Here is a 144179-nt window from a genome sequence, read left to right as displayed (position 1 = left end):
TAGTTATTTTGCATTGCCAACGATGTTGAGGTTCTGTACCTAGTAAAGCAACAGTGTGCATGGTTTCTAAACACATAGCAGCCATATTCACAAATAAATCTTCAGATTTGTATGGGTCAGACAGGGAATTGTATTGAACAGCAAGTAAGAATCACAACCTATTTGCATCAGTCAAATGTAAGACATTAGCAACTCCTTTTTCTTTGATATGCAGACCTGACAAATGGTTAAATAGTCCATAGTTCCTGTATGTCTACCGAGTACCACTCATGGCTTTTTAACATGCTGATAGGACAAAATGGTGATACCTGAGCTGAATGCTTATTAGTTTTAACTTTTTTTTTTATCAAACTCATGCCCACCAGTAGATTATTTACTGCCAGGATGTTTGAAGCATTTCTCCTATTTTACTTTATACTGACAGATTTATACTGTCTGGCAATAGCAGACTTTCTACATTTTAATGTAGCAGACATACAAATCTTTAGCAAGCTCTTTCATCTGAATACTAGTTAATTCTGCTGCTCTACATATGTTCAAAGATTTGTTAAATGTTATTTCAAGCTCAGACAGTAGTTTGCTTCTTCCTTTGTAATTTTAATGCCACAACACATCAGTCTAACAAACATTGGCCCTATGCATTAGTTCAGTCTTGTATGCATAAATAGACTCATATATACCTTGATTTTGGTGAAAAACAAATGGTTACTTTATGACAAGTTCTTTTAAGCTTACAGTAGTGTGTGAACTTGTCTTTAATGGCAGCTAAATCATTTTGTTGTTCTTCACTATTAACTGTTGTTAAATACCTTAATAATGTTATTTTTGGTCAGGTACAGAACTTGCACATCTTTACTTTTTTTGCAGGTACCCGAAAGAATACTGAGTTTGTACATCCAGTTTATGTCCACATTACATTGGACTGACAATGACGCTGATTAATACCACAATACATTATTTAACTGGTTGGTAAAGAAGACAGTAGAAATAATTATGGCTTTTTGTCTGTACAGTGCTTTATTGTGACTTAATTTGCTAAGTTATGGTTTGTTTGTGAACGTTAGTTAACACTGCCAATTCTTTTTGCCTCCATGCCAGTTTGGTACCATTTTTCTGCAAAACATTTGCTCTGTTTTCATTTACTGTAAGTTGTCAGTTTTGGGTATGTTGAGTGCAGGTTTGCTCATTTAAATGATGAAATTCTCTAACTGATCTAGTAGCCTTATTTTATACTTTTGTATGTTTTATACTGATAATGAAGCAGAGTGGAGACAAACAGCATTTTTGTCTCACAGTCATTAGAACATTAAACTGCGCAAAATTATATGGAGCTTGAAATCTGCAGTGCATATCCCATTACATTCATTTCCTATAGACCAGATACAATCACCGTAGAGACAGCAAGTTCACTGCCAGACACTTTAACTATCATTGTAGCAAATGAAAATGAAGAAACTATTACATGACATTCTGCATGGCTGCTTAGCCTTACAGGATACTTAAACTTGCACTTCATTGTACATTACAACCACTATTTAATTTGCTGCTTGAACCTGGCTGTATTTATTATTAGCAACTTTAGATTTCCATGACCATTACATGCCAAGTCCAGTGCTAAGTTACTACCTCCATCTTCAACAACTCAGTTCTGTTCATATTAATAAAACAAAATTAAAAGTACCAAAGACTAAAGACTTATATGGAATTCTCCTTGAGTAACCCATAGGTTCATAGGTTCATAGTTTAGTACTAAGCTAACTGCCCTTGTGAGCCATTTTAAGCCTAGCCAATTATCCCTTGTAAGACTCAAACCCTGCACCTTGTGTTTGTAAGGTAAGCACCTTAGCCATTAAGCCACCCTCCCAACCATATATATCTTTTCTGTAAATTTAATTTGTGCATGCCATATTTGTGATGTTATTGTGATTAATACCACGTACAGACTTCCATCTTCATGGTTTTCTTTTGGGTATCACCACAATGTTGTTTTGTACCTGACAAATCTAATGCAAGGCTAGGTTTACTACCTGGGTTATAGTTTTTGGTTTTCCTGTACAACATGTTGTTCTTTTCATCTCTTCCCACACTGCCTTTTCATGTATTTCTGCCACATGCCTTCTTCAGGAAAGCCTGGGTTGCATTTATGAGTACTTCTAGTTCCACTTCATGGAAACATCCCTTCTGTGCTTTTGTTTGTCACTCAGAATGAATTCAAGTAATAGGTACATAAGTGGGTCTATTTTTAAACAAATTTTTTTTTTTGTTTACGGTGTGCAGTGATTCATCTTGATTGTTTTGAACTTTTACTATAATGCCTAGTTTTACTGATGAAAGTCGTTTATGCTGGATCTATTGAAGGTTATGTTTTAACAAGAGGTTATTGAAAAATGTAAGATGCTTGTTAACTTTTATACTGTACGTACTGCTGTTACAACTGAATTAATTTCTCTAAGTTTTGCTTGCCTGTTACCACTATGATTTTCTCTCCACCTCTTCCTTTTTTACTCTCATCCATTTTGCACATTTTGTTTACTAGTTATACATTTCTGTACTTTACTTGACTATACCTCCTAATCATTATCCTACTTATATTTGAATAGCTTATCCACTGTATCTTGAATTTAATGCCGCGGTGGTATGGCGGTAGCGTTGTTACCTCACAGCAAGAGGTTCTCCCGTTCGATTCACGGCTGGGCTTGGGAGTGCTTTCTGTGTGGAGTCTGCATGTCCTCCCCGTGGTTGGGTAGTGTTAGAAAGACATGCGTGCGTAAATGGGCATGCCTTTGTTGAAGGTTGAGTGTCGAGCTGGCACCTCGGTGTTTCGTAAAAATCTACTGCCAATCATTAGTGGACCGGAGTTCCGCTGTGTCGACCCCTTACCGGGAAAAGCCGAAAGACAAACAACATCCACTGTATCTTGAATTTCCCTCCTGTTGTGAGATATTGTACTCCCTGTTGTGTTTTCTGTTCTCTGGCAGCCTATTCCTCTTCTTACCTTACAGGCTCACTTCTTTTTAGAAATTGGTATGTTATTCCTTGTCTGAATTTTCAGCCAAGGCCATTTTGTTTCCTTCACAGTTTCTTCATTGATGACTTCATCATTTTCAATTATGCTTTAAAACAATAACAAATACACCAATAGCATGCATATGGCTGTCCTCCCATTAAACTGCAACTTGTTGTGTGCTTACTTATTTTTCTCTGGTCTTTACAGCAAAGTGCAGATAGCTTAATTTGGATAATGTAGTAGTGGAAGGGGGGACATTTTCTTCTTCTCATAATTCCTCACGGCCATTCCTAAACAAACATAGATGAAAGGAATCTAACCTACCATGTCTATCAAAAACACTCAGAAGCAACTGTACAGCAAAAGATCTTCACATTGTAGTCTTGTAAGAGCATCTGGTAGAAGGAGGCACAAGAACGTAGACTCCGTGCTCTTAAAGGCTCTCTGTATTTATCTGTAACCTGGGGTCAGCTGATCCACTTAAGCCAGGAGTGGCCTAACAGCTCTGATTAGCCTCCTAGAGTCATGTGGCCCATTATCCAAGGCAGTCACTGCAATGTGTACCAACAAGCCTGGATTCATCTGAATGTACTCTCCCTCTTAACCCTGAAATGAATGTTTTTATTATCCTTTAGCTTTGCCTTCAGTTCCCTATTAAATTCCTGGAGTTTGCTCTATAAACCTCATCTATTACTGATTTCTCAAACCTGGTTTTAACAATATTACCCTTACTATTTTTCTCAATAAATTAAACACACCTTCCCTCACAGGATTTGTTAGACTCTCTGCTACCAAATTCAATTGAACAACTGTTCTTATTTTTGGAATGGAAGCTAGTGCCTGCAGAATTTCCTTATTTTACTCCTCCAACCTTTTCTCTCTCTCTCCCCACATCTCTCCACATTGAATTTCCATGATCTGACTACTCCTTAGTCACATATCCCATGTGTCTCATTTATTGCTTCATCCCATTATGCTTGAACTTATGAACACTTGCAACAACTACCGACAATCTCTGTATTGCCTCCCTCCACACTTCTAGAATGTTGAGTCTTATTTTATCCCATCTTTCAACAATATCTGCAGAGTATGGAACCATCTGTGGAGTATCATTAACTGTTAGTTTTCAGTTGAATGCCAAAATATTAGCCCATTTAATATTTCCCATAATTCTCCATGTTTCTCCTCACTGAGTCTCAGTCATTTTCTTCTTGCCTTTTTTGCCATAGAACGTCTATTTATAGGTCTATGTAGCTCACACCCCTTCTTCCCTTTGGTAATCTATATCATTTACCCCATGGAGATATATCTTGCCCTCCATTTCTTTAAGTTTCCTCCTCCTTTTTTTGGCTGGCATGCATTTAATTATGCATAAGTCCACCATTTTTAGTAACTTGTTATATCTTTGCAGCTCTTCAAATTCTTTAAAATGTATGTGGTCTTTTCATTTGTTTTTGAGTGCTTGTCCTCACTGAGTTATGCCCCATCTCTTCCAGATTTGCTTTCAATTACTCCTACAGTTATGACCTAACCCTCCCTTGAGCTACAGGTCATCCACTACACCCTGTCTGTCACTGTATCTTTTATTTTTCACACCTGATCTGATATGTATTGTGAACAGCCGAGGAGTGTTAAAAAAAATCCCAGTTCTTTATTGTAAGCACTTTCGTTCATCCACACTATACAATGAACTTCTTCAGACAAAACTCTACCCAACATTCAATGCCTTATATAAGGCTCTTAATTAGTCAATACATTAATAAAACAATTAACAAGCTTCCTCAAATTGATCAAACTGTTAAGTGCTATAAGAAATGCCATTGCAAATGGAATTTAAATTGCTAAAAGAACTGATATTTAAAAATTCCATCTAGCCACAAGGAGGGAAGCAAAGGATAGACTGTCATCCATCCAATTATCTATGTTATCCCTGTTGGTGAAAAGGGTGCTACTCTGCTTGACATGTAGTGGAAATTTGTTCCAGAGGTACAGGATACATTGCAATATGAATCTGTCATACCAATGAGTCTTATCTGTGTGCTGGTGAAGGTTTAGTTCCTTTAACCAGATATTTGAGGAACCATTTGTTCTAAAAAGAAATAGGAGATCAAAGATGGTCAGATCTTTCATTTTTTCAAAAGGGTAGGTACAGATCCTCATGGAGGAGGCTATAAGCAACTGGGTACATAGAGATGACTGCCAGTTTGTCCTGATAAGTAAGACGTCTGAGACCATTGATCTTTTTAATTATGAATCTCTGCCATTTCTCAAACTGAATGCTATGTTTAGACAAGAGAAGGCTTTTTCTGCAGTGGCAAATTTGAATCTAGGACTAACTAGACTAAGTGATGTTTCTTGACTACTTCTAAGGGAGTCGTTTTGTTCTCTAACACTGAGCAGCCTTTTAAAGGGACGGCAGTAGCTAAAGGTAAGAATTTTGAATATCAGAATACGTAGGGGATAGATGGCTCTATTACTAATTGTCAGCCAATGTGCCTCTTCATATAGTGTGCAATGGCAGTAGTTTATGTCTGTGAGATGAGTAAAAAGGATTTTGTTTTTGGCTATCTAATTTTTGAGTGATGATGCTGAATGAAGGAGAATTAGTAGTATGTTATACTCACTCTTGCGGAGAAAGAGATTTTTGGCTAAGGCCATACAGACTTTTGGGGTAAGAAGGTATGACAGCCTGTAACTTAACTGATCACAAGAATACTATGAATTGAATGATCAGCAGTAAGTTGGTGAAACTTGAACAGCTGATATTCAAGTTAATAAATTAGATCCAGCAAGAGCAGTGCTGTGCTTTGGTCAACAGAAACAGAAGCATCCCACACACATATCTGAATCGGACACATAGCTAGAAAAGGGTGAAGGGATACTGGGTGCAGTATGTTACGGGTCATGATTGGTAGATGCTGATGGGCTGGGACTGATATGTAGTTTTGGTCATTGCTGAAACGAACACTTCACTTGTTGTCTTCTATCTGCGGAAAGCTAATTATTACATTTGTAGTAAGTGACCTGCTACACCACTTACACATTTTCAGTAGAATATCTTTTTTTTTTTTTTTTGGTGGGAGCTTTTCTCAACTTGCACCTAGGCACCAAACATTGGAAGCATATGTCTCTAATATGAATAGATAAAACAACCCTGGTATCACTATATCTAATGGCATAGTCATGCAGAAAATGTTGTGAAAATCTGAAAACAATGGTCATTGACTGGGGGGAATGCTAGATTTTACTTATTCAGCGTTCTGATGCTGAAATATTTTTTACCCTTTTAATTTTTTTTAAATAATCAGATGTTTATATTTTCTGGTTCTCATATAACTGTCAGCACCAGTTTTTAACATGAAACTGTAGTGTGCAATGAAACAGTTACTCTGCTCTTGAATGACCCTCTGCCTCCATCAGTTCAGTAGGAGCTGGGAGATGTACCCCAGGGATCTCACCTGAAAGATCTTTACCTGTCTTAATTTAACTTGACTGCCTACAGCTATTACAAAAGTATCTAAGGGTATTTGATAAAACTAAGAAAGAAAATAATGAATAATTAACAAATGATTTACTCACCTATTAAGCAACCCAATTACATATAAAAACCATGGTTAATGTAAAAGGATATCTGCAGTGAACAAGAACAAACATAAATAATAAATACAAAATGAGTAAAAAGAAGAGCTCAAGCAACTGTTTAGTTTATAATTCAGTTTAGGAAAGAAGACCACACTCACACCTCTCTTTAAATTAACTAATGTCAACAAAAACAGAATCATGAGAAAATGATCAGAAAGAAAAAGTACTAATGGGTTTCATTTTCTGGAAACATTATAATTTAAAGTAAACCTACTGCAATGAACAAATTATAGCCTTATTTCCTATAGTTTCAACACATACACACACACACACATACACACACACACACACACACACACACACACACACACACACACACACACGAAAAAAGCACACTGTCGATACTGTTAAGAAGAAAACTAATAAACATAGTTTAGCCAATGTAACATAATGTAAAAGGCAAAAGTTTAAGTTCACCAGTGTCACTCAGCAGTAATATATACAATTGCAACTTGCCATAAAAATGGGAAATATGTTAAGCTCAGTCCACTCAACTACTGATTAACTGATTCTTCAAACAAGGCATACAGCTAAATATTGTTTACACCTAGCTACTTAAAATGTAAACCTGTGTGGCTCAGGGAATTTTGAAATGTGGCAAGTCAGTAGCTACCATATATGTGAATGAACTTTGTGTGAAGACAAACCACAGAATGTACATATTGAGGTATTGGCATAATCACCAATGCAAGTTGTGTGAAAATGTTTAAACTCATTGTATCAGCACAAAAATTGAGGGAGGCCGGTAATAAGGCACTACAGACACACTCACAAGGGCAGAGTGCTGTAAATAATAGCACAGCAGGCATCTGCCCAGGACACTCCAGTGAGAGACTAGCATTACTCATATGAGAAACATGGACATGCCAGGAGGGTAGTATATGAATTTCCATGCAATCACAGTTTGCTCCTGAGTATGCTTCACAGGGCATGTCAGTGATGCAAATAAATTGTGCCACCCTCCGGCTAAATGTGCAGGATTATAGTCAGGAATAACTAATGTGCAAATGAGATGTATATATTACATCTCTCAGAAACAAAACAAAACATGCTAATGCCAAAGGCACAAGGATACACTACATGAAGGATATACCAACAAGATGTGTATAATAATCCTTATATGGTTGTATGACACTCCACAGCAATGTTCGTTGCCACTGCTGCCTTTGCAAAAACATTAACAATTGTGTCTACAAGCACCATCCCACAGATGAAGATGTACATTAACTACAAGAACCACGTCTGCTGTGGTTAAAGGGAGACAGGCTGCATCAGTTGTGTATAAAACCAAACGACCAAAGCCAGTCAATCCACTCCAAGATACATGCCAGGATGGAAGGTGAAATGGATGATGGAAACAACACAGACATGGTGTGAGACCCTGATACCTCTGACAGACATGAGTCATCAAGTCAAAAGGGTACCCTGCATGGCTATGTCAAAAGTTACAAAGAAAAGAAAAAACTCCTCATAGAGTGGTATACCTAGTTACAATATATATATATATATATATATATATATATATATATATATATATATATATATACACACATATTGGAGAGTGTGCTTTAAAAAAGTTTTTTATTATGTCCCAAGATGTATCATTCTGTGATGCAAATAGCATAGATAAACAAATCTAACTGCATGCCAACTCCTTATAAAGAATGATTACTTTCATATCCACCAGTGGTCAGCAGTGACAAAATTGCATATTTACATCCTGCAGCCACACACACAGTGATAGTTTATCAAGTGATTGCTTTACAGCTTACTCATGGGCAAGAGCCTCATGAATAATTTATGAAGGGTGGTAGTATACTTGACCTTCTATACCACTTTTGTAATTCAGATGGAGGTAATAGGGGCATTTTATATCTGTTTGACATAGATTATCTTTTCCATAAAAATGTTGGGATTTGGCATGCTCCAGAGGCAAGTGGAGATTCTATTAGGATATTACAGGTTACAGCTAGCTGTATCCTCCAACATGTTGTCGAGAGCCTTTGCATGAGCCTAGATTAGTATGCCTCAGATATATGTGGACTAAAATCCAGTTATGTGTAGGTACTGTGTATGCTATTTTCACTGCTATCTATGCTTGTGCCACAGATATCACTCATGACTATGTCAACCAGTATGAGTATTGTTCCTTAAGGGTGTAAGTGCTATGTGACCACAAGAGTGGCTTGTGGATATTTGTGATAAGCATTCCACAAGCAGCCTGTGATGCCTATGTCTGGAATGCTAGAGTACTGAACCACTCCTCTGAGACTGGCACCATCCATCATGGTTGTTATTTGGATGACACTGGATACCCCTAAAGCCCAGGCTGCTTATCCTCATCAAATGGCCTCAGACACTGTGTGAGGGCATATGTCATCATGCCCGCAGGTGAGGTTAGAACATAAGCAGATATGTTTGCTCAACTAAGCACTCAATTTTGATTTTTGATGCCTCTGGGGGTATCTTGAAATACAAGCCTTGAAAGGTATGTGTTCACACTCTGTCTCTTTCTCTGTCTACACACACACACACACACTCACACACACACACACACACACACACACACACATATGCACATATACATATTTTTTGTGGGATGCTGCGTACCACACATTCTCAACCCTAAGCATCTTGACACAACACTTGCAGCAGCACCAGCAGAAGGAGCAGGTATTTAGTGCAACCAAACAGCCTGGCAGATACATAATAGAAAAAATATCTTTGTGTGTACCACAGTATTAATCAGTGGCAGTACTTTGGCTGACACTAACATTCAGTTATTATTGCTGTGTTAAAGTACTGTATTCACAACAGTACTTTTTTGTAGTACCTGTACTGAAGAAGAAGCCACCAGCTAGCCATAATAAGAACTGGTACCAGGAGTTGAGTCCTAAGCATTGACTCTAACAGGTGAACCTTTGCATGGCTATGGGGAAGGTGTGGTAATGCTGAGTGTGTTAACCTGTGCATATCCTTGGAATTGCATGGTATGGGCAGCTCACTGTGAAGTAAAAAGTATCACTTTTGTAGCAGTGATGTCTGTCTCTGCAGTAGAACAGGAAAACAATTTGTGAATATAAACATTTAACAACACTAATGTGATGCGTTCTTGTTGTGCCTATGAGACTGCAGACTTATAGTGTGCCATGTAGATGTCTTGGCTCTGAGTCCATACATGGCACTCACAAAGGAGTCAATACATGTCGGAGTTATTTACTTCCAGTGGATTTGCACTGCATATGACTCATCACTTACTCCCAAAGTCTGTACATACGGTGCTAGGAATAATCACCCTGATCTGTTACATGGGCATTGGCTATGTTTTTGAGGGGATTATTACAAGGACATAATCTAAAGAAGAAGAAGAAGAAGATGGCTACCAAAGCATATGTACCTGATGGTTGCTGGATATTAAAGTGTCTTCAATTCAACATAAAGAATTTGCCTGCATCCCATCCCTGAAATAGAAACATTCGTACTACCCTTCTGGCACATAACAGAGAATGTAAGGATTGCTAACTCATACAAAGCTGTTTTTTTCTGCAAGACACCATTGTGAAACAAATTGCAGTGACAATGCAACAATTAATATTAATGTCAATGGATGTTTAAATTGTGTTTCTATATGTAATTAAACTTTCCACATTTGAGGATGGATGGTTGGATGTAACAATGCATATCTGTTGTGCAAGAACTGCCCCTACCCTACCTTTTAGTTTCCTCCCCACAACTGCAGACATTAACATATGACTGACTACCCACTACTAGTTTGGATTCTCTCCTTTTTTAGCAACACTACCGTAAGACTGGTAGAACTGTGATGTAGAACTTTTCTCATATAAGCTGCCACAGATTTCCTAGCTCTTCTTCACAGTTGGAAATTATCCAATTAAATTGCTTAAGTAGAGTGCTGTATGAATATCTACCAGCTATGTGTCTTATTTCAATAAATAGCGTTTCTTCACTTGCGTGTAAGCTCTCCTCCTGCAAGGTTTTGCCTTGTTCTGGATCACTTTGCTCCATTACCCTACCCCCAATTCCCACCCAGCCTCTCATATGCCACATTTATACCTCATGCAGTTATTGCACACATTACACCACACTTCTCCAATTTACTGCCAATAACGGAAATGACAACACTCCCACAGTACAGTACTAATCTCTAAAGACCATTGTCTCTTACTTAACCTTACATTAATCATTTCTGCACTGTCCTCCTATTACTAAAAACTGCACTTGTATATTCTTTACTTTCACTTACAACTACAGTACCTTCTGACAATCTTCCTAAGCAAACTGATTGCGAGTAACCCACCAATGCCACATGCACTGTTACTCATAAAAAATTGGGAAACAGCGCTTATCCTATCTGTCCACCTCACATTGTACTACTATCGATTTGGTATGACATTCCCCACCATGCTACCATTCAAGTCTCTTTCAACAACAATTTAACTTGTCATTTTAGCTCCAAAACTGTACCAGACTATCTTTATTCAACATTTTGAAAACTCATATGTACATTCCAACCCACAGCCCAAAAGCTACACAATAAACATAAAATGAAACAGAAGTGGATCCCCCCATCTATCTAAACTCCATTTCACCAAAGCTAAGTGGTGATATCCATAAAAACTCAGTCCCAAATCATCTGTTCCAAACCACTAATATACTCTGCACAACTATTACCCCCTCTACATCCTCCTACAATAAACTCACAGGTGTTCAACAATTTCATAGTAACCTTAGAAGTATAATGAATAAACTCCTACAAGTTCATGCTTGGGTTAAGTCAACACAGTCCTGATGCTCTAGTAACAACAGAGACTTTGGTCATAAAAGACATTTAAATTCTACATTCAGGCTATTATATTCATAGATTAGATGAACCAACAAAAAAAGCAGATGAAGTAGCCATAATATATAAAAAGACTTACAAGCTTTCTTCTTTTTCCTATACCATTATGCAATTTCATAATGCAGACAGTATTATCTCACTACTCAAATTAAGCAGCGATAAGACTATTGCAGTCTTAGGCATATATCTACCTCCTGGTAACAATATCCCTATAACTGAGGAGTTCCTTTGCTGGGCCTCAAACAAACTCCCTTATGAAACACTTATACTAGGTGACTTAAACATTGATTGTATATGAGTAAACTCATCAAACCTCACAAAGTTCATAAATTTCTATGGTTTCACATAGCTTATCAATACACCTCCTTGGTATAACAAATGTTCACAGAGAGAACACACTATAGACTGGATTCTCACCTCCACACCAAATACCATTATTACCATTGGTACTCTTGCAGATACTATAAGTGACCATCCTCAAAAGTATGTGCTCAGTCAGCAAACACAGAACCTGAAACACACCAGCTCATACAAGTTAGAAACATCTCCAAGTTCTATCCAGGCAGCTTTAAAATACCCAACAGCTATATAACTGATAGACTCTGAAACATTTTTCATTAGATACTGCAGTCTCAAAATTTAATATAGCCTTTCTAAATATGATCAATGCATAAGCATAAATTAAAACCAAAAGAGTTAAAGCTAATTCTGCACCATGCTTAGCTACCAAAACAAAGCAACTTATGAAAGAATGAGACTAGGCCTGCAAGGTCTGGTCATATAATACATATGAAGAAAAACCTACAGGTTTATAGTTCCCTTTGAAGCAAAACCAAACACTTTATCAAAGCTGATAACACATTCTACTATACGTCATTCCAAAGTACATGTAGATATATCCTTAAAGTATTCTGGGCACCCAGGTCAGAACATCACCAACCACATCTATATCAGATTCTAACAACAGTGCTGTCAGTCAGTTTAACTACCACTTCATACACTCAGTTGAGTGACTGATAAACAACAGCGATAGCATTAACAAAAAAGGACTATTCCCAAATAAATAACAATCCAAGAAACTTTACTTTGGGCTCAGTCCCCATCCACCATCACCACAAAAAATCCAAACATTAAAGCAAACTGTGCTAGCTCCAGATAATCTACCTCCAGAATATTTAACATTTGCATCTGATACCATAGCCCAACCTGATCAGTAGCTCCAATGGAGAAAACTGTGTTGCTGCACTTTGGAAAAATGCTACATAGTACCTCTATATAATGGTGAAGCTTCCACTAAATTAAATGTCAAATTATAGGAACATAGCTATGTTGTTCCCTCTTTTCAAAGTTTTTAGAGAAAGATATTCACTCCCAGTTTATGAAATTCATTAACAACAACAGTATTCTCCCATCCACTCAGTACTGTTTTTATCCTAATCACAGTAACACTACAACAGTTCTGTGCTTTAGCAATATAGTCAGCATTACCGTGGACTAAGGCAAGCTTATTTCATCTCTCTTTCTGGATCTATCTAAAGCATTTGACACTATATCTTATAAAAACTAATTCATAAACTCTGGAACCAAAAAAAACAAACTTTGAAACAATTGTAGAACATGGAGATAGTAAACCCAGCACAACCAACATGACCACTGAATATTTCTCCACAATACGTTTATTGTAGATTAAGCGCTTTCATCAAGGTTGCATCAATGATTTCATCAGAAACATTTCACAAAACTTTGCACAGGTTAAAAAGCTTTTCAAAAAGCATCACATGTTAAAAGACAACCAATCAATAACTATTCAATTAAATGAAGTTATTTTAAAGTCACAAGCCTCAGTGCTGTAAAACAAAACAACCAAAATAAATGTTATAAACAAAGGTGTATTTATCAAAATAAAAATAAGTATAAATGAAAAATAAATACACTTATACTTCTAGAGACTTTAATTTAAGAATGCTACTGGTAGATGCATTATCATTCAACCCAGGGACAGTGTATACATTTGGTTTAACTTGGCAAAGAAGCTCCTTGTACTCTAACACAAGTTTCCAAGGACCCCCACGAAGGTCTTTCCTTACCAAGTCAATACCCAAAAACATAAAATGATGGTCAGGGAACTTAGAGAGGTGCTTAGTCAGGGTGTTGTTAACATTATTTTTGAATTCACTCAGTTGAGTAACAACAAGTTAAGTGTCCTTGTTACCCTAATGGGGTTAGTCTTAAAACACAATTTTGTGTATCTTGATGATCAATACTTTTTGCAAAGGAAAGGTGTTGCGATGGGGGCAGCTTGTGCCCCCATTTTTGCAAACATTATTATGTTTTACTGAGAAACGAAATTTCTTTTTGAATAATTCACACCTCCCCCTTGGGAATTTTATTTGAGGTACCTGGATGATCTTTTTATTATTTGGAAATCTTCATCCAGTGAATTTGAATTGTTTGTTTCCCAGTTAAACAACATTACCTCTTTTATAAAGTTCACCCACTCCTTCCATGAAGAGAAAATCCATTATTTGGATGTGGAGGTTACCAAAGATGTTAATTTGGGTAGATACAACAGTAACCTTTATAGGAAACCTATCTATTGTAACAGCATCTTGCATTTCACTAGCAACCGTCCAGTGCACCAAAAGAAAGCTTATTTAGAAATTAACTGGTCACCACTAAAATACCTCAACCTAGATGAGGCTGTCCACTTCTTCAACAGTACCTTCCTCTCCATCCTAAACACCCATGCTCCTGTAAGAAATGCTAAAGTCAGATCCAGGGGTGCACCATGGTTACAGAAGACCTCCAGAACCCTAATTAAATCCAGAGATAAGGCCTGGGAGCACTGGCAATTAACAAAAAATTACTCAGATAGGCAGTCATTCCTTGAACTGTGCAATAAAGCCAAAAAGCATAGAAAATTAGACAAATCCCTCTACTATAAATCCACCCTAAACTCTACCAACTACAACCCTCAGCAATTCTGGTCCACTATTAACACTATCCTCCACCCAGGGAAGGTTGATACCCCCCAGCCATCCATTCCCCCCTCCTCCAGCAGTATTGCTAAATCCTTCAACAAACACTTCACTGAAACTATAACATCTATAAACAAACAACACTTCCATACAATAGCTCCTCAACTCCTAACACTAAACCCCCCATTCCTCTTTTCTTCTTCACCTCAGTACCTACCTCCAAAATAAAAAGACTATTGTCAAAACTTAAACCCACCAAACTTGCAGCTGACAACCTCCCCTATGAATACTTGAAAATTGCAGCTGATACACTAGCCTACCCAATTTCAATTCTAATCAACCATTCCATAACAGAAGGCTATGTTCCCTCGATATGGAAAATATCCACATAAGCACCCCCTCCACCGACCTCTCCAATTACCGCCCCATTGCTATCCTCTCCCCTCTCTCCAAGATACTTGAAAAATGTATCAACACCCAGGTCTCCAGCTACCTCCTAGCTAATAATCTCCTCTCCAAAACCCAACATGGTCATATCACAGCACTATCTCTGCTCTGCTCTCCTTCACTAACACTGTACTTCATCACAAAAACAATGGCCTCTTCTATACTGCCATATTTCTAGATCTCTCAAAGGCCTTTGACATGGTATCTCATGAGCTACTACCCTCTACTCTCCCCAACCTCTCCTTCTCACAATCAGCCTGCAACTGGTTCCACAGCTATGTACATGGATGCCAGCAATCAGTAATCTGGGATGATAACCTATCACCCCACCTCCCAGTTACTCTTGGAGTTCCCCGAGGGTCTATCCTTGGCCCTCTGCTATTCTCACTTTTCACTAACAACCTACATACTGCCATCGCACAAGCATCTCTTATACAGTACGCAGATGACTCTACTCTCACCTGCTCTGCCCCCACTCTACCAGAACTACAACAAATCACACAGGAATCATTCTCTTCTGCAGAAATGTGGCTATCCAATGCTCAGCTCCTACTCAACCCAAGTAAGTCAAAGCTTCTCCTGTTCCAACCTTCCAAAGCCACCCAAAACATCCCCCACTTTAACATTCTCACCAAAGACAATACCATCATCTCTCCATCAGAACACACAAAATTACTCAGTGTGGAAATAGACAACAAACTTAGATTTGACACCCACATATCTCTCATAATAAAAAAAGTTCACAAGAAACTCGGTGCATAATATCGAAGCCGCCAATTCCTAACCAAGGCGGCTATAATCTCCATAGCCAATTCCCAGCTAATCTCCACCCTACTCTATGCATCTTCCATACTTACCAACCTTAGACAGACAGACCTACACAAGCAGGATGCTTGTTACAACAAAATTGCTAAATTTGCCACTGGAACCTCCTACCGCAGCCATCATTGTATCTCCCTTAAAGAACTAAACTGGCTAGAACTCCCACAACTCCTTCACTTTAATCAACTTACCCTAGCTCATAAACTTATTAACCACTCCCTTAACATCCCTTCCCTTCAAACCCTTCTCCAACCCTATCACTCACTAGGGCCCCTAAGATCAAGCAACAAAAATCAACTCACTGTTATCAAACCCAAAAACTCATCAGGAGAAGCCATATTTTCTTATAACATATCTAAACTTTGGAACAATCTTCCACCCTCTATAACTACTCTACCTTCCAGCAGCCTTTTCAAGACTGCACTCAAATTCCACTTAAATTTGTACTGGCTTTGTCCTTGTTCTAATCCAGACTAACACCCCCACCCCACCTAGACTCTTAACCCAACTATACTACCGCCACTACTAACCACAGTCAGAACTAGCTAGTTGTCTTTACATACTTTAAAATCTTGTCTGACAACTTTGTTACCAATATTATAAACGACAAGAAACTATCTTAACTTACAACATTTACTGTATATACTGTTGATAATCAATATCTTGTTATTGTATTAAAGCCAACAACCTGTAATGTTGTTTACTATTGCTGCAACTTTGTATCTCTATCATGTACATGATGTGGAGATTTTCTCCCCGGGCATCCGCTGAAAAAGGACCTGCGTCCAGTCGGAATTTCCCGGTAAACAAATGTAAATAAATAAATAAATAAATAAAGGACAGTTTGTGAGATTGGCAAAATTGGTGTCTGATGAACAAACATATCAAAGTCAAGCGACATGTTTAGTAGATATGTTTATTATCAGGGGGTATCCTGTTTGTATGATACATAAAGTTCAACAGGTAGTTAAACTAAATGCATACACTGCCCCTGGGTTGAATGATAATGTATCTATCTCTAGAAGTATAAGTGTATTTATTTTTCATTTATACTTATTTTTATTTTCATTTTTTGATAAATGCACCTTTGTTTATAACATTTATTTTGGTTGTTTGTATATGTGTTTAAGATACTTGTTTTACAGCATTGAGGCTTGTGAATTTAATTTAACTTCATTTAATTGTGTAGTTATTGATTGGTTGTCTTTTAACATGCAATGCTTTTTGAAAAGCTTTTTAACCTGTGCAAAGTTTTGTGAAGTGTTTCTGATGAAGTCATTGATGCAACCTTGACAAAAGCGCTTAAACTACAATAAATGTATTGTAGGTGAATATTCAGTGATGATGTTGGTTGTGCGCGGTTTACTATCTCGGTGTTCTGCAATTGTTTTATAATTCATAAACTCTCATCTCTTAGCAACTCTTACTCATCTTTACTTTGGATTCAACATTACATTTCAAAACAAGCACAGGTAGTGAAGTGTAAAGATAACTATTCTTCCTTCCTTCCTGTATCAGTATGTGCTCCTGGGGATTAATACTAGGCATATCATTATGTACTCCTTTCAAAAACAGCCTTTAAACAACTACAAAACATGCTAACATAGTCCAATGCACACAAACACATTAGCACAGCAGAAAGCCTCACAAAATGTCACAAACTATGCTTCATTCAAATGACCCAATATTCAATTTTCCTGTTTTTTTCCCCTTGTTTCTGTGTTACAGTAACATTTTTTATTGGCTTTAGTGGGTCATGTTATTTGCCTAAGCTTCTGGTGGACAGGATATTAGGTAGTTTGCATAGAGTGTTATGAATGGAGAATTTTGTGGGCGACATTCTACTCTAATTTTGAAGTACTTTTAATCATTTAATATTGTCAGTTCTTTTATCTGATGTACTTCTAGTAGTATAGTCAGGCTTTTAGGTTGTTTATTTGGAATATCTAAAAGAGTGCACCAACCGACCCTTTCGACCAATAGTTCCTGCTCCTAATTATGTAATAGAATATATTTCCTTATTTCTTAAACATTTCTTGAACCCAGTAGTTCAAAAATGAAGTCATATATAAAAGACTCCTAAGCTTAGGAGATTTACTTTTGAATACACTTTTAGTAGTAATAAGAACTATATTTTCACAGTTGATATCTATTCTTTGTTCACAAGTATCCCCACATAATTTGGGGGTTGAGTATGTTAGGAAGTACTTGAGTAGAATAAAGAATGTTTCTAATAATGAAGTTTATATTTGTTGTAGTCTTTTGGATATTATGTTAAACAACAATTACTTTTTGTTCAACAAAAAAGTCTACAAACAGGTTAAGGGGGTAGCAATGGGGCAGCAGCAGCCCCGGCTTTTGCTAATGTTGTTCTTGGGTGGCGGGAATATTTAATATCCAATTGTGCCTTTATACAAAATCTTTTTTATGCAAGGTTTGTTGATTTTTTTGTAATTGAAGGTAATAGTAACAAAACATTGATTTTTTTAGATACAATTAATTCCAGATCTGAATTTTTGAAACTTACTTTGGGGGACCAAGGTGTTATTAATTTTTTAGATGTAACAATTCTTTGGAATATTATAGAACAAAAGTTTGACAATGAAGTTTTTAGAAAAGATACATTTATTAATAGCTACTTACATTATTATAGTAACCATCCTGGTTTTATCAGTAATAATATTCCTAGAGGTCAGTTCATGAGAGCCTCAAGGATGACAACAAATGATTGTATATTTGTCAAGGAAATTTAATTTATTTCTACCCTATTTTTACAAAGAGGGTACAAAAGGGAGACGTTAACCACTATAGCTGATGAAATTCATACCAGAAGAGCTACTGACTTTCAACTCATCTGAAAATATGGATTAAATGTCAAAAAGAAGGAAGGGCATGATGAATTAATTGACCATAGTATAGCTTGTTGTTTAGATATTACCTTAGATAGCTCCAGTATTTCTTCCATTATCAAGATAAACTGAAGTAACTTACAGGGTAATCTGGACCTTGTTAAAGTCTTCAGCAGTATTCCTAGGTTTATCTTTAGGAATAGTTACAATTTGGAAAGACTTTTGCAAATTTATTCTTATAAGGTTACCTCTTTGAGATCGTTTTCTAATAAGACTAAATGGGTGTACCAGTGTGGGGCTTGTTCTGCTTGTAGGTATGTTTTGGAAGGTCAAGGTCCATTTGTAAATTTGAACCATTTAGATAAAACTATAACTATTTCTGGTGTTTTTACCTGCAAAACTGAAGGTATTGTATGCATTAGTGTTTGTTCCTGCTGTGAATGCTTTTATGTAGGAATGACTGCAAGAACATCTGTATTATATAAAGGTTAAATACCAGAATAATGCTTTATTTAAGCCCAGGTTAGTGTGAAACAAGAGCAAAACGTTTTTGTTTTCTATTCTTGAACAAGTGCCAAAGGATCTTAGAGGAAGAAATTATAGGAGTAAGGTTGAGCAAAGCGAGACAATTTGGGAGTTGAAATTATGAGCAGATTAAATTAAGATAAGACTAAATGAGACTATTAACCTTAAATGTTTTTTAAAAACAAAAGGTTGGAAGTTAATAAATCTGGCAGGGACAAATAGACATATATTATTCATCTATGAAGTATTTTTATAACAACTGAAAAGGCAACCAACGACACAAGCCACCGTCCAACAAATGTAAAACGAAAGTTTATTGTTAAGCAACATACTTTTCTCTGCTTTTCGTCCTGTGTGAATCACAAAACGTGTTCAGACAAATTGTTCTCAAGTGATTTGTCTGAAGAAGTTTTGTGACTTGAGAACAATTTGTCTGAAGACATTTTGTGATTCACACAGGACAAAAAGCAGAGAAAAGTGTGTTGCTTAACAATAAATTTTCGTTTTACATTTGTTGGACGGTGGCTTGTGTTGTTGGTTGCCTTTTCAGTTGTTTTAGTTGTTTTTGTCTTACTGCTTCGGATAAGTATTTTTATAAAACAATAGTGGTATTGGATATTTTTACATTTTTTTACATATTTTACTTTTCAGCTTGTTATTTTTGTTGCTCTCTTAATTGATTAATTAAAAGTTGATCTGACTGGTTAATTTTAATTGATGTGATTTTTGTATAAAAGGTTTGTTGTGAGTCTGTATTTTGCCCAGAGAAAGTCTTTTATAGACGAAGGCAAAGAATAAACATTTTACCACAAGTCCAGTTGCTGGTCTTTGTTACTAGAAGTCCTGGTGAAGTTGTGCTTATGTAGTCAGGCATTGATATTAGGATTTGTTAATGTTACCATTTAATAAATTTTTATTAGGTGTTAGAGTTTTCTGATATAATACTTGTGAGCAGTGTTGTGTTTTATTTTTATTCTTTTATTTTAATATTTTTATCATAATATGAATAAGATTCATTTTTAGGGGTTAATTTAGGTTGGCAGTGCTGTTGTTTGATGTGATACATATATGTATTTTGTGTGAGTGCAGTTTTAATTTACTTTATGTGCACTGAATAGAAAAGAAAATGCAGTTCATATTTTACCTTTCTTTAAAGTTTTGTATGTGTGTGTGTGTGTGTGTGTGTGTGTGTGTGTGTGTGTGTGTGTGTGTGTGTGTGTGTGTGTGTGTGTGCGTGTTTGTTTTGAATATGCATTGTGTAACATAGAAATCAGTCTATGCTGCTCAACTTATAAACAAGGGCATAGCATCTAGGTACAAGGAGTTTCATTCCTCTGTATTTGGCCCTCATCAGACCCATCATTGTGTACAGCATCCCCCTTCGGTATGCACCTGACCAGGCAGATGCATCAACTGGAATATCCACAGAGGTTCCTCACAAAAACAATGCAGGGTGTAAACAACATGTCATGTGCAGATCACCTTAAAAGCCCTATCTCTATACTCAGATTCCTACAGACTTTTGACAGATGATCTGTGCCTGTTATACAAGGCATCATTAGATTCTGCTCTGATGGACATTTTGCACATCTGCAAAACCAATAGCATCAGAACTACTCAGTCTAGGGACTTGAACCTTGCTTGCAACATAAATATGATATAATGCTGGGACAGGTATATATCTCAGAGTATTCCCCTCTTCTGGAACAGGCTTCCTGTCCATGTGAAGCAGAGTTTTTCCCTAGCCTTATTCAAGTGTAAACTAGACCGGTGGATGGGAAACTGGAAATTCGCCCAGGTCTAGCACCTAAGTCTCTAATGGACAGAGGCAGTCCTTAAACCATACCTTAGCTTACATACATCCCCTAGAACCATTAAGGCACAAAAAGGTGTGGGATACATTTGGGATGCATGACTAGGCTTATAAAGGACCAGGCGGTTGTTAGCTAGTATATTCCTATGAACCTATAATGAGTAATGTAAGCATGGCAGGTTTAGAAGAATTCTAACAAATGACATAGTCTGTAAGGATAGGGATACATTTTATGAATAGATTGTCTTATTGACTGAGTTTCACTCCATTTCTGGTAAAATTTTAATATTTTTTTACTGCCAGTTCATTTTTGATCTATTTTGTCAATTGCTAGTTTTATTGTCTGGTTATGTTTTCTAATCAGTTTTGACAGAATTGTGTTTTGTCAGTTTTACTGTTATCTGAAAAGATAGGTGCAGTCAGTGTTTCTTTTTCTTTCTTTGCCTGTTTATTTGTCAGTTAATTACTTAATTAATTTTGTTAATTAACCTTCTCACAGACCAAATATTATAAGCCTGACAATCAAATCAGTAAACCTATTGTAACATTTTTTATTTAAATATGAAAAATGTAATTTCTGAAAGATAAATTCTATACTGTTATTTTGGGGAACTGCATGTGTTTAATTTTTGAGCACAGTGTATGAATTACCTTTTTCATACTGAAGTGATTGGCAGATGCAATCTATATAGTACTAACCAATAAAAAACAAAGTTATCTTATGTTTTCAAAGTATTATCTATCTATATGTCTATCTGTCAATGTATATTGTAAGGGTAGAACTGATATACGGGGAGATTTCCTTCAGTTGCTGGAGTCCTGACTACTTGATAACCACAGCATCATAGCTGTGTACTTGCTTTCCTGGCAGCTAATATGACCTGTTTCTCGAACATCTATTTCACCCTAAGCGAGGTTAATGCAACATCTATGGGGAATGAATGGGAGTGGGGTGTGTTTTGTGATTAGGTTTAGGTGTGACTGTAAAATTCAGCATTAGTGTTTTGGAGCAAAGTTTGGGGTAAGGGCTAAGAAACAAATGGGACTTTTAGGGTTAGGGTAAGGAAGTGAGTTAGGGTTAAGGTTATGGAGTGACTCTGGGAGTTAGGTTTAGGAAGCAAGCTTTATGATTAGGGTTAGGGAGTGGTTAGGAATTTTAAGGCTATGGAGTGGGATTTGGGATTAGGGGTAAGGAGAAATTGGGAGTTTTTGGGTTAAGATTAGGCACTGTGGTTTGGGATTAGGATTAGAGAGAGAAGAAGGGAATTTTAAGGCATTATTTAAGGTTCTGGAAAGGTGCATGCATTGTCACATGCGTGTTGTTTCGAGCAAGTGGCAGCAAGCAGGTGAGTGAGGCATGAGCTAATGACATACATGTACTTATAATAAACCCATAAAGGTAAGATAAGATGGATGTACTACAGCTGCCCAAGCTCAATTTGCTCATATCCCAGTACCTCACAGCCAGAGACTGAGGTGACTTGTATCTCATGACTGCCTGCTCTTGCTCAAACTCAAACGCTGTGTTTAAGTGAGGTGCGGTAGCTGTGGGGAGCGAGTGAAGCTGCTGCACTGCAGACTTAAACAGTACTCCAGTTTGGGCAAGGTTAGTGCAATGGCTGTGGGGATGGAAGTGAATGCCGGTGTGTTAGGTAGAAAATGGGAGGGGGCCTTTAGGTTTAAGGAACAGTAATGTAGTTTTAGGTTTAAGGAGTGGGATGGGGATTTTTAAGGTTAGGGAGTGGAAGAGTTGTTTTAGGTTTCAGGAATGGGAGGGGAATTTTAGGTTTAGGGGGTGGGAGGGGAGATTTAGATTTAAGGAGTCAAAGTGGAGTTTAGGGGTAGGGAACAGGATGGAAGTTTTAGGCTTAGGGAAAGGGAGGGGAGTGGGAGGAGTTTTGGATTAGGGAGTGGGAGGGGAGTTTTAGATTTAAGGATTGGGAAGGGACTTTTAGGTTTAGGGAGTGGGAGGGGAGTTTTAGGTTTAGGGAGCAGGAAGGGGTTTAAGGACCGGTAATGGAGTTTTAGGTTTAGGGAGTGGGAAGGGAGTTTTAGGTTTAGGGAGTAGGAGGGGAGTTTTAGGTTTAAGGACTGGGAGGGGAATTTTAGGTTTAGGGAGTGGGAGGGGAGTTTTAGGTTTAGAAAACTGGAAGGGAGGTTTATGTTTAGGGAGTTGGAAGGGAGATTTTGGATTATGGAGTGATTAGAGACTTTAGGTTTAGGGACTGGGTTTTAGGCTTAGGGAGTGGGATGGAAGCTTAGGGCCAGGGAATGGGGGTGCTGTTTAATTGTCAGGCAATTAAAGGGGACTTTATGTTTAGGGTGGTGGGAATGGAGATTTAGGTTTAGGGAATGATCGGAGACTTTGGTCGGGGATGGAAGTTCTATGGTTGGGCTGGGGACTATGTAGTTAAGTATGTTTGGGTGGTGGGAGGGATAGATAATTTCCTAGAATTGGGCTGTTGTGAGTTAGGACACTTGCAAATTAGTTCTGAGCTAATTGCATGTGAGCACTTGTAGTAGACTCAGGTAAAACATGTAGCTTGTGCAGTGCTTAATATTTTGTTTAACTCCATTACTGGTATGTCTTCAAAGATTAGCCTTATCCTCGATGCACCATCAAATTTTTGTCTAAGTTCCAACTGCCTTATCAGTTCAAATAAATATCCCTTAAGTCTACAATATTTATTCTACTCACTAAACAGAAATAAAACTGCATATACAAAACACAGAGTCACATACTTTAGCTCACTTCAAGCAGCCCCCCAAAACCATATCTATAATTAGTTTAAAAGAGAAATGTAAAATGAAATCCAAAATATTAAAAAAGTAAAAGCATGGGCTGTATCTCCCTTTGATTTAAAAGGAAAAAGTAACTTCACCCATTACATCCATGCACTGGTCAAGAAATTTCTCTATTCAGAATTATTTTGCCCCTCTTGCTCCTTCAGCTGGGCTGTACTGTTAAATCTTGATCACAGAAGCATCATATTTTTAAAAACAACAAAACAATTTATTTTTCATTTTAACTGTATTATCCCATTTTCCCCTATTTCTATTTTCTTTGCTACCAGCTATATAGTTAAGGTGGTAAATAGTATAGGCTAAGATGCAGGTTTCTAACGAAAGCCATCAAGAAAAAGACAGGGGCTAATTAACCAAATTAACATAGCAGCAGTATAGTATTATTATTCACTGACCACACAAGAAGTTGACTTTTTTCCTAGGGAAACATATATTTTACTTATTACTCAAAAATGCAAACAGTATCGTTTATTAGCAGAAAATCACATTATATATTTTGTCACATCAGTATTAAACATCAGAACTGAACTTATCACAGCGATATAACTTCATTTTCAAATGTCTTTCTATATTCTCTCTACAAATATGAATGTAGCCAGACTAGCAAAGTTTAACATGAGAATTACCATATTCATGACGTGGTTTGTATGTTGGAACCTCATTAATATCAAAAAGACTTAGTACTAGCTTTTAGCCTTAGTTGTTTGCAGCTGAACAGATCATTTGTTTTGTCACTTTGTTTGCAGTGCTGACACTTTCTAGTGGTGGTGCATATTGCCCTAATTTTTTAATGCAGAGCATTCACAAGGTGGATACTCTCTAACAGAGATCGCTCTGTCTTCAGATACAATGGATCTCAGCTTATTTGCCATTCACTTTTGTGCTTCGTTTTTATCAGAATAAAGGTTAGTATTAGCTTTACTGTGTATTTGTTCTACTGTTCATTAATGGGAAACTCCCTGGGGAAGATTTGCAAGCCAATGCAAAGTCCATCCCTGCCAGGAGATTTTTGATACTACCTGTATTTGCACTGCTTGTTTAATTCCTTCCTTTGTTATTTCCTACAGCAGTGTAGTCCCAGCCTATTCTCCTACATTTGACAGTTCTATACCTCTAAGAAAGGCTTGGGTCCAGTTATTATAGCTTTCTGTCCAATGCTCCACCTGTATAATAACTCATAGTACCTTCTCAGACCCCCAGTATATCCTATTCTTTTGAGCCATTCCTCTGATATTGGGTCTCTAAGTTTGAAAATTCCTCTTTCTATTTCCTCTTCTTAATCTCATGCCAATAATTTAGTGTGCCTTGGACTGCTATCAAAATGCACCTGTGCTAATGATGATTTTCTGAATCCATTATCTCATTCAGGTATTCTGTCTCATCTCTAACTTTCTGCTGTCCTACCCTGTCCTTGTGAATCATATCCATTGCCTTAGTCTGATATCTTTTTACAGTCTCTTCATTGAAGATGCTTCCTCTTACTCTTTTGTTTTTCTTTGGTCTTTTTTAAATTATTTCATACTGCAGCCTAAGTTTTCTCCCAGGATTCAACTAACTCTTCATTTTCCATAGGTTCATAGGTTCATAGGTTGGTACTAGGCTATCAGCCCTAGGGCCTATACAAGCCTAGCCATAACAATTCCCTGGCTATTTCTTCCCACACTATTTGCTTCCCTGGACCCCTGTCTAGCAGGGCGACTGACATGATCCCCGGGGTGAATTTCCTTTCTCCCATCCAATCGTCAAGGTTCCTTTTGAAGAGGACCAAAGAGGCACTCTGCTTGACATGTATGGGCAATCTATTCCAGAGTCTGGGGAGTCTCTGGGTCAGGAACCTATCCCTCCAGCATGTTTTGTTTATTGTGATGACAAGGTTTAGATCCCTGGAGCGTGTGGCTCTGAGGGATTGGGATTTCTTTAAGTGTAGCATGTCCAGCAGCTCTGGGTTTGACATGGCCTTGTATGTTAAGCAAAGATTGCCTCTGAGTAGACGATATGCGACAGAGTATAGCTGGAGTTTTTTAAGGCGGTCAGCATAGGGCATCTGCTTTAGGCCTGTGATTCTTTTAGTGAGGTATTTCTGTGGCCTTTCCAGTTGTTGCAGATGTCTTGAGAGGTACATACCAAACGGGGCATTGTATTCTATAATGGGTCTAATGAGGGATGAGTACAGTGGGACAATGACCTCCTTTTTTCTGGATGAAAAGCCCTTAGTGATGAGGTGTGCCACATAGAAGGATTTCCTGACTGTTGTGGCGATGTGGTTATCGAAGGTGAGACCACTGTCCACCTGTGTCCCTAAGTCTCTTATCAAACTTTTGGTGTTTAGTGTACTGCCACCTATATGGTAATTCATGGATACATGTTTTTTCCCAAAGGGGATAACTATACATTTCTTGGCATTGAGCTTGAGCCCATGGCTCTGGCACCAAGCATCTTTTTCTGTAAGGCCCTTTTGTAGAGAATCCACATCATTTGGGGATTCAGTAATGGCTCCCAGTTTGCAGTCATCTGCAAACTTTGTTATCCAGAGTCCCTTAGTGTTGGCCTGTACTTCAGAGAAGTAGATGCCAAACAAGAGCGGTCCCAGGACTGAACCCTGAGGTACTCCACTTGTCACTTGTCTGGAGCTGGATTTGGAGTCGGCTACTTTTACAGTGTGGGTTCTATCAGTAAGCCAGTTAGCAACCCATTGGGTGACGTAGGGATTAATGTCCAGTTTAGTAAGTTTATCTATGATTCCAGAGTGGGGGATGGTGTCAAAGGCCTTGGCAAGGTCTAGATAGGCTGTGTGGGTCACCTTACCCTTGTCCATGGCTCTGGAGACTGATTCGAAGAAGTCAATCAAGTTCAGGAGACAAGATCGGCCCTTCACGAACCCAAACTGGGTGGGGTCCAGTGTTTGAAGGTTGCCAATGTCTTTGTTTATAAGTTGCATGATAATATGCTCCATGGCCTTGCAGATAAGGCTTGTCAGACTGATGGGACGGTAGTTTCCAGGATCCAAGGTGGATCCCCCCTTCTGGAGTGGGATAACTGTAGTTGTGCGCCACTCAGTGGGCATGAAACCTGAGGTGAGGCTATGATTAAACATGACACTTAGGTGAGGTGCCAGTTCATATTGTAGTTCATGTAGTACACAGCCCGGGATGTCATCTGGTCCCATGGATGCTGTATTCTTAGCTTTGGAGAGTGCCTCTTTACCTGTGTGGCCGTTATTACCGGAATTTGGCAATCTTCTGGTATTGAGATGGGCCATTTAGGGGGTGAGAGAGGGGTGAAGTTGGCACTGAATAGATCTGCCAGGATATTGGCAATATCCTTGGGATCAGTATATTTAATGCCATTCTGTTTTAGCTCAGAGCAGATCTGAGCATTGCCATTTAGATTCTTGACATAGTTATAGAATGCCTTGTTGTTGTCTTTGGAATCTTTCGCAATTTTATTTTCGTAACTAGCTTTGGAGGATTTTATGAGGGATCTCAGTTTCTTACTGAGGCTGGTAAGGAAGTTTTTTGCATCCTGGGATTTTCCTCTTTTCTGCAACAGTTTCTTCCTTTTGTTGTAAAGTTTGTTTATGGCAGGGGACCACCAGATTGGCTTCTTTTTTTGGATGAGAGCATCTTGGTTCTATTTGGGATGGCACGATTTATGCATGAGTGGATGTGCTCGTACAGTGCCTTAGTGTAGGATTCAGCAGTTGAACTTTCAGTTCCCGTCTGCATGGGTGTCATGAAGTTTGTCACTTCTGACTTGAGTAGCATGAAGTTGGCTTTGGAGAAGTTTTTTATGGAGGTTTCCTTACTGGGGGGTGGGGGTGGGATGTGGATGTTAAGGGTGATTAGCTTATGGTCAGACGTGACTAACGAGGGGGTGACCATAGGTGTGGAGCATCGATTTCCCATGTTGGCAATGACCAGGTCTAGGATATTGGAGCCCCTGGTGGGACTATGGATTAGTTGATCCAGGGCGTTGGAATTTATGAATTCCAAGAACCGTTGGGCAAATGTCTTGCATATCTCTCAACTGGCACCATATTAACCCTCCTATCCATTATGTAAGCCTTATTTTTTCATATAATACCTTTTGTATTAGGTGGGATATATACATTAATCAATGTCAATCTGTTTGCTTCATTTTCCTTTTTGATCATTCTCAGCTACTTCTATCTTACAGCTGAGATTAACATTGTCACTCTCCTCTTCCTTTCATCCACCACAGAGGCATTAAACCCTTCCATACCTCTCTGCTTAATCAAGAACTTCACTTCTTCCCCATTTAAATGCGTCTCCTGTAGCACTGTAATTTGCACTACACTTTTATGGCTGTATGCCACTGTTTTTTCAATTTTGTTGTGACTTGTCAAGCCATTCATCTTCCACCTCAAAATATTTATCCTTGTCATGAGCTTCTATTGTATGCCTTTTCATAAATCCATATCCTGCAGCTATCACCTGCTGCCTTATTTGCCTTCTCACCTTCCATCCTACAGATTGTATCCCCATTTGCCATATGTTGTTTAATATATGGCTTTTGAATCTTTCTTTTCAACCTGTTTATACTGAACAGTAAACTATTTTGTACAAGAACTTCTATATCTTTGCTCCATATATACCTCTATGTAGAATTATTTTTAACAATTTTTATTTATTTCTTTATTTTATTTGACATTTGTTTACCCGGAGAGTCCTACTGGACAACTGGTGTCCGTTTTCAGCGGAGGCCTGGGGAGAAAAGCTCCACAAAGCACAATAGTAACAATATTTAGTAGTAGTAGTTACATATTACAGAATTTAATATGTAGACATCAGTTAATAAAACACTACAAAGTTAAAACAAAGTTGAAGGGAAGCTATATTAAAACACAGGAGGTACATTACAAGTTGGTTGCATTGTGATCATATCATTAGAGCATCAAAAAGAAAGAGAGACATATGCATAATATTTACAAAGAGCATTTAATGTGCACATTAGTTGCATTCACAAGAAGTTCAAGGGAATGAGTGATGTTGAGATCATGACTTATATATAAGAGGCTTAGGAAGCAGGAGAGCTGCTGTGTATTGAGAGTTTAAGGTGGGCCGTAGCAGTTGCATAGCCAGTTGGTGAGAAGGTGTGATTTAAGGAGTTTTTTGAAAGTGGAAGATTTGTTTTGTAGTCTGATGTCAGGAGGAAGGCTATCCCAGGTGTTGGCTACTTTGTTAGGGAAGAGGGATTCCCCAAAGCTGTTTTTACATGGACATTTTTTATCAGGGCTTTATTGGTGGAACATAATTGTCTATTTGAATTGTAGAAGTTTAGTAGACCAGATAGGGCAAGGGTTCTTTTCTGGATAGTATAATATTTGGTGTGCTAGGTTGAGTTGGTGGAATCATAATAGATTGGGGAGTTCAAGCCATTGTAAAGTAAGTAATGACTGGAAGTGGTGGGAGCGAGATTTGGCATTGGTAGCAAATCTGGCGATTTTGTGGTAGCATGTAGGACATTTGTTATGGTTGGTCTTATTTAGCTTTGTTAGTACTGGAGATTCATAAAGTAATGTAGATAAGATATGGGTTCTGGCTATAGCAATTCTAGAATTGGAAGTAAGGTACTTTTGGGAGTAGTATAGGTTCCCTAGCTTTTTTGAACTTTAGAGATAGTCGGAGATATATATTTGTTGAATCTTAGTTGTTGGTCTATTATGATCCCAAGTAATTTGGCCTCAGGGACTGGAGTGATGGGGGTCTTATTGGCTGAGAATATAGAGAAGGTGGTTAGGTCATTAGTCTTTGTTCGGTGAAACAGTATGAGTTGAGTTTTGTTTGGGTTCAATACCAGTTGTGATTTATTTAACCAGTTTTCTATCTCTATGAAGGATTCCTGGACATTTTGTTGGAGGAGCTGGATATTACATGCAGAGCAGATTAGAGTTGTGTCATCAGCATATTTTACTATTTTGGATTTTGTGGTTGCTATGTGAAGTTGATTTGTAAAACTATTTAAGAGAAGGGGGCCAAGAATGGAACCCTAAGGTACGCCTAGTGTGACTGGGAGTGGGGGTGATAGGGAATTATGCATTTGACTGACTGAAGGCGGTCGTCTAGGTAACTTTTGAATCAGAGCAGGGTGAGGTTGTCCATGTTGAGCTCAGAGAGGCAGGTTAAGAGTTTATTGTGGGAAACTGTATCGAACACTTTGGATAAGTCTAGAAAGATGGCAGAGACTAGTGTGTGTTTATGATGTTGGTGAAATTAATTAGGGCAGTGGTGGTGCTGTGGGATTGTCAGAAACTGTGTTGAGTTTTGGATAATAGGTTATTGGTGAGAAGGTGGGTAAGGAGTTGGCAATGGCCACATCTTTCTAGAATCTTTGATAGGTGTGACAGGATTGCAAGGGGTTGATAGAGAGGTGCGTAGAGGGGCCACCTTTGTGAAGCAGAATGATGAATGAGGTTCTCCACAAGGATGGAGTGGTGTGTTCCGTAATGGATCTATTTATCATTAATGAAACGGGATAAGCTATGGCCTTGGATGCAATTTGAAGGTAGTCAGCTGGGAGATTGTCAGCAGTGAGGGTGGTGGGCTTGAGATGGATAAGAATTTTTGGATGGCTGATGTTGGTACTGGCATGAGTGAGAAGGGGATAGTGATTGTTAGGCCCTTAGGGGATTGTGGAAGGTCAGTCGGATTTGTATTGTTAATAAGTTTAAGTATAGAGAAAGTTAAATAGTTGTTAAAATTGGAGGTTATGTCTGAGTATGAACCTTCTATATTGGGTGGGGGCATAGAGGTTTTGCTGAGCTGGAGGATGTTGTTCACTGCTACCCAAAATTTTTGTGGATTGGAACTGTGCTTCCTTTGTAGAGAAATGTAGTGGTTTTGTTTGTCATTATTTATTTATTTATTTATTTTTTGCCCTATTGTGAAGTTCAAGGAAGGTTTGCCTAGTTGTAGGTGTTTTGAGTTGGTGCCAGGTATTCCAGGCTTTATCGCTTTCCTCGAGTAAGGATGTTGTGGACTTTTGTAGCCAGGAGGCTGGTTTCCTATGAATCCTAATTGTACGAAATGGGGCTAGGTGGTTTAGGATGTTTAGAAATGTGGAGTTAAAGTATTCAACTGCCTGGTCTAGTGGAAGGGTTTGACAAAGGACCAGTTACAGGAAGTTAAGGCATCCAAGAATTGGTTAGTGAGGAAGTTTTTATGGGTGCAGGTGTGTAGTAGGGGGGGAAAGTAGTTAGTTTTAAGTTTGTGTCTAAGAAAACAAAAAGTGGGATTGTGGTCACTTAAGGAGTTGGCCAGTGTATCACATTTATGGGCAGTATTGGGGTGGTTTGTAAGGACTCAATGTAATGTGGATTCCTTTTTTGAGGTTTTATCAATATGGGTGGGTGTACATATGAGTTGGGTGAAGTTGTATAAATTAAGGTGCTTAGTTGGTGAGGGAGAGTGGATGGAGTTCCAGTCAATATTGACGTCGCCTAGCAAGATTTTTTTGGGGGGAAGGGAGTGGGAAGCCCAGAGCAGTATTCACTCTAGGGTTGATCGGTTGTTACCTGGGGGTAGGTAAACAGCAAGTATGTTTAGATACTTATGATGATTAATAAATAGTTTTGCAAATAGAGTTTCAGCATTTTTGAAGTCTGGGAATTTTTTTTTGTAGAAGCCGGATTTTTAGGTTAGTTTTGTAAAAAAGGGCAACACCACCACCTCTTTTGCCTATTCTGTCAGCTCTAAGAATGTTATATCCAGGTGGGGTTATGGAGTCATCCTTAACATGTGTCTTGAGCCAGGTCTCAGTAAGGAGCATAATGTCTGGGTTTTAGAAAGAAATTGTGGAATGGAGTTATTCTCTTTTGTTCATAGTACTGCGGATGTTCAAGTTAAGTATAAGCAAGTCTGCAGGTAGACGGCTGAATGGAGTTTGAGAGGTATTTGAGGCTGGTGTTGGACCGGGTTTGGGTGGATATCCCCTGCTAGTAGTAGCTGGGTTGCAACATTGATAATAGTTTTGAGGTATAGCTCCAAGCTGTTGGAACGAAGCCAATTTTCAGCGGAGGCCTGGGGAGAAACGCTCCAGACGCATGTCTTTGTAATATGACACTGCAATGTTCAATACCACTGAAGAAGTATGTGTGAAAAGGTTCCACACCACTGTTTATTATTTCCAACTGCAAGTGTTGGAGTGCAGACATAACTTTACAGAATGGTGTGTTCAGCCAGCATCACAGAGAAATCCACATATCTTGAGTATAACAGTCCATTAAAACATAAAGAAGTAATACGAGGCACTGAAATATATATTTTTTTCTAACTATCTCTGTGAAGTGGACCTCTGATAAGCTCATTTGCATGATCAATAACAAAGTATTAGTACATGAGGAATTACCTTTGGAAGTTTTGAACTTAGAATGGGAATTACCAGTAGGCCATGCTGCTCCATGCCAACCTTCACGAAGGAGTATAGGCATACAAACGGGTCTGATTCTAATATAATCCAGAACAGATATGCCTTATGTTAATGTTTTATGTGTCATGATTTACAATTTTCTCATGATGCTTGCATTACATTAATCATTATATGGATGATACAGGTGTATAGCCATACAGCTCTCATGTATTTGAGGTATATTGCAATTGTTTTTATGCAATTGTATATGTTTGTATGATGTGATTGAGTAATGAAATCAATGCATGTATAACAGATATGTATGTGTCATAATTAAAAAGTTCAGAAGATGGATGAAAATTAAACCACATTGATCCTGTCAACTTATATGTGTATAGCAGCAATATTGTCCACAAGTGCCTGTAGTACTACACTTGTTAACACATAAAGTCTTAATTGTACCTATGTCCTGCAGTAATATCTAGAAAGATATGAGCATTTTGTGAATGATCATGAAACACATGAGGGATCAAGCATGATAATGTGGGTAGAAATGTGGACTATGAAAACAGTATGGCACAAGGAAGTTTTTGGTCAGCATGCTCCATCACAGTAGTTACAGTTGCAATGCCCCATATGGTGTACATTTAATTCTGCAGCCTGTTAAACATAGGATAACGACAGTCTCCTAATAGTGCTATCAGCCTTTTTTACTATAGTGCAATGAAGCTAAGCACAGTTGCATAAAGGGCAACAGACAGATGCGGCCAAAGGCAAAAACTCACAAAATTTTGCCATAAGTTGAGGAATGCCATTTTCCATAGGTTACAAGTGCTGCTCAGTGTGAGGCATCACATAAATACTGAGGAGAAAGACTGATGTAACAGAAAGGGTGGAAAAAGGGAACAATAAGCAGACAGGGACTGAGACATTCAATGAGAGAGTAACACACCATAAAGATGGTCATGTCCCATAAATAAAACTTTTTTGTATGTCTCTCTCCCTGTCTCCATTTCTATCTCTCTCCCTATCTCTTTCTCTCGGTGTTCCCCCTGACACTGGAGAGGGATGTTTACTTGGAACACAAATGGATACATTCAGTATTTTCAAATGCAGACCTCTCTACATCAATCACGATTTCCCTTAAGAGCACACAGGACACACACTCAGCCCGGGATCTGGTTGCCTTTATCTCTCTCCCTCCAGGTCCCCCAATAAGACTCCCCACTGGTACAGATGCAGAGTTAAGTCCTCAGCTGAGTGCTTAAGCCAAGTCCTCCACTACTCTCTCTGCAAAACCAGTGCTTTGTTTCCCTGTCCAAGTAGCTGACACACACACACACACACACACACACACACACACACACACACACACACACACACACACACACACACACACTTTCAGATTTGATTTGCACATACACACACACACACACACACACACACACACACACACACACACACACACACACACACACACACACACACACACACACACACCTGGGAAAGGCTGGCACAGGTTTACTAGCTATGCCCCCTTCTGCCCAGACTTATCACTAGTTATCACTGCCATCAGGCACTACAAAGCCAGCTACCTAAGGCTCTTGCAAGGGTACCCAATTATACTGAGTAAAATTAATATTAATACAAATGGTGGTTTAACTAGCAGCAAGGCTTTCAGGAGTGGTCAGAGCTGTCACCAAATAAATATAAGCAAATACTATCAAAACTTAAATATTTTCTAAAAGGATCAGCCACTATGTAAAGTTTAAGTATATTTAATAATAAATAATAAAAGAACAATAATAATAATAAAAGAAAATACCAAATATCTATTTACATTAAACACCACAGGTTCATAAATAGGGAATATTGGAAATAACACAGCTGGAAAGAGTCATGCTGTTACATAAAAACGCTATTTCACTGATCTTACTATATTTCCCTGACTAATCTAAAGAGTACTAGTCCCTGGTCACTTACTGCAGCAAGGCAAGATCAAGTGGGTGGGTGGTCCTTGTTGTCAGATCCAAGACAGAATACAGAATGCCTAGTCTCCCCGAGAGACTTCTCAATATAATATCTAATATTATTTCTGTGTTGATTACACAATGACATCACATCTGGTCATCTGACTCTGTTTCCCACACTATTACCAACACTAGAAGCTGCTAGGAGTTTAGCACATATGCGTGACCATACACATAGATAGGGCTTTGCTCAGATCTTCTGCAGCTGCTAAAAGTCATAAAACAATTTCAACCCTCTAGTCTTCCAGAGTAGCAATTAGATCCCTGGTAGAGACAATAAAGAAGATTGGTTTCCCAGACATTTTGTCTCTGGCTGCAACCAGAAGTGTAAGATAACATATTTATTAATGGCCTCAAACAAATGCCCTACACTGACCGCCTCAAAAAATTCCAGCTTTACTCCGTAGCATATCACCTACTCCGAAGTGATCTCTGTCTAACATATAAAGATATGTCAAACCCAGAGCTGTTGGACATGCTACACCTAAAGAAATCCCAATCCCTCCGAGCTACATGCTCTAGGGACCTAAACCTTGTCACAACAATAAACAGGACATGCTGGAGGGATAGATTCCTGTCCCAGAGACTTCCCATACTCTGGAACAGGCTATCCGTCTATGTCAAGCAAAGTTCTTCATTAGCACTCTTCAAGAAAAATCTTGATAAGTGGATGGGAAATAGGAAATACACCCTGGGGATCACTTCTGTGTCTCTGCTCGACAGTGGCACAGGAAAATAACTTTCTTGGGTGGTGTAAGCCAGGGAACCTTGTTGGTTAGGCTTACATAGGCCCTTGGCCGATAGCCTAGTACCTACCTATGAACCTATGGCTAAATTCAATTTCAGCTACATTTTGCAAAGTTAGGCAGTTTAAGATTAACCTCTGCTGTCCCAGTATCATCTATTAAACATATACATTTAATAATACATGTACATTTCTTTTCCTTCCAGCAGGATGCATTGTTGATACATTTTAACACAAGCCAACCTCACAAATACATTTTCAGCACAAGCATCTGAACAAATCAGTTTGATATACAAATGACATATAATTATTTATTATACTTGTTTACAAAATGCCAGCTAGCTGTGCTGGCACAAGTCATACATCCACTTCCCTACTTCTCCTGGCATGGCTGGCAGTACCTCCTATCATCACATCCATTTTTTTTCCCTTTTTTTGTAGAGAGAGGACTGTTGGGGAAGATGGATAGTATAAGAGGTTCTGGTAGGTTGGGTAGTTTAGGTAGCAGGAACCAACATACTGAACATACAGGGCATACAAGACAGATGAGGATGGTAATGGACAGAAATGGTTGGTGGACACCATGATTTGGGATAGGTAGAGGACATTTGAGGTGCATCTGCATCCAGTTTGAACACAGTGAGAATGTAGTCCATACTATCAGAACTGTCATCACGACCTCCTGTCTCAGTTCCATGGTTGCCTTCAGAACTGTCATCTCTACCTCCTGTCTCAGTTCCCTAGTTCAGAAATAAACTGTTCCAATGTCAAACAAAAACTTTATTAATGCTTTAATAAAGTTTTTCCTTGATGTTGGAGCAATTTATTTCTGAGTCTGCAGTAAAAACCAAATGGTGCTGGCAAGAGTTACCTCCAACAACAATGAAATGAACAGTAAAAAACAGACTTTGTCTGATGAAGTGGCTGGTGCCACGAAAGCGCTCACCTCTTTTACTAATAAAGCTGTTATTCTACATAGCCATGGCTGCTACCTCCTGCTTTGTTTTTTACTGTTTATTTCTGAGTCTATCATTATTTTTCCAGTTAACACAGTATCAACCTTATTATTAGTTCCCTGGTTACCATCAGAACTGACATCCCTACCTCTTGTCTCAATTCCCTGGTTACCATTAGAAATGTCATCATTACCTTCTGTCTCAGTTCCCTGGTTACCATCAGAGCTGTCGTCACAACCTCCTATCTCAGTTCCCTGGTTACCATCAGAGCTGTCGTCACAACCTCCTATCTCGGTTCCTTGGTTAACATCAGAACTGCCATCACAACCTCCTGTCTCAGTTCCCTTGTTGCCATCAGAACTGTCATCACTACCTCCTATCTCACTTCCCTGGTTACCAACAGAACTGTCATCACTACCTCCTGTTTCAGTTCCCTGGTTAGTATCAGAACTCCCACAAACCAGCAAGCATGTACAGCTGATACAAATGGCCAAAAATCAACACCAGATTTTCCAAAAGAAGGGCCAGCACCACAAGGACATCTGGAAAAATAGAATCTTTATTGAAGTATCATAATACACATAGTTCAGACCAGTTTCAGCATATAGCCTTCATCAGTGATAACCATACTAATAAACAGTTACCTTAAATAACCCCAGAACCTGATGATTTCCTATGACATCACTTCCCACCAAAACAAAATTAATCCTTTAATTATATCTACTAAAGTTACATTTTATCATTGAGACCTGGCATAAAAAGTCCCCCCAATTTAATAATCCATCTCTTTTCTTTATAGGTCAAGATAGAGTGCCATCCTGTTTTAAATAATCTATGATTTTATTAATCACCGTAAACGTAAATCTGGCAGACGTATGCAGTTGACAAGGTCTGTATAATGCATTGGTAATTATTTTATTACGTATGTCACTAAGATGTTCAGACATTCTACATTGCAAAGACCTTGAGGTCTGCCCTATGTAAAATGTAGCACAAGTACAACTGGACATATATACTACCCAATCTGACTCACAATTGGAATAGAATCATATATCAAACACCTGATGTGTATTCTTGCTGGTGAATTGTTTAGTCTTGTACATGTGTTTACAAAATGTACAATGTCCACAAGGAAAAGATCCAACAAGTCTGTCTGCTGTAATTGTTAATTGATGGCCAATCTGATCAGCCTTATTAACTTTCTTATAATGTGCAAAATATGAGCCCAAAGTTTTTCCTGTACAAAAAGAGAATTGGCACCTGTCAGACTACATTGAACCCAATTCATCATTGGTAGTCAAAATGTTCCAGTGTTTCTGAATCACATCCCTTACAAGATTTACATTTTTGCCATATGTAGTAACCAATCTAATAATTTCTAACCCATCCCGGTTTGGTTTACATTTATATTGCAACAAATCAGATCTCATTTGATTGGTAGCCCATTCCCTTGCTCCGAACACATCCCCCTGTTTGTATCCCTTGTCTAGAAATCAGGAGTGGCCTTAGGTCAACTGATGCCCTAGGCAAAAGGGGCCCAAGGTGCCCCTCCACACCACTCGGTGCCCCCATCCTGGTCTACTTACACCAAATAAATACTGGAAAAGCACCCTTGCTAGAGCAGTGCCCTAGGCGGCTGCCTAGTTGGCCTATGCCTAAGGCCGGCTATGCTAGAAATCTACATGTAAGATCACGTTTAGATGCGTTAAAGTCTTCATCTGAAGAACAAATTCTTCTAATCCTCAAAAATTGAGACTTTGGAATGTTCCTAACCGTATGGCTGGGATGGAGACTGGATTCATATAATAGATTATTATATTGTGGATATTTCCTATATACTAATGTACGTAAGGTATGATCTTGTTGTCATAGAAGCTTAACATCCAAAAAATGTATTTCATCCCTATTATAAGTAAGGGTAAATTTAATACCCCACTTGTTCTCATTAATATATTGGATGAACTCCAATAAATAATCAATGTCCCCTCGCCACACCAGCCAACAGTCATCTAAAAATCATCTCCATATGTCGATTTCAGGCAGGAAGATGTTATGAGAGTCATTGTAAATAATGTGCTCCTCTACAAAGCCCATAAATAAGTCGGCATATATGGGAGCAAAAGACTTGCCAATAACACTCTCCCTTAAAGTAAAAAACATTCTTCGTAAGGGCGTGTAAGGCCAAACATGTACGAAGTGTGGTAAATCCTGGAGTATAAAGCCCTGCCCTATCTAAAAAATATTCCAGGGTTTGCAAACCTGCCCAATGAGGAATACTGGTATATAGGGACTTAGCATCTAAAGTACTCATCAACCAGTTGGGCTTTAGTTGTGATTCAGACACAATCTGCAAAAATTCAGTGGTGTCTTTAATTCTGGCTCTAACAAGTGGCAGTAAGGGTTGTAAATATTGGATCAGAAACACTGATAATGGTTCTGTAAGAGACCCAATTCCCGATACAATAGGTCTACCAGGAGGCTGATTCAAATTTTTGTGAATTTTAGGCAAGAGATATAAATATTGCTTACCAGGCTCTTGAACCATAAGGTGTTTTCTAACAATTTCACCAATAATACCTTCATCTACTGCTTTTCCTAAGAATGTATCAATCTCATGTTTGAAATTAGGAAGGCTTTTGGGTCGAAACCAGTCTGGATCAATCAGCATTTTCATGTAATGCTGGGGGTTAGTAAGTTGCCTATTTCCCTCAGTCCAGTAATAACTGGAATCCATGATGACAACCGACCCACCCTTATCTGGTGGTAGTATGGTGATATCAGTATTATACTGAAGTTCCCTTTGTGCTTTCAGTTCTCCTTTAGCTAGATTACATCTCAACACCTGAGAAGAGCATAAGTTAAAATGTAGATCTTTAAGAACTGCCTCCTGGAATATGGCCACATATTTGTTCATAGGAGGGGTGAAGTTAGATTTATGGAAATGAAACTGCGTGGGCCTTTGAGACACATCCCGTGGGCCAAAAAATAACTTTAAATTTAATTTTCTACAAAACGCTATAATATCAGTAACTAAATTTTAATATCCCACATCCTGCCCTGGCTGCTGTGTGTCCCTGTCCCAGTAGGATTTGCATCCTCTTAACCTCCTCACTGACCTAGGATTTTGGGAACCAACTTGCCTGTCTCTTAAAACTTCCATCTCAACTGCACCCAGACTACTTGTCCTGTGCCATACATCCCACCTTGCTGAAGAACTAGAGAAACTCTTAACCTCCTCACTGACCTAGGATTTTGGGAACCAACTTGCCTGTCTCTTAAGACTTCCATCTCAACTGCACCCAGACTACTTGTCCTGTGCCATACATCCCACCTTGCTGAAGAACTAGAGAAAGTACATTTGACCCCTTGATATAACTGTGGATATAACGTTCTGTATTACTTAACACCAAGAGTGTATGATAAAGCTGCCCTCCTGAGCCAGGTTCCCAGCAGCCAGTTCCAACTCTCACCATCTTATCCTTTTTTTCTCTCTTCCATAACCTTTATCCCCGTGGTTCCACCAATTGACTCACCTCTTTTTCTCTCTTTCTACCTAGCCAATCTCTCTGATACTCAAGCTGTTGTCCACCAGGTGGCTTCCCTAACTTGCATTTCCTTTTCTCCTTCCTCTCCATTAATATACTATCCCTCTTTAGTGTCTATCTTATCCACTCTTCATCCTCCTTTTCATTACTCCCCCCTCATTGTACTCTATTCCCTTTTCCCTCTCTACTATTTCTGTGTTACGTTATACTATACCACTACAACTACTTTACACTCACCTGGAACTACCCAGAACTCCTGCACAATCGGTAGCTTTTCTGATTGACTCCAGGAGATCTTCTTTACTTGCTCTAACCCGCTCCGTTCGCCCTACGGGCTCACTCCGCTCCCCACCCTACCCCCAATTCCCACCCACCCCCAGGGGTCCTAACCTTATACCTCACAAACCACACCCCCTCCCTAATTTCCACCACTCATAGTCCCACTTCCATCACACTATTCTCACACTTTTCCCGCCAAAACAACAAAAAATAAAAACAATAACTTAACCTTCATTCTTGTCTTTTACTTTTTCTTCTTTCTTTTTCAATACCATGACTTTAAATAAACAGTACACCTTAATCTACTTACAAATGTTATTCTTACTCATACTTCTACCTCCTCTAACTCTCATCTACTCATTAACCTCCTATGAGCACCCTATATACACAAACTTATTAAATCCTACTAAATGTACTACCTCTATTCAACACACTTCTCACACTGACCACTTCAACATCACTTCCATACCCAAACATCTATCACCTAAATACCATAGAACAATCCACATTAGATACAACTCCCTAACCTCAAAAGATATCCACCACTTATTTGCAAACTCACAAAGAAATTATATCTAACAATACTCCAATCTTTAAAAGACGGAGACATTCACCCAAATCCAGGCCCAAACACCACAAATACCATACTACTCAACAACCCAAACCCTTCTAACTCTCACCCACTCATAAAATCTCCAAACTCATTCTTAATAGCTCACCTTAACACACAAAGCATTAACAATAAAATAACACAACTCCATGCTCTATTGGAACTCTACTCATTTGATATCATATGTCTAACAGAAACCTGGCTAAAACCAGCAACAAAAGATAATGAAATTTTACCACCTGGTTATAACATCATACGCCTGGACCGTGTTAAAAAGAAAGGTGGTGGAGTAGCTGTACTATTCAAATCTGGCCTTGAAATAACCAACCTTAAACTTAAACCTCCCCAAGACCCTAATGCTGAAATACTTATTACCAAATTTCAACTAAACCCAGCTAAATCTATCTATATTATTACTATCTATGTTCCCCCAGGAAACAACATCACTACCATAGAAAACATACTTTCCTGGTTATCTCTAAACCTCCCCCAAGAAACCATAATCCTAGGTGATTTTAATATAGACTGGAACTCTTGCAATAATAAATGCCCCACAAACCATATTAATCTCCACGGGTTCACCCAAACTATTACCTCCCCTACTAGACTGAATAAACATACCAAAAAAGAAAGCACCTTAGATTGGAATTGGATACTTATTAATAGTCAACCACAAAATTATGAAACCGGAACCCTCCCTGACGACATAAGCAACCACTCCCTAACCTACATCATCCGACTAAAGACCAACCCACCCTTTCAACCCATATATAGGGACATTAGAACCAAGAAAAACTTTAACTCAGAATTATTCCTTACTGAACTGAAAACATGTAATTGGTCCCCACTAAAACACCTTTCCCTTGATGAAGCTGTTGATTACTTCAATAATAATTTTCTTGACATACTCAACCGTCATGCTCCTACCCGCTCTATTAGAATTAGAACTAAAGCTGCTCCATGGCTTACTAGGGAAACCAAACAAAAAATCCATCTCAGAAATAAATGCTGGAATAAATCACGCTTAACTAAAAACCATACTGACATCCAAAACTTTAAACAACTGAGAAATGAGACAAAAAAGCCATAGTGACTGACAAAAAAAACTACTATTTACAATTTCAACATACCCACCATAATAAACCCCAAAATTTCTGGTCAAGTATTAATCAACTATTACACCCAAGTCAATCACTCACACCTAACCCTCAAGGCACTGACAAAGACAATCCCGAACAAACTGCAAACACCTTCAATACTTTCTTTGTCAAAGCAATTCAAGATCTTGCTTGTCAACTCTCTCCCCATGACATAACATCCATTTCTAACTATAACACATCTCCAGCTTTTCTCTTCCAACCTGTCCCCACATCATTTATTCTCACCCTTCTCCAAAAACTGAAACCATGTACTCCTTCTGCTGACCAACTACCATCTGAATATCTACAGATAGCAGCCAAATCTATTGCATACCCCATCTCCATCCTCATTAATAGAACCATCACTGAAGGATATATCCCTAAACTCTGGAAAGTCTCTCACATTATTCCCCTACACAAAGGAGGAGACTCCACTGAATTCTCTAACTATCGTCCCATAGCCCTACTATCCCCTCTATCTAAGATCATGGAAAGATGTATACATAGGCAATTGCTAGACCACCTTCTCCATAACAACTTACTTTCCAACACCCAACATGGCTTCCGACCCTCCCATAGCACTACTACTGCCCTCCTCTCCTTTATTGACAGCATAAATAACAACCGGAACCTTAACATGCTCTCCTCTGCTCTTTTCATAGACCTATCCAAAGCTTTCGACATGGTAAATCACACTATTCTCATTAACATTCTTAAATCTCTATCTCTCAGCACACTCGCCATTAAATGGTTCCATTCCTACTTAAATAACAGACATCAAGCTGTGCTATGGAAAAACACTCTCTCTACTCAGCTACCAGTTAACATTGGAGTTCCTCAAGGCTCCATACTGGGCCCTCTTCTGTTCTCTATATTCATTAATGATCTACACCAAGTAATTCCCCAAGCCACATGCATCCAATATGCAGATGACTCTACACTAATATGCACTGCATCATCTGTATCTCAGCTTCACTCCCTATCTCAAGACACATTTAACTCTAAAAAAAAAAAAAAAAAAAAATCAAAAAGGAGCAGGAAACCAGAGGTAATCCACAGAATCAAAGTCTACAGAAATAGCGTAACACAATATTTTAATATCCGCTTTCGTCCAAAGACTTCTTCAGAATGAATAAAACAGATAAAAACATGGACATTAAATACCAAATTAATTAGTCAAAAAGATGGTAATAAATCAATCATTCAATCAATTAATAAAATACTTGCTTGCTTAAAGTTAGCCATAGGTTATTTAAACAAAGATGAAATGAAGACATTATGTTTGTCAATACTCAATACATTGTTTTTTAAAAAACATTTAATATTTACGGCTTCATTTAAGCCTGGGGCTTTGTCAGCCGAAAGTTTGATCTGCCACCACGTCTCTCTTTGTTCAACCAAATTTTTAAAATCACCTCCCCTAAGATCTGAATGAACCACCTCTAGCACAGAAAATAAAATTTTTTTAAAATTCTTACAAATAAGAGAATGTTTAAATAACGCGCTAGTTTCATTTCGAATCTTAATGTTGTAAAGGTGTTCCTTGATGCGGGTTTTGAGGCACCTTGTTGACAAAGCCCCAGGCTTAAATGAAGCCGTAAATATTAAATGTTTTTTAAAAAACAACGTATTGAGTATTGACAAACATAATGTCTTCATTTCATCTTTGTTTAAATAACCTATGGCTACCTTTAAGCAAGCAAGTATTTTATTAATTGATTGAATGATTGATTTATTACCATCTTTTTGACTAATTTAATGTCCATGTTTTTATCTGTTTTATTCATTCTGAAGAAGTCTTTGGACGAAAGCGGATATTAAAATATTGTGTTACGCTATTTCTGTAGACTTTGATTCTGTGGATTACCTCTGGTTTCCTGCTCCTTTTTGATTTTGTTTGTGCTTTTGTGGTTTTTCTTTTGTGGTACACATTTAACTCTGTAGAACTATGGTTTACAAAACGCTGCCTCTTACTAAACCCCAAAAAAACCAAACTTCTCCTTTTCACACCTACCAGTAAATCTCCACCTATAGACTTCTCTCTATCATCTCGTGATGGTACACTAATAACCCAAGATCAAACTACCAAAATGCTAGGTATCACCATAGATAATAACCTAAACTTTGAGGCCCATATCAACAACATTCTGAAAACTACCAATAAAAAAATAGGCTCTCTCTTTAGGATCAAATCCTTCCTTACTCCTACAACTAGAATTACCATTGCCCACACTCACCTTATGTCCACCCTTCTTTATGCTTCACCCATATTTACCAATCTGACAAAAAATAACCTTAAAAAACTAGAAAACTCATTTAATAACATAGCCAGATTTGCCACAGGCAGCCCTTACAGAACTCATCACTATATTAATCTTAAGCTCCTTGGCTGGCTTGAACTTCAGCAGCATCTGAAATATAATCAACTTACCATCATCCACAAAATTCTGTATCAACCTGAAAGAACACCTATCCTAACAAATCTTATCCACCCCTATGTAAACCTTAAATCCCTAAGATCATCACAAAAATCTCTTATACACATCAACAAATCAAACAATAGAGCAGGAGACTCTCTATTTTCTGTTTCCATTGGAAAAACATGGAATCAACTTCCATCTGAACTGACCACAATTCCCTCAATTACTCTATTTAAAAATAGGCTTAAACTCCACCTAAAAACACACTGGATGTGCCCCTGTTCTAAACCAGACTGACCAACCTATCTACTGTTGACTTACTCATCTAAAATTTCTCATCTCTGAACCTACTCTTTCACTAACTTATCTTATCCATATTTCTTTATTTCTATTTTTTTCTAGATACTACCATGCTTCCTCTCCTCACACTCCATACTAGTACTACATCTTTTAAACTGACTCATATCACTACTACACACTTTACCTAACAACCCCTCCATATATTTTCATTATCTTCCTCTATTATCTATATCAACACTTTTACTAACTTCTTTCCTGCAACTAATACTCTTTAGCAACACATAAATGTACCTTCTTATTAACTATTCGAAGCCTATTAAAATTATGTTACCTTCATTATGTACTCATAAGTGACAGACTCCCTGTTAGTAAATGTATAAAATGTATAAATATGTTTTTTTTTTTTCTCTTCTATTTTGTTGTTTATGTTAACATTGTTTAAACTGTGTGGAGCTTTTCTCCCCGGGCCTCTACTGAAAATGGACATATATCCAGCTAGACTAGCCCGGTCAACAAATGTAAAATAAAATAAAATAAAAAATAAAATAAAATAAAACATTTTCATCAACAAAAAATCCCGGTATGAAATCGAGACCTTTATTTAACTGTTGTTTTTGGTCAGTAGACAAAATGTAATTAGAAATATTATGCACATTGTCATAGTCAGAATGCAACTCACTAGTGATTGTAAAAGGTTTTCTATTGTGTTTGCCTTTATGTTTATACCCCCCTCGGTGCGTCCTACCTCTAAAGGGTGATCTTGACTTCATACCTTTTTAAGATCTGGAGAGCATTGACATATACACTTTCAGTATCAGTAGCCGAGGACTCATCTCCCGAGGTACTGAGTCCCTGTCCGGATTTTTTAAGGATTGATCAGGGCCTCTTCCTATGGATATTCATCCCGTATCTATTCCCCTCAGAAAATCTGCCACTTTTCTGGGACTCAAAGGGTCTCCCCCTATCATAATCTTCCATGTCCTTATTAAATTTGCGCAACTTCTTCTCCCTTGTTTGGTTCTCAAAAGTTAGCAAGTCTCTGGAAAGCTTGCTCAAGTAATCGGCATAGTGTGGCTGACCCTCAAATACCTTTAACTCCTCACATAACTATTTAACATCATTAATATTCTCCTCTATAATCCTTTATAGTAAGATGTCAAAATGTTGACAAAGGCCATTGATGCCTTTTGCTGTGCCACATTCCACTCCCTAAGAAGAGTATCATCCAATTTGCCCACCAAGGGCTGAATTTTTACCCTAAGGCCTCTTGGCATAATATTTTTATTTTTATACACCTTAAACAGCTTCAAATGCTAAATATTTGTACGCAATGTTTTCATATTTTTGCCCAATTTATTGAAAAGCAAGTTGCAGCTGTCAACTGGATCCACTTGGCCTTCATCAGTTGTGCCATCATGTGATATTTTCAGACCAAATACCTTTATGTCGTGATGATCAGCACAAAGGCCCTGTAATATATTATCTAGATCTATGACCATAGTGTAGAAGTAGCACAATCCAAAGATACTTCGAGGTCAAACCACACACACCGGCCCCCCCAGCTGAAATCCACATCTACACTCACTAGTCTTTAGGATCTTTTTGGTGATATTGTGCTGTGTGAGTTGGGGGCTTATGGTCATAGAGCTAGATAATATATTACAGGGCCTGGTATAATTACCCTGTAGAAGCCTGCCACTGTATCATGTAATGAAGGGTGACACAAAAATACTGGACTCCCTTTCACACCACCTTTGGTCTCTAAATGGAGAAACCATCCTCACCTTCACCTGCCATGTCTACTGAACTACACCTAGAGCTATATGTCTGAAATGGCATCCATTTCAGATCTCAGATGTACCAGCTTGTGAGCAGTGATACACAGCTTTGACAGCTGCATTTGAACAACTGAAAAAAAATAGCTTGGCACTGACATTAAGAAGGATTCCTTCAAAAATAATGAAGCTGTGAAACATGGCAGTGAGACTTGGCCATATGTGATGCTTACCCTGTTAATACATGTTGCACTGTTAAATAATGAAATACTTTATTATATTTGATATAATCATTGTTATTTAGAGGAAAAATGGTACAAATTGGGACATACGGGATTGTTGGGACATATACAAAGACTGACTAATACTACGTGGGAATCAAACCCATGGGAAGAAATAAAGGATTAAATGGAAAATGTTGTTTATTAACTGTGAATGCACAGTATAACCTTCTTTTTTATTTTTTTTAAACTGTAAGCTGAGATACACAAATTTCAACAAGGATGGAGACGTACTTGAGATGTCTTGATGTGCGCAACTTTAACTATTCCTGGTAATGGAGTCCTATGCAAAAGGCATTATTTGTGGTTGTAAATGCACTTCATATACCTGGAGGTGCACGACATGAGTAATACATTTTAGGGTAGGTTCCAAACATATTTTACATCACATACTGTCCTACACACAAAATTATTATATGTGATTAATCATATGACTCTAATTACATATTGTGCACTTTATACCTGTACAAGTACATTTTACATTAACTATCATCATTGCTATGCTTAATATAATGCGTACACATAATATTTGAGTTACCTAGCAATCAGTAATTATAGCTGTGTAGCAAATTCATGCTTGTTAACTGTTGTTTGTAGTTAAAGTTACATTGTTAAATACAAATGAGTAACAATACTAATTCTAACCCTCCCCAGTAAAATTATCTGCAAAATGGATTCAAACCCTGTATTACTCATATTCTCTCTACAAGTTCTCTGGAATTACACTTTGTGCCACAGAGATAATAAGTTAGTGAAGTTTTCTTTACTTGTCCAGAGTGTTGATGTCAGCACACCAGCACAAGGTACATATGCACTACTGATGGCATTCCAAATTAAAATTTGAGTTTTTACCTTGGGAAATGAAACACTTTTCACAACTATTGACTGCTGTCAGTCAACAGTGCACAATGCAAAGCAGCATGCAAAAATTAAGCCAAAAACAAACAAAACAAACAAAAAAATAAAAAACAGGAACCAAAAAGAACTGTGCAGAGACATGGAGACACCAGCAGATAAAACAGCAATGTTTTATTGTATAGTTGTAAGTGCTTTCACACCCTTCGGTGCTTCTTCAGACAATGTAAAACTTAAAAGAATCAGCAAAGCCAGACCTTATTTTTCTGAAATGAATACATCTAATAGGACTAGTAGTAAAAATCCACAAGGGGTGCCTTTGATTTTGCCATATAGTACTGATGTTAAGTATATTAGGAATGTGTTATATAAGAATTGGCATATTTTGCACACGGATCAGGATATTGTGAAAATAGTTGGTTTGCGTCCGAGAGTGGTGTATAAGAATAAGAATACACTGAAGCAACTTTTATGTTATCCCAATAAGAAAATTATCCAACAGCCTTTGTTGAGAGGCATGACAAGATGCAATAGTTGCAATTTTGTCAGTTCATTAATGAGGAAGAATATTTTATACACCCGGACACTAAACAAACCTTGCAGTTTAAGGTGCAGGCTGATTGTAACACTAAAAACGTAATATATTTGGCTCAATGCACTACATGTGCAAAATGCTATGTAGGAAAAACAAATAAAAGACTTTGTGAGCGTATAAGGGATCATGTTTATTGTACAAGGAAAGAATTATTGCATAGTGCTTTAGCTAAGTATACGGTAACTGAAGGTGTTACACACTCATTTTTATTTCAAGTAATACAAGTGATATATAGTAACATTAGGCTGGGGGATATTTATGCATACACTGACACAGTGGAAATGAAATGGATATTTAGACTGGGAGAGCATTTAGGCTCCGGTCTTAACGATACTGTTTCTATTAAACCAGCACTAAAAGGATGCAAATTGCTTAAGAAATGAGTTTAATATATATATACTTTTTAGTGGCATTTCATGCCTTGTATTTATTTTATTTTATTAAGTATCTCTTTAAATTTGTATCAATCATTAATGACATGTGAATTTTTATTGGTTTGTTTGAATTTGTATGGATCTATTTAAGCTGATTCTTTTAAGTTTTACATTGTCTGAAGAAGCACCGAAGGGAGTGAAAGCGCTTACAACTATACAATAAAACATTGCTGTTTTATCTGCTGGTGTCTCTGCACAGTTCTTTTTGGTTCCTGTTTTTTGCTGTGTATACTGTGCAGTTTATCACTGAGTTTTCTCTTTTTGAACAATATTTGTGATCCTTTGATCGGTTTGTTGGATACTCAGTGAACATGGCAGACAATACATTGGAAGGTTTGGATGAGGATCGGTCTATACAGAATAACGGCTCCAGTAATGAACAACTGCAGAACTGTTTAAATGTTCGCACAAATCCTCTTCTCTCTATGGAACTTAATACAGGTGTGCAGACTACCACTGTAGTGGACATTAATGTACAAGCGAAACTGTTGATGAGAGACATTGAGAATAATTTGTTTTGTAGTAAACGGCTACAATGTCAGAGACAACATATGGAAGCTTGTTTAAAAATGAATATAGTACCTAGAGGACTTAGGTTGCTAAACATGCCAACATATGGAAATGCTTTTCCTGATTTACTGGCCAAATGGCAAAAGATAAATCTTGATACAAGCAGAGCGTATATGCAGTTAATTATTGATTAGTTTCTGCCTATTGAAAATAAACTGAATGTTTCCATTGAGTTGAAATATGAAGAACTACTGAGAGCCACATCTGTTGATACAGCCGATGTGTTTCTACATGGCATTATTGATAAAGTACTAATGTATGAGAACAAATTGTTGTTAACTAAAAAGAAGAAATTAGTTTGTGATTTGGACGACTTTAAAAATCAAAGTGTATTTGCTTGGCCCAGGTATGAACAGTCTAATGAGCCTATTATGAGCCGTGGTAATATGGAGGACCTAACTGAGAACTATGCATCAACCAATCCTCAGTCGGATAGAGGTGTGATGACTGGTCATCGATAAACCAACAGAAGGAAGAAATACGAATGTAAGCACTGTAGAACGCGAACCAGTGATGAGAAGGAAAGATCAATCCAATGTTTTTATAACAGGTGAACCAACTTTACCACTTCCTTTTTGGGTAAGGAGCAAATCTGTGCATGACAGGGACAATGCACACACAGGTCAGAAGTGGAAAGACATTTCGCACCACAACAACGGACATATGTTGAAGAAGATGTGGGCGACTGTACAAAACAGTTAGTGTGGAACCTGTCTGATTGTTCTTTGACTGCCTCTGAGGTTTCTTTATTAACTAAAGTTTGGGTTATGTGCCTTCCAATACAGCTAATGTTGATGAGACTCTATTGCAATTTAGACTGTTTGCGAGAAATATTGCTTTATGTATGACCTTTGGCAATATGAGTACTTTTCACAGGAATATTTTTACTAAACCCAGCAGTTTCATACCTAATTTTTCATCTACTCTTGATGTGTTTGTGAAAGCTTGTGAAAATTATTTGTATAGTTATTTTAATTCATGCAAACAGGTTATGCATGATAACTTGAGTCACGGTGAACGCCAAGCACTTTGAACTTTACAAAATAATGAGAACATTATTGTTAGACCTGCTGACAAAGGTGGACCAGTTGTAGTGCTAAATAATGATTATTATGTACAATCGATGCTTAGGATGTTAGATGATTCTTTTACATATCAGTCTGTTGAATTATGTATTATTGAACAAATGCAACAAGATGTCTTTTTGGGTCTGCATGAGTGTTTTTGTATGGGACTCATTACATGTGAGCTTTATGTTTATTTTAATGTGGAATTCCCTCTTATACCGAAGCTGTATGGCTTACCTAAGATTCATAAGAATCCTGTGGTTCCTAGTTTTAGACCAATAGTATCTGGCTTGGGATGGCTGACTGAGCCTTTATCTATCTTTGTAGACAAACAATTGAGAACAGTCTTGGATGGATATTGTATAGTTTTGAAAGATACTCAACAGTTTTTACAGGATCTATACATGAAATTTGGTCAGTCTTTTTTCCATCTAATATTTTGGTGTCTCTGGATGTTGAGGCCCTTTTTACTTGTATTCCGAATACTGAAGGTATTGGCATGATCAAGAAATATTTGACAAGGGATGCTACTTTTGATGAGAAACATATAGATCTTATATGTTATTTATTGGAAGTTGTTTTAGATCATAATGTGTTTGTATTTGAAGGAGTATACTATTGGCAGCGGAAAGGTGTGGTGATGGGAACCAGTTGTGCCAATAGCTATGCGAATCTAGTCATGGCAGAGTGGGAATATAATATTATTAGAGAATTCATAGGTACAGACCTCATCTTCTACAGACGTTTTGTAGATGATGTATTTTTTGTATGGGGAAGCAGTGAGGTTTCACTGTTGAATTTTAAAAGACGTCTAAATAGTAGTAGTAGTTTTTTGTGTTTTACACAAAAGATATCTAACACTAACATAGAATTTTTAGATGTTATGGTTTCAGTAAACAGTGAAGGTTTTTTTTACCACAGAATTGTATTGTAAAGAATGCTACTGTCCTTCGTTCTTACATAGAACTAGCATGCATCCTCAATATGTCTTTTCTAGTGTAGTGCAGATGTTGAGAGTAGCTAGATTAACAGTTAATAATGATATTTTAAAGGAGAATTTAGAAACTCTAAAGTCAGAGTTTATAGGTAGGGGCTATGAACAGATGGCTGTGTCCAAAGTTATAAGTACCACCATGAAAAGAAGGGGTGGCAAAGCCAGACCTTATTTTTCTGAAATAAATACATCTAATAGGACTAGTAGTAAAAATCCACAAGGGGTGCCTTTGATTTTGCCATATAGTACTGATGTTAAGTATATTAGGAATGTGTTATATAAGAATTGGCATATTTTGCACATGGATCAGGATATTGTGAAAATAGTTGGTTTGCGTCCGAGAGTGGTGTATAAGAATAAGAATACACTGAAGCAACTTTTATGTTATCCCAATAAGAAAATTATCCAACAGCCTTTGTTGAGAGGCATGACAAGATGCAATAGTTGCAATTTTGTCAGTTCATTAATGAGGAAGAATATTTCATACACCCGGATACTAAACGAACCTGGCAGCTTAAGGTGCAAGCTGATTGTAACACTAAAAACGTGATATATTTGGCTCAATGCACTACATGTGCAAAATTCTATGTAGGAAAAACAAATAGAAGACTTTGTGAGCGTATAAGGGATCAAGTTTATTGTAAAGGAAAGAATTATTGCATAGTGCTTTAGCTAAGCATATGGTAACTGAAGGTGTTACACACTTATTTTTGTTTCAAGTAATATAAGTGATATATAGTAACAGTAAACTATTAAACCAGCACTAAAAGGACGCAAATTGCTTAAAAAATGAGTTTAATATATATACTTTTTAGTGGCATCTCATGCCTTGTATTCATTTTATTTTATTAAGTATATCTTTAAATTTGTATAATTCATTAATGACGTGAATTTTTATTGGTTTGTTTGAATTTGTATGAATCTATTTAAGCTGATTCTTTTAAGTTTTACATTGTCTGAAGAAGCACCGAAGGGTGTGAAAGCTCTTACAACTATACAATAAAACATTGCTGTTTTATCTGCTGGTGTCTCCGTGTCTCCGCACAGTTCTTTTTGGTTCCTGTTTTTTGCTGTGTATACTGTGCAGTTTATCACTGAGTTTTCTCTTTTTGGACAAAAATAAAAAAGATTATTTCAGTCTGTCTCTTTGTGATGTTTTCTCAACTTTGCTTCTTATAAAATCAAAATACGTACAGGAAGCATCACTATTTTCACACAAAGAGCACCCAATCTAGATATGAACATTGACATCATGGCATTAACATGACACATTTGAGATTATTTTCATTATTTGCCACAGACACAGACATATTATGAAAAACAGAAAGTAGATAATATATATATATATATATATATATATATATATATATATATATATATATATATATATATATAAAAACCCAGCCACTGGGGATGCACAAGCCAGTGCATTTCTTTGTGTCGGTCCCAAGTCCGGATAAATGTGGAGGGTTGCATCAGGAAGGGCACCCGGCATAAAATTTTGCCAAACAATACATGCAGAAAACAGTACAGAAATTCATACCGGATCGGTCGAGGCCTGGGTTAACAACGACCGCCACCAGTACTGTTGGCCAACAGGGTTCTGGCGGAAATTGGGCTACTGTTGGTCAAAGGAGGAGAAGAGGCAGAAGGCATGGCTGAAGGCAGGTAAAGGCTAGGACTGTGATAGTGAGGGTCGGAACTTTGAATGTTGGCAGTATGACTGGTATAGGGAGAGAACTAGCTGATATGATGGACAGAAGGAAGGTTGGTATATTGTGTGTGCAAGAGACCAGATGGAAAGGGAGCAAGGCTAGGTGTATCGGAGGCGGGTTCAAATAGTTTTATTGTGGTGTGGATGGGAGGAGAAATGGCGTAGGGGTTATCCTGAAGCAACAGTATGCTAAGAGTATTTTGGAGGTGAAAAGAGTGTCAGATAGAGTGATGTTTATGAAGCTAGAAATTGATGGTGTAATGATAAATGTTGTTAGTGCATATGCTCCAAAAGTTGGGTGTGCGATGGATGAGAAAGAAAATTTTTGGAGTGAGTTAGATGAAGTGGTGATGTCTGTACCTAAGGGTGAGAGACTGGTGATTGGAGCAGATTTCAATGGGCATGTTGGTGAAGGGAACAGAGGGGATGAGGAAGTGATGGGTAGGTATGGTGTTAAGCAAAGGAATGCAGAAGGTCAGATGGTAGTGGATTTTGTGAAAAGGATGGACATGGCTGTGATGAATACGTATTTTAACAAGAGGGAGGAGCATAAGGTGACATACAAGAGTGGAGGAAGATGCACACAGGTGGATTATATCTTATGTAGAAGGGCCAATCTGAAGGAGATTGGAGACTGTAAAGTGGTGGCAGGGGAAAGTGTAGTTAGGCAGCATAGGATGGTGATTTGTAGGATGACATTGGTGATCAAGAAGAGGAGGATGAGTGTGAGGGCAGCACCAAGGATCAAATGGTGGAAATTGAAAAAGGGTAATTGTGAGGTGATGTTCATGGAAGAGTTAAGACAGGCACTGGGTGGCAGTGAAGAGTTACTGAATAGCTGGGTAACTACAGCAGAGCTAGTAAGAAATATGGCTAGAAAGGTGCTTGGTGTGACATCTGGAAAGAGGAAGGAGGACAAGGAGACCTGGTGGTGGAATGAAGAAGTACAGGAGAGTATACAGAGAAAGAGGTTGGCGAAGAAGAAGTGGGATTGTCAAAGAGATGAAGAAAGTAGACAAGAGTATCAGGAGATGAGGTGCATGGCAAAGAGAGAGGTGGCGAAGTCTAAGGATAAGGCGTATGAAGAGTTGTATAAAAGGTTGGATACTAAGGAGGGAGAAAAGGACCTGTACCGACTGGCTGGACAGAGGGACCGAGCTAGTAAAGATATGCAGCAAGTAAGGGTGATAAAGGATAATGAGGGAAATGTACTCACAAGCGAGGAGAGTGTGTTGAGCAGATGGAAAGAGTACTTAGAGGGGCTGATGAATGAAGAGAATGAGAGGGAGAGAAGGTTGGATGATGTGCGGATAGTGAATCATGAAGTGCAGTGGATTAGCAAGGAGGAAGTAAGGATAGCTATGAAGAGGATGAAGAATGGAAAGGTTGTTGGTCTCAATGACATACCTGTGGAAGCATGGAGGTGTTTAGGTGAAATGGCAGTGGAGTTTTTAACTAGATTGTTTAATGCAATCTTGGAAAGTAAGAGGATGCCTGAGGAATGGAGAAAAAGTGTTTTGGTACCAATTTTTAAAAATAAGGGTGATGTGCAGAGCTGTAGTAACTACAGAGGGATTAAACTGATCAGTCACAGCATGAAGTTATGGGAAAGAGTAGTGGAAGCTAGGTTAAGAAGGGAGGTGATGATTAGTGGTCAGCAGTATGGTTTCATGCCAGGAAAGAGCACTACAGATGCGATGTTTGCTCTGAGAGTGTTGATGGAGAAGTACAGAGAAGGTCAGAAGGAGTTGCATTGTGTCTTTGTGGATTTAGAGAAAGCATATGACAGGGTGCCTAGAGAGGAGTTGTGGTATTGTATGAGGAAGTCGGGAGTGTCAGAGAAGTATGTAAGAGTGGTACAGGATATGTATGAGGGTAGTGTGACAGCGGTGAGGCCTGCATTGGGAGTGACAGATGCGTTTAAGGTGGAGGTGGGATTACATCAAGGATCAGCTCTGAGCCCTTTCTTATTTGCAATGGTGATGGACAGGTTGACAGACGAGATCAGACAGGAGTCCCCATGGACTATGATGTTTGCAGATGACATTGTGATCTGTATTGAGAGTAGGGAACAGGTGGAGAAGACCCTGGAGAGGTGGAGATATGCTCTAGAGAGAAGAGGAATGAAGGTCAGCAGGACTAAGACAGAATATATCTGTGTGAATGAGAGGGATGATAGAGGAATGGTGAGGATGCAGGGAGTAGAGGTGGCGAAGGTGAATGAGTTTAAGTACTTGGGATCAACAGTTCAGAGTAATGGTGAGTATGGAAGAGAGGTGAAGAAGAGAGTACAGGCAGGATGGAGTGGGTGGAGAAGAGTGTCAGGAGTGATTTGTGACAGACGAGTACCAGTAAGAGTGAAAGGGAAGGTCTACAAGAAGGTAGTGAGACCAGCTATGTTATATGGGTTGGAGACAGTGGCATTGACAAAAAGGCAGGAGTCAGAGCTTGACGTGGCAGAGTTGAAGATGTTAAGATTTGCACTGGGTATGACGAGGATGGAAAGGATTAGGAATAAGTATATTAGAGGGTCAGCCCAGGTTGGAAGGTTTGGAGACAAAGCTAGAGAGGCAAGATTATGTTGGTTTGGACATGTGCTGAGGAGGGATGCAGAGTATATTGGGAAAAAGATGCTAAGGATGAAGCTGCCAGGTAACAGGAAAAGAGGAAGGCCTAAGATAAGGTTTATGGATGTGGTGAGAGAGGGCATGCAGGTGGTTGGTGTGACAGAGCAAGATGCAAAGGACAGGAAGAAATGGAAACCGTTGATCTGCTGTGGCGACCCCTAACGGGAGCAGCCGAAAGAAGAGGAAGAATATATATATATATATATATATATATATATATATATATATATATATATATATAAGTTCCATACACTAGATCGAATTTTCACTAATTAAAAATAGTGCATGGAATGCTCACTGCAGCGAAAGTGCACTTAATCGAAAGTGCACTTACGCGAAGTTCAGTACAGCGAACAAGTGTTGTACTGTATTCCATGCAGTCCTCACGGACCTTAGAGTTAGGGCATGGGTCATAGTAAGGGGATAGCTCTACGGGCTATCCCCTTACCATGACCCGTGCCCTAACCCTGAGGTCTGTGACGACTGCAGCGCAGTGAAGGACATAGCAATGTCCTCCACTATGGTGCAATAGTCACGAACCTTAGGGTTAGGGCATGGGTTAAGGTAAGGGGATAACTTTACTAACTATCACCTTACCCTAACCCATGCTCTAACCCTAAGGTCCATGACTATCGCACCATAGTGGAGGACGTAGCTTGTTTTTTATGTCCTCCACTGTGCTGCGGTGTTTTCGGTGAAGTGCACGTACGCAAAAGTTCACTTTCGTTAAAGTGAACTTTCGCAGAAGTGAGGCTTCCTATTACAAGTTTGAAGTAGTGAACTTTCATTCTTGTAATAGGAATCCATATATATATATATATATATATATATATATATATATATATATATATATATATATATATACTCAAGATGTGACATTGTATCACTTTACATTAAAGGTACAAAATAAACATTTTATCACAACTTCAGTTTTATGTATCATGCGTTAAGTACAAGGTTTGAACCTGACCTCAGAAAAATGCCTGTTTGGAGTTGCATGTTCTCTCTATGTCTCTGTGGGGTTCCTCCCACTTCAGAAAAAAAAAAACATTCTGAGTGTTTCAGTCTCAAACTCACTAGAATGGAGATGTGGGCAGCAGCACAGACTCTAGATGGTCCCCTATAGGGGAAAGAGTTGTATAGACCAACTGCTTTGGGCATCTACTGTGGTGTGCAGCGTCCTCAAGATTGGAGAATGTGGATAGCAGGCTGTGCACAGTGGCATGGCTAGCCACTCTACAGTGTAAAATATGGCTGTAGGGGATCCAGTTGAATATTGTCACCAAAATGGGCATGGGCATTTACCAGTGTCAAGTGGGTTGAGGACTCGGCCTGTGCTAAGGATCCATGCTAATGGTGGGAGGGGTCTATGTCCCCCTATTGGCCATTGTGTGCCCACCATAAAGCCCAGCAGCTCTGGGTCAGTAAGCTACTGGCTGCTTGGGGTCCATTTGCCCATTTTTGTTTACCTGAGATAGCTTTGTTGAGTGAAAGCTGGATGTAAAACCAATCAACCTGCCAACATGAACTAAGAGTTGATAGACTCAAATTAGAATCACTGACAGGATGACATGATGGTAAGGAGGAGGCTGGACATCCTATGTATCCAGGAGGCAAGATGGAAGGGCAATGTAGCAACGTCACTTGGCTTAGGATCCAGAGTCTACTACTCAGGAGCAGGATGACAGGCTAGAAATGGTGTTGGAATTGTAGTGAAGGAGAAGCTTCATGTGGCAGTGAGGGATGTCATCAGAATTAGTGACAGACTCATGGCAATCAGACTCCAGCCTAATGATAGGATAGTATTCATAATCTCAAACTATGCTCCACAGCAGAGTTGTGACAGTCAGGGAAAAAGTGCATTCAGACAGCAGTTGCAGGACCTACTAGATAAAGTGGGACAACATGGATTGATGCTGATAACTGGTGACCTGAATGTACATATCGGGACAGATGGAACAGGATATTGAGGACTGGCTTGGTTCACATGGGTGGGGCAAGAGGAATAAAGTAAGATAAACCATTCTTGACTTCTGTCTGGTAAATGGCTTGATGGTAGCCAACATGTGGTTCACAAAGAGAGACAGTCACTAGATCAGATACAAAAGTGGCCAACATGCAACTCAGGTAAACTTTCTTCTAGTAGGTAAAGGGCACTTGGGTAGAATCAGTGATTGCAACGTCATCCCCAGTGAAACAGTCAGTTCACAGCATAAACAACTGGTTGCCACAATCAGCTGCATGCAGTCTCTAGAGAAGACCCTAAGGTCAGCAGAGATGAGGCTGAAGACCTGGAAGTTGACTGGAGAGAAAGCACAACAGTTGAAGGAATTACTCAGGACTCTAACACCTCAAGAAGAAGAGGAAATACTCGAAGATGAAGAAGAATGGTAGCAGCTCAAAACAGCATGTGTAAGGGCTACAGACAGATATGCAGCCAAGTCTGGTATGGAAATAAGGTATACAAAGAACTGTGGTGGTGGAATGCAGAAGTCCAAGAAGCCATCAAAATAAAGAAGTGCAGGAAAAATGGGAGATAGAAAAGACAGGTCAGGCTTGAAAGGAATACTAGTTGGTTAACAAAGAGGCTAAGAGAGGAGTTGCAATGCCAAAGAACAAGGCATAAGTGACACTGTGCTAACTTCTGGTAAGTGAACTAGTGGATGGCGCAAACAAACTCTTTCAGGTTGCAAGGCAAAGACAAGAAGAAGATAGTCAAACACCTTTCATAAGGGATGCCAGAAACAATCTGCTCTCCAGTCCATAAGAGAGGTTGTTGCATTTGATCTGGTAATCACTTTACCAGTCTGGACTCATTGGTCAACATATTGGAATATGTTTGAGGAATTTTCTGGACAAGGTGATTGTTCTCTTTGAAAATTATCAGTGACTTTATCCATTCACAGAGACTTGGCTTACCCATAATCAGCTGGACATATTATTTTTACATCCCGACTAGTACACATACCTTACCAATACCTGTATATGGTACATCAGATAGCTCTTCAGATACTAAGTGGGTTCTGATTGCTAATTTACTAATTAGTAATGAATATAAGAATACCCATTCCCTGGGATTCAATAAACTCTGTGCAAGAATAGCACTATTCTTGCACAGAGTGGTTCATATCCATATAGCATAGCAGCGAGCCTTGCATATTCATGAAGGCGCACTGCTGTTCAACTTATACGGACACAAACCATGAACGAGCGCAGGGTGCATGTTCATGTAGTGCACGGACATTGAACATGCCCCCTGCACTCAGAAAGTGCAGTACTGCACTTTCTAAAAGGATCTGGCATAATATTAGAGAATTTCCTTAGTATTATGCCAATATTTCCCTCCGTGGACACTGAAATAAAATAAATGATCATTTAAGTGTCCGCAGACATTGAAACGAACACGGCATCAAGAATGCAATGCAGGGGGTGTGTGACAGGTTCTATGACACACCTCCTGCATTGCCAAAGTGCTGTATGACACCTCTGCAACCTGCTAAAGCAGGAAATGTGTGTAAATACACAAATAATGAGGGATAAATCCCTGAAAAGGGACACAACACATATTGTCCACTAAACCTAGAAAGTTGATAGAAAACAGGTCATGCATTAGCATGAATTACTGAAGGGTAGAAGTCTGAAAGCAAATGTATGCCAATATTCCCTGACAGCAGTGCATGTGGACAAAGGCACACATAATCGGGGAAAAACAAAATAATAGGGACACGTCTGAATAATTACCCTCACACACTTAAAAAAATTTATAGAAAACAGGATATGTGTTAGCAGGATTCCCTGAAGTATAGGAGCCTGAAAGCCAAATGAATGCCATTATTTCCCAATTGCAGTCCTCAATGACTTGTCAGAACACCACAAGACTCACTTATGTAACATAATAATATAATAATAATATATATTCTGGAGCATTTCTCCCCGGGCCTCCGCTGAAAACAGGATCTGTGGAACCTAGTCGGACTTTCCCGGTCAACAAATGTAAAATAAAAATAAAAATAAAAATAAAAATAAAAAAATAAAAAAAAAATAAATATATTTTTTTTCTAGGCTAAGGAATGTTTAAGCATAGAAAAGCGGGTGTGTGCATTGTGGCCCTCTGCTTACCATAGCTTAAACACCTGATAGGAGATAAATGCAAATATACAGGTGAGATTTCCAATCTGAAATAATGTAGTGATTAGAGTCCTGGCTTTACATGCAGGTGTTCATGGTTCGAGTACCAAGACAGGCAACTTATTTTTCTATGGGAAAGTAGTGTTAAAATTATTTTTGTAAACTTAAATTATGTAGCAACAGTTTTTGCCAACCAGGGTAGTGTAGCTGGTGTACAATGTAAGTATGAGTGTATATATAACATGTGAAACTACCCATGTGCACACAAGTACCCCATACAGTATAGTCACACCCCTTGCCAATGTAAGGAAAGCACATAGAGGGATGTCATGTAAAGTATATGATATACACTTAATAAATGAAAGCACTCCTCTGATATATTAAAAAACTAAAAGTGAGCAATGGTTAGCAATGCTCAGCTATGCTTAGCAAGTGTAATCATTGCTAAGATCTGATTACTAAGCAGCAGGTAGCTTAGGTAAGTGGATTAGCTCACAGTTAAACAGTGCTCAACAACTTTTCCTTTAAGCAGTGATAAAACCAGCTCAGTAGATATGTGCACTGCTTAGTGGAGCTTAACCTTTTCAAAATGGTCCAATGACAGCAAAGGGCAGGAATATTGCACTATTTAAATGGGACAGGCAGGAATACAGCAATAATCTGTTATAGTCCATCTGCGCAGATACAATGGCTGGCATTGGAGAGGGAGTGCACTTCTGGGTGCAATGCTGGAGCATTCGGGAGTCCAGGGTCATGGCTGGACTCCTAGTAAAAAACCATGAAGAGAGGCTGCTGCAGGGCAGTACCAGGGCTATCAATACAAAACAGAGGCCTGGGACCATCTTGCATGTGACCTCACCAGTGCTACTGGCATTCCCTGGACTGTTGAGCAGGTATGGCACCACTATGCCAACCTAAAGCAGAGGAAGAGGGATCTCTTGGACAAGTGGATCCAAGATGGATGGGCTCAGAGTGGTCGAGTAGTGTGTAAGTATCACTATCAAGTAGTTTGTAGCAAATACTAGCCTGAGAATATAATAGACAGATATGCATAATGTGCATTTTTCTCCCCTACAGCTGCAGCAGAGAGGGCTGTGAACACTGAAGCCCACGGTGACAAACTGCTGAGGCTGCACCGACAGGCTGGCAAGTACAAATCTATTTTGCAGTATATAGTCCAAATAGCAAAGAAGGAGTACATTGCATGCTGCTTGCAGGTATACTCTTGCTGTGTGAACTGAATAAATATAAAGGTTTCACTAATACTGATGTGAAATAAAGACATGTTATAAAAAATGGTTGTGTTTATCCTGTAAGTTGTTGTAGACATATATACTGCACTAATCTCTGAACCCTAAATAGTAATGTGTAAAGTATAAAACTGTGTTCCATGCTGCATTGCTTTGTGTTAATGTTTGCTTTCCAGATTGTAATAATTTGTTTAAGGCTATATTAAACTTCATCAGACCCTGATATAGGGTCTGATGAAGTTTAACACAGCCTTAAACAAAAGTGCTTACAGCGTGTTTATTTGTGACTAAAGAGTGTTTTTTTATTACAACTACTGGATCTGCATGTTTCAGCTGTGGAGGTTCAGCTCTATCTGCCTAATTACATTTATATTTAACCTTAAACTTGCTATCTAATAATTTATTTCACACTAAATTTTCAGTTTCATTATATTAAATTTCAGCAGTGATACATCTTGAAACTTTTCAATTTCTTCATCTATTTCTTTGATCAAATAATTTAAATCCCCTACAGTTAATAAAATATCTACAAACAAATGTGTTTTAGACTGACAATCTCTATTAATTGAGAATCCATCAATTTTTCCATTGCTTCTTATACTATTAGCTAAGAGTTTAATAACTTATGCAAATAATAAAATCGACAAGAGACAGACTTGTTTTGTGCCTTTGTTCAAAGTGAATCCTTGTGAAATGTAAGATCCAATTTTTAACATATGCTTTGGAATCTCTGCATAAGTTTTTAATATTCCAATAAATTGTTCTGGAAATGCAAACTCTTCTGAAGTTTTAAACAAGTAGTTACAATCTGCAGAATCAAAAGCTGCCATGATATCTAAGCTAATCAGGGCCAATTTCTTATTCATTCTATTTGCTAACTCTAAAATGGTTACTGCCCTTTTATATTATCAAACATTACTCTATTGACTATATATCCTGTTTGATCTTTATTAATTAGTTTATCTGCTATTTCTTTTAATCTTATTGTGAAAATAGAAGTAAATATTTTCTAGTCTATATTTAATAATGAAATCGGTCTATATGAGAAGACTAAATTATTATCATTTCCTTGCTTAAGTGTAGGTGATATTACAGAAAATTTCCATGAAAGAAGAATTATTTTGTCACCCTGAATTATCCTGAATACTTCACTCAGTAATTCTAAAATATTTAATGGAAACAGAGTATATAATCCACCACTTAAACCATCTAACCCTGGAGCTTTACCGTTTTTACATTTTTTAAAACTTCTTTATCTTCTATCAGGGTAATAGACTTATTCAACTGAGATATTTTTGGTCACTTAGTTTACAAGTAACTTTTTTAAAATAATTGTCTGTCAATTTTGTAATCATCAGGATTGTTATTTTTATCTATATTAAGATCCTTATGGATTTTCTTTTAAATATTAAGTGTATCCTCTGTACCTGAAATAAGCTTATTATTATTATTATTATGAGGATTTGGGATATTCTTGATTTGTGCCTTTTTGCTTAACATCTTACTTGTATTGGCTAATATATGTGGATTTTTGAAGTAATTGCATAACTATCCAATTTTATTTTTTTCTAAAGGTATCTCCACTTTATGCTTTAAAACTGTTCAATATTTTGTCATTCATTTTTTAATTATTTCAGTACTATATAATTTTTTTGTTGTTCAAACCTTGCTTTATGTATTTTATTTTGTATTTCTACAACTTTTTATCCCATTCCTTCATTTTATTACTAGCCCATATTCCCATTCTATCTTTAATATGCATTTTTAAGGAGTCTCATAGTGTGACTTTACTAACTTGACCATAACCATTCAAATATAAAAAATCCTCAATTTGTTCCTTAAGGTAACTCTTAAACTCTTTTCATTTCATCATATATACTGGGATTCTATAAATAATCTGAAATGTCCTTATATCCCTTACTATATTAATACTTAGTGCATTCTGATCAGATAGAGGACAAGGAAACATTTTAAAATAATTAACTTTATTAAATAAATCTATAGAGGGATAAATCCTATTAATTCTAGTTTGCATCCCATGCACGCAAAAATAATAACTAAAGAACAATGACTTATCTTCTGCTTATACTAGTACATCAACTAAATTATTATTACTAATTCATCTATTTAGAGCTTTAGCTGATATCAGCATTTTAGCTTTCTTCTGTTCACTTGTTTCTTCCATACTAGATATGCAGTTAAAATACCCGGCTAAAATTAAATTACCCTTCCAATGACCTTGTAATAAGTTTTAGTAATCTTTAGCCACTCTTGCATGTATTCCAGGGATCCAGTAAAAATTAGATAATGTATAAAGTTTGCTATTATATTTAATTATTACAAATCCATACATTCCTTTAAGATCATTAAAGGATTCCATGACCTTAGGTGTTACGGCATTTTCTTCAAAGCAGAGAAGTTCCTCTCCTCTTTTAGTTAAAAGAATCAGATGATAACATTTCATAACCTAAGTTACTTACATTTTGTATATCTTTATCTAACATGTGAGTCTCTTGCAAGGATATAATGTCTTTTCTATTTAATTTTAGATATCTATTTAATGATTTCCTTTTGTTGCCATTATTTAATTCATTTACATTAATAAATAATAGATTGAAACTATCCATATTGTGAATTTAAAAAGACTTCTTTTAAAAGATAATATGACACATTTATTTAATCATATATAAGACTCTAGTGTGTTCCTCTGAAACTATCTTGACATTGCAGATTCTTTAAATTCTTCCCTGTTACAAACTAAACTACTAAAATTCAAAAATAACAAAAATAAAGACAAGTCTACAACTATAACTGTATATAATACTAATAAACTACAACATACTATGGATACCAAGGTTCCTAGTCTGCCTATGGAATATAGTCAAATTACCAAACTATTACTCTATCTAGCAACACCTAAAATTTCATCCAAAAAAAATAGCCAAAAGCTACTGTAATGTAGAGATAGTTAATATAATATTTTATATATAGGTCAAAATAATAAGAAACTATTAATTTTGTTATACACTTTGCCATTTAAAACTATCCCCAATTACTAAATACAAGTTTAATAATCCTGTTCTATTAATCAGACATTAAGTAATCTAACAAATAGTATACTATACACCTATTTATATAATAGTAATATAAATTACCCATTTAATATTCCTAAATTATGCAACATTATCATAACTAGATCTCTAAATAGATAAGAGTGGGACCTGAGGAGATAAAGGCATCTGTAAACTTACAGGTACAGGAAGTCTTAGCATACTAAACTATAATACAAGAGAGATCAATGTACACATACATTTATCATGTCAAAAGACACATATTTTATAGGTCTAACAAAAAGTTCTGAATTAGTTTTTAAAGTGCAAGGGCCTATATTTCAAATTTCTGTAATACTCTTAACACATCAAATATCAAAATATTTTTAAAAAGTTAGGTTATTTAGCTACTTCATAAAATATGCACATTGCTGAGGTCATGGAAAATGTCTTACTATTTCTGTGGAGTCAAAAAAAAAATGAATTGCAATCTATATTGTATTCAAAAGTTACAAAGTGCTGAATTTAAATCCCATTCTCCTTTCCCAGATTCAAGCATGCTGAAAAAAATCTGCTTTACTTTCTATCAAATGAATGTGCTGTTTCAGCAATAAAACACATTTCAACTTTGACTTATTAAATGAGTTATTTCAAGTAGCCTTAGTAAATACAATAACATTCAACATGCAAAAACCTTCAAAGTTCATATAACCAAGCTTCACATTTGAGTGCTCATATTCTTTTGAAATATTTTATATGATTTTCTATGTAAATTATATGAGATCTTGTACATTCGCATTTCTGTCATATGCAGGTATATACAATAATTTTTTTTTTAAAAGCAGTTTATTTAAATATATTTTTGCCTTATTTTTCCACTAGCATTCTCCCTTATTCCATATGACTTGTATTTCTAAAATCTCTCATCAAAGTGCTATTTAATCATCAGATCTCTATTGTATGTGTACATATTTCTTAGTTTACTGATAACTCTTTTTTATTAATCATCCACAGTAGATATTGCATTCCTTGTGTATATGCATATTTATAAGATGATTACTCTTATTAGTTCTAATATTACAAGCAATCTTGACTATAAAAGAACTATTGCTTATTTAATTTGCATACATGCGTTTTGCCATTGTGAACTGCTGTTCTGATCTAAGCTTTACATGCTGACATCAGAATTTGGCTACAAGATGTGAAAATGGCAAATCACAGCACACAGCTGTGTACGTCTCTTATTCGGCTTAGTTCTTTTAAGTTGTTCTAATCAGTAACAAACATCTAACTTTACTTCCTTCAATTAATATGTACAGTTAATATGCATAGTAAAAGTTAATAACACTGCTGCATAAGCTGTTAACATGTAAAATTTTAGCAAATTATATATTACATTATTATATATTGTATATACTATATGTTAGAACTTTACTATAGCTTTTGTCTTTCCAATTCTTCACTTCTAAGAAAAGAAAAGCAGTGTTATTTTGAGTAGATTTTTCACATATATATTTGAGAAAAAAATACAAAGTTATTTTTCTTCTTTCACAAGCAACAGTGAGGAACTCTGACCCACATTTTCTTCTGCACAGCTCAATGCAAGAAAATTGTAGCATTCTGAAGAGATGGAACATTCTTTTGTACTCAAGCTTTCTTAATGTGTCTGGTGTTTCATAAATGACCCGTGAAAGGTCAAAATCAACAGCAATCTAACACTTCCAATTAGTATATTACTTAGATCTGACATTCAGTTAACTCAGAAATGTGCATACTAAATGATGTTGAGTAAATAAAATAAAATTCCTAACTTATATCGCTTTAAAGTTACTAATTATAATGCTTATAATACAGTGACATTTTCTTACATAAAGTGTTTGTTTAACATTTAGAAAAACACATAGGTTTAGTTAACTGAAACATATTGTCTTTTACTGTAGATATAGTCAAACAGTAAAACTAACCCTTTATATTCCTCATCACAAATAAAATGCTTTAGCTTAAAATATAAATACATATTCACAAATGTATTAAGGCTTAAAGTCCAGTACAAACCTTTTACTTAAAAATAAATCTATTGTTTCAGAAAATAATAGTCCAGAAATCAGTGAATAAGAGTAATTTGTTTTTTGGCTTTTTAGTTTTAGAAGCAATTTTCCAAGAATTCAGCTCACTTTGTCTCTTTAGAGATATACTGCTGAACTCTATTTCTTCAGTATTAAGGCTTTTAAAAGTGGATGCTTCTTCCAGTGTGTGAAAGGAATAATTTGACCTTTGCAGGAAACACCAAAGTGGCTTTAATGTTGTTCTTTTTAAGTTCCTTCATCAGTGGTAAACAAGATATTATTTTACTCCTTACTTTGCCGGCATAGTTGCTGTCAAATCTGACTACACATTCACCTATTTTAATAGGTAGGCTGGACCATGCTGCTTTTAATATTTGATCCTTTTTTCTAAGCTAGACATTAACTTAACTATAATTGAGCATGGTGGTGAGTTTTTCTTCTTAGAACATGCTTTCAGGGATCTATGTGGTCTTTCAATTCCAAAAGATAAAGTTTCATGTAGATTTAATGTTTTATGTAGCCAGGTAGTTAAGACATTTATTATATTGTCTTCTTCATACTTTTCAGGTATACCATAAATTCTAATGTTATTTTATCTCGGGCTGTTTTCTAAATCAATGAGTTTTTCTATGAGCCAAATATTTTGTTTTAAAAGAAATTCAGTCTGAGATTCACCTCTAGTTATTCTGCTTTCATGATAATTCAAAGTCTCTTCATTACTGGTAATTTGTGCCCCTTGTTGTTTCATAATGGCTTCAAAATGTTCCATCTTATTTCTGGTCTCTTTGAAATATTCTAGTTTTGTGTCCAGTTTGTCTATTTTAAGTAATATATCCTGTATATTAGATAAAATGCACTGAATGTCTTTTTTAACACAAACATCATGAGTACAATTTCTTGAGTGACTAATGTTGAAGTCTCTTCTCTCTTACCCAAATAGTTGAAATTCTGACAGAAAAGCTATCGGTTTTGAGGAACTTGAAGCTGCAAATATTTTCACTGACTATTAATGAATAAAAGTAGCTAACAGGTATTTCCAAATTTAATTTTTTTGATTATATTTTCTGGCAGAGAAAAGTTTTCAGTCACAGAGCTTTCACCAGCCATTTTGGCTATGACCACCTCACTGTCTTTCTTATAATCTCGACTAGCCAACACCGATCCATGGTTCAAGTCTAAGGTACTCCTGTTTCCTTTCTTTTTTTAGTCAACTTTTTAGCTCTTTCTATCACTCATTTTTTCTTTGTAACACTAGTTTTATTGGCAGGTTCTGTCTATGGGCTGTGTCATTACCAGAGGAAACCCCTTAAACTTGCTCACTCACTGTTTGTTTGGTAAACTTTTTATTTCCTCCTCCTTTACCTGTTCTGCATCCAAAAATGTCTTTGCTCCTTTGAGGAAATATTCTAAAGACAACTGGATATAGCTACTTGAATCTCACACCTGTCTCTCCACACACTCAGATTGCTGGGATAAATTTGCATCTCTTTTACTTGGTGTACAATTTCCTTGATCACTCTGATGTCTCCAGTTGATAACACTTTACTCCTCTGCCTCAATTTTGTCAGAAAAAGCTCTTTCTTGTGGTATGATTCCATCTTAAGTACTATAGGTCTTAGTTTCTTTCTCTTGGCCAGCTTTGAAGAACAAACATAATATGCCCTTTCTGTTAGCAAATCTTGCTCTGTAATACCAGTCCAGCTGCTTATTTGTACATTTATAAAATTAATACAATCTGTTCCTTCCAGATTTCTCATACAGCAAGAAATCTCAGGTTTTCTCTGTATGCTCTGTCTTTTAACTCCACTGTGAAGATCTTGAAAAGCCTCATATTTAGTCTTTTCTTCCTTTCAACTTCTGATTTTTGCAGCTCATCTGAATAGCTACTTAAAGCATCTTCTATCCTTTCCAGCCTTTTGTTATTTGACTATACGCATTTTTCCAGTGCTTCATTTATTTTTAACACCACTGAATACATTCAGTTTATTTTTTCCCTCTAAATTACTGGAAGCCATCTTGTACAGAGGCTGAAACTTAATTTTTTTTTGTTTGAAACAGATGCAAGGCTCTTACTCACCAGAGTTTTTCTTCTCCTTTTTTAATTGATCTTATCTTACCTTCTTACTAGTTCTTTGCTGTTGACATCCAGGCAGTGTATCGACTAAGTACTAAATTTTATCCAAATAAATACATTTTGCTGCGTATTTTCCAAAGTTTATGTTCTCACATTGGAAAGGCTCTAATCAGCATGTTGATCAGGATGCATCCATCTTGGAAGTCCTCCATATCCTAAACTTGAACTTGACAGTTTCACATTACTGGCACAGTTTGTAGAGGTAGTAAGAAGCAACACAGTCAGATAAAGAGGTGATGTATTAAGACTGTTCAAATCAGGAGAATTGTAATCAGTGCAGTGAGGTACATGGGCTAAGCACACAAGCATGCTAGACTGTCAGGCTGAAATATCAGCTATGCAGAATGCAGTGTGGATGTGCTGAGTATAGGTGATCTAGAGCCTGCACCTGCTCAGATAGCAATTCTTGTTTCTAGCAAGTGTATACTTTTTAAATGAAACAAAGGAGCTTATTTACCAGGTAACAGGGAATGTAGGATGACAGAAACTAGTCTGAAGATAGAATGGAGAAGGGATGAAAGCATGATAGCTGGAAACCAATGAGAGAGAGAGAGAGGGAAAGAAAGAGAGAGAGAGAGAGAGAGAGAGAGAGAGAGAGAGAGAGAGAGAGAGATGCATTTGTTAAGTTCAGTAAACACCACAATGGAGAAGGTACATACGTTATCAATATCATGTATTAAAATTAGGCTGCTTGAAAGGGACCCCAAGAGAAGAGCAATTTAGGAAGATGTGTGGAGATGTTATCAAGGATACATTCAATTCTGTGAGCCTCTGTAGAGAAAACAGGTCAAAACAAGTTACAGACATGTACCAGAGAGTGTAGTAAGAGGGTCATTTTTTACTGTACTTAAGACAAATGAAAGCAGCAGATATTACAAACATCTGTAGTGGTTAAGTGCACATAATGCAAGTTACAGGTAATTCAGCATTCTAACTTACTGTCTATGGTGAAACTAGAGTGATTAGGCAGGGTGAAAAAAATCGAGAGCGGGTACAGTATGTCACATCTTGAAACAAACATAGACAACAGAAGCATAATCTACAACAATCATATTTACTGCTACATAATTATTTATTTATTTAGTTTGTTTGATAAGTTGGAAAACCAAACTCGATATAACTCATTTTCAGTGAAGGACCATGAAGATAATCACCAGTCCAGATAAAATACACGTGGTCAATGCACAGCAGATATATTAGCATATGAAATAATGGCATAATTGTAGAAATAATTATTTAAGGTGCAATATACACTACACAGACAAGGAGTGGTAACATACAAACAAGATATAGTTATATTCATTGCATATTTTGAAAACAGATGGAAAACAAGGCAGAAATGTTATACTAATATATAATAAGAACACTATGATAATATAGAAAAAAATAAACTAAATCATAGTTGACCACAGTACCTGTAGAATATACAGAAAGACAATGACTTTGGCATGTACTCCCCAGGCCTGTTGGAAAAGTAAATTGTAAAAAGAAATATTGGTGCTCCAAAATTAAGCAAAGACTTAATAAAATAAATGAAAGAATGATCTAACTTTAAGAATGCTGTGGTAATATAGCATAGAAATTACTGGATGGAAAACCATAGCATGGGAGGTGAAACAGGAATACTGCTGATATCAAAAATTAAAAGTGGTGGTAGAAGAAGGCAAGCAGAAGGAGAAGAAAAAGAAGGGGAAGGGAGTTTTAAATAAGGTTGAACAAGAACATGATAATAATTACACTCTGGGAAATGGTAACATCAAACTTGTCTAGTCAATTTACTGGCAAGGTACACACATTCACTTTCTGTATATTTTCCAAAGGTTACTTTGAAACAAAAAACACGTTCTCAGAATGAACACCAAGGGTATTCAGAGAATCACTTGGCTGTATTAAGTAACATGGCCACTCCTGGCAGCTCATGGTAATGTATACGGCCAAAAGCTCATGTTCACACTTCTTGGTAGAGGTGAGTGTATTGGAGTTTAGTGGACAGGTAGCATTGGGGGTAGTACACATATGTCTAACTGTAGGGCTGCATGTGTGAGTGTGTGTCTTCCCGACTGGTCACAGTGGGGGGGGGGGCTAGTTAGGTAATAGTTAGTGTGTGTGTGTGTGTGTGTGTGTGTGTGTGTGTGTGTGTGTGTGTGTGTGTGTGTGTGTGTGAGTGTGTGTGTGTGTGTTTGTATGTGAGTGTGTGTGTATGTGTGTGTGTGTGTGTGTGTGTGTGTGTGTGTGTGTGTGTGTGTGTGTGTGTGCATGTATGCATGAATGTGCATGTATGTGTGTGTGTGTGTGTGTGTGTGTGTGTGTGTGTGTGTGTGTGTGTGTGTGTGTGTGTGTGTGTGAGGAGGCTGCCACATCTCCACACTTCAGTAGACTAATGAGCAAATCCTACTGTACTTGGAGGGTGGTACACTAGACACCATGGATACTCAAAAGTTAATGCCTTAAAAGCACATAGAAAAAAGAAAGACAAGGTAGGTCAGGGGGACACTAGACAGCAGGGACAGTCTATATAGCATGTCCTAAAGGCACTAAAAGAGATTCAGTCCTTTTAGTTTCCCATCAAAAATATTTATCCTGAGCCCTTTCAATAAACACAGATCAGACCAAATGACATTTGACAACATTTGTTAAAATTCCATAAACATAACTTTATTGGCCAATCAATATTTTAATTTATTAATCACAGCAAAAATATCCAATAAGTGTTAACTAAGGCAGCGTGACCACACTCACTCTGACCAAATAAGCAGCGTCCTTACCCCTGCTTGATTATTTTACTTATCAAGCAGCATCCCATCTCTCACTTTCATTTCCCACTTTTTGAATTAAACATCCAACAAAATAAGCAGTGTCCTTACCTCCCCTTGCTTACTTTAAAATATCAAGTAGCGTCCAACCACTCACTTTAATTTCCCAACTTATTGAAATGAACATCCAACACCAGAGGTGGAACAGAAGATGGACAAGCCTACCCCTCTTCTCTGCCTGCCTAAACTTATAACATAACCACACAATCCCCAATGTTTCAAAAACAGGGCGGGAGGGCAGGTAGCAAGTTTACGCCAAAAATGTGATTCCCTACCCAATTACACTCTCATAAAACCCATAATGCCCCTCCCTACACTAACCTCATTTCCTCCCAATCATCCTACTTTCCCATTTAACCCTTTCATTCACCCCAACTAGCTTTCTTCCCCTACTTTCTTAATTTCCATTACTATTTCTACCTAACCCCCACCTGAAGATGTCCCTGGACAAATTGGTTTGTTACCAAACCTCATTTGCCCAGTCCCCTTCAATAAACACACATCACACCAAATAACATTTGATGACCTTTATTATGATTCCATAAACATAACTGTATTAACCAAACAATATTTTAATTTATTAATCACAACATAAGTATCCATATAACTGTTAACTAGGGCAACGTGAGCTTGCTCACCCTGACCAAATAAGCAGTGTCCTTACCCCTGCTCACTTATGTTACCTATCAAGCAGCATCACACCGCTCACTTTCATTTTCCACTTATTGAATTAAATGTCCAACCAAATAAGCAGTGTCCTTACCTCCGCTCATTTACGTTTACTTATCAAGCAGTGTCCAACCACTCACATTCATTTTCCAACTCATTGCAATGAACATCCAACACCAGCAAGGGAACAGAAGAGGGACAAGTTCCCCCTCTTCTCCACCCAGCAGCCTGACCAGGCTGATCCCCCTCTTTCATACCAAAACTTCCAACAAAACCTCCCAAAACAAACCTAACAGTACATTAAAAAGGTTGAATCCAAACATCATTCGGTGTACTCCATCCTCTCTGAACCAAACTGGATTCCTGTCATCAACCTCCCAAAGCCCAGTCATATAAATACCTAAAGCCTCCAGTCACCTAGACTTCTGAAATTAAACCGATGATCCCTCACCAATGCCAAAGTGATACCCATACCCTTGTATAACCTCTGTAAATCAAACATATCCTCACTTATCCTACTACCAACGGTAGCTTTTTAATCATTTCCAGGTCATTACCTGCCAAATGTACCACCAAAACACTAAAAGTCCCAACACAATCCAAAACAAAGCAAGCCAAACTGCATGCCATCCTACCTAACCGCAACATCCTTTTGCCACCCAAAGGATATAATAATGACCAAAATGAGATTTTCTTTTCCAAAAGATCAATTTAATAGAAATCTAACCAATATAGGTATTATAAGGCAAAATATTTAATGACCAGAATAGCATTTGCTGACCAACAAACAACGCTCTTTAATTACTTCAGTGCATCCATAAAGCCAATACCCCCCCAGATTGTAACCCAATGAACCCCATTTCCCAATGCTAACCCTTGTCATAAAATGTATCTTGTCAATAGCCATAGTCTGCCAATCTTCACACTATCAAACCTATCCCAACCCTTCAAACATATAAACCACCATCCAAGATTTAGTAAAGTCACATAACTCTGTCACCTGTGCAACTATACTAATAGGAGCTAAACCTACACTTAATCCGTCCTTGTCCTGAAATTTCAACCCTCAAGTTTTTTTTTTTTAATTTTATTTTATTATTTATCGCATTACCTTCACATCTGGTAATTCCAAAAAATCATGGCCTGCATCCACTAGCAACCCCAGAAACACAATGCCTTGCTTAGAAAACTTCTGCTTAAACAATGAATACCCATTCCTCACACATCCCCTACACACATGCATACCTGCACTTTCCCATCAAATCATTCACATAACCTTAAAAAGGGGATCCAGATAATGTACCTCCATCTGATTGCCTGCCTGCTGCTGCCAAATTCCATGAAGAATAGTGCTAAACTCAAGTAGTACAGGCAACCGAGCAATCCATCTGCATAACCTTGACCCAGGAAATCTCAAACCCATCTACCATGCCCACAAAATCTGATCCAACATCCCCTTGTGACTGCACCCCACCTGTGGACAACCTCATACTCCCTATAAACCATCTCCAAACCTACTTTACCTTGGGACTGACATGCCTCATCTTCACCTGGCCCCACACTATTCCCAACTCTAACCACCCTAATGAGCACCTAATAAAGTAGGATTACCTGGAAACTCATTGTGCAGCACTCCAGTGTCTGGAACATCTGCCACAGCAAAATTCACACTCTTCAAATCCACTTCCTTTAGGTCCCTGGTGGATGCAAACTCTGCGCTTCCCCATCTGCAACCTCAGCACACCCCATTCCTCCAGGCAAAACGTCCAGTGCAGCAGCATCCATCACTTTCTGAGCCCACTTCCTTCAGGCCAGTGACTGATGCAACTCTGCGCTTCCCCATCTGTAACCTCATTGTGCACCACCCCAGCGTCTGAGACATTCACCGCAGCAGCAGCCATCCATCACCTTTCATGTTCCCTTCCTTTAGGCTACAGGCTGCTATTAACTCTGTGCTTTCCCATTTGCAAAAGAAAGGAAAAATGTAAATCCTCTGCACACACATAAAACCGAAACTTCTTAATGACATCATTAGGTGTTTCCAAGGGCCTACCTTGTTCAACTGTACAGCCGCTACCCTCTCTCGTATCCCCTATCCCCAATAACATGGCTCTGCCGTATTCCTCAGCAAATCCTGTCACAGCCAGCGAGGGAACATACGGCAGCAAAAATGGTCTTATGACACAAGCATTAGTAACTGAACTTATACATTTAAATTACACCTATTAAAATGCAGAACTTAAAGTGAATTACCAACTCAAGTATGTTATGACTAAACACTGCAGATGAGGGATAATTAAATAACTGAGTTACCTCTTGCTTGCCATACAAAATCAAATACAGCACTATATGGGCCAAGTTAACTTATTTCATAGCAACAGTCCTAGAAGCATTTCTGTAAGCAAGCACTACAAGAATATCCCTGCAAAATCACTCTTACATAAATTAAAAAGTTTAAACAAAACTACATATTTATCTGTTAAAGAGTGTGGCCTTGACAGCTTCTCCCATGTACTGCTTTGTTCTACAATTTATTTTATTTATTTATTTAACATTTGTTGACCAGGAAAACCCGACTAGGAGAGAGCCTATTTTCAGCAGAGACCCGGGGAGAAATGCTCCAGATTCATGTCTTTGGATTGTGGGAGGAAACCAGAGTACACAGAGGAAACCCACGCAAAGAGAACATGCAAACTCTGCACAAAAGGCACCCCAGCCGAGAATCAAACCGGAGAACCTCTTGCTGTGAGAAGACAACTTTAACTGCTGCACCACTGCACTGCCCAAGTGACTCCAAAAGCAATATGTATTCAGCAAGGAAATTTTAGATGCTTAAAACTTCAGATGCTTAAAACAAAAGAGTAAAATACATCCGTAATATACCCATACCTCTCAAATCTACCTCAGCTTAAAGAACATTCCTCATTGGGGGTCTTAAAAGTTCATGTTCCTCAAACTTCCACATTGAAAGAGTCTATTACCCATTCAGTGTTAGCCATTTAACTGATATCAATGGACATAATTATATTATCTTATTAAAGGCCTCTTCTGTAAGTAAAAATATCACATTTTAACCATCACATGAGCTTGTTAGTTAAAGTTGTTAGTAAGCCATAAGGGTTCCACATTTTTTCCCATTTGTTCCTTGTTATGAGAGGCAATATTCCTCACTTTGGAGATGGAAGGTTGAGAGTTATGCCTCCATCGCAGAACATACCCCTAGAGAATTTTGGTCACTCAAGCTACGATGAAATACTGAAGCACTGCTTCTAATATACACTTTACAAATATCTCACATTCTATGACTATGGCAGACAATAACTGGGCAAAGAAGAAATTAAAGCATTTCATACTTTCTGCAAATACAGCAGATTAAGGATCCTGCAATGGCATCTGTGTTAAAGGGAAGCCTTTAACAACCATAACCTACCCATGACATTATCAAGCTTACAACAGGTTTCAGATGGGAGGCATGCATGTAGTAGCGGCACTCATTGCCATGGACAATCCACTTTCTTCACTATACTGTTTGTTCTCACAAGATACAAACACACACAGACCCCTCTTTCCTGCATCCATTTACTTACCACTTCAACTTGCTGAATAGGTGTCGTAATTAGCATTATCTTAATCAAACACAGTTGACTGCGAACTTCTCAGGGAACAAATTAATGCAAAGTGGTGCAAATAACCTCCAGTTGTGACCATGTGAGTGAAATGAATCCAAGCATGCTAGTAAAGACAACAAACCCACCACCCAACTAAAATAACTCCAGAGAATACATACTATATGAAAATATAAACTTATATAAATAAATCGTATAAGTTACCAAGAATACATATATAATAAGAAAAATACATATGATGAGATGATCAACTTTAGCTCCTTTGGTTAATAATAATAATCATAATTGTGTTATAAAGAACATCATACAATTAGAGAAACAACATCACACTTATGTACAAAGAACATTATCATATTTAGAGAAACATAGATAGATATATGTTTTAGTGATTCAAAAGTCGGATAAGAGCTTTAAAGGTAGCTTAGTTAATTCAAGATCTGTTATTGGAATTTCTCAGGAAGGATTAAATAGAGACAATGTTCAGTCAGGAAATGCCCTAATTTCCTTTACATCTCCCCTATTTGTTCCCCCTCCCCCAGTGGGAATGGTGATCTGTTCCAATCATCCCACCACTCACCTCTGAACACTAGTTACCTTTACCAAAACAATTTTTTTAAACACACACACACACACACACACACACACACACACACACACACACACACACACACACACACACACACACGTATAAACCTACATGTGAAACTTTGACCATATCTGTATCTAACTATATGTCCGAGGGATTGATGTATGAAACTCAAATACATGTCATTATTTAGTGACATCAACCCTGTACCATAACTTTTATGAGGCTACACTATTCATTATCAAAGGTTGGTGCTGCACCGCACATGCATGGTGGCCAACCATTATTCCGGAGAGCTCGGGTCCCACAAAAGTTATGCACAGTTCATCCAAAACAAACCACCATAGGCAAAAATAGTCTTATGACACAGGCAGCAGTAACTTAAACAAGGCATTTAAATCACACCTATTAAAGCACCAAATGTAACGTGAGCTACATCTCGAGTGTGTCACAACCACACCTTGTGGATGAAGGACAATCCAAACAAAATAACTAGGTCACCTCACACAACCAAACATAGTACCACATAGGCTCTCCTGTTCTGGAGAGCAGCAGAAAACCAAAACTGAACCACCATCCCCATCAAAATCAAACAACCATCCATAAGGACACCACAACCCTTGGAAACATCACCTGCAAAATGAACGGAGACCAAAAAGAAAAATCCAGCTCTCTTAATTCTCAACAAATAACCAAAAACACCACATAGACTTTTACACACTCACTGTCAGTAACTGATATCATCCACCCATGGGATGTATACATGCACTAGCACTCCAAAAACAAACATTGCCACCTGCAATCAGAAAAAGGCACTTCATAAACACCACTTGTAACATTTATTCTCCCTCGGAGCCAGACAACTCAAATGGATCAATCACAAGCCACAAGAGAGCTCCAGTTGGCTCCCTGCCAAAACCCACACACGCAGAACAACAAGCCCAAATGTTCACTTTACATGCACTGGCCAAAATCACACAAAAACACACCTCCCCCTCCTTTGTTCCCCCTTTTTAAAATAGCCTATTGACTCACAACAAATCCCCAAAGTACAAACAACCAAATGCCATAGCACACACAATCCCATAGTTGTATGCAATTGTTCTATCTGACCCCAAAATAGGGACACTTCTTAAATATTGCTCTTACAGAGGCAGTTGATAACAGGTTTTGCATTAGCATGAATTTGCTTAGGGAATGAAGTCTGAAACTCGAATGTCTGTCATTTTCTGATTTCAACCCTCAAATGATTTACCAACAATTTTCTAGAAACCACAATTTTATGTGAACCAGGCTAGACCTTTCTGTCACATTGTCAGCCCAGCTATCTGGAATTTTGTAAATAATTATATGTAATTTGAGAATATTAATATGATTTATATAGAAGTATGACAGAAGGAGATGCTGCCAACACAGCTATTTGGAATTTTGTAAATAGTTATGTGTCATTTGTGAATATTAGCAAGATGCAATTGCTTGTGTTACCACTATATTAGAACTATATGTCCTATTGCATAGACATGTGTGCTGAAGAGATATTTTTATACACTATTGTAATTGCTTAGATGTATGTATTTTAACAGGAGATTAGCTTCCAAAACTTAAATAGCTGAGACTGAAGTACTTTATTGACGGGCCATAAACAAAGGATGTTATCTTTCAGTTTCAATCAACAGGAGACAGGATGTCTACACTAGGGTACTCTCTGAGTTGTTTTGCAAGTGTTTTATTGTTTTATGTCTTCTAGCAGTTGCAAACATCTGAAGGCTATGTATTTTCACAGACAGATGTTAAATGCTACCAGTTGCAGTGGGGGGTTTAGCCTGGGAACTGAAGTCAGGTGACAAAAAGTGATGTCATGCTGTAAGTATCCCAGCAGTAATATTTGATATTAATTTAAGAACTCTCTGAGAGAGAGAGAGAGAGAGAGAGAGAGAGAGAGAGAGACAGGGCATCTTGTATTTTGTCTTTGACCTAACAGAAACATCCACTCACCACTTCTGCACTTGCCTGGCTGCAAGTAAGTTAACTAGGGTACTGTAATTTCTCTTAGATATGTTTTAAATATTTCCTGTGATTTTGAACTCTGAGGTTACTGTGAAGACATATTTAGTATTGTCTTGTTCTTTTATTATTTATTATTAAATATATTTAAACCTATATTTGTGGCTGATATTTGTGAGACATATTTAAGCTTTGAGAGTGCTTGCATATTTATTTGGTACCACAGTGTATACCACTACTAAGCTTTGTCTCTTAGTCAAACCACCATGTGGATTAATAGTAACATTACACAGTAGGATTGGACACCCTTTGTTAAGAGCTTTAAAGTAGCTGATAAGGAGCTGGCTGGTGGCAGTGAAAACTACCTTATAGTCTGGGCAGAAGGGGGCATAGCTAGTAAACCTGTGCCAGTCTTTCCCGGGTATGTGTGTGTGTGTGTCTGTGTGTATAAATCAAATCTCAAAGTGTGTGTGTCAGCTACTTGGGCAGGGACATGAAGCACTGGTTAAACAGAGAGGGCGCTGGAGGTCTTAGTTTGGCCACTCAGCTGAGATCTCAACTCTATAGCTGTACCAGTGGGGAGTTGTACTGGGGATCTGGAGAAAGAGGGAGAAACCAGCCCTAGACTGACTGTGAAATCTGTGTGCTCTTAAGGGAAATTGAACTTTACTGTGTGTGTATATTTGCCATCCTCCAAGTGTGTATGTCCCCCACTGTTGCCAGTGGTGAGGATTGATGCTCCTTGATTACTTGGTCAGTGTTGGGGCATCATAGTCTCAACCCTTCAGTGCAAGAAATAGGGGAACAAAAATCCAAACTAGGGACACATCTCAAATATTGCTCATATGACTTAGAAAGCTGCTGAAAGAACTGGAACTGAAACATTCATTTTCTAAAAGATATGAAAACTGAAACTCAAATATATGACCTGGTTTCATGGCTTTGGTCCTCTGATGTTCCCACTCTGCACCAAAAACTATACTTTTGACCAAGCCAGACAACAAGCCACAAATTTTGTCCTATCCCCACATCCCAATGGCAAGCACTCCACTGCGAATGAGCAGACAGCAACCATGTCTCACAGCCCATGAAACTCTGTCTCCAACACTCACTGAAACAACCACTACTAATGAGCTAAGTGCAGAAAAAAAACAAAAAAGCCCACAACCCTGTATAAACATAGGAGATGTAACTGTTGCCCACTACCACCAATGGCTGCACCAGGAAGGAAGCCCTCTGACCTCCAGGTCTAGTCGAGAATGAAACTTCCTAAAACAACTAGCAGGGGAAAACAGTACCATTAAAATTTAAATAAGGACAACAACCCTGCATACTACTGCTGGCACTGTAACCACAAATCACTACAACCAGTGATCAGACCAAGAGGGGAGCCAGCTCAACACCATTGCTAATTAAGGACTAAATTGCTCAAATACACCAGGAGAAAACAGCTAATTAAAACTTACATTGTGAACCTCTGAGGAGTTCTAAATCCATGAAATGGCCTCCCAGCCAACAGCAACCCAGTCAAAACACCCAAGCAAACCAGCTGACCAAGAACCACAATCACATGCAGGAAGCCAGATCCTAAGCCTTCTAACAACTCTAGCCTGTACAAAGCCTGAAATACTTCATCACACTACTTTGCAAAAAAAGAAAAAAATAAATAAATAAATAAACAAATATTACCCACCTTCTCTGTGCATACTAGCATTAACCCAAGGCCTACCTGTCCAGCACAGTACCTACTGGTTATCCTGGATGTAAGCCTGCCCTGTAGCAAGTTCACACCAAAATGCGATTCCTTACCCAGTTATACTCACATAAAACCCATTAAGCCCCTCCCTACACTTACCTCATTTCCTCCCAACCATCCAACTTTCACATTCAATCCTTTCATCCCCCCCATTAGAGTATGTTAAAGGGTTACATTTTTTTACTAAAAATAAGTAGAAAAGTATATCAAAATGCAAATGTACAGTAAAAAGCTGTAACCTGTAACGTGGTACTTGTCATGTATTATATAAATAAGTTGTTTTATTAGTAGCTGCATTCAAGTTGGTTAAAGTACAGTATAATAAAGTATACCTTTTTGCTAAAATGTATCAGTGGTGACCCAGCCACTACATAATATACAGAAAAATGTGCACATTATAATGTGACAAGTTCAAAATTGGTTTGTCAAGTTGAAGTTTTACCATTGTTTTTTGGACCACCATTCTATCCATACCAATATTGGTTACCCCAGTTAGAGGGCAATTATATTGATTTACAAAACAAAACTCACAAAATCAAACATTGTACTCATACAGCTAGTGGAATGATATGTGGTCAACACTCACCAGTGTATAAACCATGCTTTTTACAGCATTCTGCAAATTTATGTAAATGGATGATTTTACCTTCTAGTTTTGAGATGTTTACTAAAATAGCCCCACAGTTTGTGTGTATTGTAACAAATCAGAGTTTAACATTTACTAAACAATGTCCTTGTGTAGGTTGTCTTAATAATATTTATTTATTTATTAATTAATTTATTTATTTAGATTTGTTGACCGGGAGTGTCCGACTGGACGTAGGTCCATTTTCAGCAGAGGCCCAGGGAGAAAAGCTCCACAGTTAAAATAAACAGACAGTAGTTACATTGGATTACATAGCGATTAACAATTTAACATAGCAATTACTTACAACATATATACAGATGAAGAACATAGTACATCAGTAGACAAGTAGAATCTTTATCTGTGAAGTACATAACAGACATTAACAAATGTTACAATAAGAAGTTCCTGCTGTATAATAAGTACTAGGCTTATGAGCATCTGAGCTTGCTATAATCAAGGTAGTTAGTGGACTGGAGAGAAAGGTAGTGGTTGGATGGGGTGGATGATATTAGAGTGGGAGTTGCAAGGGCATAGCCAGCATGTTTTTAGGTGTGCTTTTAGTAAAGTTTTGAAGTGGGTGCATGATGGTACGGTGGTAATTGTGGATGGAAGGGAGTTCCATAATTTGGCTATGGTGCAAGAGAACAGTGCTTCACCAGCAGAATTATTGGCTTTAGTGATCTACAAGTGATTTTTGTTGCTGTATCTTAGTGGTCTGGTGGTACGATAGGGTTGGAGTAGATTCTGGAGGGATGGGAATAGATAATATAACACATTTGACATGGCATAATGAGACATATGTGTTTATTCCGGAAAGCAAAGTGGCAATGCCTTTACGATGGAATCCACAAGCATTGTCAATAATTAATGCAGGATTTTCATTGACATCATTACATAGAGTCATAAATAAAAGTAAACAGTTAATTCAACAGTTGCAAAAAGATAATTCTAAGTCATACATTAAGTTCTGTGAGTGTAAAAAAACAAATTGATTAAGTTTGCTGAATAAAATGAAGCAGACATGGCCCATAATTGGTGGGACATTTTTAGAGGATGGTCTGCAAAAGAAAAAAGTTGCTAAACTCAATTATATACCCAGTTCTGGTAGCAATGTGTGTTATCATTGTACTAACTGTTTAAAATTGTATTTTAACCTGTTGTATCAAAAAAGTTAAGTTATGTTTCCTAATGTGTTTTCTGTAAATCGCAATGAAAACTGTACTCTAACTAAAGAATACATATCAATGCAAACTGTTTGTGTATTTTTAAAACAAAAAGGGAGCTATCGGAGTATGTTAAAGGGTTAAGAAATTCTTTACTGAAAATAATTAGAAAAGTAGAAAAATAAAGTAGTCACTATGCATGCTTGGCATCCATACTATGTGACTATAACTGTTCCATGACTAGCACAGCTGCAAGGAACTGCAGATAAGAATGACTCCCTAATTCCTGAAGTGCTTACTAACACAGGTGCAAGGAGGACCGGAGACAGGAATGACTTTGTAAGTCTTGAAGGTTGTCACATAAATAACCTTGAAACAGAATCAAAATCAGCTTATCAGCAGACTACATGACATTAAACAAATACCAAAGTATTGACTTTGAAGTATTACTTGAACAAATGGATCCAGATGGCATGACAAAATCTGTATAACAAGACTGTAAAACTAAATGCTGGTAGCTGGGTACTTTGTAGGAACACAGTTCCAAGGTAAATGGAGACTCATCATATGTATCTGTATCAAAAAGCAAACCTTCTACAATAAAAACCTGTAAGCTCTCACATGTGGTGTGTGTCATTTATTATATAAATAAGTTTTTTTTATTAGCAGCTGCACTCAAGTTGGTTAAAGTACAATATTATAAAGTATACCTTTTTGCTAAAATTTGTCAGTGGCGACCCAGCCACTACATACTGTACAGAAATATTTACACATTATAATGTGACAAGTTCAAAAAGTGATTTGTCAAGTTGTAATTTTACCATTGGTTTTTGGACCACCATTCTATCCATACCAATACTGGTTACCCCAGTTGGAGGGCAATTATATTGATTTATAAAATAAAACTCACAAAATCAAACATTGTACTCATGCAGCTAATGGAATGGTATGTGGTCAACACTCACCAGTGTATAAACCATACTTTATACAACATTCTGTAAATTTATGTAAATGGATGATTTTACCTTCTAGTTTTGAGATGTTTACTGCGGTGGTGGTGCTGCGGTAGTGCTGTCACCTGGCAGTAAGGCGTTGTTCCGTTCGATTCTCAGCTATAGCGTCTTCATTCTGGAGACATGCGTGAATGGGTGTACCTTCACTGAAGGTTGTGCGTCAGAGCTGGCAACTCGGCACATAAAAATCTACTGCCAATCATTAGCAGACCGGAGTTCCGATGTGGCGACCCCTAACCGGGAAAAGCCGAAAGACACAACAACTAAAACAGCCCCACAGTTTGTGTGTATTGTAACAAATCAGAGTGTAACATTTACTAAACAATGTCCTTTTGTAGGTTGTCTTAATAATATAACACATTTGACATGGCATAATGAGACATATGTGTTCATTCCAGAATGCAAAGTGGCAATGCCTTTGAGATGGAATCCACAAGCATTATCAGTAATTAAGGTCGGATTTTCATTGAAAACATTTACATAGAGTCATAAATAAAAGTAAACGGTTAATTCAATAGTTGCAAAAGGATAATAAAACCATTGTAAGTCATGCATTAAGTTCTGTGAGTGTAGAAAATAGATTAAGTTAGCTGAAAAAACTAAAGCAGACACAACCCATAATTGTTGGGACATTTTCACAGGATGGTCTGCAAAAGAAAAAAGTTACTAAACTGGATTATACACCCATTTCTGGAAGTAATGCTTCTTATCATTACACTAAGTTTAAAACTGTGTTTTAACCTGTTGTATCAAAAAAAAGTTAAAGGGGTTTGTTTCCTAATGTGTTTTCTGTAAATCACAATGAAAACTGTAATCTAACTAAAGAATACATATCAATGTAAACTCTTTTGTGTGTTTTTAAGATAAAAGGGGTAACTGTTAGAGTATGTTAAAGGGTTAAAATTTCTTTACTGAAAATAAGTAGAAAAGTATTAAAATAAAGTAGTTACTATGCATGCTTGACATTCATACTATGTGACTATAACTGTTCCATGACTAGCACAGCTGCAAGGAACTGCAGATAAGAATGACTCCCTAATTCCTGAAGTGCTTACTATTATTTTATTTTTATTTTATTTTATTTTACATTTGTTGACCGGGCTAGTCTGACTGGATACATGTCCATTTTCAGCAGAGGCCCGAGGAGAAAAGCTCCACTATATATTAGCAAATAATAAAAACAAAACAAAAATTGCACAAAAAGATACAAATTGTAAGCATGTAGAGAACTATTCCCATGTTGCATAGTAACAGTGCAAAAGCAATTTAGCAAAACTATAACATACAATGAGGAATTCTATTCACAAATTCTTTGCAAGAGTAGGAATAGTACAATCAAAAAGAAAGAAAGTAGTAACTCACACAGGACTCTATTCATCTATTTACAGTATTAACAATTATGATAAAAGCAAACCTTGTACAGTAAAAAGCTGTAAATTGTAATGTGTAGTATGTGTAATTTATTATATAAATACGTTGTTTTATTAGGAACAGCACTCAAGTTGGTTAAAGTACAATATTATAAAGTATACCTTTTTGCTAAAATTTATGACCCCCTTACTAGCACAGGTGTAAGGAGGACTAGAGACAGGAACGACTCCCTAAGTCTTGAAGGTTGTCACATAAATTACATTGAAACAGAACAAAAATTAGCTTATCAGCAGACTACATGACATTAAACAAATACCAAAGTATTGACTTTGAAATATTACTTGAACAAATGGATCTAGATGGCATGACAAAAACTGTATAAAAAGACTGTAAAACTAAATGCTGGTAGCTGGGTACTTTGTAGGAACACAGTTCCGAGGTAAATGGAAAATAATCATCTGTATCAAAAAGCAAACCTTGTACAGTAAAAACCTGTAAACTGTAATGTGTGGTATGTGTCATTTATTATATAAATACGTTGTTTTATTAGGAACAGCACTCAAGTTGGTTAAAGTACAATATTATAAAGTATACCTTTTTGCTAAAAGTTATGACCCCCAACTAGCTTTCTTCTCTTTCCCTCAATTCCCATTACTATTTCTACCTATCTCCCACTTGAAGATGTCCCAGAACAAATTGGTTTGTTACCAAACCTCATTAGTCACTGCACCAACACTAGACAACATGGATGTTAGAAAATATTACTTAAGTTTTTTTTTTTAAGGAAATTAAAAGTGGGGAAATGTTTCAAATTCTGCACCCCTGATACAACATTATTAACCCACTATGTTAACTAATCAATTAGTGTAACCTGGGTTATTTTACATAATATGAAGTATGAAACTCTAATGTGTGGCATGAGTCAATGATTGCAATAGTCTGTAATACTTAAGCTAAGAGGAAAAGAGCGTTTATACGAGATGACAGCAAGAGTGTGTTCAGATGAGGGAAATTTCAGTAAAAAGCCAGAAGGAACATTAGATGACAACAATAAGAATATTTGAACTATTATTGGGACATGGTTGAAAAGTTAATAGAACAACATGTCTACCATCACTATGCACATGGTTGTGTGTGTGTGTGTGTGTGTGTGTGTGTGTGTGTGTGTGTGTGTGCATATGTGTGTGTGTGTGTGTGTGTGTGTGTGTGTGTGTGTGTGTGTGTGTGTGCATATGTGTGTGTGTGTGTGTGTGTGTGTGTGTGTGTGTGTGTGTGTGTGTGTGTGTGTGTGCTGAGTATTTTATTTGGGGATTAATTTCCTTACTGTTGAACTCTGCACATCAAAGACATGGGGGACAGACTGGAGGTGAATTTGTGATTTCCCATCCAATGACCAAGGTTTCTTTTGAACAGGGTCAGGTATGACCTAGATGGAGAGCTTATTTCGTATCATGGGAATCCTTTGAAGCACATATATGTCCCTCCAGCAGGTTCTATTCATGTTGCTGACAAAGCTGAGGTCCTTGGATCTAGTGTTTCTGGTGTTATTTGCCTTGTGGATGTACAAGAGATCCATCAGAGCTGGATCCAAGGACACCGCATATGCTAGGCATAGATCATCTCTGAGTAACTGGTAGGAGACTGAATAAAGAGATAGAACCTTAAGGCGATCTGTATAGGACAGGGTATTCATACCCTAGATTCTCCTGGTAAGAAACCTTTGAGGGCATTCCAACTGTTACAAGTGCTTGGCTAAATACATGCCAAAGAGGGCATTGTAGTTAGTGATGCACTTGATAAGGGCTAAGTAGAGTGGTACTATTACTTCCTTGGACCTGCATGTCATACCCTTGCTTATAAGTTAAGTGATATTGAATGATTTTCTTACTATCTTGGCTATATGTTGGTCAAACATCAGATTACTGTCTACATATCTTCCCAGATTCCTAACTACTGGGTCAACTCTTAGGGGTGTTTTATTGATGTAGTAGGCACTATAATGCATTTCTTTGCATTGAGTTTTAATCAGTGGCTTTCACACCAATCATTTCTTTGTGTTAGACCCTCTTATAGAATGTTGGTGTCTTAGGGGGAAATCATACCTCTCAAACTCTTAGAGCAAACAATCTGGACAAAGCCTAAAATGATGGGGGGACAAGTAGGGACAGATTTTAAATATTGCTCTTGCAAACTTAGAAAGTTGATAGAATAATAGGTTTTGCATTAGCATGAATTTTCTGAAGGATGTGGAGTCTTAAACTCTAGTTCCTCTCTAGTTCTAGTTCTCTAGAAACTCTCTAGTTCGTAAAGTCAAAACTAAAACCATGCTCCCCCTCTTCCGATGGCCTTCCAGCAGACTACCTAAAACTTGCAGCAGATTCTATAGCTCTTCCAGTTAGCATTCTCATTAAATGATCAGTCTCTGAATCATATGTCCCACAACTATGGAAAAACTCAATTATTGCTCCCCTTCACAAAGGCGGTAACACCAGTGCTCTAACTACCGGCCCATCTCCATACTTTCACCTCTATCTAAAATTTTAGAAAAGTGTATTCATTCTCAATTGCTAAAACATCTCACAGACAATAACCTACTCGCACCCACCCAACATGGTTTTTGGCCAGCACACAGCACAACAGCCTTACTGTCATTTTCCAACACTGTATATAAAGCTCTTGATGCAGGCCTACTAACATCAGTGATCCTACTAGACCTATCAAAAACTTTTGATACAGTGTCCCACTCAAAACTACTTTTACATCTTGAGACCATAAACTGCTCCCCACACGTGCTATCCTGGTTCTATAACTATCTACACAACAGAAAGCAATCTGTTAGATGGCAAAGTAAGCAATCCGATTACCTACTCAACAACACAGGCATTGCCCAAGGGTCTGTTCTTGGGCCCTTGCTTTTTAACATATTTAGTAATAATCTCCATAAAACATCCGCAAAGTACACTCATTCAATACACGGACGGTTCAACAGTAATTAAATCCTCTAACAACATCTCAGATCTCCTAAAGTTAATACAAAATGCATTAACTTCCATCGAATCCTGGCTTAATGAAGCTCAACTGCTACTTGATCCCAAAAAATCAAAACTTCTACTCTTCACAACCAAACCTCTAACTCTAGACTTTAAAATATTCTCTCAAAACAATACAGAAATTGAAATTGTAAAACAACAGTCAAACTACTTGGCATCACAATTGATGACAAACTATCCTTTGAGAATCATATACTCAACTCAATCAAAAAGACCCATTTTAAGCTTGGCAAACTCTATAGGCATAAACTCTATTTGGACAAGTCTACCAAGTTGAAACAAGCTAATAGTCTACTTCTACCCTCCCTCCTCTATGGGTGTCCCATTTTCACTAACCTACACACATCTCTCCTGAACAAACTGTAATCATGCTACTATAAAATAGCCAAGTTTGTCTCCAACATGCCAATTCGCACACATCATTGCCTGGCCATTAAATCTATAAACTGGTTTAAGTTACCTCATTGCCTACATTACTCCCAACTTACAATCACCCACAAACTACTAAATAATCCAAACTCTGCCAATCCCTTCAGACTATAACACAAACGCACACCCCTACTCTGCATCTTAGGTCTTCTAACAAACAACTCTTAACCATAACTAAACTCAGCAAAAGAGCTGCACAATGTCTCTATTCCCATGCCATTGCTAAACTTTGGAATGCACTCCTTCTCTCTGTATTACTCAATTAGACTCTTTAAAAACATTTAAATTTTCATTAAAAGAACACTATCTCAATAACCTTGTCTGTTCTTGTAGTCATATGATTAAACCACCTTAAATGTTGTGGCTGCTGTACACTGCAAATACTTTTACTAACTTAATATAGTTGCAGTTTACACTACCTGTCTTTGTATCCATTCTCTCTTGATTTCTTTATTTCTGTGGCTGAATAAACAGAATTGATTAAACAGTATTCTTACTTATGAGAATATACAAATAGAATTACTAAAAATCTAACACACTGGGTTTATTTTCTTGTATTGTATACCTCTATAATATGTATTTGTCTTGTATATATACTTCAATTTGTATTGTGGAAAAACCTTCTAGACTTTCAAAGTTAAGCTGATGTTATGTAAAATTTCTGTGATTGTATGAAGCTTTTCTCCCCGGGCCTCCACTGAAAATGGGTCATTGGCCCAGTGGACTTTCCCAGTCAACAAATGTCAATAAAAAATAAGTAATAAATAAACTCAAATATTTGTCATTATTTAATGACTTCAATCCTCAGCTATTTGCCAGAAATGTATAACAGTCTGCATTTAAATTGGAACCTGTGCACTGAGAGAGAGCCTTACAAGACTATCTGTAAATATATAGAGCTGAGTATATTTTTCTGTATTATTCTGCATTATAGAGCTAAATTGTTGATTAGATATCTGTTGTCTTACTGTTCTGCAAATATACAGAGATCAGTATATATTTTTCTGGTTTTATAATTTGCACTGTGATTCCTCACATCTCTGTTGAAACTGTCTTCCCCATCCCCCCTCCCTGTTCTTGGTTGTAGTTTAAATTTGGTGGCTTTTGCAGTGCCCGCCCTACTGTAGATTTGATCTAGGACACTCCCCCAGTCCCATCTCTTTACCACATTCTACCTAATAAACCCTTTCTGCACTTGCTTTTAGTACTTTTTAATTTAATTACATTTTTTCAAACTGTGTGTGGACTAATATTGTTACATACTCAAGTGTGCCAGCTTGCACTGCATGTGAATTGTTTTTACTACTTTTCTGAAAAAAAAAAAAAAAATTGTAAGCCTGTTTCCTACCTTTCCTGTAATTAGTGTTCCAGATACAGATTTGCTGTATCCAGGACTGTTTGTAAGCTTCTGAGCCCCCCAAGCCTTTCTGTGTTGGAGGGAAGCCTTCTAGCTTATCAGTGGGAGTGGTAAGCATTAGGTAACCTGTCTACCACATAAGGAGTGGTTCTGGCCCAGAATTTGTAGTTATTGGCCGTTTGGGCGGTCTTCCATCTCTCTCAACTTTCTGATTTGAAGGCCTGCATTTGCACTTGTTTCTGTCCTGTAACTCCTGGGCCCATCTCATTTGCTCACTCAAAAAAAAAAAAAATATCTGCTTTTACTGTATTTGTGTTTCTTCCTACTTTATTTTGCTTTTGCGTCATCTTAATAGTACTCAGTTGTATTTATTACTGCTTGATGTAACTCATTCTAAGCCTTTTAGTTTAAGCACCTGGGCTTCAAACTAGTTGTTTTACATTAAGAAGGTTTGTGGTCTGCACTGTAGTGGCACAACAGGTAGCCAAGTTGGGAACTGCTGATTGAGGGCTCAGTGTCTGTTATTCTAAAAGTGTATTAATTCTGGTTTAAGCACTTGGGCTTCAGGCCAGTTATTTTACATTAAGAGGGTTTGTGGTCTGCACTCTTGTGGGAGGAGAGGCTGGACTCTGCCCTTCTGAGCTGGGAATTTCTGGTTAAAGGCTTATAGTGCCTGCATATTTGAACTGCTTCTTACTGAAATTGGTACACCTTGTTTGCTGTAGCATAGACTAGATCTAGGCCTGCTGAATCTAGCTTTGTTTGTATAACTTGAGCACTAATCCAGGCATTCTTTAAAGTATTCAATTGTATTTATTACTGCTTGGTAGTAACTTGATTAAAGTGTAGCTATCATTCTAAGTCTTTTGGATTAAGCACTTGAGCTTCAGACCAGTTGTTTTACATTAGGAAGGTTTGGCCTGCACTGTGGTGGCAGGACAGGTAGCTTACATCCTTCTAAGTTGGGAACTGCTGATTGAGGGCTCAGTGTCTGTTATTCTAAAAGTGTATTAGTTCTGGTTTAAGCACTTGGGCTTCAGGCCAGTTATTTTACATTAAGAAGGTTCGTGGTCTGCACTCTTGTGGGAGGAGAGGCTGGACTCTGCCCTTCTGAGCTGGGAATTTCTGGATAAAGGCTTATAGTGCCTGCATATTTGAACTGTTTCTTACTGAAATTGGTACACCTTGTTTGCTGTAGCATAGACTAGATCCAGGCCTGCTGAATCTAGCTTAGTTTGTATGCTTGTTGCTTGTTTGCTTGTTATTTCCCTGAAACACTAATTCCACCTAAAACGCGGCTTTTCAGCGCTTCTGTGGATCCCTAGTGATATCTGCATTGCTTACTGTACTTATTATCTTGTTTCACTTGAAAGAAAGTTACTGTTTGTTGTTTTTGCATTTAAGTTACCTGTAACACATTCCATTTAAGTTACCTGGCACTTGCTCACTAAAGCAATTATATAAGTCAGCACTAAAAAATTAAAAGCACTACACCCTCACAAACTCCCCTTGAGTACCTTGTTCCCCATTGGCCCTTTTTTTCAATTATAAAGGAATTCCCAATACTATTCTGGCATGACCAAAGGTCAGTTGTCAATCTCCTCTCCGGTCCAGCTGGTGAATCTGGGAATCTTGAGGCAATGTTACAAATGCCTCATGTATACAGACAACCCTCTCCTCCTCCCAACAAATTCCAACACATGTGAGAGATGCAACCATATAGCCAAACTGGAGGCTAAGCTCTCTCAACTCAGTACTGGCTTAACCAGTTAGGAGGAGAAGGAAACCACACTCAATACAATTCCAGTCTCAAATAGACCTACCACGACAGCAAAACAAACACATAAACACATAAAAACATACTCGGAGGCTCTAAATAAAAATCTGCCTAAGCAGCAGAGACCTCCAAAGCAGACACCCAAGCAACCGCTACCCCAAAACAAAACACGTGCAACACATAGCTCACAAAGCCAGTGTGCCGAACAGTTACAGCCCTTAAGGCTAAGCAACACACTTGATACACTTGTAATAGGTGACTCTTTCATCAGGCACACTGACGTCCCGCTCACCAGGCTGAACAAGGAGAAGGTCACGGTGAGCTGCCTGTCGGGCGCTAGGATCCGCCACATAACACAAGCACTCAGGTCACTCCAAGGCAAGTACAAATATGACTCGGTCATTGTCCATGCTGGTGTGAATGACCTGAGACGTACCTCCCTGGACTACATAAAAAGAGACATAGAGGAGCTCTCTGAGCATGTAGCCCAGGCCGGTATGACCCTGACCTTGAGTAGCATCTTACCCTCACCAAGAATGATGCCACAATATGAAGACAAGATGATCAATTTCAACAATTGGCTTAAGTATTGGTGTCATTCAAAGGGGATCCAATGCCTGTCAGCCTGGGATGACATGCTCGACAAGCCACGATGCTTCGCTAGGGACGGCTTGCACCTGTCACCCCTGGGCTTTCGGATATTGGCAAAGGCTCTTGCTTCCCCCATAGTGCCTTTTTTAGGCAAGGCTCAAAAGACAAACCCAGCTCCATAGTATCTCAAGGGATAAGAAACTAAGAGTAATGCTACTCAACGCCAGCAGTCTAAACCTCAAGATGCACGCACTCAAAACTCTCCTTAGCATGGAGAACATCGATATCTGTGCAGTAATAGAAACCTGGTTCAAGGCTCCCGAGAGCACCACAGCATTACCAGGTTATACCTCATACCATGCTTTTCGGCCCCAAAACTTGGACCGAACCACAAAAGGAGGGGGAGTATCAATATTCGTCAAAGATACCCACACCTCCAGGTTGGTGGCACAGCACGAAGCATCAGAGACTATCCATGTGCAACTAACAGTGGGTAAAACTGCCTTCCAGTTTATAGCCTGCTACAGACCACCCTCCCAAACCCAGGAACCCCACTCGGCCTTCCTGAGAACACTGGAAAATATGAAGGTCTCTCCAAACACCATTATATTGGGTGACTTCAACTACCCAAACATAGACTGGGAGCATTACTCTAGCTCCAACACCCTAGCCCAAAGGTTCCTAGAATTTATAAACTCAAATGCTATGGAACAACTTGTTACCACACCCACAAGAGGGGAAAACATACTGGACCTGATCATCACCAACATGGGGACTCTATGCTCCAGACCAGAAGTGTATCCCTCACTGGTAAGATCAGACCATAAACTAATCTCACTGGATATTCACATCCCAACCCGACCCCCTGCCCAGAAAACCACAGTGAAAAACTTCTCTAAAGCAAATTTCACACTCCTCAAAACCGAGGTGGAATCATTCAAAGCCCCCAAGCCTGTGGAAAATACGGCCCAGACCGCAGAATCCTTTATAAATGCATTCTATGAACACCTTCAGGAATGCATGGATCATGCAATCCCAAATAAAACCAAGACCCAATCCTCCAAAGGCAGACGTCCTGTCTGGTGGACCCCAGCCATAAACAAACTATACAACAGAAGGAAGAAGCTACTACATGATAGAGCAAAATCCCAAAAAGGGAAGGCATCTCTGATCAGTATTAGCAAAAAACTATGGGCACTCATAAAATCGTCTAAGGCCAGCATCGAGAGAAAAATTGCACAGGACACTAAGGATAATCACAAGGCTTTCTTTAGTTATGTTAGGAACCTGGGTGGGAATTCCCAGATATGCTCAGAATTACTCCAAAATGACAAAAAATACATCGAACCCACAGGCATTGCCAACATCCTAGCTGACAGGTTCAGCGCAAACTCCCCCCCCCCACCAAAAGAGCAAATATCTATCCCAGCAGAGTGCTGCCCCCTGACATCTCAGATGCTCAGGTAAGAGCCGCCTCTCCAAAGCAAAAACACAGCATCAATGGGACCAGACGGTGTCCCGGGCTGCGTCCTACATGAACTCCAAGAAGAGCTAAACCCAAACATAAAACTACTGTTCAATCTCAGCCTTACTACAGGATATGTACCCAAAGAGTGGCGTGCAGCAACAGTGGTCCCTCTCCACAAAGGTGGTGCCTCAACGGATCCTGGAAACTATCACCCCATAAGCCTGACTAGCTTGGTCTGCAAAGCTATGGAAAGGATCATCATGGACCTCATAAATAAAGATATTGGGGACCTACAGACACTGGATCCTACCCAGTTCGGCTTTGTTAAGGGCAGATCCTGCCTCTTAAACCTGGTCGATTTCTTTGAAACAGTCACCAAGGCCATTGACGAGGGGATAGTGGTCCACACAGCCTACCTGGACCTCGCAAAAGCCTTCGATACAATACCCCACTCGGGCATTATAGATAAGCTCACCAGCTTAAATATAAACCCCTATGTCACTAAATGGGTTGCAAACTGGCTCAAGGACAGAACCCACATGGTTAGAATTGCTGGAGCCATGTCAGACTCCAAACCAGTTACAAGTGGCATCCCACAAGGCTCAGTCCTGGGACCGCTCTTGTTCGGTATATATTTCTCGGAGGTACAGGCCAACACGGAAGGACTGTGGCTGACCAAGTTCGCAGATGACTGCAAACTGGGCACCATAATCGACTCTCCAGCTGATACAAGCATTCTCCAAAAGGGCCTCATAGAAACAGACAACTGGTGCCAGAACCATGGCCTCAAGCTAAATGCCAAAAAAGTGTATAGTCATCCCCTTTGGCAAAAACAAAGTGCCCACAAATTACCACATAGGTGGTAATCCATTAAGTACAGAAGAAGTAATTAGGGACCTGGGGACCCAAGTTGATAGCAATCTCTCATTTGACAACCACGTGGCCAAAGTGGTTAGAAAAACATTTTATATAGCCCACCTAATCATGAAGGGATTCACATCTAGATCAGGGGAGGTCATCGTGCCTCTTTACTCATCCCTCATCAGGCCCATAATTGAGTACAATGCCCCTTTTGGGATGTACCTTACCAGACACCTGCAGCAACTGGAAAGACCCCAAAAGTACCTCACCAAGAGGATCAAAGGGCTCAAACAGATGCCATATGCTGCCCGGTTAAAGAAACTCCAGCTCTACTCAGTGGCATACCGCCTGCTCAGAGGCGATCTGTGCCTGATGTATAAAGCCATGTCCAACCCGGAATTAATGGACATGCTGCACCTCAGAAAATCCAAATCAAATTGAGCTACGCACTTGAGAGACTTGAACCTCAGCACTGAAATAAATAGGATATGCTGGAGGGACAGATTCATAACCCAGAGGCTCCCTTCACTCTGAAATAAAATCCCAGTCCAGGTTAGGCAGAGTCCCTCATTGACTCTCTTCAAGAGGAATCTTAATGAGTGGATGGGAGATTGTAGGTTTACCCCGGGTATCACTTCTGTGTCACTGTTAGACAGAGGCACAGTATACTAACCTCGAAAAAGGGCATAACGAAATTAATTTAAAATGGGTGGCGAAAGCCAAACACACTCTGGCTAGGCTTATAAATGCCCTAGGGCAGATAGCCTAGTATGAACCTATGAACTTATGAACCTATATTTTAGGAGGAAGACACCAAAAATATGAGGCAAAAATCTGTACAGTTGAGAGGTATGGGGGAAATGCATGATAGCTCCCAATTTACAGTCACATGCAAACTTGGTGAGCATAGGAAATGCATGGCAAACTGATAACAGGTTCATAGTCACTAGGCATCTCCTCCAAAGGAGGACATTCACAGGACTGCACCATCCACTCCCTTTAAAGTACAACACAGTACAATATCAGCAATCCATCTACATACCGTGGGAGTAGAACACACAGCCTTCTGCATCAAAAGCCATTGTACTACCTGTTGTGCTATTAACAATGCAAACAGACTTAGCATATGCAGCACTAAACTTCTCTTCCCCTGAAACTCTCTGCTCCTTGTAAAATCCACTCGACACTCAACTAAATCTCTCAAATTTGCAGCACAAGAAATCTGGAAAAAAGCCATGTTTTATTTGGGAGGGGGGCAAATGCCCAAAAACCAAGGACACATTTTAAACATTGCTTGTACAATCTTAGATGGTTGCTAGAATAAAGTGTTTTGTGTTATCATGTATTTCCTGAAAGATAGGAAGACTGAAACTTAAATGGCAATCATAATTTAATTAATTCAGTTCTTACTGATTTGCCAGAAAACCACACATTTTAAGAGGAACAGACCAAAAGTATGAAACAAACATTCCAGACATTCTGTGAAAATCTGGGCAGTTGAGAGCTTGAATTACAAGTGGTGGTATGGGTAGACAATTCAGGCTCTTGTTTCTTGTACCTAAGGTACAGGGTTTGAGCCTGAGTAACACTAACCACCAGGTATACCTAACTGACACACACACCTTACTTACAGTGGCAGAGAACAGAACCACATTGCCCCCCCGCACACACACAACAGTGGCAGAGAAGAGAACCATACCCCCCCACACACACCTTCCTTACAGTGGCAGAGAGCAGAACCACACTGCCCCTCATGCCCCTCCAAGCTATGCCACTGTCAGACAGCTCTTGTCTCTGTGAGATTTATTCTTTCTGATTTTGACCATGACTTATTTTCTTTTGTTATATAGCCTGTTAAGGTAAGGATTCCTCCAGTGCGGTTTGTTTTTGCTGTTAGATCTGTACTTAATTCTCTTATATATGGCTGCCTCAATGCAGCCATTTACATGTTTGTACAGGGTTTTTGTAAATAATTCTATATAGGCAGTTGTGTTTTTAGGATTTGGGGAGCAGTGAATTTTGAGAAATTATTGCTTAGTAGGATGTAATTTGCTTTAGTATAGTTCATAGATGTTACAGTTTTAGTTGGGTTTTCCGGGCTGAATTTTATTTTGAGGGAGACAGCTTTTTGGTCCAATTTTACCAGTGATGACATGACACAGGGGGGGGGCAATGCTCTCCCATGTCGGGGACTACTAGGTCCAATATGTTTGATCCCTAGTTTGGGATTGCAGTATCTAGTCCAGATTGTTTATGTTGATGAAGTCCAAGAAACAATGTGCCTGTGAATTAGACGTAGTGTACATTTCCCAGTCTATAGAGGGGTAGTTAAAGCATCCCATGAATAGGGTATTTTGTTGGATGGTGAGCAGCTCTTTTATGTGTAGATATGAGGTGGTAGCTACATGGGTCGTAGAGAGTGGCCTGTATCTGGCCAGTAAATAATAGGGAACCTAGGCAATGCAGACTTGTACATGGATGAAGTCAAGGGCATCATTCTATTTAAGCAACCTAGGGTTGTGTTTGCTGCTAACATAGATTGACAGACCTCCAGCTTTAACACCTGTACGTGCTGCTGTTGATTTTAATGTGTGGAAGGCACTATAGCCTTCCACTGCCAGAGTACTTTCTGTGGCTTTAATCCAAGTCTCGGTTAACAGCACAGATACATTCTCCAGAGTGAGGAGAGCTTTTAGGGTGTGGAGTTTCATGTTTAGGCTCATAGCATTGAGCAGTAACACCTTAAGGTTGCTTTGAGTTTATTTTTTGATATGTTGGGTAGTTTTGTAATTTTGACATTGCCTATAAAAGGCTGTAAGGGGGTGGATAAAGTTTTAGACAATATCCGAAAGCCTAGGGGGGCAGGTGCAGACAATCCTTGGCAAAGGAATCTGTTAACCATGTCCTCCCATTCGGATAGACATTGGTTTCCCCTAGAGTGACACCTGAAACTAAGCCAGTTATTAAAATCAACCGTTTTCTGTTCATACTGTGGCATCATCCTTGGTGAAGACAGAATGCTGCTTAATGCAAGGTACGTACCTGTCTGTGACACATATTTAAAGAGATCCATTATGTCTCTTTTCATGTAGCCCAGTGAGGTATGCCTCAGGTTATTTACACCCACGTGAACTATGACAGAATGTGTGTGCAGCAACCTGAGTGAGTGCATGATATTGCAGATCCTAGCTCCAGATAGGCAACTAACAGTTATCTTCTTCTTGTCCATCTTTACAATGCATCTCTATTGCCCTCACTCTGACCTCTTCTTGCCATTAGCTAATACGGTCAGGCTGGGATCTCTGCACATCAGTATAGAAGTGTTTTCACTGCTCTCCAGATTGATGAATGTCTATGACTTCAATAAATGCCTTGGTGAGACAGTACCAGGAATCCATCTTATACTATGGACCTTCATACTAATTCTTGAGCAAATGATCCCAGTGTTCTTTTATGTGAGGAAAAAAAGGAAGGCCTGGCCTTTATCTCCATAGAAAATTGCCAGGGAATCCATCATGAAACAGTGTCACTGGAAGCCTTGGCTATACATTTTATACTACAGAATCATGGATGGCACCTTGTGGTTATTCATGTTTCATGTTCCAACATTTACTGCACAATGACTACCACAGCTTAAACGCAACAAATCATTAATGTAACAAACATGTTAGCACTTTCGAAATGACTTCCTTTTTCACACCATAATACAGGATACAAAACACATGTTTAAAATACTAAGAAATACCAATCACTAAAAAGAGGGATGGCATAATTTCCTGAAATCATTATTAACTGCTACATCCATTTATAAAACCAAAACCTTTTCTAATTAGAGGGAGGATTTCATTAAGAGGGGATATAGAATGGCTGATACAGATACCTGTATTAAAGCGGTGCTGACCAGTAGGGATACGAATGGGAAACCTTATTTTTCATGTAAAAGCAATAATAGTCTTGCTGGGAACAATGAATCCACTTTGGCTAATGCCAGGAAAAGACCAGTTTTTACCTGTTCTAATGATATCAACTTGGTATGTGAAGTGATGAGAAAGTACTGGTCGATCCTTTTAGCTGATCCTGAGATTAGTAAGGTAATTGATACTAACCCAAGATTTAGTTTTAGGAATAATCTGTCCTTCAAAAGGCAATTGTGCTATAGTAGTGTGAACAGAGCTCATAGACAAGACTCAGAATGGAGTGGCACTTTTATGTGCAGGACATGTAGAGCATGCAGTTTTGTTTTTATATGCACATCTAATTATCATGAACCGACAGCTTTCAAGTTGGAGTTTGATTTTTTTGCAAATTATAGGAGCACAGATTTGATTTACACAGCATGCTGTGGCCCATGCAGTGCCTTTTACATTGGAATGACTAACCGCAGCCTAAGAGAGAGAGAATACTAACACATGCGAAAGATGTTCACAGGGGGAAAATATACCAATGCTTTAGCAAGGCATGTGAAAGAGAACGGGGAGGAACATTGCTTCAGTTTTTTGTTTTAGAATTAATTAATTAGAACAATAGAGATCAGGATTTAAGAAATAGAATGGAGTCTGAGGGCAAAAGTGGATTCTTTTGCTTAAATCTTATATAGAACCTGGGCTTAATGATAAACTAACATTGAAACCATTTCTAAAGCGTTGGCCACTTAGACATTAGGAGGCCGTTGCTTCTATGGAGCTTTGATTCTTTTAGAGTTTGTTGATTGGCTGAAAGATGTTTGGTTTTATAAATGGGATGTAGCAATTAATAATGATTTCAGGAAATGATGTCATCCCTCTTTTTAGTGATTGGTGTTTCTTAGTATTTTAAATGTGTTTGTTTATCCTGTTTTATAGTCTGAAGAAGGAAGTTATTTCTGAAAGTGCTAACCTGTTTGTTACATTAAAGAGTTGCTACCTTTGAGCCGTGGTAGTGTTTGGGGTCTTATTTGTTCCTTTATACATTTCTTTGTGACTCCTGCTTTTATCTGTCTGCCAGTTCTTCTTTTTGATTTACTCCACAACTTCAGGCAGCTTAGCAATGCAAAGCATTGCAGAGTGTGACATGGGCCATGTAATTCTGATTATGTGGTAAACAAGAATTGAAGGTGTGATATACGGCAGCAACTGTTGTGCTTTATACCATGTTTTTAAAACATTACATTGGCACCTCTACTGTCAACATGCTTAAAATCTGAAATATAGTTAACGTGTTTCTGATATGAAGCTGCCCATACATGCTTAAAGCACCTCACAGGTACCCATATGGGTGCATGATATTGTGTAAGTCTTTATGTAAGACTCTGCTTTCAGCTGTGATGTGTAGAATGAGAGACTCAGAAACATTCATGAACTGAGACCTCATTTGCATACATGTCATACATTTTACTCTTTGAGTCTCAAATGTATGCGATATAAGCCCTGGCAACAAGCAGACCATCACTGCATAATGGAAGAAGGGAAGGAGCACTGATGAAAAACCCTGAACACCTATATGAAGTTGACTGGGATGAAGAAAGGCAGCAGTAATATCTGTGGAAGGGATATCATACATTTCAGATACCTTTCCTTTGTGGCATTGTTTGCCTAGAGTTTCATTTGGTCAAATACTGGTTAGAAATAGGTTGTTAATGTATAGATAAACAAGACTGAAGAACTGAGGGAAGCTATGAAAGTATAGTAAAGTCAAGACAGAGGTTGGTAGTTCAAAAATGTGAAAACAATCCACAAACCAAAGGCACCTTGTGGAACTAGTAGGTCACCTGCAACTACATTCCCACAAACATATTGAATCATTAATCACCTTACTTACAATGAAAACAGACTTTTTCTGAACACTTTCCCTTAATCCTCCATTTATGACATTCAGACCCTGTCATGTGAAATGAATTTTTCTGCATCCCATTTTCTATAATGGAAAATAGAAAAGACAATGTAAATAAAATTATAATTATTTTATGCCCAACCCAATATATGTTAAACCATTTACCAATATTTAACATTCCTTTCTCAGCAGTCCTAATCTAATTGTAGTTTAGCCACACTCATATGTAGCATGCTGCTCATAGGTTCATAGGATGTTACTAGGCTATTGGCCCGGAGGCCCTTATAGACCTAGCCAAGAATTTTGGCCATGTTCTCTCAAAGTCAGCACCTGTTTCCCCTGTCCAGCAGGGACAGAGGTGGGATCCCAGGGGTATATTTTCTGTTTCCCATCCAGTCATCCAGATTCCTCTTAAAGAGGGCTAGAATGGTACTCTGCTTGACATGGACAGGAAGTCTATTCCACAGATGGGGGAGTCTTTGGGACACAAATCTATTCCTCCAGCAAGTTCTATTAATGTCACAGATCAGGTTAAGGCCTTGCGTGAAGGTTGCGTGAGTGGAGTTTGTCTTAAGGATGTGCAGCAACTCCATCAAGGCTGGGTCTGAAATGGCCTTGTATGCCAGACACAAGTCACCTCTGAGCAGTCTGTATGAGACTGAGTAGAGGGACAGGCTTTTAGCCTATCTGTATAGGATAGGTGTTTGAGACCCTGGATTTTCCTGGTTAGGAACCTCTGTGGTCTCTCCAGCTGCTGCATGTGTTTGGCAAGGTACATGCCGAAGGGGCCATTGTACTTGATAATGGGCCTGATAAGAGAGGAGTACAGGGATGTTATGACCTCCTTGTTCCTGGATGAAATATCCTTATTTATGAGATGGGCCATGTAGAAAGCCTTCTGTGCAATGGAGGCAATGTGGTGGTCAAACATCAGGTTGCTATCAACTTGGGTGCCCAAGTCCCTCATGACTGATTGCATGCTTAGTACATTGTTATTAATGTGATAATTAGAGAGGATGACATTTTCCTCAAAGGGGATAATGATGCATTTCTTGGCATTCTGTCTGAGGCCATGATTCTGGCACCAGTCATTAGTTTGAGTAAGGGCCCTCTTGGAGGATGTTCACATCACTAGGGGAATTTAAGACAGCACCCAGCTTGCAGTCATCTGCAAACTTGGTCAGCCACAGACCACTGGTTTTGACTTGCACCTCCGAAAAGTATATCCCAAATAGTAGAGCCCTCAAGACCGATCCTTGGGGTACACTGCTCGTTATGGGTTTACTACTAGAGGTGGCTTCTCCTACTTTGACTGAGTGGGTTCTATCAGTGAGCCAGGTAGCTACCCATTTGGTAACATATGGGTTGATGCCTAGCTAGGAAAGTTTATCTATTATTCCCAAGTGGGGAATAATGTCAAAGGCTTTGGCTAGGTCAAGGTAGGTGGTGTGCACCGTCTTCCCCTCGTCCATGGCTTTTGTGACTGTTTCAAAGAAGTTGACCAAGTTTAACAGGCATGATCTCCCTTTGACAAAAAACAAACTGTGTGGGGTCAAGCATTTGGAGGTGTCAAATGCCCTTGTTTATAAGGTCCATAATAATGCTTTCCATAGCCTTGCAGATCAGGCTAGTTAGGCTGATGGGCCTATAATTGCCTGGGTCAGTGGATGCTCCACCTTTGTGTAGAGAGACAACAGTGGCTGTTCTCCATTCAGCTGGGATGAAGCCGGTGCTCAGGCTTTGGTTGAATAGGATGTCTAACGGAGCTGAGAGCTCATGCCTGAGTTCATGTAGGATGCAGTCAGGGATGTTACTGAGTCCCATGGAGACTGTATTTTTTGTATTTGAAAGGGCATTAAGAACCTGCTCCCTGGTGATGAGAGGAGGGGGACAGGTGCTGGGGATGTCCTAGTTTACTGATGGGGGGGGAACAGGGGGGTGAAGGTTTCACTGAACCTGTCTGCCAGCAGGTTGGATATATCTATGGTGTCTGTGTATGTGGTGTTATTAACCACCAGTTCAGAGTAGATTTGGGTGTTGCCTTTGAGACTGTGGACATATGTGAAGAAGGCCTTGTGATTGTCTTTGGTGGATGTGGTCAATTTGGACTCAAAGTTAGCCTTGGAGGATTTCACCAGTGATCTAATTTGCTTGTTTAGACAAAGGAGAGATTGCTTCCAACTTGGTACCTGCTCCTACTTAGCCCTGGACAGCAATTTTTTCCTTCTGTTATAGAGTTTCTTTATTGCTGCTGTCCACCAGACAGATTTACTCTTCCTTGAGCAAGATGATTTGGTCCTGTCAGGTATTGTTGAGTCCATACAGCTATGCAGGTGCTCATATAGTTTTTTGGTGTAGGCTTGGACATTAGTGCTAGTTCAAACTGAAGGGATAGTGGCTGTGGAGCTGCTTATACCTGCTCTGAGGAGATTGTAATCAGCTTTGGAAAAGTTTTTTCGTTTGACCCTGACAAGGGGGTGGGGGTCAGGGGAGATGGTGACTTCAAAAGTGATCGCTTTATGGTCGGATCTTACCAAGGAGGATGACATTCTAGAAGTGCTACAGTGGCTACTTATGTTGGTTAGGACCAGGTCCAGTATATTTTCACCTCTCGTAGGGGTGTTGACCAGCTGATCCAATGCATTGCATTGACAAAGTCGAGGAATCCCTGGGCATTCATGTTTGGGCTAGAGTAGGTCTTCCACTCTATGGTTGGGTAGTTAAAGTCACCCAGGATCAGGGTAGAGGGTTGAATCTTGATGGATTCAAGTAAGCCCAGCTAGGTAGAGTGGCTGTCCTGAGTCATGGTTGGGGATCTGTAGCTAGCTATGATTTGTATAGGTGTTTTGTCAACAGTTAACTGCACTTGGAGTGTCTCCTGTGTGTCATACCATTTGACCAGCCTGGAGGTGTGTATGTCTTTGATAAATATTGAAACTCCACCTCCTTTGGCTTTGTAGCCCTCCATTTGGGGTTTGAAAGTATGGTAGGATGAGTAACCTGGTAAGGTTGAGGTGCTCTCCAAAGCTTTGAACCAGGCTTCAGTGACTGCACAAATATCAGCATCCTCCAGGGCAAGGAACGCTTGCAATGAGTGCATTTTCATGCTAAGACTCCTAACGTTTAGCAGCATGACCTTTAAATTTCATTTATAAGAAGTTTTCATATTGGTAATTTTGTGCTCATAAATTTGCCTAAAAAAGGCACTATGGGTGCTGATGTATATTTGATCATTTAGATCAGGATAACTGATATCATCTAGTTTTAATTGTCACATTAAGTCTCTTATCCTGATTTTAGTCTCCCATGGGACATCTTTTAGGTTGTTTGCTATTTTATCTAAAACAGAGAACTTGAGGCATTTAAAATTAGGAAATCCAATTACGTGCTTTTTCAAAGAACTATTCATATCCTGTTTCTGAATCATTTGTGTGTTCACAAATTCTAGTTCTAAAACACCTTGCTGTTAAATATGGATAAATAGTTTAATGTATATTGAGTAGAACATAATATAATTATATGCATTTATATACTACTGCCTGATGTCAATGACAAGTCCGACTTTGACAATGATGGCAGTGAACACTGGTATGATCAGGCATTATGGCATTGTTGGATATAGGAAGTGTGAGAATCAAATCCCTTACCCATGTGGCTCAGGCCTTATTATCTGTCCCAGCCTCTGTAGGGTATGAGGATAACTTTGTCGGTGTGTGTACAGATGGTGCTGGACACCATGGACTGTCTGCAATCCGGACAGTGTGCAGGGCCATCATTCATGCATGGGCTATCAATACATCCATCTTTGTGAAGATAGTACATGTAGTACAGCATGGATGTGATGACCTAAGGAAGTGTGTGATATTATTGACATATTCTGTCTCCTAATGGTGCAACACAGGACATTCTGTGATCTGAGGATGCATGTCAGGCTTGTGTCACAATCTCATCCCACATATGACTTCAGAGAAAATGCCCGGTGTAGGTAAGGGAAGCCTAGTCACAGTCGTGCAGTACAACTACTTACACAATAGAAGCATTAAGTGTGGGAGTACATATGGGCAGGTGAGGGCATCCCCCAGGATACAGTGTTTGCATTAAAGCCATACTTGGGACAAGACAGTGTTCCCAGTTATGCAGCACCCATGCCCCTGGCCAAGGCCAAGCTACTCCTTGTGAGACTTCTGGGAGAGGTAGCTCTCTTGGACAAGGGCTAGAGCTAGTTGCCCACATTTCTTCCATGGATGCCTGGAGCTGTTGTAAGATTGAGCAGAAGTCCATCACTATCTGCTGAGGCTGTGTCCCAGCATACCACATACACTGCAGTACAGCCACCAGTTCAAAACACACACACACACACGCACACACGCACACACGCACACACGCACACACACACACACACACACACACACACACACACACACACACACACACACACACACACACACACACACACACACACACACACTAAAGAACACATGTAAGACTCATTCAAAGTTACTCAGCTAGCCCATCAGTCTTTGAGGGTACCCCAAGGGAGATGAGTAAAATACAGATGATTTAGATCAGGTTTCCAATCATAATCAGCTTATTAAGTGCTTGAGACATTGATGCCATGATATGTGTGCTAGAGGTGAACCATGAATCTTTGTTGAGAACACATAAAGTTGGTCATGATCAGAGATCCAATCACAATTCTTTGTAGTGTCTGGAGCGTTATCTGCTCCAAGTAAAACCAGCTACAGAAAAAAAATGTAGGCGTGAAAATTGTTGAACTAGCTTTCAAAGCATTTGAAAGTTAGTAAAGCACTTAGTGCTGTGAGACAGACAGCAGAAAGAAACAAAGTGCTTCTCTGTAGAAATATTGGCTTTAAAAGTAGTTTTATTGGCTTAAAAGTAGTTGGGTACTTCATTCTTCCACACGTTTCTGTTTGTGAGACAGAACAAAGCATCTAGCAGCTTTTAAATGCTGTTTTGCCTTCTGTTGCTGCTCTTTGTTGGCTGGCACTGTCCCACTGTTAGTCCCCAGCAATAAACCCAATCTTAATAGGACTTATGTGCTTTTAGAAGCTTTTGATAAGCATTCTTATGTGGTTTTCACTAAGGACATTCTTAACAAGTTTGCCTTTTTCACAGTGTAGGTGCATAATCATGGCACACTATGCACTACAAGACAGTTATGACTCCATTGAAGAGGTAAGCCTTTGATTTAAGACGGGCGATGTGGTTTCTATCCTGACTATGGAAAAGTGAGTCAACTCTTTGCCCTTGCATTGATATTCAACGGATCATAGGAGTTTGCCAGTCCTCTCTACATGTGTTTTGTAGACCTGGAGAAGGCTTATGACTGAGTGCCCCAGAATATTATGTGTGAGTTGTTACAGCAGCATGGGATTTTGGAGTCACAATTGCATGGCGTTTAGTTCTTTTATCTGCCAATTGGCAGCTGTTTGCAGAATGACAGCTATGTTGGCATTCTCAGTTTTAAGTCAAATACATTCTAAGTGTACATAACACTCTGTCAGAGGTGTGTCTTGCCTCTCTCCATTCACAGTATTCCAGGATAGGGTATTATGGCAGAAATAAGGTTCAGACAATATGCAGTTTAGATGTATGCTGGTTGCACCTCTGATATCTGCAGATGATGCTGACCTCTTTGTCTCAAGTGACTGTTATCTCTGTCATGCAGTGCAGTGGCTTGCTGCTGAGTGTAAAGAGAACTGGATGCGTATCTGCACTTGGATTGCTCTCTGCAGGCAAGGGAGGATTAGCCCCCATAAGTGGAAGAATTTAAGTATCTTAGGGAATGTTCATGAGTGAAGGAAGAGGCACTATAAAGACTGACTGATTAGCAGATGAATACAGCTACAGCATTAGCAGATTGTGATGGTAAAGTGGGAGCTGAGTCCTTGGAAGTACTGTCAGTTTATCTTTTGATAGTGACTGGAAGGAAGGGACCATGGTTACAAGCAATGGAAGTACGGTTCTTTCATAGAGTTGTTGGACTCACTGCTAAAGAGTATGGAGCTTGGAAATTTGGGAGAATCTTGTAGTCGAGGCATTACACCTCTGGAATGAGAGAAGCTAGTTGAGGTGGCTCGGACACACTGTGAGGTGATCCAGGGGGGTGCCTTCCACAGGAGATGTGTTATGCTCAGCCCACTGGGAGGAGGCCCTGGGACACATCCACAACACACTGAAAGACTACATCTCTCAGCTGGATTATGACTACCTAGGCATCCTCCAGCATGAGTCGTAGAGAGTTGTTTGGTATAAGAAGTCTGGTTTTCATTACTCAGCTTGCTACCATCATGACTCTTTCCAAAACAAGTGGTTTAGTAAATGGATGGGTGAATAATAATATGTTTTAATAAATTACAGACTATGATAAATTATGTTGCACAATTAATATATGAATGCATCATTCTATCTTCTAAACTTCTAAATTAGTGTGACACCCAGGAATGTAGCCTACTTTTTTAAGAATGCAGCCTTGCCCAATAATGTAGCTTGTCAATTTAAACATTTTCTACAAAAATATAACTATTCATAACAATCACATACAATTCTACCAAAGCATACTATACTTGAAATGTTCATCTTTTCCATGTTAAAGATCACTAGGCCCAGACCACTCCAAATGCCCATTTAAGATTATGACATTTGACACAGTCTATTTGAATCTTAAATTATAATTCAAATAAACAATATAGGAAAAAATAGGAAGGCAGTAAAGAAAACGGGAGTATAAACAAAACATTTATCATATTTTGAGATCATATATCTTGACAAATTTACTAGACAGCAAAATCAAGCGATCTGACTAAATACAGAAGGCATTATGCTTGAAGATGTCCAAGTAATTATCAAGTAAGGTGTAACCTCCCTTTTCCTTTGCTTCCATTCTTCCTCCCTCTGTCTTTAAGAAATATAAGAGAAGGAATAACTCATATCATTACTGAAATAGCAACAAAGATTTACCCCCAGCCATGTAGATATGGTATAATCATATTACATGCAAGGAAGCTAGCATATGATTATTGTAAGAAAGTCTGTATCTTAGTAACTCTAATACTCACCTTTCTTATGTCTGAGGTCTTAATATAATCATTTTAAGAATTACCATATAAAAATGTATTCTATTAGTAGCTAACAAGTACTTTCATATTATGATGAACTGCAAAATAAATTCATATGGTTTAAGTTAACAAGCATCTGAAGTATTGAAGAACAGTTAAGTGAAGTAAAAAATGTAGCATTTCCAGACCTCATTCCATCTTATTTCTGGTCTCTGCTCTCCAAACCAATGGTTTTATTAAATATTTGAAAATAATTTAAACTGAATGAAATGCTCACATTCTTGATTTCTGAACAACTCAGTCAATGGAAAGCTTTTCTTCAATTCTCCATATAAGTAAAAAAATATATACAGGAGATATGAAGATAATGCTCTCAGTTCTGGTAATGACTATCTTGGCATAGACATCACATTTTAGGGTATAATCCAGTATTACCCCTAGAACATTTGCAGTGGCTATCATTTTACTGACGTAGCTAGTCATATATTTTGCAAAGAAATCCACTTGAATTTGAGGTGTGCTTGGTAAGTGGATTCTGTCATAAACAGTGTTGCATGAGTATCATTTGTGTTGGGAAGTAAATCCAAGTCAGAAAGCAAGCTTCCAACACTGTGAAACTAGAATGGAATGAAGTATTAGCTCCTGATATGGTTGTGACATGACACAGCAAGATGATGGCATTGGTTTATCGTGTTATACAGGAGAATCCACAATGTGGATACGTATCACTTACAAGTGTAGAGACCTCGAGTGGCCCAGGAATGACTTTAGGTCAACCTCTATTACTGGAATGGAAGCTGATAGGGAATGTTTTTTTATCTGAATACCTGTATTCTATTGATAAGCTATTTTTAGAACCATGCAATTGCTGATTGAGAGACAACAAGGGCATATAACTGATGTTATAGGTGAATATGGTCCACAGTATGGAAAGCTACCAGTAAACCTTTAATTACTGCAGGATTTATATAGTGTCAGCTTAAAAAGCTTTAAAATTTCTCCACATTTTTTATTTTGGGTTTTTAATACCATGATGGGAATGTACTCCATTCCCATGTCAGTGTATTATTAAAGGTCATGAAATTAGTATTGATGTTAGACAAAAGTGTCCCTCGCAGCACCTGCAATGTACCCAGAATGGAATCCTTCAGCAATCCATAAAGAGTTACATGTATTAGTAGCATATCTAAATATGACTGTAGATTCTTTTTTATTAGACTCATTGCTCCTACTAGTACTGGAACTGTCTGTCTTTCTTCCACATTGGTCTAACCCTACTGTAGGAATTTTTCCATATCTCGAGGATTCAACACTCTCATTTTTTCCAGTAATGGCATCAGTAGTGCACCTACCTGCATTAGGTACATTTTATCCTGGGTCTTGTGAACCCAGCTATGTTTTTTATTTTTTAACCTACCTCTGTCCACAATATATACTATATAAAATACAATCTATACATCAGAGTTGTCTTGGTGAGATTTTGCAAAAAAATAGGGTCCACCTCATGAAGGTACTCTGCACGACTTGAGGGTGAATTAATTTCCAACAATACTACTCTCCTTTGCTTGATGATTTATCGTCTCTCCATTCAGACCCAGTAGCACTTGCAATGTACCTAGAACAGATTCCTTCTGCAATTCATATGGAATTACATGTATTGGTAGCATATCTAAATATGACTTTAGATTATTTTTTTATTAACCCGATTGCTCCTACTACTATTGGAACTGTTTAGGTATCTTTCTTCCACATTGGTCTGTCTTTTTTAATTTCTCCAAATCTTTTGGGTTTCTAATACTATGACTGGAAGGGACCCCATTCGTAAGTCAATGCATGATTAAAGTTCATTAAATTAGTAATGTTTCATTCTTTGATGTCAGCCAGAAGTGCTCTTTGCAGCACCTGCAATGTGCCCAGTAATGGCTCCTTCTGCAATTCGTATGGGGTTACATATATTGGTAACATATCTAAATACGAATGTAGATTCTTTTTTTAAAAGACCCATTGCTCCTACTACTATTGGAACTGCCTGGATATTTTTCTTCCACACTGATCTCGTTTCTGCCTGCAAATCCTGATATTTTATGACTTTGTGTCTCTCTGTATGCAAGACACTGTAGTTATTGGGTATGGCGATTTTAATGATCAATGCTATTTTTGTCTTCTTTTCATGGACCACTATATCTGCTTTTTTAGCATTTATCTTTTGGATTGTTGGTAATGCGTGATCCCATGTGATATAAACTTCATCATTTTCTATGATGCTTTGTGGCTCATGTTTCCAGTGTTTTTCAGCCACTTCAATACCATAATGTTTGCACAATCCCCCGTGCAACAGTCTCGCCACATTATTATGCCTTTCAGTATACAGTCCTTCTACCATTAGTATGTCACAACCAGCAATGGGGTGTGCGACTTTTTCCAATTTGACTTTACAAAATATACAGTTGTCTGTTTCACCCATATGTTCAATGGACTTTGCAAACCAGCGTGTACGCATCCCATTATCTTGGGCCGCCAATATTAACCCCTCATATCTTGGTTTGAATTTGCCTCCCCTTAACCATTCCAGCATTTGTTTCTGATCAACATGAGGTTCTTCCAGAAGTTTTCTATACTTGCAACTATATTTATGCATTTTCCACATTTTTTGCCTTCTCAACTGTTCCTTCACCTTATATTCTTTCTTTTGTTTTTTTTTGGCACATTCAGTTGCTGCCTGATTTTTATCTACTTCTGGTTTGATTTCCATTCCTGCTTGATGCAGATATGCGTCTGCTAGATTAAGCAGATAAGTCATCTTAGATTTATTCTCATGTTGCAAAACTTTCACTATGTTTTGGGCTTGTGAGGTCAGCAGATATGTGTGGAGTCCCACAACTGCAAATCTAAACATGTAATCAGTTTGAAGGAGGCCCATCCCTTCTTCGGAATGGGGAATATATAATCCTGGTATGCACTGATTTTTATAAATCATTTGGTAAGAATGAATCATCCTTCTTGTTTTCCTTTTTAATCTACCCAACACATTTTGGGGCCGATCAGTCACTCCAAAACTGAAAGGTAGGACAGGAAGAGCAAACTGGTTTATAGCTTGGATTTTGTTCCTAGATGTCAATGCTGTTTTCAGGATTAATTTAAGTCTTCTAAAGTATTCCTTAATACATTTTATTCACATTTTCACGTTTTACTATTGATCCTTCATTAATATCTATGCACGCCCTCTTGCTTAAGTTCTTTTATGTCACATTCTTGTCCTAAACTGATGTTTTCCTGGTGCTGCAGTTTTCCTGCTTTAAAGGTTGCTTTTGCACATTTATCAAGACCAAATGACATTCTAATATCATCTGAAAAAGTTTTAACAACCTGCAGCTGTGCTTTCAGTTCCTCATCTGATGAGCTATACAGTTTTAAATCAATGACAAAGAGAAGATGAGAAGTCTTTACACTTTGTTGTTTTCTAGGAGCCAAGTTATAGACATGGCCTAAGCTGTTAAGTAGACAGCTTAATGGATTAAGGGCAAGACAGAATAGCAGCAGTGACAGAGAGTCACCCTGGAATATCCCCCTTTGAATTTTTATCCCTAGGATAATAATTTGTCCTTTATCATGGCTTAATTGCAAAGTGGTCTGCCACTGTTTCATGGTCACTGTAATGTAGTCAAACAGTGTAGGGTGTATCTTATAGATTTTAAGCACTCTTTTATCCATGAATGTGGGATACTATAACATTTTTTTGTAGTCAATCTACACCATACTTAGATTCTTCCCCTTTTTACAGTTCTCTGCTATGACTGTTAAACAACAAATGATCTTTTGTTCCATATGACTTTGTTTTATTGCCCTGTTGTTCTACTGCTATAACTGAATTTTCTTCTAAATGACCATAAATTCTGTCGGCATCAATTCCTGTGTATACTTTATATGTCATCAGAAGGCAAGTTATTGGCCTATAATTTTTAGGGTAGCTTGCAGGTTCACTCTTAAGTAGGAGTATTTTGCTGTTGTTTGCTAGGTTGGTGTCTGTCCGGGGTGTGCGTATAAATAGTTCTTACTCATGGCTAAATATTTGTGCAAAGGTGTTAATACTTTTAAACAAACGTTAGGTACTGCATCTTGGCCTGGGGTATTCCAGTTAGAGGCTTTTCTTAACTTTGTTTCAATCTCTCTGGCTGTCACTTCATCCCATTTCATATACTGTACCTTTAAACTTTTTATTCTTTCTTTAACTTCTTCAATCCATTTAGCATCTTTGTTATATCCCACAAGATCTTAATAGATACTTCTCTAAAATGTATCTGTTTCTTCTTTTTTTGGTGGACTTTCAATTCCTTTTACCTTGCTTCCCAATTCTCTGAAACTTTTTTTATGTCATCAACAAATTACTTATTTTGTAGTTTTCCTTTATATTTCTCTGCGTATCTTCTAAATTTTTCCGTCTGTGCTGAGATTTTTAGTTTGTTGTTTGCGAAAGTGCATGGTAGATCCTAGTTTGTTCTAATACTGTGCATTGCTTTTATCACGTCTATCTTTCTTAGTATTTTTGTTGATCTGTTCCCTCTTCTATATTCTTTTAACAGTGACACTTCCTGTCTTAATTGCTTTATAGTTTTTTCTGTTTGATACTTCCATGATGGTATTTGATTTTTCCCCTTCCTTTCCCTCACTACCCTGTGTTCTTGTGGTAGAACTTATTAATTTAGATGCACAGTAATATGTCCCTGTTTACTTCTGTTATATTGCATGGATCTCTATGGACAGTCCTAATCAATGTGTTCATTTTTTTTATCAAACTTCTAACTTTTTGGGTTTTATTAACCTTTTGCAATCTATTTCTTTCATTGATCTTAATATGTCTATCTATCTCTACTAATCAAGCAACTCTTCTCTTAGCTCGTTTTCTTCTCAATGAAGGGCAGATTTTTTGTTTTCCATTTCCTGCAGGCATCTTCCTGTGGTACATTTTCTTAAATTTCATCCTGTGCCATCCGTTGCTCTGTCATATTGGAACTCATTGCCCTATCCCTCCTCAACATTGACTGCATCAGAGTTTCTACAGTTTCCTGTTCCTTCCCTTGCTGTCCAGCTTCAAGCGAATATGTATACTACTTTCCTGTGGAAGGTTCAAAATTATCTTCATATGGCTCCTGACCAATTGCTTCCTGTTCCACTGGTTTCCCCTTAAATTGGATATCCATTGTTCTATCCTGTTGTGGTGCTTTCTGAATTAAAATGTCTACACTGAATCCTTTACTTTGCAATTACTCTATAACATTGATCTCTAGTTCTTTAACTTTTCTGCTTTTCCTTTTTGTCTTCTTATTTTTTTGTATTGTAAAGTTTTCCATGTGTGGATTCCTTTGCCTGTATTTCTCTTCTAATATCTTTGGTATTGCTCTTTTTGTATTGGTTAGTTTTGCTTTCTCCTTTGCATAAATATTATAGCATATAAAATCTCTTTTTCTTTCTCATGTCTATATTTTTTCTTTAGATGTTTCCTGATCTTCCTGCTTCTCCTTACTTTTGGGACTCACTCCATCATGCTGTGATGTAACCTGTGTTAGACCTTCTACACCAAATCCTTCACTTTGCAGGCACTCCATAACTCAACTTCTATTTTTTTAACTTCTACTTTAATTAATAACATCACTGAAGAGTGAGAATTAAAATGTATAATAAAATTTAGTGCACATCTGGGGAAGGGACTTAATGATCACATAACTATTACATCAAAGCTGAAAAATAGAAGATTAATGAAATAAAGTGAAGCAGTATATAATTCTATTTTTTAATATGTTTTCATTGATATATTTTTATTGCCTGTATTTTTTATTGTTTGTATTTTCTATTGCCTGTATTTTTGTTGCCTGTATTGTCTTCATGTAACTTGGCAATGAATGGGTTACTTGTTGTTAATTAGGAATGACTAATGATAGGCTGGTTTAAATTGTATGGGGGGTTAAAAGTATGAGTTTTATGGCTGTTTTTATTAAGGTCTGAGGAAGCAAACTTACTGTTTGTGAAAGCGCTTACCTAATAAACGTTTTTAAGAAAGACTGTGGATTTTGTACATTTGGAGAGTCTGCTGTGAGCTGCTGGAAGTGGTTTTTGCTGTTTATATGTATATATATATATATATATATATATATATATATATATATATATATGTATATATATATATATATATATATATATATATATTCCCTCCCATTCCAAAGAAACTGTTGCCTGCCTCTATTCCTCCTGAATTAGGCCCATAACACATTATAATACTCTTATTTGAGAGTCACCTCTCTAAAGATATTGCCTGACTTGAGAAACCACAAAAATTCCTCACCAAGAAAATCTCAAGCATGAGTTTCTGAAGTTACAAAGAGTATCTAAAAGCCTTATCAATCTACTTTATCTCATACAGGCAGTTGCATGGTATACTTAAATCTACACTGCAATGTCAACAGAACCTCTAGGTGGGTTAGAGTCTTTCCCAGTGATCTGTTACTCACTGAATAAGATCTCACTCCATGTCAAACAAAATCGCTCACTAACCCTCTTTAAAATGAAACTGGATGAATGGATGGAGATCCATAACTTCATCCCCTGGTTTGTTTTCTCAAAATAGATGGAGGTAGAAACTAGTGGGAATTTAAATTATTTATTTATTTATTGACATTTGATGATCTGGAACGTCCGACTGGGTCAGGAACCCATTTTCAGTGGAGGCCCGGGGAGAAAAGCTCCATCTAAACAATTACAGACAGTAAAGATTATACAATTATACTAAGCATTACATTTGTCTCTCGAGCAGATACTGACATAGATTTGCAGAGTTAAGTGAATATACATTCTTTTCTATGACTAATACAAATTATCATATAAGTGGATTATAATTTAAGGTACATTATATTTGATTCAACTAGCAGATCAGTGAGATCTGTAGACATAATTAGTAAAGAAGACAAGTTGTCAAATACATTAGTTAGGCTTATGATTGAAGAGCATAAAAGCTTGGTAAAGATGGAGAGAGAGAAGGAAGAGAAAGATTGTATAGGTTAGTGATAGAAGTAAGGGAGACTGGAAGAGATAAGGGATGAATAGGGAGGGTGATGTGAGAGTTTGATCTGTGATGTATAGGAGAGAATTGTTGTGCGAGATAAGGTGGGGAGGTGAAGATATTCAGCAAGCTATGGGAGGTGGTACAGTGAGAGAGAGTGAGATTAGTTAAGAAGAAGAAAACACTTGTGAATAATATAGGGAGTTATAGCGGCAGTAGTTCAAGAGACTGGAAATGATGGATTAGGAGGAATTGGCTAGGCTTCTACTGGTATTCACAACTGCCTAATACAAAACTATGAAATATTGATTAAATGGAGTGTAAGGGATGCCTGTCGGTAACTAAGACCTGTAAGTCTAATTAGTATTGTTACATTTAATTATTTCTGTTGTTTTCTGATTCTTATCTCCAGTTAAGTGTTTGATGTTATCATGAGTTTTTGAGTGGTATATCTTCCATAAAGGACCACATTCCAACTTCACTATTCTAATCAGGTGATCCATGGAATAGTTCAAACTTTTACTCTGTGCTGGTGAGTCAAACCAAAGGTGTTTAAGATTTTTAAAATTGTATCATGAAGTATTTGAAAAACTTATCCTGGTCTAGCAAGTTATAGACAAGTAATATGTTGCTTATATCATTTCATTTAAAAGAGAAGATTACAGTTTTTCATCTGTCAGGTACAGAAATAGTATGGTGGGTTCTTTCTAAAGTATGATGTTTCTAGATGGAAAGGCAAGAGCATGGTCCCTTGGCAAAGTCAACAAAATGACCCACTGAAAAAAAGTGATTTGGAGTTTGAAGACTGGATCTGGTGCTTTTATAACCACAAACTTGTTAGATCTGACTGACATGCTAAACATACCAGTATCTGGTTTCGAAAACCATTCTGAAGAGGATGTCCAATCACATTTTTGTACTCTTAGATAATTAACTGAGTTTGTAAAATACTTGGTCTCTAGTGCAGAATGTGGTCTTCATTTCCTGAAGGGAAGTTTGATGGAGGTAAAAAACAGCAGATAATACAGTAGGTGTTTATATCACTTGACTGGTATATCTACTGCACAACTGTGTTATATAGATGAATGTGTCTGAGAAGGACAGAAGCAGTAGTTAAGTATATTATCATATAAACGTGTCATATATCCAGTTCCATCACAATGTCAGTCTTATATCTAAAGAAAATATACCCAACATGAGAAATGTCAGTATTGTTCACATTTTATTTGTAGGATTTTTTTAACAGGAAAAGGTACGGTTAATAGCATTGGATTAAGCTATGTATGTGTGGTGTCTTATTGTTAATTCTTTTTGAAATAGTGTATGTCAGATGAAAGAATTGGAGGTATTCCAAATAACTGATGTAGGGTTAGAAAAAGGGCATTATTAGTAGGAGTAGAAGATGGGGCCTTGAGTTTTTTGAAAAGCCAGTGCCTTTGAAGATTGGCATAATGGTTAAGATGTTTACCACACAGACAAAAGATACAAGATTTAATTCTCACCTTTAAAAGGGGAATTAGCAGGGCTTAAGATTATCCACAATGGCAGCTAGCCTAGTACTTATCTGTAATGCATGGATTTTTATAAATGAGAAACAATCCTATTGAATTAGGATTTGTACTTTGCTATGTACAGTTAAGTTTCATGATATGATAGGCAACATGAATTTTTTCTAGTGTACTCTGACTAGACAGGTATATTAGGGATGACTGAAGTGACAGAGGCCAGATTCCTGTGCCAGATAGTACTTGAATAGGATGTGTTATATGGGGTACAGTCTGAAGCATTGAACACTCATATGAGCAAATGATTTTTCAGGCTGTAAATAAAATGGAATGCAAATAATAGGTGAACACTATTTTCAGTAGAGTTTTTGCTGCCAGCATTTAGTATATCATGATGCAGTGGGGTAAGGGACTTTGCCCTTACTCCGCTGTTGTGTGACCTTGGAATTGGCATATATAATTAGTAAGGGGTGTGAGGGTGGAGGGGGCATGCACCTCTGCAAAAAAAAAAAAAAAAAAGATTTTTAATTTTTGTTATTTTTGATCAATTTATATTCGCACAAAAATGGTCATTCATTTGATGGTCAGCATCTTGGATACTCAGCATTTGCTGATATACTTGTTATATGTCATTGCTTTACAAAGTGCCACGAGGTCAGGGTAATATGACACTAAGATAGATGCAATAAAAGCAAAGTGGTATGCAAATGTACTGCACTTATGAGAGGTGATAGCCAAAGCAGAAATAAAGCAGAGAGATCAGGAGCTTAACAGAACACATCAGGGGAATGATGGTGAACCACCTTCAAGCAACACAAACATTTAATACAGAACTAGTATAAATAGCTAATATTTGGAAATTATAGGTCAAGAAACCCTACAATTCTTGTGGTACAATCACATTGGAAAAGATAAATTTTCATTCGTTTTGTATATTGTTATTTAAATTGTATACACAGAAACAAAAATATTAACATGGTAAAACTTAACTACTGATACAAATGTCTACATCAGTTCTTTCTTTGAATATTACTCAAATTCATTGAGTAGCCATAAACTGATCATAGAGTTAATATTTCTTTATTGATGAGTTTAATTTTATCCAGTGATTATGTTATGCAGTTATTTGTTAGTTTCGTTTTAATAGCAGACATTTCTTTATGACACAAAACAATGACAGTATTTATAAATTCTGCAGATGAAGGCATGACTTCATTTTTCCAATTGTTTGTAGTGATTTTCCTGACTGTTGTTCATAAGTTAAAGAGAAGTGGGAATAAAGAGTGGAATTCATAAAGGTACTCGAATGCGTACATGCCCATATACATTTTGCTGTACCTTTTTGGTTTTCAGAGCACATCCTTACATGGTGCTACATGGCCCTCCAACATGAAGACTTGGAGAACTGCAGAGTGCTGGCTCCATAGCCATGCCGAATGTCAATGAGGCATTCCAGGAAAGAGAGAGAGAGAAAGAGAGAGAGAGAGAGAAATATGTATGCTAATTAGCCATGTGCTGCCCCCCCCAAAACCAACCCCAGGAAGCCATCTATGTAGCTGAGCAACTCAAGAAAGTCTTCAGCCATATTGATCAGCATGACCAACCCAACAAAATCACCATAACGAACATGGCCATAAGGTTGTATTCAGCTGTTAAGCACAAATGTGGTAGTGGTGTGGAACAAATAGACACCAGAGTTTAAATTAAAAATGTCATAATTGCACCACCACCAACAAAACAGGGATCTAGTGCATGAGGGAATCACCAGACACCAGGGAGAATGGTGAAAAGTGCCAGACTGGCACCAACATTACTAAGGGACAGGATGGTGGGGGATACAGTGCTGTATCAGCAATAATGTTACTATGCTGACTGGGTGATGGGGGGGATACAGTGCTCTAATGGAACTGACATTGTTACCAGGGTTGGGGTGGGTGGTGGGGAGAACCACCAGACACCAATGCGAAAGGTACACAGTGCTGTACTGACACCAGCATTACTATGGAGACCAGGGGTGGGAGGATAAAGTGCCATACCGGCATCAATGTTACTGCGGGGATCAGGGTTGGGGGAACCAGCAGACAACAGGGAGGAAGGTGCAAAGTGCTGTACCAGCACCATCACTACTATGAGGACCCAAAGTGATGGTGGGAGATACAGTGCCATACTGGTTCCAACATTATTATAGGGATCAGGGTGGGGAGGACATCAGACACCACAGAATTCATTAAATCTGTGATGGCACCAATGTTACAACTAAGATTGGGGGTGGGGGATACACTATACACAAGATTATTCCGTAAAGTGCCCTAAGGCACAGACCAGCATAATGGGGTTAGGGGAAACACTGGACACACTCTAAAGTGCCGAATGACACAAACAGTAGTATGGTGATTGGGGGCTGGAGTGTACCACTTGACATCAGGGATAAGTCCTGTAATGTCACTTACTTCGTAAGAGTGATAGAGGCAGAAGGAACCACTAGGCCTCCAGGGATAAGTCCTGTAATATCACCTACTTCATAAGGTGATGCAGGCAAAATGAACCTCTAGGTCACCAGAGATAAGTCCTGTAATGTCACCCACTTCATATGGGTGATGGAGGCAGAGGGAACCTCTACGTCACCAGAGATAAGTCCTGTAATGTCACCCACTTCATATGGGTGTTGGTGGCAGATGGAATAAATAGGTCAACAGGGATAAGCCCCATAATGTCACTTCATAAGGATGATGGAGGCAGAGGGAACCAGTAGATCACCAGGAGTAAGTCCTGTAATGTCACCCACTTCATATGGGTGATGGTGGCAGAGGGAACAACTAGGTCACCAGGGATAAGTCCCATAATTTTACTTACTTCATAAGGGTGATGGAGATAGAGGGAACCACTAGATCACCAGGGCTAAGTCCCATAATGTCACCCACTTCATATGGGTGATGAGGAAGAAGGAACCACTAGACCACCAGGGATGGCTCTTTAAAGTTCTGTAATGGCACTGACAGTCTAATGGGGATCAGTGGGGGATATACTAGACACCAAGACCTAATATATGTGTGCCATGATGGTAGTAAAGTATTATAGGGTTAGTGGAAACCATAGAAGGGACAGTTACAGAGGCTGTGATGTGTTTATGTGTGTTAGTGTCTGTGTATGTATGAGTGTGTATGTGTATGCATGTGTGTGTGTGTGTGTGTGTGTGTGTGTGTGTGTGTGTGTGTGTGAGAATAACTGGAGGGGGGTTGCAGTGCCTACATGAACAGCAGGCTCCTACCAAGACATTCATAATAACCATGATTTGCACATCATGGTAGTAATTGAAATTTGGGAAACATACAGATTAGCTGATAATGAGGTCTTACCTTGTCACAGCTGGCTTGTTTCTGAACTGTAAGTGAGTGCATTGTTTTGGAAGGGAGTTTCTAGTGGAAGATGCTAGGAACTTTAATGATTTCCTTGTTGAGACTTAGATATACATCTGGGGTCTGAAGCATTAAACAACACCAAAAGTTTAGATACTGTAACTTTATCAGACAACAATGCTTACAGGAAATCTTTACTTTTTCCAAAAAGTTTGTAGAACTTTGCAATCATAAATTGTATTCTTGCAATTTCAATTGATTAAGGATTTAGCCTCCAACTATCAATACTGTCCTTCCTTTTGTATATAATTTCAGTTCTATGTGGAGTGATAAATCGTGAGGATATTAAAATAATTTTTTATCCATTGTAATTAAGATGAATAGCTCATTTGGAGAGCATAATCCCAATAGTTGTCTTTGATATGAAATTTAAAGATCTTAATTATTTTATATATATCTTGGATAAACATGCACTCCCTATCTCATCAATTGTTTTGAGATGGTTTAGAAAATTTAGAATGGGTGGATAGTCTTTTTTAATTATATCTAATATTAAGTCAATTTTAGAGATTAATTATTGTCTATTAGCCAGTTTTCCATAATCATATCATATTTAGCCATTTAATAGTCTGTGTTAACCACTTTAGTTTCTCTTAACATTTGATTCCAGAAGATCAAACCAATATTTTTTAAGCTAAGCACTTTTTAGAAGTTCAGACTCTGTCTGTAAACTCTGCTGTATATGCTATATGGAATACTGAGAAACACCATACTTTTATTTCTAAGTATTTATATAGAATATCAGTTTTCATTCTGTTGGAATATATATTTAGGATTCTTCACTACTGTGAGAATGAAAAGGGGAACTGCCTTTCTGTGGAAAGGTTGAGTTGGATTGGGTTGGTAGGATGAGCCAAAGGTGTTGCAAGTAACTGCAGTAAAGGTGTAGTTACTTTTTTATTGCAGCAACTAAGTCTCATTTGAAAGGCCAAGTAGCTGTAATGATCTGAACAAAGTCAGAAAGCATCTAGGTAGCTATTGTGAAGGACTTCTTATAAATATTGGAAGTAGGCTAGAAGGACAAAGAGTGTTTCTGAAGATGCCAGGGTTGCCATCCATAGATGAAAAATAAAAAAAGTCATATCCTTTGCTCCACCTCTCATCGAATCATTTTGGTGAACAACTGCTTCTCTTTGGCATTCTCTTTTCAGATTTTCTGATGAAGTCCTTAGTCTGTGTAGAATGAAAGCATGAAAAATAGTGTGATAACAGTTCTTTTGCCAGTTTGGCTGTTTTATTTTTATTTTATTGTAAGTCTGTTTTAGTACTTTGTCATTTTACATTTTTGTCATTCCAGTGGCAAGTATTAAGAAATATTAAATACTGTGTTTAATGCAACAGTAAAGTGGCCATATGGACATGCTACATATGCTCAGAGTTAATTTGCAGGGCTCTTTTATTATTTTAATTGATTGGCATGCTTGATGAAAATATTACTTGAGATAATCATGGAAGATTAAAACAATCACAGTGTAGTAATGAGGGCAAGGAAAGGAATACATATTTGTACACTCTTCCATGTATCACATAACTTACAGTTTCTAAAATTCAGTTCTTGTTTGTACATACAGTATTGTGCTGGAGACAGAAATGTATTTCACTATAGGATACAGTTAGCATAGATGGAAAATACACATGAGAGGCTACTCGTAACATTCTAGTATTTATCTAATGTTATTCTATTTGGTGCAGTTATCTAGTTTTTTGCTTGGATTATACACGATGATCACGTACAAAATATCTGTCATTGATTTATTTTTTGGTGTATTCTCCTTTACAGTCTTTGAAATGGGTATGTGTTATCTATAAGAAATATTGCTTATAATCCAAATGTTATGTAACTGTTTTGTTTTGTAACTGTAATCATTACTTTTTTGTGAGTTGCATATGATACTCATTACTGTTATATCTGTATATGATTTGTTCTCTTGCACACGTCTTAGAATGGATTAATACTGCAGAACTATGCAGTAAAGTGCCTCAACACAAAGACATTCAGTCTTTTTGACCTGCAAATGCCACTATAGTAAATTGAATTATTTGAATCTTACTTTTATAACAATATTGTGCTTGTAAAACACTAGATAATTTGCGGTTTCTCTCTGGATAAAGGTATTTGCCTTTGGAACTTGTCCGAAAACTGTAGTACAGTATTTTTCTAAGGTATTGATGGTGCTTGGCTTTCTTCCTTCTCTTAAGGTAAACCTCATAGCATTATCTTGCTACTGTGGCCTCTCATATCAAATATTATACAGCTAGTCTCCTAAGAATATTGTTCACCATTGAAGGAGTGCAGCTACCATTGACAAAACATGTTTTCTGAAGTTTAAACCAAACTGTAAAGACTGATGATCTATTATCAGTGTGAGTTTCCTCCCATACACATACTAGTGAAAGTTTTTAATTCTACAGACCAAGTTAAGGTTAGCTTTGTCAAAATTAGCATAATTCTGATAATTTTTTGTCATTGGTTTTGAAGCAAATGCACTGCATTTCAGTGTACAATCTAGACCTTTCTATACTGAATATTGTTAATTCCATAATCTGCACCACTCTAATAGTCAAAGCATCATCAATGTGATAAACATTCCATCCACTGTAATCTTACTCTAGGTGATACCAAAGGTCCACTTGCAACTGTCTGTCCATTTCCAGGTGGAATATTTATCAATAATGCATTCAGTTGATGGATAACTGTCAAGGGGCTTAGTAGGACCCTGTGGTAGCAGTGTAGCAGGTCTATGTATGCCCTGAATTGAAAGATGATTTTAGGTGTAGGTGTCTTTAGCACAGCTTCCATCTATTCCGCTGATTTAAGCAATTTGTTTTATTTGCATGCCTAGTGTAGTCAGAGTCTCTTTTTGAAAATTCTTACATTTGTTTCTGTTAGCTCAAAGCCCGTACTGTATTAGCACACATAGAAGCTTTCACTGATTACTTAAGTGATCCTTATCACTCTGCTTTTCACAAGGATAATTTTATAGTAACACTGCAAATTATGTATTCCTTGGAGTACTTGAGACATTGCTTTCTGTCAAATAGTTGATGCAAATGCCTCTCAGAAAAAAGGGTTGCACTGGGGCAATCTTCTGAGTGAATTACTAGTCAAGAACATCTAGTAGGTAGGCTTGTGCTACATCAGTTTTTGTCATATCCTTTCCTCATTAGTGATGCAAAAATGGCATCTGCAATAGATACTATTTTGTCACGTTTGTGTATTTATAGATATGGAACCACAAACACTCCACTCCGTTACACTGTTATGAAAAAGAAAAAACCTCCGTCGTCGTACCATAAAGGGCTATCCTCCACCAGTCACTTGAATATTCCACCAGGCATTCGTAAGGAATAACAGGCTCCAAGTAGTTCCTTCGTTTTAATAACACAAAAATTCACAAAACCACAACCTGACATAAAATACTGGTGATTGAGCGCGCTTTCGTATTTGTAAAAAAATCTTCATCAGAATCACAGTTTGCAATAAAAAACCAACTGTCTTTTATATTCAAAGTATGAGCCCTTATTGGTTGGCTGATAAATTCACAATTAATGGATGTCATACTCTCAAATTGTAACCCTTCATTCCCCTGTTGTTATTTAGGTCCTGATAAATACTTTTCTTATTATACATAAAAAACTGTTATCTAACCATACATAAAATTAATGTTGTTGTGAAATACCATATATTCACTGAATGTGAATATCAAAATATTCATTGGTTGTTATAAATTCAGTCATGAACAGAATCAACTATATACATATATTATTATAAATACAATTATAAATATAAATATAAATATAAATATAAGCATAGATATAAAGTGCAAAGTGCTGAAAAATATATATATAACAATAATACCATGGGTGTAAATACATCAAAAATACATAAGAAATCATGCAAATAAATAATTCCATTTGTCAACAAAAATTCACTAACCATTGTAATTCCAGCCTATGTATATGTTATATTATTCCTTGTTTAAAAACTCATATAAATAATTAAAATTCAGTATATACTTGATTAAATAGTCAATTGTGTAAAAAATATTACATTATAAAATATGCTTATAGAGTATATATACTATAAAAAATATATATATGAATATGAAATATATGTAATTATTTTGTTATTATTTTGTTACTATTTGGGGTTATTTGCCAACAGTTTTAAGGCTGGTTTTATAGAGATGGTCATTCATCCCTTTAGGTCCACAAGCATCAATTTAAGCTGCCAGATTAACTCTCTATACTCTAATAGGGATTCCCAATCTCCGCCTCTATCATTCTTTTTTACTTCTTCTAATACCCAAAATTTAAAATTGGCTTTTACACAAACATTTGTATGTCTAAATAGGGCATTGTTCTCATTTTTCCTGGTAATGTCTCTCATGTGCTCATAAATACGTTTTCTAAGTTGGCGTTCAGTCTTGCCCACATAATATAATCCACAAGCCACACAGTAGGCAAGATATACCACCCTTAGTATTGCATGTAAAATATCCTTTAACACTGAGCTTACCTTCACAACCTTTAAGAGTTATTTCTTTCTCGCCTGAAATAAATGAACATTGCCCACATCTACCACATTTATGTGTGCCAGCCTTTTTTATTACCCCTTTTTCTGACAAATTTTTCTTTTCAAATAGTTTTTTAAAATTTAAGTTTTTCCTATATGTAAATCTTAATGGCTGTTGAAAAACAGATAAACTATTGGACATATTGGAAAAAATATTCCAAATTTCATGTATTCCCTTTTGTATCCATTCACATCCTTTATGGTAAGTAAAAATCAATCTAGGAATTTCTTCATTGTTAATGTTTCCATTTATACCTTTCCTATTATTTGACGTAGTCACATCACCTTTTAATAAGGGGGAGTATTCTGTGTTTCGTTTTTTCATTACTTCCCTTTTTACATTCTTAATTAATTCTACTGGGTAACCTCTTTCCACAAAGAAACTTTGTATTTTATCCATTTCACACCTACACTCTTTGTTGTCACTGGTCATCCTAGATGCTCTGACCATTTGCCCCTTGATAATATTCCTTTTCAAATATAAGGGGTGATCACTTTGGAAGTGTACATATGTGTTTGAAAAACAACTTTTCCTATATACCCTTGATTGGTAAATCTTATCTACTCTGTTCTTAGTTATAGTTACATCAAGGTAGTTGGCATATTCTATATTGTATTGATACGTAAACTCCAAAAAGTTTGTAGTCCCATGTATATATTTTATAAATTCCTCAATCAGTGATGTATCGCCGTTCCATACAATAAAAATATCATCCAAAAATCGGAAATATTGTTTTATATATCCCCAAAATTTAGATTTGAATACAAATTCACTTTCCCAGTAGAGCATTATGATATTTGCATAGATTGGGGCACAAGCTGACCCCATGGCAACTCCCCCAACCTGATGATATATATCCCCCTGAAAATAAATAAAGTTATTCTTCAAAACTACCTCAATATATTCTAGTACCAATCTAAAATCAATATTATTTAAGAATTTGAATTCAATTAGCTTTTCCTCAAACCATTTAAGTCCGGTACTATGGGGTATTACTGAAAAAAGATCTTTAACATCTATAGTAATAAACCCATCATTTTCATCATAGGGAATAACGTTGAATTTCTCCAAAAAATCCCATGAATCAATTAATATATGGGGATAGTAGTTATAAAATGGTTTGAGTTTGTTATCTACAAATATTGCCAATGTTTGAGTCTTAGAGCATTGTGAGGTAACAATAGGCCTCAGTGGGGGGTTTTGTACGTTCTTATGTATCTTGGGTATCCCAAAAACCTCAGGAATTACAGGTTTGGGTACCCTCAAAAATTTATATAAGTCCAGGTCTATAACACCTTGCATCAGATTGTCCTCCAAATAGTGATCAATTTTGCTATACCAGATATTCATTTCATTCCTTGATGCTATCTGATATCTATTTGCCTGGCTCAAAATTTCAACCATCCTATTGGTGTAGTCCCAGTGATCCATCAAGACTACCCCACCCCCCTTATCGGGCTTCATGATTCTAATTCTTTCATTATCCTGTAACATTTTTAACACTTTAACCTCATCATCCGTTAAGTTCACTTCATCCCTCTCTATTCTATGTGATAGATATCCTCCCCTAACCATGTTGGAAGTACAGTTCTCAAAATTTAGAATATCATTATGTAGGGGAGGGTTGAAAGTACTTCTCCTTTTTAGCTCTTGGCTAATATTGGTTCCTTCACTTTGGAATATATTCTTTAGGTTTAACTTCCTCGTAAATAATTTTATATCTAATATTATATTCTCAATTTTGGGTTTCCTTGTAGGTATAAATGAAAATCCTTTTGTAAAAAGTTTAAAAAACTCTGTTGTAACATTTAAATCAGTAAAATTGTAAATATTAAAATTGTCACATGTACAAACTTTACATATGTTAATTCGTTCATTTTCAACCATATTATCTATTAGGCTGTCACCAACCTCCATCACATTATCATCTATTGCATTGCTTAAACAGCCTAAGGGTATATCCACAATAGGAAGAATATCTTCACCACTATATTCACAATAAACTTGCACTTGGGGTTTGAAAAGGCCTCTGATTCATTAAATACAATGGGTTCTGTGGGTTGAGTTCCACATATCACCTGTATCTGTTCCCCCCTTGTTGTTTCATATAGGGGTAGTCCCCAGTGGCCTCCGCATATGTATGTATCCGGTTCCCATACTGGTTCCTTAATCTCTCTGATCTTGGGGTCCCTCCCCCATAGCTTCCCCTAAAGGGTCATCCTGATCAATTCCATCATTATCACTAATGTTGTTTACGCTCTTACTCACATTTAACCCCTGATTACCATACCATGTATTGTTTTCCCCACTCATATTCCTGTATGGTCCTGTTGAATTATTCTTATATGGCCTAGATGGGTTACTCATATTGTCCCTACCATTCCGCCCCATGTTCTGATTCCTTAAAAATCTCGTGTTATTTTTGTTGATATTGGGATCTATATAAGCCCTCCCTACTTGATAATCCCGGATATCCCTATCCAATTTCTTTAATTTCCTTTTATGGTTAGCCACCACATTATTGTCAACATCATATAATACTTTCTGATACATTTCTTTATACTCTTTAATAGTAAAAAGCAAATCATTTTTAATTTCTTTTTGTATTACATCAATTCTTTTTTTATTTTCAGTCAAAATATCTGTGTTACTCTTAATCATGGCTTTTAAAATTTGCACACCACATTCATTCAAAATGTCAGAAATGGCTATAAATAACTCACCATTTCCCCGTATGTTATTAGGGTATTTATTAAGCCTGAGGCCTGAGGCCTTTCGGCACTATTTTACGTTCTACACATTGTAATAGGTACCAGTTATCCAGGCATAAACTCCTGTATCTATTAAGTTCGTTTTCTAAAGTCTTACAATTGTCTTTATAGCAACTCCGGTCATGGCGTTCGTTATCCGATCCATTCTCCACTTTTGAAAACGAACGATCGAGCCATTCCATGAGATCTACATCATTATAGCAGTCCAGTCCACGTTGTTTGGCTCGCGTATCAGTCTTACTGCAATTATTCCCGCTTGAGCCTGGTATAGTTCCTTGGGTGCCATTACCACGGGCAGAGTCAAAACATCCATTCTCCCTCACTCCTCCGGTCCTCACCTCATGGGTATCCGCTCCTTCCGGACTGCGCTGTGCGCAGGGTATGGATCCGCTCAACCCGCACGACTGGTTCACTTGTGTTCCTCCCTCCGAATGCTCACGTATTAGCCGAACAAGCTGGCTCAACAAGGTAGTTTCGTCTGCCATGGGGATTCCCTTGTATCAACAACGGTTATAGACAAAGAACCACAAACACTCCACTCCGTTACACTGTTATGAAAAAGAAAAAACCTCCGTCGTCGTACCATAAAGGGCTATCCTCCACCAGTCACTTGAATATTCCACCAGGCATTCGTAAGGAATAACAGGCTCCAAGTAGTTCCTTCGTTTTAATAACACAAAAATTCACAAAACCACAACCTGACATAAAATACTGGTGATTGAGCGCGCTTTCGTATTTGTAAAAAAATCTTCATCAGAATCACAGTTTGCAATAAAAAACCAACTGTCTTTTATATTCAAAGTATGAGCCCTTATTGGTTGGCTGATAAATTCACAATTAATGGATGTCATACTCTCAAATTGTAACCCTTCATTCCCCTGTTGTTATTTATTTTTTATGTATAATAAGAAAAGTATTTATCAGGACCTAAATAACAACAGGGGAATGAAGGGTTACAATTTGAGAGTATGACATCCATTAATTGTGAATTTATCAGCCAACCAATAAGGGCTCATACTTTGAATATAAAAGACAGTTGGTTTTTTATTGCAAACTGTGATTCTGATGAAGATTTTTTTACAAATACGAAAGCGCGCTCAATCACCAGTATTTTATGTCAGGTTGTGGTTTTGTGAATTTTTGTGTTATTAAAACGAAGGAACTACTTGGAGCCTGTTATTCCTTACGAATGCCTGGTGGAATATTCAAGTGACTGGTGGAGGATAGCCCTTTATGGTACGACGACGGAGGTTTTTTCTTTTTCATAACAGTGTAACGGAGTGGAGTGTTTGTGGTTCTTTGTCTATAACCGTTGTTGATACAAGGGAATCCCCATGGCAGACGAAACTACCTTGTTGAGCCAGCTTGTTCGGCTAATACGTGAGCATTCGGAGGGAGGAACACAAGTGAACCAGTCGTGCGGGTTGAGCGGATCCATACCCTGCGCACAGCGCAGTCCGGAAGGAGCGGATACCCATGAGGTGAGGACCGGAGGAGTGAGGGAGAATGGATGTTTTGACTCTGCCCGTGGTAATGGCACCCAAGGAACTATACCAGGCTCAAGTGGGAATAATTGCAGTAAGACTGATACGCGAGCCAAACAACGTGGACTGGACTGCTATAATGATGTAGATCTCATGGAATGGCTCGATCGTTCGTTTTCAAAAGTGGAGAATGGATCGGATAACGAACGCCATGACCGGAGTTGCTATAAAGACAATTGTAAGACTTTAGAAAACGAACTTAATAGATACAGGAGTTTATGCCTGGATAACTGGTACCTATTACAATGTGTAGAACGTAAAATAGTGCCGAAAGGCCTCAGGCTTAATAAATACCCTAATAACATACGGGGAAATGGTGAGTTATTTATAGCCATTTCTGACATTTTGAATGAATGTGGTGTGCAAATTTTAAAAGCCATGATTAAGAGTAACACAGATATTTTGACTGAAAATAAAAAAAGAATTGATGTAATACAAAAAGAAATTAAAAATGATTTGCTTTTTACTATTAAAGAGTATAAAGAAATGTATCAGAAAGTGTTATATGATGTTGACAATAATGTGGTGGCTAACCATAAAAGGAAATTAAAGAAATTGGATAGGGATATCCGGGATTATCAAGTAGGGAGGGCTTATATAGATCCCAATATCAACAAAAATAACACGAGATTTTTAAGGAATCAGAACATGGGGCGGAATGGTAGGGACAATATGAGTAACCCATCTAGGCCATATAAGAATAATTCAACAGGACCATACAGGAATATGAGTGGGGAAAACAATACATGGTATGGTAATCAGGGGTTAAATGTGAGTAAGAGCGTAAACAACATTAGTGATAATGATGGAATTGATCAGGATGACCCTTTAGGGGAAGCTATGGGGGAGGGACCCCGAAGATCAGAGAGATTAAGGAACCAGTATGGGAACCGGATACATACATATGCGGAGGCCACTGGGGACTACCCCTATATGAAACAACAAGGGGGGAACAGATACAGGTGATATGTGGAACTCAACCCACAGAACCCATTGTATTTAATGAATCAGAGGCCTTTTCAAACCCCGAAGTGCAAGTTGATTGTGAATATAGTGGTGAAGATATTCTTCCTATTGTGGATATACCCTTAGGCTGTTTAAGCAATGCAATAGATGATAATGTGATGGAGGTTGGTGACAGCCTAATAGATAATATGGTTGAAAATGAACGAATTAACATATGTAAAGTTTGTACATGTGACAATTTTAATATTTACAATTTTACTGATTTAAATGTTACAACAGAGTTTTTTAAACTTTTTACAAAAGGATTTTCATTTATACCTACAAGGAAACCCAAAATTGAGAATATAATATTAGATATAAAATTATTTACGAGGAAGTTAAACCTAAAGAATATATTCCAAAGTGAAGGAACCAATATTAGCCAAGAGCTAAAAAGGAGAAGTACTTTCAACCCTCCCCTACATAATGATATTCTAAATTTTGAGAACTGTACTTCCAACATGGTTAGGGGAGGATATCTATCACATAGAATAGAGAGGGATGAAGTGAACTTAACGGATGATGAGGTTAAAGTGTTAAAAATGTTACAGGATAATGAAAGAATTAGAATCATGAAGCCCGATAAGGGGGGTGGGGTAGTCTTGATGGATCACTGGGACTACACCAATAGGATGGTTGAAATTTTGAGCCAGGCAAATAGATATCAGATAGCATCAAGGAATGAAATGAATATCTGGTATAGCAAAATTGATCACTATTTGGAGGACAATCTGATGCAAGGTGTTATAGACCTGGACTTATATAAATTTTTGAGGGTACCCAAACCTGTAATTCCTGAGGTTTTTGGGATACCCAAGATACATAAGAACGTACAAAACCCCCCACTGAGGCCTATTGTTACCTCACAATGCTCTAAGACTCAAACATTGGCAATATTTGTAGATAACAAACTCAAACCATTTTATAACTACTATCCCCATATATTAATTGATTCATGGGATTTTTTGGAGAAATTCAACGTTATTCCCTATGATGAAAATGATGGGTTTATTACTATAGATGTTAAAGATCTTTTTTCAGTAATACCCCATAGTACCGGACTTAAATGGTTTGAGGAAAAGCTAATTGAATTCAAATTCTTAAATAATATTGATTTTAGATTGGTACTAGAATATATTGAGGTAGTTTTGAAGAATAACTTTATTTATTTTCAGGGGGATATATATCATCAGGTTGGGGGAGTTGCCATGGGGTCAGCTTGTGCCCCAATCTATGCAAATATCATAATGCTCTACTGGGAAAGTGAATTTGTATTCAAATCTAAATTTTGGGGATATATAAAACAATATTTCCGATTTTTGGATGATATTTTTATTGTATGGAACGGCGATACATCACTGATTGAGGAATTTATAAAATATATACATGGGACTACAAACTTTTTGGAGTTTACGTATCAATACAATATAGAATATGCCAACTACCTTGATGTAACTATAACTAAGAACAGAGTAGATAAGATTTACCAATCAAGGGTATATAGGAAAAGTTGTTTTCAAACACATATGTACACTTCCAAAGTGACCACCCCTTATATTTGAAAAGGAATATTATCAAGGGGCAAATGGTCAGAGCATCTAGGATGACCAGTGACAACAAAGAGTGTAGGTGTGAAATGGATAAAATACAAAGTTTCTTTGTGGAAAGAGGTTACCCAGTAGAATTAATTAAGAATGTAAAAAGGGAAGTAATGAAAAAACGAAACACAGAATACTCCCCCTTATTAAAAGGTGATGTGACTACGTCAAATAATAGGAAAGGTATAAATGGAAACATTAACAATGAAGAAATTCCTAGATTGATTTTTACTTACCATAAAGGATGTGAATGGATACAAAAGGGAATACATGAAATTTGGAATATTTTTTCCAATATGTCCAATAGTTTATCTGTTTTTCAACAGCCATTAAGATTTACATATAGGAAAAACTTAAATTTTAAAAAACTATTTGAAAAGAAAAATTTGTCAGAAAAAGGGGTAATAAAAAAGGCTGGCACACATAAATGTGGTAGATGTGGGCAATGTTCATTTATTTCAGGCGAGAAAGAAATAACTCTTAAAGGTTGTGAAGGTAAGCTCAGTGTTAAAGGATATTTTACATGCAATACCAAGGGGGTGGTATATCTTGCCTACTGTGTGGCTTGTGGATTATATTATGTGGGCAAGACTGAACGCCAACTTAGAAAACGTATTTATGAGCACATGAGAGACATTACCAGGAAAAATGAGAACAATGCCCTATTTAGACATACAAATGTTTGTGTAAAAGCCAATTTTAAATTTTGGGTATTAGAAGAAGTAAAAAAGAATGATAGAGGCGGAGATTGGGAATCCCTATTAGAGTATAGAGAGTTAATCTGGCAGCTTAAATTGGATGCTTGTGGACCTAAAGGGATGAATGACCATCTCTCTATAAAACCAGCCTTAAAACTGTTGGCAAATAACCCCAAATAGTAACAAAATAATAACAAAATAATTACATATATTTCATATTCATATATATATTTTTTATAGTATATATACTCTATAAGCATATTTTATAATGTAATATTTTTTACACAATTGACTATTTAATCAAGTATATACTGAATTTTAATTATTTATATGAGTTTTTAAACAAGGAATAATATAACATATACATAGGCTGGAATTACAATGGTTAGTGAATTTTTGTTGACAAATGGAATTATTTATTTGCATGATTTCTTATGTATTTTTGATGTATTTACACCCATGGTATTATTGTTATATATATATTTTTCAGCACTTTGCACTTTATATCTATGCTTATATTTATATTTATATTTATATTTATAATTGTATTTATAATAATATATGTATATAGTTGATTCTGTTCATGACTGAATTTATAACAACCAATGAATATTTTGATATTCACATTCAGTGAATATATGGTATTTCACAACAACATTAATTTTATGTATGGTTAGATAACAGTTTTTTATGTATAATAAGAAAAGTATTTATCAGGACCTAAATAACAACAGGGGAATGAAGGGTTACAATTTGAGAGTATGACATCCATTAATTGTGAATTTATCAGCCAACCAATAAGGGCTCATACTTTGAATATAAAAGACAGTTGGTTTTTTATTGCAAACTGTGATTCTGATGAAGATTTTTTTACAAATACGAAAGCGCGCTCAATCACCAGTATTTTATGTCAGGTTGTGGTTTTGTGAATTTTTGTGTTATTAAAACGAAGGAACTACTTGGAGCCTGTTATTCCTTACGAATGCCTGGTGGAATATTCAAGTGACTGGTGGAGGATAGCCCTTTATGGTACGACGACGGAGGTTTTTTCTTTTTCTTTTTTTTCTTATTTATAGATATGCACTATGTTTTTTTTTCCTTTACTCCAGGTACCGTGGCAAGGCTGAGTAACTTCATTCTACATTAGATAATATTCCTTAACTTTCCAGCCTCTGCATTCATAACTCGCTTAAGTCTGTATGCATATTACTGTATGAACCTTATGGACCTCTGAGTTGGCATTCTGTTTTATCTCCCTTGTTTACACCATTCTCTTTTGTGATATATTCTGTCTGTGACCTCATAATTGTCCTTTTGAGATGACATATCTTCATAGCTGAGATGATTTTGTAAAGTTGCTACAGTGTTCTTCAATTGTTTTGATGTAGGCTAATCTGATGGAAATATAGTGTGCAAATAGCCATATATTTTGGCAGCCATCACATTACACAGTGATGAAAGTTTCTTTTCATTTTCAATGTCCTTCATTCCACATTACATTGTCTTTCAATATAAGCAAATCAGCTTTCTCCAGTTACATTAAAACAACCTGTTTATTTATACTGCCTACAACTTTGTGTATCCCTTCATTTTCACTGCTTTCTGTTGCAATCGTAATGGTGGTTATTTTCACAGGTGTAAACGATATGTGAATATGGCAGCTCTGTCGTTAAAGGGAGTTATCACTGTTTGGATTAGTGTATAATGGGACTTGTTAATCACAGCAGTTCTGTAAAACTTTTTGTTGGTTTATATCATGTCTAAAATCCCCTTCCTCATTCTCATCCTTCTTAACTATGTCAATGCTTTACTGGGTATGACTTGTTTGAATAAAACTCACGTGGTATCAGCTGATCTGTTTCACTCTTTACTGAATTTGGTTCTCTTGAAGGTTCTTTCTCAGTCTTTGAATTGTTAAAACAACTGACATGCTGATGGTTTCAGTCATGAATCTCACTAAAAATTATTCATGTTTTTTCAAGTGAACCAATACTTCAGCTGTATTTCTTGTCTACACTGTAACCATCAGCATATTTGAAGTTTCAAAAAAACTTGTCAGAGAACCGAAAACTCTAGATTTAAAGACATGAGTATTCTTTCCAAAAAGCCATAAATGATCTCATGTGCAAAGCTCCATCATGTGGTAGGGAAAGAAGCAGTTAAGGTATTTAAAACTTTAAACCTTAAGGAAGAAGAGAGAAACAACATATATGTCCCAAGAAGAAGATTTTATTCTTATTGTGAGCCAACGAAGAAGATATCATATGTAATGCATATATTTTTTTCATTAGAAATCAAGGTGTTCAGGAGTCAGTAGATGCTTGTGTGATTGAAATACAGAGTAAAAGACAGTGCCAGAGATAAAATCATGGGTAAATCAAAATCAAAAATGGGGATAGACTATAAATAGAAGCTGAATTGACAGCCAATAGAGGGCTAGATTTATATATAGTGACTACACTGTCAAGCTTTCTTTTAAAAGTATGACTGAGAAACAGGAAATGTACAACAGAATGAAAGAAAAACAAAGTTCAAAGTGAATAAAATAAATAAAAGCTCTGGTGAATGTATGGTATCCAATATAGTGCCTTATAATAAACAAGTAGTCAATTACCACATTCATTGTAAACAGGCTTGCTACAGGCATGAGAACACATTTTTTAAGAGCTATTAACTGAATTTGTTATGTAGGAGTCATAATCATTATGCAAAGATGAGTAAAAGATAAAATAGACTATTGCAGAAGATTTGCATCTATTTGAGACAAAGCAGCAGAACATATCAAAATTGTTTGTGGCCAGTGTTGATTTGCATACTGTGAATGTAGTGCAAACTGTAAACAGTTCAAAAGATGATGAATGGACAGAAAATTATATAATTCGAGGCAAGATTATAACATCTATTTTCTCTCTGGATGGCATTCCTGATAAAGGGATATCTGTTTTTCAGTTTATAAGCCAAAAATGTTATACTTTTATGAGACTGTGACAATTTAATCATATTACCTTAAATCCTAGATATTCACAAAATATTGGGCAAGTAGAGCAGAGATCCAAACAGTTATATATAAATTGTGAGTCAGATTGGAAAATCTGGGTGCTATCTTTTTATTAGTTAATACTGAAAAATACCACTGCGATCTGTAGGACTTTCATGCACACAACTACTGTCGAAGGGTATATCTTAAAGTTAAACTACCTATTTATTCTCATTGCTGGGTCATGACAACAAAAGAAAGAAAGGTGACACAAGCAGAAGCTTTATTATGTCAGTTTATACCAAAACCTGCCTGTGTTGCAAAAAGGGTAAAGTCTTAGACAAATCTGGATTCTGTACTTTCACAGAAAAATGAATGGACCTGCTATTTTGATTGGTTCATGGAACAGCCTAAGTCATATATTGTCCAAGGTGAAACAAGATTTGTTTAATCAAACAAGAAGTCTAGAGAAGAAAAAAACAAAAACAAAAACAAAGGAAGGATTTAGTCTAACAATTGTGTCCAGAAGGACATACATGTTACATATATGTGTCTACTTATCATGATTTGAGTGTGTTGTCTACAGGATCAGAGCTACAAAAATCTCCACCACATTTTCTGAGAGAAACTATGTCCTTGGGTGATAATTCAGCTCATTATTGTGACTTAGTGGTTAGAAACTAACTAAGACTGATTCTAATATGAATGCAATAGGTCTCATAGTTGTCATATACCCCAAGATTTGTATATTGGGTTCAGTGTGCTCTTTATAAATGTTCATCATATGGAAGATTGATCAGTAAATCAGCAAAATGTAGTGACTGCATACATTGTAATATATACACTACTATATACACTACAGTGTAGTCTGAACATGAAATATGCATTGTCTGCATAGTTTTTCACTAACAACATTGCTGCTACAAGATCATTGTTTCCTTCATCTGACTTACTGGGCATTTCTTTAGTCTGTGGTAAGGCTTGTCCCCCTTGTTCATGGTTGTTGTTCTGTGCTCTTGATTATGATGAGCTCTTGAATGTGAGTTTTAGTTTGTGCCTTGTAAATTGTTGACTAAACATTTGCCTGTCCAGACTAGTTATGGCCTGCCATGATGTGTTGTGATGAGTTATTTATCATGTACTGGCATCCTCTCTGAAGACTGGATCTTTATATCTTTACTGAAGCAACAACTTGTCCTCTTCAAGAAAAAAACTTTGGAATCCCAGTTCTCTTGACAACTTCCTCCCCATCTTGGTAAAGTTATTGAAGAAAGTAGTTTACAAGCAGCCATCTTACAGTCAACAAAATCCCTACCAGTCTAATATTATTTCCATGGTTATAAATGAGCTTCTTAATACCAGAGATTAATGTTTCTATTATGCTTTAGTCCTGACACTTGACATGAATGGTCTTGATATTGTGAATGAAAACTGTATTCCTATTCTTGCATCTCTTCTATAGTCCTTGACTGATTTGCCTCTTGCCTGCTGCCTCACAGACCATAGCCAGATGGTGGTTTCAGGTTTTAGTTCTTCTGAATAAAGCCTTTGGATTATGGAGTGGCACAGAGTTTGATCTTTTGTCCACAGCTCTTCACAATGTGTATGCTTCCTTTAGGATACCTTTTTAGAGTTAGGATACTGGTATACTGTTGCTACACTGATGAAACTCACCTTTACCTACCTTTTCCTCCTGGCTATTTGTTGAGTGTGTACTCTCTTGTGGACGATTTGGAGGTTATTTATTTAAGGATATAGCATGCCCAAGACTGAAGTCATGGCTGTGCATGCCAATCTGAGAGATTCTTCATCCATCTTTCGTTCTTTCTAGCTGTACATAATTCAGTTTGTGTCAAATGTGCATGATCTTAATGACATGCTTAATAAGCAGCTGCTGTACATGTACTAGGTGTCAGCCATGATAAAGTAATCTTCCTTTCATCTGAGGAGCATTTTCAGGATTTAGCATTTGATATGTCAACAGGTTGACATACGAGATCAGATAGGTGTCCCCATGGACTATGATGTTTGCAGATGACATTGTGATCTGTAGTGAGAGTAGGGAACAGGTGGAGGAGACCCTGGAGAGATGGAGATATGCTCTAGAGAGAAGAGGAATGAAGGTCAGCAGGACTAAGACAGAATATATGTGTGTGAATGAGAGGGAGGATAGAGGAATGGTGAGGATGCAAGGAGTAGAGGTGGTGAAGGTGGATGAGTTTAAATACTTGGGGTCTATAGTTCAGAGTAACGGTGAGTGTGGAAGAGAGGTGAAGAAGAGAGTACAGACAAGATGGAGTGGGTGGAGAAGAGTGTCAGGAGTGATTTGTGACAGACAAGTACCTGTAAGAGTGAAAGGGAAGGTCTACAAGAGGGTAGTGAGACCAGCTATGTTATATGGGTTGGAGACAGTGACATTGACAAAAAGGCAGGAGTTTGAGCTGGATGTGGCAGAATTAAAGATGTTAAGATTTGCACTGGGTGTGACGTGGGTGGACAGGATTAGGAATAAGTATATTAGAGGGTCAGCCCAGGTTGGAAGGTTTGGAGACAAAGCCAGAGAGGCACGATTACGTTGGTTTGGGCATGTGCTGAGGAGGGATGCTGAGTATATTGGGAAAAAGATGCTAAGGATAAAGCTACCAGGTAACAGGAAAAGAGGAAGGCCTAAGATAAGGTTTATGGATGTGGTGAGAGAGGACATGCAGGTGGCTGATGTGACAGAGCAAGATGCAAAGGACAGGAAGAAATGGAAACAGGTGATCTGCTTTGGCGACCCCTAACGGGAACAGCTGAAAGAAGATGATGATGAGCATTTGATATGCCAACAGGATTTCTTCACTGTCATTCATACTCTGGACTCCACCTTTCTTGAGTATTGTAATATCTTCCACCTTGGGCATCCTAAAGCTTACTTACACTGACTACAGCTCATGAAAAACTCCACAGCTGAGCTACTCACGGGTGCACTGTGCTATATACATATTATATTCATTATGTAGCATGTGCCACATACACATTACACTCATTACGCAGCATGTGCCACATACACATTACACTCATTTTGCAGCATGTGCCACATACATATTACACTCATTATGCACCATGTGTTACATACATATTGCACTCATTATGCAGCATGTACCACATACATATTACACTCATTATGCAGCATGTGCCACATACATATTACACTCATTATGCACCATATGTTACATACATATTTCACTCATTATGCAGCATGTGTTACATACATATTACACTCATTATGCAGCGTGTGCTGCATACATATTACACTCATTATGCAGCCTGTGCTACATACATATTACACTCATTACGCAGCATGTGCTGCATACATATTACACTCATTATGCAGCATCTGCTACATGCATATGACAGTCATTATGCAGCATTTGCCACAGACATATGACAGTCATTATGCAGCATGTGCTATATACATATGACACTCATTATACAGCATGTGCTACATACATATGACACTTATGCAGCATGCGCTACATACATATGACACTCATTATGCAGCATCTGCTACATGCATATGACACTCATTATGCAGCATGTGCTACATACATATGACACTCATTATGCAGCATCTGCTACATGCATATGACACTCATTATGCAGCATGTGCTACATACATATGACACTCATTATGCAGCATGTGCTACATACATGCGACACATTATGCAGCATGTGCACTTCCTGCCTACTGAGTTTCATATGATTTTCAAATTCTTGTTATTGATCTGTCTCTGAAAGACTTAGGTACTTCTTACATGAAGGAACATATTGCCCTGTACTACCCTCCTTGGGTACAGCTCTCGGCTTAGAGGGACTGCTGTAATTCCTCAGCCATGGTTAGAAACATATAGTATTCTTTCATTCCCTTTGAAGCTCCATGGCTGTTGGACTATGCTATCTCAGTGGTGTTAGGAGTATTCTGTTCTGGTCTGTTTCAAAAGTGGATTTAAGGTTCATTCATTTGACCTTCCTGTCATGACTATCCCTAGGACCATGCACATGGTTTATCTAAACTATTTTATTGAGTGAATCGGCTTCTTATTGCTGCATATTTATATGTGAGCTTATTGTTAGGTCTTTTGCCCTAGTACTTTTATGTATTACTATAGTTTCTTGCTTGCATTTTATGTACTATGATTTATTATTCTTCAAGTGCTTTGGACATAAGACACATAATGAAGTCAAAGCTGAAGATGAAATATCTGAAAGCATTGTATTTAAATGAAATTAGTTACATAAGCTTTATTTATTCTAAAGTAATGGAGATGTCACATAGGCAGGCACATGGGAATATATAGCGATTACATGGCAGGTATGTCTTTAAGGGGAGTTACCATTCCTTGGATTAGTATATCATGTGACTGTTTTGTCAGGGAAGTTTAGTAAAATTTATTGTTGATGGTTATAATATATAGTATTCACTTTCTACAGAAATTCAATAAGAAAAGTCAATGTGCAAACTACTGGCAGTAAACTGGATGATCCAAATTCATCAAATGACATACCCACCAAAACTGTGGGTGAAGTAGATTTAAACATCATTTTTTTTTTTTTGCTTGGTGGAAAGACTCCCCCTCTACATTTCTGTGTGGAGGACATTTCCACCACACAGCCCTTACTTATATATCATAAGTACAGAGGCAAGCAATTACAGGGAAAAGAAACAAACACAAGGAAAGGGTGAAAAATGGCTTGCACAACTGTGATGCTGCAGAAGACCCAATGCAGATTAAAATTATCTGGGACTTGAACATTTGGGAGGTGCTATTCAGCAGATTGTTTTCTTCCAGTTATCATTCATTAAATGGTAGCTCTCACCTTTGTGCCACATGCTGATGTGGCAGTAATTGGTCTGTATGCTTGTTTTATGCCTACAGACATTTTGGAAATTAACATCATTTTTTGCAGTTACCCTTTATAAACCATTAATTCATTTGTTCTATGATAACATACATACATACTCCAGTTCAGTTTTATAGGGAGCTGGTGCCTATGCCAGAACTCAGTGGTCACAAATCAGTTTAACTAATCTTTACTAGGGTCCCAGCTGATTGCAGGACATTCTCACTCACACATGACATGCATCTTTATTGGAAATTTGGAGGACTGGCGATTCATCTGCAGTACATCCTTACAATGTGGGAGGAAACCACATGTGGACACAGGGAGGACATATAAACACTGCACAGATGGCACCCCAGCTGAGAAGTGAACTGGAGAACTAAGAACTATGAGCAATGCTAATCAGTGTGTCACAATGCTTTATAAATAATGTTTGCTAAGCTCTCATTGTATAAACTCTTGATTTAAAATGGGTCTATATTACGTGATTGAAACCTTAGGTTATCAAACACCAAAAGGTCGATTACTAAATGTTGAACCCTTAAGATCAAAAATGGCCATTTCCACATAGAGAAACAATGCCACTGGCCAAATAAAAAAAAAATTGTGCCCCCCCCCAACTAAATATACCAACTTCGAGATCGTTCTACAGTGGAGAAAGAACAAAATCCATGTAACGGCCAAATGACTTGTTTCCCTGTGTGGAAATGGCCGTTCGCAATTTTCAGACTTCGACATTTAGTGATCGACCATTAGGTGTTCGCTAACCTAAGGTTTTGGTCACGTAATAGGGAACCATTTAAAATGTAATTAGCTTCTTTATCATAAAAAAAAATCACTGTCACTGGCATTGGAGAAATGATTCTATGCAAAAGTCACTGAATACATTACTTGTGCATGTGGCGTTTGCATAAGAAGTCACTCTTTATAACTCATTTTCACTATAATTGGTACTTAGTCATTTTTGTCTCACAATGTTTATTTTTATGGACTTAATTTATTTTCTATATGCTGTGCCATTAATCACCTTACATTTTATGTACTAACATGAAGCTTTCCTGTTATCTATTAAACAATTTCATTTTTTATTCGATCTCATCCCCTCACCAAAACGTCAACCCGTAGCCTTGGAAAGTTGCGACATTAATGAGCTGGATTTGTTGTTATTTTTTATGTCCAAACTAAACCACCTTTGCACTGTAACATATATAAAGACATAGAAGGAGCTTTAATAAGCAGTAACAATGGCCTTACTGGCTTGGCAAACACAGCAAAAGATATTACCACTTGGATATCTACACAAGCATTGACTCATGCAATAGTGCCTCCATGCTATAGTTATGAGTTTCAAATTAAGTAGAAGAAAGGAAGCATATGTATTGTATTTAAATGTTACTTGTTCGCTTTGCAACTGACATTACACTCACAAGTGATAATACCACACGTGTGGTACATATGAAGTTGATACCTCCATAAAACTGCTGTAAGTTAGGATTCACCCAATACTCTTACATTTTAAAAGCAGTGTTTCTTTGTTCACTGAACAGAAAATAGCCAAGTAAGTCTTAAAGTTAGTTTATTGCATCTGCCCAGACTGTCTTTTTATAGAAGCAGGGCTGATGTTACATGGGTGCACATCTTTCTTTCAAACTATACAAAGTCATATTATTTCTCTAACTACCCAGTGCAATGTATAGCACATCTGTTGCTATCTAAACCATGCATTCAGGCTACTATAAAGACTTTAAAATGGAGCTATTCATGCTTTACAGAATTATATCTACAGTGCTATTACAATACCTAGTGACAAATGTACCATCAATGACAAATGTACCATCAATAATGAATGTTCATCTAGATGCAAATCTCTGAAACCTCTTGATAACTGATCCTATATTGCAGTAGAAAACATGCATTATGAAACATCAGTGGATGAACTTCCTGTCTACAAATTCACTGGAAAAATGTCATCAAATTATTATTGTGTTGTTAGGTGAAGTATTGCAGTATAATGAAGAATATAATGGAGTTTGTATATGGGAAGCAAGCCAACCTACAACTTTACACCTCCAGCATAGAAATATTAACTTATGAGTTCACATATCCTTAGAGAAGAAGGAATACCATTTTCTCATGCAGAATATTTCATTATGCTGTAAATACTACTTTCAATAGAATGCAGAGTTGATGACCTCTTCTGAAGAAAGCAGACTCAGCATCTTGTTTGTTGACCAGTGATCACAGACCTCCAGTAGAAATCATTATAGCTGCAGTTATAGTTCATGCTGCTCATTCGAAAAGTATTATGGGAAAACATTAATTTAGCCAGTTACTCATAATTATAAAATGTGCATCTTTAATATTAATCAGGCAGCTTTTGCATACTACTACACTACAGAGCAATAGATAATTGTATTTTCCTCTGTCATGTAGGAGAACAAAACTGAATTATTAAAAAAATGGATTCAAGCTGTCACACCTTGCTGCAAAGCTTAAAATTCCTTTTAGATATGAGTGACTTTTTGTAGGGCATTTTCTGAAGATGGACATCAGTTTGCGATTGTCTGTGTCTTCTTGCTGCTAAATATTTCTTGGCCCCTGTGAAAAAGCACTCAGGATAAATAGCATGAGTAAGATTAATTGGCCTGACTGAGCAATCCAAAAGGCAGTGTGCTGGGCTGGGAAGAATGCTCTCCTTTGCAAAACTGGTACACAGCAGTGTTGCTGCTTTCAGCAACAGAACTGAGGAGCTACACCTCAAAGACGGACAGCTAGCCATCTGCTCTTTATCCTGTATTGATACAGAAACTTTAATTCAAGAACAGCCACAGGAGAGAGAGGCATCCTTTCTTTATTGGCTGAAAGGAAAGTTTTACTTAACAAAATAATTGCCTATATCTACCAAGGATTACATTTCATTTTATTTTAATCTAGCAGCAGATAAAGGTAAGACTAACATGTCTATGTGCATATTGGCAATAATGGAATTATTAAATGGTCTTTCAGCTACGTTATGTAATCAAATACAACAAATTATATTTCTGTTCACCACATAGCATTATGTAAAGAATTCATGTTTAACATTTTGTTCATCTGTTTTTATCAGGGAAATCTACATGTATTACATATTGCATTAGTGTCCAGTAGATGAGAGTATCTGCCCCTAGGCTTACTTTTATTTAGCTTACTTTTGCTTTACTCAAATTATGTATGCAAAACATGTCCATCTCAGTACAGATATACCAAGACAAAAAATAACAAATAATATTATAAACATCATTATTTGAAGTAAGTCAAACCTTATAATATACTGTGTTAAAGCTATTGTATAGGATGTCAATGGCAACTCCTGAAAAGAAAACCCAGAAGTGGATGGAAGATTTGCAACAGTTTCACAAGAAACATGGAATATCAAAGAAAAACCTTTTCAACTGCTGCCTGCTAAAACAAATTACTGCCTGGGCAACTCCAGCTACTAAAGGTACCGTTTATGCAAACTTACTGAAACATTTTGTAAGTATTTATTTATGTACACTGATTCATTTTTAAAGGATTACTTTGAATGAAAATCATATACATGTCAAGGAGATTAAATGGAGAGTAGCTATTTCTGTTTTTATTATATTTCAGAAGCATAATGCTGTAGATTTCTATCAGAGGATTAATGTCCTGTGATGAACCTGAGTGTGCAAATCAGCGATTTCAAATAAAAGTTTAAACTGTAATCCTTGCTTTCTGCAATGCAATATATTGTACAGTACTCAAAATGCAAAATTTAAAGCAGTGTTCTTGTAAACATTGAGGAAATGTGTTTTAATTTGTGAAGAACTGAGGAATATTTTTGGCTGATATAGTTAACAGAATAATACACTTAATGTTATAGTGCCTGACAATATACATTATGAGTTAAGATATCAGTACAGGATGGCTTGTTATATGTGGCGTTTACTGTTTTTAGCCTTGACGAGTTAAAGAGTTTTGTGCTTTTTATGGAACAAAGTATTTCTGTATACATAATGGTGGAAATTTTAAAAGACGGTAACTGTTCATTGATGCATTTTTTAGAGGCAATACATTTCTGACAAAGAAAATCTATACCTGTTGTACTTGATTGGAGCTTATAAAGCTTTTGATACTACAGTCTGTTGTTTTTTTTTTTTTGCTGGAAATGGGTCAGTAATATACACTACAATCATCTATATGTAAAATCTAGTGAAAATGTAATAATTCTGGACTAGCAGTTTTGAAATGAATGGTGACACACAACTTTAATTACATTGGTCATTATTTACAAAGATGCATTCAGTTATTTAGTAAAAACAATAAATGTACCATGTCAATAAATCAAGGTATAATTAATATATATTTACTATAGAACTGCATACAGTTTTATTCTGCTTTGATCATGTTGGCTTATCTGGTATATGTTTCTTTTAAACATGTGAGTACTTCCCCTTCTTGTGGATGTAACTAGTCTGAAAACATTATTTATATCATAGATAAAGTAGACTCTACTCATAACAGGGAAGATTTGACTTTATTTAATGTATTGGTCTTCAGCAGAAAGATGAACATCTCACCATGTTATTAAACAGCCAAATTTTAAAACGTATAATTTAACAACATTGAATAAAATGCCATTTGCATCTTATTACTGAATACTTGTAATAACAGACCAAAAGAATTATATGCAGCTTTAGTTTCTGTTTAAAAGGACAGAGCTATAGTAACATGCGCCCATGACTGACATCATTTTAATTTACTAAGAATGGCGTTGACAATGCTTCTTGTAGAGGTCATAATGCTCAGTCAGCTACATTTTACGAATATTGATTACATTTCAAGTAATCATGTCACTGGATGGGATATATGAACAGTTTATTAGGTTCTTTTCATTTAGGTGCTTTAACTATGGGAAGATAACATACAAACAATAATCAAAGTGTATTTTGCTAAATAAATTCAAATTTCACAGTTACTAAGATTGAATGCTTTCCATAACAATATTTAGTAAAGCTGTATATTTTATTCATAATACTCTAACCACATGCAAATTGATATTTTTCAGGCACGTTATGAAAACTGCAAAGATGAGTATTGTACAGTAAGAATAAAATGTTGCAATTGTTTTCACCTAATTCAACATTAATGACCATCAGATTCGCAAACCTCCAAAATAGTGCTACTATTCATACTGACCTTTCTGTTGGGTAGAAAACCATGTAACTGCTAAGTATAAAAAGAAGGAAATGCCTTAACAGAAGCAGTTTATTGGTTTTTAAAGTGAGAGCTAATTTCAGGCATCTCTTCAAATTATACATAATGACTGTATGGGAAAAACTGAAAACCTGTGGGAATGCCAGCTGAAGAAACAGCAGGTGGCCATGTGCTCATGGAAATACTTTTGCCAAAAAGACAAGCATATAGTAAAGTAGTTATTATCTACAGACAATACATATTTATCACGATACAGTTGGAATTTTTTCACTGATTATGTTTTGCTAGCTAAACATATAGCAATTCAGAAGAAGAATTAGCAAGTATAGTGATAATTCATATTATTTCTTATTTCATTATATAATTGTATATTTCTCATTAAGAACTTCTGAAACTATGTATGCTTGCTGCAGTCTGCAGGTAATATTAAGATGGTCTATACAGTAAACCACCCAAATGAGCAGTTAAGTCATTTGCATTTTTTAATCAAACAACTGAGTGCTGTCGTTCCACTTAGTAACAAAGAACTTTGTCAGAATAAAGTAATACCACCTCCTGTTTCATTAGAAGTCTTTCCCCAGGTTCAATACTTGCTTAGTAACATATTTTAACATTTTCCCCAGTCTTTTCACTTCTCAAGTACAGTAGACCAACATTTCCAAAGCTGTAGTTTTGGGGTCTCAAGGAGGTTTGTTGATGTACTTCCTCCAAGGAGATACTGCGTAAAAACAAGAGAATATGACAGACCATTCTTGTTTTGAAACAAGTATTATTCAACTGCCAGGCTGAGTAGGCATAAAGCAGTGGTTTTAGCTTTAACGAGTGCCACCTGGACCTGATACCTGCTGACAGTTGGAGGGGATATGCTAAAAGAGATTTCACAGGGGGACTGAGTGTGAAGTTAGAGTTAAATTTATGGTGAAGTTAGAGCTAAATTTATCAGTCAGTAGATTTGCTATGTCACTCTGGTCAGTGAAGGCAGTGCCATTTATGATCAGTTTTACAGACTGCTAAGTGTTACCTTTAAGGTTCCCAACATACCTTTGGAAGGCCTTGTGATTGTCCTTAGCCTGTGAGGCTATCTTGACTTCTTAATTGACTTTGTTCGACTTTATTAAACCTCTTAGTTTCCTGTTTAGTTGAATCAGAGTGAGACCCCTTGTCTCTGTGAGAGGTGCTCTATCTGATTTTGGCCATGATTTTTTTC

This window comes from Protopterus annectens, chromosome 2.part1, assembly GCF_019279795.1.
Source record: "Protopterus annectens isolate FY-2018-M chromosome 2.part1, PAN1.0, whole genome shotgun sequence".
Lineage (NCBI taxonomy): Eukaryota > Metazoa > Chordata > Ceratodontiformes > Protopteridae > Protopterus > Protopterus annectens.
Note: the sequence above shows the minus strand (reverse complement) of the source record.